Below are 144,179 nucleotides of genomic sequence, written 5' to 3' on the forward strand. Positions count from 1 at the left end.
AGCAGCCACAGCCTCTATAAACGCGTATACGATGTGATCAATGATACGTGTCTAAACGGTATAATATAATACGCTCGGCCGCGGTGCTAAATAACTCTTTTCTACACCCCTAAACGCACGCGGACACATTTGACCGAACTGTTCGGCACTACCCTATACGTATATATATACTCCGCACTCTGGGCGTTATACGATTTTATTTTTTGACGTTTTGCACAATGCACCCCCTCCCCCTCGAATACCGTTTAATAATACACAAGCACCCGTGCTTACATATACGTAAGTATATACACCGCAGTCTCGTCGTCCGTTATTATTATTATTATATTATTATACGTAGAAGAACTTTGACTGTGTGGTAGCTCGGCGGCGACCGTTTTTACCCGGCTGTCATTTACGCGGTGATTAATGGGCGCGCGAGTCGGTCGGCCGAACAACGCGGGCCGCGCGTTGACCCGATGGGGCATCGATAATGATCAATGATCGCTCATATACGCGTATATACGCGCGCGTTATCGAGCCACCGCCGCCGGGAGAGCGGAACCGTGAAATTCCTTACATATACCGCGAGACCTGAACTCTGTCGCGGGCCACGCAGAAAATCGAACGTCGGACCGATCCACACGTTATAATGTAATATTATACATATATTATGTATATATATATATATATAAGCGAAACCGACCACAATACGCGTATATTATTATGATGATATGCGAACAAAATATATTACGATATTATGCGAGGGATTTGGACGCAGCGCTTTTCAGGAGTTTTTCAATGCAAAATAAACTATATACATTGACATATAGTTGTGATAATAGATCCGAAAACCGCCATAACGATTCAATATATCTGTGAGAGTGTGTGACCTCGCGTGATATATTGTGTTATGATATATGCCTACTCGTCTGAGTCGATAGTATAATAGTATTGTTGTATTTGTACGTATAAATGCCGTTTGAACGACGAGACGCTGCGCACAGGATATATGAATATTGAAAACGTTATAAATGACCAGAAGAGTGGCGTGTAGAATAAGCGACCGCGGGTAGGTTCCTGCGACGTCGCGAGGTATATGTACGGCAGTATGTCACCCACTAACGCCGATTCGTGAAATATAACGCCGACAGCGGAGTGTTTCGATCCCCGAACGGCTCTCGTGTATATTAGGCATATCCAGCGTACACATAGCCCGCGGAAAATTGACAAAAATTGCACAATTAGCGAGGGTGTCTTTAATGCGCGCGGCCGATCAACGGCGGGTGGCCCGGGTGGTTTTTTATTATTACTATTATTATTATTTTATTTCATTCGATTTCGTCGCCGTGTCCCACCGCCTCCGCCGCTGCCGCCACAGGGGTGGAGTGTTTAACCCGAGGCCATCATCCCTCGACCGGAATCGTTACAAAGAGCTGGCCCGACGACTATTATATAATACGTGAATGAATACGTGTGTGTGTGTGTGTAGGGAGTGAAAAAAAATGAATAAATTACACCGTATATATATTATACGCTGTGCGATGACGACGACGACAACTACGACGACGTTGGTCAATCACCTAAAGCAATTATCATTAATTTGCCATTTTCTCTTTGCAGTGTATATATACAGTGTATTCGGTCGCACCCCGAGCTCGGCCGCCGTCACCCCAGGCAATCGATCCCCCGGCCATAATATTATACTGTGCAGACGACTACGATCCACACACGTATATAATATGATATATTGCACACAAAATGCGATTAATCGACGACAGCTCATCTGCTGCAATAACTACCCTGCGTAGCGGTACCGTAACCATCGTAGCAAAATTTGGCGCTTTGACTTTTTCACCCCTCCATCGTCACACCTGCGCGCGAACAAGAGCAACAAACGGTTTTAATTTGTGCACGTAACCGATGAGTTTGACACATTTTTTTTTTTTATACGTAAGTCTTATAAAAATATTTCTACATATAAACACCAAATCTTATAAAATCGTATCTCAAAAATCAATATCTTACTTTGGTATGATATATTATTAGGACTTCTAGTTTGATTATCACCTGCATGGTTATCATATCAATTCGTCTTTTGTATTTGCGAAAACGTTTTAAATACGCATTCGTTGGTGCGGATTAATTGAACTTCTCGCATCAGATCGTATATAGTCAGCTGTTTCACAGAAACTTAATAATCTAAAAATGTATAGGTACAAAGGAAAATTATAATAATAATAGTGTTGGTGTTTCGGTATATTATATTCGAATATGTATGTATATAACTCTTAACCCTGTACATGCATTGATGTTCTATTGGCCCTTGGGGCCCGTAGTTTAATTTAGTATGACTTAAAGCCGTATTATAGGATATACTCGCTGAAGAAAGCACTTTGAAAGTTTAACGCTTATAAAAATCCACATAACTTTAACACCCATTTCCCCATATTCCGAGTGAATATATTTTCTGGGAATTGCACACATAAACATAGGAAAAAACTTGTTAAGCCCATTTTTCAAGTTTTATTAAAGGTGTGTTTTGCTGCATTGATGTATAATAAAACCTTTATTTCTTTACAAGATTACTGTGTATAGTCGGCACTTATGTGTATATATACACTTAGTGCATACATTTATGTACACACATTGTTTATAACTTGGTTTCAGTACTCATTTTTATGTATATTGTAATTTAATATTATCATCTCTTTTATAAGATTTGTTTAAAAAAAAAGTAGTCTTGGATCATGGCGATTAGCACTTTTTACATTTTTTAAAGTGTAAACCATTTTAAATCCATAATAGTATAACGGACGTAAAACTAATACGACGACAGTATGTAAAATGCAAAAAATAATTAAAAAACGAGCATTTTATTTAGGTGTTTAGACGGGATTAATCCTATAGTAAAAAATAATTAGTATATTTTTTTGATTGTTCATTAATTATTATTTAATTGTTTGGAGTCATTTAATTTTATACAGCTATATAGTAACAGATACGAATAAATGAAATGCATTAAGCAGTTGAATATATTATAATATGTTTATCAATGTATAACACGTAGTGGTGTAACATTTTAAAACAGCAGTCAGAAGAACCGCTTTATAATATAATTATTATTGAATAATAACAAACGTTTTGCGTTTTGATGTGATTCAAAATTGTCTGTTATGAAATATAAATATTTAATAAACAAAAACAATACCTTTATGTATTTTACGGTGTCTAATTGATCAAAGTCTTTGACTTTAAACGAATACGCGTATACGATGTATAAATCAGACATCAGAAAAACGAGCAGGTAGAAACAAAACGGTCATGGTGTAAATACACATTCCCCATAAAGTACTTATATAGACTATATCACGTAATAGGTATAACACGTTAAGTACAAGTGCATAATAATATCATATTATATGCACATTTATATGGTGCGTTTGATATTGCACTCTCTTTCTTTATTATTCTGGTGTGCTATGCATAATCCGATTGTGTTGACGGACTGACGCGTCTGTCGTGGGTCGCGACGAGTTCATTGGAAAACCACATCGAATCGGTGTCATTTTTTTTACGTTTCTCTCTCTCTCTCTCTCGATTTATTCCGTTTGTTATTTTGTGGACTCTGCAACGTATATACCAGCGACCGCCTTCTCTACCCCATATCCTGCAGTCCCGCTGTATATAGGCCTGTCCACATAATCCTTACAGTGTGACAGTGCACACAGGCACTTTTCCGTCTCTCTCCCGGAACGTTAACTCACTCGTTCACTCTAAATCCATTTCCGTATTATCTCATTTGAATACCACTGTCCCCTTACGCGTGCGCACACACTTACACACATATACATATTTATATATACACATATCGATCGAAAGAGGGACGACTTTAATTCACTCTGTCACCCCTGTGCACAGCAATCCCGTCGCTGTCGTCGTCGTCGTCGTCGGTTCGTTTTTTTTTCATTTTTTTTTTTTTTATTCCTCGTTTGGTTTTCATATGTATGAATATATATATATATATTGTATGTGCGTGAGCGAGCGCTTGTGTGTGTATTATACTCGCCAAAGTCACGGCCCAGTCGGGTGCGTGTGTACGTGTTTTTATTATACCAATAAAGCTCGTCACGGAAGGGTTTAGAGGGTCCACCGCCACCTCATCTTCCTCCTCCGATGCTGGGGAACAATGGTATCGAAAGGAAAATTAATTTCTCTTTAAGCCCGCATATATGAAACGGCGGCGGTACGTAATGAGAGAGGGTCGCGCGACCGATAAAGTCATGCGTGGCGTGTGTGCGTGCCAGTGTGCAAACAATGCCCAAACGGTTTGGTGCCTATAAAAGGGTTTATCGCTCGCTGTCGTCGGACATAATCGGAATTTATAAATGTACTCTGCTGCCGCTGCTGCCACTGCTGCTGTAGCACCGGTCCCGTCACCACTGTATGCCGAGGCCACTGTCACCACTATATATACCCGCGAGGCCGCTGTCTTATAATGTACCGAGGCCACTGCCACTGCAGTAGTTGTGTACATCGCGTATTATGAGCGTACACATTTTTTAGTTCGCATAAATAACTATTATAATCTTTACTGATTTTCTAGACGTATCCTATAGAAACATTATATAAAAAAGATTTAATTAAAACATTTGTGAAGCTTCCTCGTTACACGATCGTGTATTATATTTGTTATTATTTTTTCCAAATCAGTCATACCCATATAATTATTGTTTAAAAACACTGCTGCGATATTAACGTTGTGCACGAATTTGCAAATGACTAAAATTATTAAAGTCAATTTATATACATAAATGTATTATATATATATACATGGGCGTATACTCATAGTTTCAATAAGTTTTATAGTTGCAATAACCGTTAACGAACGCGCTTAACGTTTTAAACAAATTCGTTCTTGAGTTGACGTATACATTTCATTACGTAAATTGATTTTTAACAAACGTTTCTCGAAACGCAATTATTATTATATACTATGGGCTCATAACCGAAGACGAACCGGGTGAATATATTAAAATACGTTTCATAAATCGTATATTATGCTAATTATTGTTGTTTTTTGCGTTCATTCACAAGAAATATAAACCTTATGCATAATATACATCTCAATACATATAATATATATATATATATATTTTAATTTTACTACAGCAGTTTTAAAATATTATATATACACACTAAAATAAAAGGTACTCTGATTGATTGAACGTTTTAACCATGCGTCAGTGCTTTTATTCATTGTGCGCGCCTAGTAATAATATGCTTGTATAATATTTATAAATATATATATATTATGATGTTGTGATTTAGAATTAATTTTTCAGAGTTAAATGGTTTACTGACTTTTGAAGCAATTTAATAAAAATTGAATTTTAATTTTTACTTTGTCTTATAATTAACCATATTCTGTCTTTTAACGCAAATGAACTAATTATTTTTTTTTTAATTATTAATACTCATTATTTTTCATCTGCTTTAGTTATATTATATTAATAGCCCTTATAAACGACATTTAGGTTTTAAATTACCATGTAATTTGAGTGTATATTATACGGTATTTAAACGGTTAATAATACTGCATTATAAATAACATGTACTTTAATGTAGGTTAGGACACCTGTATTTTAATATTGTGTAACGGAATTACATACATATAGTAATAAAATACAATAACACAACACACAATAATATCGTGTGATCATTAATTTCACAGTATAATTATGTGTATTATCGTTGTATATCATGCTCCTACACATTTATATTGTCAATAAATTGACGACGTCATTATTAATAAAAGAAAAAAGCCCCTGCAGTTGACGTTGTGAAGTATTAATCATCGGATAAGACGTTTCAATTACCTATACTTATTCAGTAATTTGTTTTTCTCTCTCTGTGCATAATAGTTCTTGTATTCTATATACCGAGTAGTGAGTACTTATTTAATTTTCAATACGCCGACACGGTAAAATCAAATCATAATTGAATGAATGACATCAGAGTATTGTAAAGTATGACGCGCCTTTTTTTTTTTATAATTTCTATACAGCTATAAAGTATAAACATATTGCATATTATACAGTCGAATATTGAGCGTTCTCAAAACAAAACCGAAACGAATATATGATAATATAGTATGAGGGTTAGAGTACAGCCACAGTGGTATTGCTTGCGTGCAATGCAATTAAAAATATATGTTTTTCAATCGACGTTTGAACCAATAAATAATATCGTTCTACCAAAATATTATACATTATTATAATGTGTATATGCTTATACGTAACGCGATAATAAATATTCAATTTATTTGACATACAAATTGCGCGTATGCGGTACAAATATGTGAGATAGACTGCAATTTTAATCGAAAACGTTTGTGGTACGATTGTAAGTGTATGATTGTACGAATATAATATATTATATTGCGTATAATATGCGTACACGCGTGGGCATACGAACCGGCCAAACTGTGCGCTAGCGAGTAATAATTTCGACCAAAACGCGTTATCATTAGCGGTGGAGTCGGGTTTTTTTTTCAGTGGCATTTAAATAAATACGCCCTATATACCGACAGAAAGAAACCCCTTTTTTTCCTTTTCTGGTTTGTCTCCGTCGTACAAAAGGAGTGAGCGCATACACACGAATATATAGGGATTATTCCGCTATATTTGCTAACGAGGGCAATGTCAAACGGCATTGTCTGGGACCCACACAAATGTATATAATATCGATATATATGTATACCCGTTCGCGATACAGCCAAATTGTCTCTAGTCATTGTTGTGGATGCGTGGGAGGGTCGGGCGGCGTATATAAATATATATTATGTATACTATACGCAGTACACACACGCGCGCGCCTGGCACGGTGAGACTATACGGTGGTTGTTCGGCAAACAATATTGTGGTAATAATACCACTGCTGCCACCGGATTTCTGCAGTGACTAGGCGACATTTTATTATTTCGAATTTATATTTTATTCGGATGTCATATAAAATATATATATATATATATATTTCATTTGTTGACAAAGCCCCGGTCCCGATGATACGAGATGATGACTGAGTAAAAATTGATCCAGCTGGTAAAAAAAAAAAGATTATTACTGCGTATGACGCTATTATTATATTATACGTGCGGTTCGACGACGAATGACGATTTTATCTCCACACGACGTAATAATTATTGATGTATTATACTTTTTGTAGTTAAGTGATTCTGAATATTTGAAATACGATATTCTATATTATATGATAAAACGTATCATTTACTACTGTCAAATTATTAAAAATTAATAAAATTATGTATAATAAATTGTATTGTATGTATGATACATACAAATCATAAATTACAAATTACAAAGCTACATTCAAATACTTAAATACATATCACGTAGAATTATTTTAAAAATTTAAAAATATAATAAAAATTAAATAATATATATATCTAGTGTTAAACGATGCAGAGCAACTTCAAAATAATAATACTAATAAATAATTTCAGAACTGTTAAACAAATATTATCATTATTGTTGTATAGGTATTTCTGTGCAGTATCGCATAATATACGTATCTATAAGAGATTACGAGATGCCATATATTTATTTTGTGATCAGTTTTAATGTTAAACTGTACAATACCATTGATGTCTATAAATAGTATTATAGATATGTAAAAATTTCATTATATAAAATATTAAAAAACCTATCATTATTACTTCTTATCTTGAACGGTGGGGTTACTAAGTTTGTACCTATTACTAACTTTTATACGTTTCTGTGAAAATTTTTCATAAAATATTTGCTTTGAAATTTGAATCGTTTTCCCTTTTAAACATTATATCATGGTTATTATAGTATGGTAAACAATAAATTAATTACGTTTAAAAAAACAGTATAGGTATGTTGTACCTATGAGTATATATGATAGCTTAGAGTATTTTTTTTTTAAATAACAACTCTATTTCAGTAATATTTTTAATAGTTCAAGTCGGAAGATTTATTGGACAGTCTAAATTAATTTAATATTCAGACAAAATTGCTACTCGTAAAATTATTTTAATAGTTGATGTAATCACGATGGTTATTATTATTAATTGTATAATAATATAATAATATTAATATGTACATCGATATTATATTGTGTAGCATTACTTTTTTAAAAACTAATCGTGTCCTATTATAATATTACACACATATTAATCAATATCTTAAAACACTATTATAGATGTAATCAATTTTCAAATTTTAAACTACCCGAATTTCTACTATAACCATAACACATAAGACTTCTGCGAGAAATCGTTTATAAACCTACGTGTAAAAGAATTATATAGAGTAGCTATCTCATTATTGTTACTAATATACGGTGATAAACGTACGTCGAGTATAACTATATTTCACATTTTTTAACGGGTCGTGTTGTTATTTGTTAACTGCTGTAGGACTTACGTTGGTCAACTATTTATTATGACGATGGTATAATAATGGCAGCCCCCGATTTATCGCGTAGCTGATATAATATGTGTTTGAATATAGTGCATACCATACCTACCATTATATTGTGCTATATATATATATATTTGAAAACGATTTCTCGGGTCGTCGGTGTTGACCTGTCAGTGTTCCGTCTGTTTAATGGATAACTGGATAACAGCAGAAACAACAGCGTACGGCCGAAAGGCATATAGATAAATAATAACGCGATCCGACGAAAATCAGAATCCCGCACTGCCCCATTAATTACAGACGCGTAAACGATGGATAATACGGACAGGTTTAGTTAATGATTTTCCTCGAGTGTACATACACTTAAACGTTATGTACCTCTTATTATATTGTGTGTATATATATATATACACGAATAAGTATAGTATATAAACTGTTATACATAAGTATAAGTTATATATATTGCTGTCAACCTATCGAAATATTGGTCGGCTGTCTTACTCAGCCTCGTGTATATAATATATTATAGCGTATTATCCAGAAGGACTACTGTAACGTGCACCCAAAGTGGAAATTTGCGGTTAGTTGAGAAGTGTGGTGTATATGTTTTATACATGCACATTGTACACTGTATATAATAATAATATGTACAGTAGTTACTCTTACGCTCCCCGTTTAATTGGACACACTTATAATATCCTTCTGTATTATGGTATACTCTATAAGGGTGTATATAATGGTCTTTAATAACAATTCAAACGGACATCTATTTCTATGTAATATTATCATTGTTATAATGGAGAAAAGCTGCTTTGGTGGAAATTCTAAAACTACAACGCATATTTTCCAATTACGTATAACTTTCGATCGACATGGGCATTTTAGTTCGAAAATTCACAAATATTTCAGTTTTAAATCGATGTTAACATATTTTACATATTATCTTCGTCTCGTGTACTGACGAATGCGATTATTAAGTTTGTTATTACTCGAACGTTTTGAACTATAATAATAGTCAATAAAAATAGAGTTTGAAATACTGCTATAATAATTTTGTTATATTATTATTTACTAACGCTTTTGATAATATTCACGAATTTGTGTGATAGTATTTTTATGATGCTCATATATTATAGTTAACAATTTAATACTAATACAAAAATATTAAAATTAGAATTTAATTTGATATTATATATTTATATAAGATATAAAATTGATATTTGAACGATATATCTATTCACAAGATATATAAACGTGAAAACGGCTGATGTTTATTTTGTTGCTACTAACTTTAAAGACACGTAAGTAAATAATAATAGTAATAAATTGTTATTATTTAGTGGGTCTGAACGAGAATTTAATTGATTTAGATTTTTTTTCCTGTGACAAATTAATACAATACGCTCATTCAAGAAATATATAATTCGACCAATAAAAACACACAAGGGACATATTAAGCCTTTACAAATTGATTCTCTGCCTTTCTATATATATATATTTATAAATACGATTGGGTGTGTAATTTTTGAACGCATGCTGTTTGATTGGCTCGGAGCCTTCAGGGCATACTTAATCGACCCAAAAGGAGAGGGATGGACAGCCGTGGCAGGAGAAGGATAAATATAATGCGCAAAGGGTGTTGAATGGATGTAGTGTTCCTGAGGCTATTCCGCAAAGCCTGCGACAGGAATATACGCGTCGTGCGCACGAGAGAGAGGAGGGTCAAAACCCGTGGGTGGTTATAGCGGGCTGGGCCTTTTGGCGCAGACTTTTCATAGTCGTGCTGTGAGTGTCGCAGAGAAATATTGAATACGTTGATCTATATATATATATATATATATATATACATATGTGTGTGTGTGTGTGTATGTACATTTTATGTCCTCTATACAACAAAAAACTCTAAAGGGAACATTCAGCAGTTTTTTGTTCGGAGCAGGTACCTCTGGGCACTTTAAAGCTGTTTTTACGTATACATAGAAGTGTAGTATTATTATACGATTCAGGGCTTAGGCGCAGTTGGACATCTCCTAAGCTGTAAAAAAAAGAAAAAATATTTGAGAAGTGGACTTGACGTATTTTACTTTTAAAATTTCAAGTATTTTACGTGAATTATCTTTATGTGTAGAAAAAAATATTTTATTATTTCAATTTTAAAATGTATACGATTATAATTTATGATGAACAATATACAATATACTTAATATAAAGTACGAGAAACAGCTGTTTGAATAAATATATTAATGATACATTTTTATGATTTTATTTTTACAACAATGTTTCTAATTGAAATACTATATAATATTATGTACCTATTGTACTCATTATATTATATTATAACGGAATTGTTTATCATTATATAATATACAAAAAGTACATAATTATTTATATCAGTTTATTTGATTGAATTAAATTATATTTCTTGATAAAAGTTGACCCAAATCAATCATTCCTTCCAATCCAACTATGCAGTGAATCTAGATTTATGGTCAGTCATTTTGTACAGGTATATATACAGTTGCTAAAATATTTTTTTATCTTGTTCCGATATAATTTATAATTGGCATAAATTCGTTTACAACGTTTTTTGTGTGTATAAGAAAAATCAAACCATTAAAGGTCTGCAGTGTAGAGAGGGCAGAACGATTAATGTTTTATGCTGAAGTCGAAAATCCTTATTAGCTTTTTATATACCTGAAGTATATAAGAATTCCTTACATTGTAAAAAAAAAAAATACCTATTGGTTATTATAAGAGAAAAAAGTGGTCATTGTGTCCCCCCTTCGATAAAAATTGCCAAGTGGTTACGCGTACACAGTAGGAGAATAAAGAGGTCGTCGGGCCACGGTGGGGGAGGGGGTCCATTAATAAACCAGGACCAGTCTCGTTCGTTCGTCCACGTCGATCGTCCGTCGATCGTTTGATTTACGATCTTTTGTAATCGACATTTTTATCCTTGGAGAGTGAATGAGAAAGAGTGAGAATGTATGTGAGAGAAACGAAGTGAGAACGAGGCGACCAGGCGAATGTCTGCGCGTGCAGGAATTTTTTGCTGTACATATATATCCATGTGATTTATAAACATTTTTTTTATGTGTTTATTTATATATATATATTTAATTCCTGAAGGGCCTCGTTATTATAAACCTAAATTATAGTGGACAAGTTTCTATTGTAATCATAAAAAACAATTTGACTATAAATATTTTCAATGGAATTAAAAATAGTATCTAAAATAATATAATAATAAATTCTGGACATGACAACCAGATGTGAAATAATAATTATTTTATCAGTCATTAGTATTAAATATTTCTATTTTTTTCGCGTAATTTAATAAATTATTATAATGTCATATCATGTGCTAAATTAAAAACACAATTTTCCAAATATATGGGTTTTTTGTTTTTATACCGATTTTTTTACTTTAATTTTTAAATAATTTCAATCGTACTGTTTTAATGACAATTTTTTTGTCTATCAACTTATAGAATAAGTTTACATTTTCAGATAGGTACACAAAATATATTGTATAAGCTAAATTACAATGGTGATAGTATAATATTACTTATATTAGGTCTATAAGTACATATAGTCGTTCAAATGACAGCCGTCAGTTTAATGGTAGTCGTATCAAACTATAAAAACATACATTTTACAAGAAACCAGAAAAGCTTATTTCAGAATCTTGTTCTAAGGTACCTATATAGATCCGGACCAAATGTGTGTGCTGGTTTCACGGCTCTTTTATGTCAATCTTTCGCTTCAATTTGACACGGAAGCGTGATCGAAATCCCATATCGTTTCCTAGTCGGCCAGTTCGGTTTCCACTGTAATAATAATACCATCCGTTGTCTTGAAACGATAATATAAAAGTATTTACAACCATCACTCGCATATAGTAGCATCATATAATATAATAATAAAATTTAATTACGTTGTCACGGCATAAGTAGTAAACCAATATATGTAGAGTGACGATTGTTTATAGTACTTACAATATAATATATTATTATGTAGATATATATACCTACGTGTTCATGTTATTATGTTTATTATACCAAATCATATATGTTATCTCTATTGGCAGCTCAGAGTTACAAGTTAACCATAAAAACATTTCATGCACTTAAATATGTATTAATATTATAGGTTTACAATAATATATGTTATGTAGGTAGTATAATATGGTCTTGCTAGTTGCAATTTTTAAGCACCTAATACTAATGAGTAATTCATTATCAGTCTATATGTTTATCGTAGATTTAAAATTATTTAATTATAATATAATAATTTATATAAATATTTAGTTGTAATATGATAATAAATTATTTAAAATTCTTTCATCGTAATATCTTCACTTAAAATATAATTGTTTTAGAAATGGATTCAAACAAATCTTTCGGAAATTCGAATTACTGTGATAATAATTACTTATTATTATACCTATCTGTACTCGTATACTTATACTTAATACGAACATGTATTTAATATTTTATTTCATTCACATTATAGTGAATGTAAATTAATTTATTAATTTAACTTGTACCATACAGAAAAAATGATTCGATAACACCTTTAAGAATTATTTTAAAATATAACAGTCATTATATTTTTTAGATTATTATTTTCTTGAAATATAATGATGAAATACAAGTTATAATCCGAATATACGACCGTACCTATATTAAACTATTTTTTTCTTGAAATCAATCAACATCGTTCTGGTGTCGTAAAGCGTCGGGATTAATCTTACCGGAATTTAATTTTTATTTTCCGATACAATTTCTACTTTAATCCGAAATTATAGTACCTACTAACTGCCATCCGACTGTGATAGCGGTTTTACGTACGTTCGTATTATTATTATTATTATATATATGTATATTGTATACACTCGGGATTTAAATCGGAATATAATATAACATTATATATATTATTGTACAACACACACCACATGTTACAATTTGTTCTCGGTAAGGTCGATCTTCCGCTTTGCCGCATACGTTGTGCCCGCGTACATAATATTATATACATACATAGAACAATGTGACTGGATCGTTATCCCCTCGTAAATCAAACACTGTATTAAAGAGTTGACGTCGTACACGGTTTATAACGTTGATTGCGGCGGTGGCTGAGGCAGAGGAGACGGTCGCCAGCTCCTTTAAGGGGTCGATTTCGAGCACGATAGTATATAATAATAATACATTTTATAATATAATATCGCGTATCATATACGCATATATATATATATTATGTATATGTGTATGTTCGATTATATATTTGTGAAATATAATGCGTTTATACTCGTGGCACATTGTTCTACAGTTCGCGTGTTAGTGCAGCAACAACAACCACCACAATAATAATAATATACCCGTGCGGTTAGAAATAATAAAAACTTTTCTATGCATAACTATGTATGTATTGTATCGCAGTGGCGTGTACACCATTTTTTTTTTTTTTTTTTTTGGGTAGGGCCAAGACATTTTCTATAATTACATTCCCCACCCATTTATGATCGAATAAGTACTTATATTTTAGTTTTTATTTTTCTATTAACCTATTAATAATAAAAAATATATTTTTTAATTTTATTACCTCCTTTTCACTCAATCGCTTTCAATCGCACTAAAAAAAATTACATAAAACCTAAACATAATGAAAATATCAACATCATTATGATTCCAAAAATTTTAATCCGTAATATTCGTATCATATTATGTAGGTATAATAGAAGGTATTAGACTATTAAATATGAATGCCGACTGAATTTGTTTGAGGTACAAGCCTAAAAAACAGTTTCGTTAGTACTCAGTAGTTGTATCCTGTTAAACTGCTAAATTCAGGACGTGGTTTAGTATAAACCGTACCTATATATTATAATAACGGTATCGTGCAGTGTAAAATTGAGATGTCGCAGTCCATCTGACGACGCTACAGAACGACTATACAACACGGCTGGCGAAAAGAGGATTACGTAATATATTTTAATCGAGTCCTTCAAGAAAAACTCCATCACCGCGTGACAATAATATTATTATTTCGATTTTCGGTTCTGCGTTATAATTCGTTTTGATAACAATCGTCGCCGGCGACACAAAACGAGACCGACTGCACGCGCCGGCCGGGCGTGGGTGTTGTTTTTTCGGTTTAGCTGCACAGTCTTAGCGATTCGCCGATTTATATTATTATATTTCACACATCTACATAATATAATCCGATTTAGGATTTATTATTATCATTTCGTCCTGACCCGTATAACGCTCCCGCGGAGTCGATGGGAGCCAGCCGAGTGGTGGTTGGTATTGCGCGACGAAAGGGGACGTTATAAAAATATCAGATAAACACATCAAACGTCGCCGCGCTGTCCATTTAGTCAAAACACGATCGAGCGAAAGCGCCTCGCCGGGGCTTTACCCCGTGTGCTTTCTACCGTGACGTAACGAATTCCATTTTACACAGTTACACCTCTTTTATGACGACGACGGCGACGGCGACGAGTGTGACGCACAAAGGCGGCACACGCCCTTTGCGCCCGTCTATTAGGGTCGACGGCTAAAATATTAAACGATTTACTCTCTGTATACAATATATACGTATATATCCATGTTATATATCTGTATATTATCTCTTAACGTTTGTGCTTTTTACGTAGGATGTCGCATCTCTACCCAACCCTTCACCCATCCAGCCTTTGTATCAAGTATAAAATGTGTTTTCACGTACTTGTTTCAAAGTGCCCAAAATCGACTAATATATTATATATTGACACACGGCTAAAATATCTTATAATATACATACCGGATTTCCACGAACTGACTAATTAATATTATGTGATAATATACGACGCGTACTTACCTAATAATCTTTGTATGACATTTATTTTAATTTTTGTAAATAATATTCGTTAATTTACATAATATACTATATGAGTCTACTGACTGTTGCACAAAATAGTAGTGAATGGACCTCTCTTTTCCACAAAAATTCGACTGATAAAGTTGTTTCATTTCAATATTAAGTGCATGTGCACGACTCAGCAGTGTAGCCATTTGCGTTTTTCATTATTTATACAAGTTCATTGTAATCGTAATTTGTATAATAGATAAGTTGTTTCTAAGCTCCTTGACATTGATCGAAGAATCATGGTAACATTGTTTTTCACCTAAAATTACTGTAATATTAAGACTTAGAATTGTAGAGAAGCATGTTAGTATAGATGTCTGTGTTTCTCTTAAATCGTGAAAAAAGATTTCATAACTTATTTCATATACTTGTGTGGTGTTGTGTTTTAAATTGCAAGAAATCAAATTGTGAAAATACAAATATAAAACTTTTCTTTGCCAACAAATGAAAATAGGTATGTAATTGGATTATTAATTATTAGTTATAGTTATATATCATTAGTTAATAATAGTTTGTACTAGGTTGATACTTTAAAATGTTATTGATTAGGTTGAATGTACCTATGGCTTACAAATACAAACTATTATATAATACAAACCTATCGTCTTGTAATATATAAATTAGATAGTTTAAGCGTGTATATTCTAAAATAGTTAATCGATTTTTTCATGACAAATAAATATATATAATCAAATATTGATTAAAGAAATTTTTAGATACATTTAAAATGCTATATCGATTAGAATATAATTTATTTAATAATTTTTATAAAAAAAAAAACGTATTTACTGAAGCTTTATTTAGTTGTAAGTATAGTTATATTATAATTTATGTTTCATATAAATATTATGTCGTAAATAAATATAAATTAGGTATTGGATATCCGAGTTCTTGTATAACTTGATATACCTACTTAGTAGAGCCTGTGTGCGTTTAAATTAGTTTCTTTAAATAGTGAGTTTCGAATTTAAGTGACTACGATCGATGCGTATTAATTGTATTACATAATATATGTGGTACCTATTCTGTAATGGTATACACGCACACACATATTTATGTATACATTATATACATGTATAATATGATCATATAAATCGCACCAAATAGAGCAAAGTTGTAAAGAAAACGATCATGTTCATTGAATATTTTGTTAACGCGAAAGTTGATAATTATATAGGTAGGCAAAAAAGGTAGGCGAAGGTATTGTTGTCGAATTAATTTGAAGATGATTAAATTAGAATAAATTTAACGTTTTTAATTCGACTTATACGCTCACACATGTTAAAATTTTATAACATACACTTATGACTTGTCGTCGTAATACCAATTTATTGTTATTTTATACAATTTAATATAATAGAATGATGACCAACTCTATAGTTCATATTACACATAGACCACATTCACGATACTGGAGTATAGAGGCGTAGACTTTGTTTGTTGGTCAGTGCGGTAGCATATATAGAAATTATACGTTTTCATTGTTTAAGATGCCGGAGACTTAAAATATTGTGGCACATGTGTAAATAAAAAAATAAAATTTTACTTTGGGCCATGGCCCAGATTTCCCTCTCTTTAAATATACGCCACTATTTCTAAATATTCCACTGCATTGCCCCGCATGTGGTGTAGCGACAATCGGTTTGTACTTTGACTGAAATATTTTATCAAATCGTATTAATTTTTTTATTGTTAATACAAATAATCTTATCGATGTATCATAAATACTATTCGTCGTATTTATCATTGTTTCGCAGACGATTGTAACAAAGAATATGAAGTTCATCTAGACTCTAGAGTAAAAATAATACTAAAAAAATAATTTAAGTTTAGTCTCTGTTGTTAAATATTCGACGGGCAACCACGCACCCGTGTGTGCAGCGAGCAATACATTTAGTTACTACAAATGCTAAAAGTATTCGAGAATTTAAAATATTCAACCGTTGCCGCATAATAATGATTATAATAATAATATAGAATTATACGTGTATATTTGTATAGCTTTATGATATATATATATACACTATAATAATATATAATGTGCCTCTATATTATACGTATTACCTCACGCGTGGTATGCATCGTCATCGCCGTTGTCATTGCGTTCCTGTATTATTATTATTGTCATCATACCCATATAATAAACGAATACTCGTATTGCTTGGCTATGTAAGTCTGATTTGCGGTCTCGTCCAAAGTACCTACCTATATATTGTAGATAGGTATATATATCGCCGAGTTTATTCAAGGATATAATATATTACTGACGACTGGCAATTTGACTCGAGCTACGGCAGCAGTATATGTCTATATGACTATATATATATTATTATTATATACATATATGTACACGTGTATACGGTATACCTCTTGCTCACCCCTACGCCTGGTGGTATAGTAGTATTCCCATCTTACGAATTCGTCCCGCGATATTGTGTTGGGGTCGTGAAAATGGGCGTTCAAAAGTTTCAAACTGCAATCTGCGGCATTGTCGAAATGCGCTTGTATTATATTAAAAGCCCTCCGAGCGTCATATATGTACGCAACTACGACATGTGGTGTATGTGTGTGTATAGAGGTAAAGTTTCCTCGCCGCGCATTACTTTCGACTGTTTTCACACGCCAAATACGCACCACCGAGACACGAGTTAAATTTATTTCTCTCTCTTTCTCTCTATCTGGAAACTCGGAACATTTTTTACTCTGGTTTCAGAACGTTGTTGGATAAATATGCTTTGTAATATCATACACACAAAACATCTCTACTCATACAATATAAATACGTCTCGTTCAACATTTGGCAGATGACACACATATCTTATATATACCTAGCCAATATTTATATGTATAGTAAGTGCATGGCATTATTCACAGTATCGTTATTATACAACGCAATATTATTAGTCAAAATGCAGAGAACCTATCCGAACATTCTAATTAAAGAGTATTAAAAAGTTAAATATAAACATAATATATACTATATCACATATGTTCTTACAAATATACTAATCAATTACTTATAAAATATAAAAACAATTATATTCAAAAAAATATATATATACATATATATATTATAGTTATTAGTTATTACGAATTTTTTATTGCCGTTGGTTTTATTAGTAGTCTGATAGTCTTGTGGTACCTAGTTGTGGTTTTAATCGCCGGTTTTCAGTTATAAGTCTCAAATTAAAGAACCATGCTCCCTTGAAGGTTTTGAGGTTAGTGTAAACATTTAAGGATGATTTTTATCCAGATTTGAAGAAAAGGCATTTCTGCATCGTTATGAATTTACGTTTTCCTTATATAAATCATGCGGATTTATGACTTCTAAGTTAGAGGATTTGGATTATATTTATTTTTTCTAGGAGAGGCCTAGCCTATTGTAGGACTGATGATTTTATTTGAAACATAGATTTTTAGTAAGGTATAGATGAAGAGGGTACCCTTTCCTGCATATTATGGACACGCTTTTTTTTAAGTGAGTTTTCCATGTTAGTTTTTTGTTCAAAATATTCCAATATATTTTATTAAATCGCATTTTTGTTAAAAAAAAAAAAATAAATAAGTTTTACTAAAAAAAAAAAAATCGGTTTTATTCTTTTGAGATAAGTTGTTGACCATAATTTATTCAAAATCGTTGTCTAAAGTGCTTCAAAATGACTTGAAAATCTGAAAGTGAAAATATTCATTTAATAACGTAGAAACTCTCTCATAAGTCTACATGATGTGCTCAGTAAAAGTGCACCTTCCAGATCACAAGCATTTATGGTGTATTTAAGATCTTTAATTTATGTGTACTTACATTAGTTGAGTTTCACTTCTAAAAAAGTTTATTTTAGTTAATATAAGATTAAGTTATCATGGTTCTTTGCAAAATACGATTAATTTAAATGTATATAGCGTGAACCGATTTACTTTACTTTTATTCGAATTTTAGAGGTTTCTCAGGAAACTGGTTTAATTAAGTTTGTAGAGTTTTTCGAATAACTGTGATTCAAATTAGCGAAAATATATTTCATACAAATATATGAATGCATATATTGTAGTCAGGTATACCGTCCCTGCTGTTAAATTTCGACTATGAAGTAAATCGATGCAATATAAATCAGTCGTTGTTACACGTTTCGGTTGTTTTGGGTCAAAAACCGCAACGACGCGGAGGCGGTAGCACACCGCGAACCATAGTCCTGTGATCTATGTATAGTAGGTATATAAAGCACGATATAATGTATAATATTATTATTAAATTTATCATCGGTGATCGTTCGTATTCTGTTTGAACGCGCGCATATATTATATATTTTTGTTTTAATATATTATATCGCATAATATAATAGTAGTATATTATAATATGTAACCGACCAAATTATAAATTCCAACCAACCAACTGTCCTACATGTAGGTCTAGAGTCGCAGCTACCGAGGCCGTTTTTGGCCGCTGCCACGCGTCTGCATTATTGATACGATCTCCACTCTATACATATACATCCAACCGATATACGTGCCGAAATAAATCGCGCACTCATTCCTTTTCCACTATACGGCCACCATATCACGCCCACGTGAATAATGATATTTCCTGTTTGATTTCCATAAATCCTCGAGCCTTTTGGGAACGATATTTTTTGATGTGAATTGTACGCGTGGTGCCGAAACGTAGAAATATTATACATTTTAGGTGGAATACACTAGTGTAGGTAATATCGGGCGACATATTGCTGCACATAGTTAAAACTTATAACCAATGTTGCGCAACAAAACTATAATAACTCTGATCACATATTAAGTTATATAATATATATAAGTACCTACCTTATTGTAAAATAAAAAACAGAATTATAGTGAATGGGGAGATGAATTGTTCTCATTAAGCTCAAATAAAATTTAATAGACTTATGGTTGAAAATGAATTACAATAAAATGTTATATTTTATAAGTATCATTATTTTTTCTATGAAAATTATGATTTATAGTTTGTAAATGTACAATACAAAAAAGATCCCATCAAAATATTAACTGATTTCTTTTTTCAATGTTCATTGAATAAATAGGCAAAAGGGTTTATTTTTGTGAGGGAACTCAGTGTTCTTTATTTTGGCAGTGATTTAAGTGCCACAATTCTTAAAAAATACACCCTCCTTATTAAAACGCAATAATTAACACTGAGCGATTTGTTTATGCCCTTCTCTTTATTATTATTACTATAAACAGTAGTATAAACACTGCTTTATTTATTTGATAAGCCGACGTTTGTTATTACTGAATGAATCAATATGGTTAGTGTTTATTTACCAAACGTTATACATAACTACGTAACTGGATAAGAAAGAAACAACATAAACATGTATAAGTTTATTTTTCATGTATTTAAATTCTATTACTTAGGTATTACAATTGCACAATAATATCTCAATATATTTATCATCCGGGTCGCATAAAGTTAAATTATTGTGAATTATACTAAGTAGTGTTCCTAGTTTCCTACACACAGTGATCAGATTTTAAGTGTTTTAACGGAAATAACAACGGAAGCATTTTGACATTATAAAATATAACAACGAATATTTAATGTTGATATTTAATTTATAATCATAAACTATAAACGTTTTCTAAGATGATTGATAAATCAGCATTAGAGATAAAAGACGAAAAACAATTACATACGAAACCATATAAACAATAAGAACACAACGAGATAAATTAGGATTACTTTTTTTTTTCAACCAGAAACTATGTTCAATCTATTTTCCAACGGGTTGTGCAAATTGGCCCGAATTAAAGACTCCACCCGCTGAAATTTGTTGCCGTCTGCTATAATATACACGAATGGTTAATGATTCTGTGGCCCAATACAATAATAGGAATAATAATGAAAAAGACACACGATGACAGAAGTCTAAATGTTTTTTTTTCTGTTCGGCCAAAGAAGAAGTATATAATATATATTATAAATTATCCGGTTTGCCCACGAATCGGGATTATTTTATACGGATTTTTTTTACATAGGTAATATATTTGTAAATATTTCTTCTTGCAGGACGTTATTTATGATATAATACACACGCATGGGTATACATGTATATATAATATACAGCGTGTATATGCTTGGCAATAACTATATAACGGTCGCAGTTCGTTCATAATCGTTAGTCGTTACGGAGATATACCCAAACGTAGTCTTAAAGGTATGATATGGTATTATGTCCTCAATCCTTAAGTCGCGTACGCGTTCATGTAGGTCCATTTATCCTCTCCCTCCACTCCTCATTCTATTACACGATTATCTACATTATATGTATATATGTATATTAAAACCAGCCGAATATCTAAGTAATTATTATTTATTTGTTTCCTCGTTTTCTGAAAAATACTTATCATATTACAAGTTAAAAATCTAGCAACAAGGTTAACTATATAATATTATCATCGTTATTCCTTGGAATTCATTTAAATTTGTCAAAATATAGCGCTACAACGATGTCATATACATCATTATGATACATGATATCTTGTATAATATTATGATCTTTGATTTATAATACACAATTATTAGTGGCGTATATTATTCGATCGGAATGTGTATTGGAGTTTTACCCTAAAAATTAAAAATGATTATTAAGTAATTTAAAATACTGTAAAAAAACAAGTAAATGATCATAAATTTTAAATGAAAAAAATGTCTTTTGACAGTAAAAAATACTAGGTATTAGATTTTCAGGCTTCTATAGTTTCTCCTACCTATACATAACACGTTACGCCACTTCACACAATTCACGAACACGTAATTTTATAAGATACTCAAATGTTTAAAATTGCATTATATAGGTGTAAATGTACTCGATATTATTATACAATAACTGAAGAATATACTATATACTGTTAATATTTTCAATCTCATTTTTATTTATAATAATAATTATTATTATTATTAGTATTATGTCTTTTTATTATTTTGTGTCTTTATGGAAAGATCATACTATGTAAAATTTTAAATAATATTTTTAAAACAAATAAAAAACGTACATCACGCATCATTTGTATAATATACATCTATGACATTTAATACGCATTATTGTATGTGGGTATGTATAGATCGTTTAAAATTTCATTAAAATTGTAGTAAGACACAAACTATACATCATATTAATATTTAGATTATTATTTAGTGAAAATTGTTTGAAAATTGGAAAAATTAATATTTTGACTAAGTATATAACTATGACGGTTTAACCACAAAGCATCAACTGTAAGAAGTACATTAGATTAAGCTTATATTGAAATATTTAATACGATTTGGATTTTTTACTATATGTCTATACATAATATACATTATACATATACAGTGGAATATACAACATTCATTCACAATAAAACGGTCACATAAAAGTTGTTTAGAAACCACTGAGTTATACACTTGTGAAATATTTAAGGGTTGACAATTATTTTACATATATTTTATACACGGCACTTGAAACACTTTTAAAAATGCACACGGTTATTCGTTAAATATGCACGAGGCACGACTGTTGCAGTGCATTATATATAGGGTGTAAGGTGAGGGCCCTCGTTTACACTTGTATGACGATCAATTGAATTAACATATTGTTTACAAGTATAATCTTTAGAGTGTAAAGGTTTTCAGAACAAACAATTAAAATAGGAAAGATGGAAATTTAATCTATGAGTTAATAGTCAAACATCTAAAATTCAAAAATATGGTTTACATAGAATATACCTACTACTACTATATATATCATATACATCATGATTTAGTAAAAAACTATACCTTATAGGTATATTTTGAACAATATTTTAATAATTTTTAATCAATTGACATTTACGAGTTATTCATTTATATTTTATAAACATGGTTCAATCCAATTATACAGCTTATCATATAAATAATAATTAAATATATAAACGTTTATGTTTGTATAAAAAAATATTTCATTGCATAATAAGTACCTACGTATAATTAAACATTATTACGATTTTGATTTTTTTTTGATAATTTGATCACTTGTTTTTTACTTGTGCTTTCGACTGAAAAAGAAATTTGAGCTCATATACTGAGTTGGTCATATTACCTTTTCCAATATTTACACATATTTTGATTTAAACAGGTTGGTAATTTCAAATAGAGCGAAGTTCAGGCCACCCTTCTCGTTTATATATACATATATATTATATACACACTACACGATGAAGGAATAACATCTGGACGAATTTCATTTCGAAATGTCACATTGATTTCTATTTTTTTTTTACACTCTTGTTCTTAACGATTTAATTTCCAAAGGGAAACGTAAAAAAGAGTCTGTCGTGACCAATGGCAATGGTATGTACTGTGCATGCAATACACATGGGAGGTCCACGGGCGTTTTTTGACAGGCGTCAAAACGAATACGGTTTTTCTGTACGGAAATCAACCGGATTGACACGACCGGTGCGCGGTGAACGGGGCAAGAAATAAACATGTTAACGAAGCGAAATTTTTTTTTTTACGAAAGGGTCATGGTCCCAAGGGAGCGACCGACTAGCGCGGACCCGGCGACAAGTCAAACCCTATTAAAGGGTCGCTTATTCGAAAACTCTTTTGAGGAAGTATATACATACATACGAATACGTGTAAAAAAGTTTTTCTAAAAAAGTAACGTTGACGAGTCGCAGAAATAAAATAAAAACGTACTCACGCACACACACACACACACACACACGCATCATAATATATGCGTATATATTGATATATAGGTAGGTTGTATATATATACTTACCCCCAGTAATGCCATCTGGTGGTGATTTTTCGGGTCGACCTGCCGTGGCTTGTTAACACCCTCGCTTTGCACGTCTCTCGGGTCGGCAGTGGAACGGAATGGAAAAAAAAATAATAAATAACAATTTAAATGTAACCCTTATCCGGCGGTGAACCGGTTCGTCGTCGTTGCGCGGGGTCGCGCCGAAACGGAGCCGGACGCGGCCGTAGCGCCGTCATACCGCCGGACGACTACCACGTGAGACCGGCGCGACAACCCCTCTGGCACGCGAAGTTCAGTCCCATAAAAGTTGTGCCAACGACGACGGCGGCGTCGGCGACGGCGATGACGACGGCGACGATGACGACGTCGGCTACAAGGTTTGCATGTTAAAAAGGGACTATGATATACATGTATAAGCGTATAAAATTTACATTTGCGCGTTGTACCGTCAGCGATGCACTACGCGTTTATGTATATATTATGTGTCTCTCTATATATATACACGCGAAAGTATGAATGGGCCCGTAACTGTGCCACGGGGGACCGCGTGCTCGAGTGGCGACGGTAGGGCGTGTGGAGCGGAGGTGGCGATGGCAATGCATCCACCGTCGTCGTCGTCGTCGCCGCCGCCGCCACCGCCGCATTAGCAATTGTAATAAGGCCGGCCGTGCACACGCGAAGATCGATATAAGCGACCGAGGTCGGCCGAGTCCCGTACGAGTGTTACATAGGTATATATTGGTGTGTATTACGCGATTATACGTGTGATGGGTTCCAGACGTGTGTACCCGGGCACAGAACCTGCAGAAGGTCTCAGGTAACCCCATCGTGTAGGTTTAAACGACGTAGGTATTTTACCGGCGAGTGAACGCGCCAAGAACACGACTGCGGCTATACTCGTATATACCGCTAATGCATACATATAGTATCGAGTATTCGAGTCGTACCTATAAATAACTGTTGCGATAACGCAATACGCTTTATAATTATTCTGATAATAAATGGGGGGGTTAAGACTGGTTTGGACATTTTTGTGAAGATGAGTCAAAAAAACAATTTTTTTTTCGATTATGACTATTATTGAATTTACCAAAACGAATCATATAGGAATATTTGTTTGTCGTATGGAATGAAAATGTTTTTAGAACTTTTAAAATAATTCAATGGGCCAGTTTTTTTGGACAATTTTTTCAACTAGATATAATACAAGTGCATATTATATAAATGTATTATGTAGTTAAATCTGTTTCTGAGATAATCTATAATATTATGGAATATTTTTAATAAGTATAACACTTTTTCGGAGATATTTGTAACATTCATTATGTATAATACCCGCGCATCATACATTATTATAATCACCATATAATTATTATTAATGTAGTTTTAGTTGATCAGACTAGAATGGCTAATTCGACAATATTATATAGCGTGAGATCATAAACATCTGTACATAGACACGTGAACCTATATAATATACATAGCACCATGTTCCTATTATACATGATCAGGCTAAACGTATTTATTATGTACACATCGCGTATTCACGCGCATTATCACTGTCTGTGTATGAGCTTATAGCTATTTTGTACTGTGTAAACTGTAAAGTAAATTTAATTTTACTAATCAATAATAAAAACTATAATATACAGTACATATTAAAAATAGGTAATAATATTTTCACCAGGGTGGTCATTATTGATGATTAATTTACGGTTTTTAAAAGCTGCTCGAATATGCTTAACATAATTTATTTAACATTTGTATAATTTATTATAGAACATGTAAAATCTAATACTTCAAATTTCAATTTTATTTTTGATATCGTATTCTAAGTTTAAATATAAAATGTTTATCGGATGAAAGCGATTTTATAGATTAAATTCAATCTGTCAAATAGAAAATACCTTATTTTGGAAGAAAAAACATTATATAGCTCTCTGTATATACATATAATTGAAAAATGTGTCAGGAATAATATAGTATGGAAATTTGTACTGAACTATACACATCATATTATTCGTATTTGTGTGGTAATACCAAAATCATAATAATCGTATGCTAAAATATAGCCAACGGTTTGACATAATCTATTACTTGGTCAAATTTATTTTATTTTATATATTTTTTTTTTATCATTTTTCTTATTCTTGGAGAAAATTAAAATACCGACAGAAATCCGTCCACACCCTGAGTATGTGTACGAAAAAAAACAACATGCATGTATGTGTATAAAAAAACCCTTAAGTCGATTTGACGTTTCCGGGCTCAGACATGTGTGAAATCAACACGTCACCGCCAGCGACTTGGCGTATATTCGTGCCACCGCTGACGATGACAAGTCTGCCCGAAATTATTGGAACGGACAAGAGCGTGTGTTGGGGTATTAAAGAAAAAATCAGTGCATACGTGTCACCCCCGTGGGTATCCGTAGCTAATCGAAATAAATGATGTTTTGTTATATATTATAAACACGCGTTTGTGTGAGTGCGCTTGTATTTGCATCGCCAATACAAAATTTAAGTGATGCATATTTATGTATATATATATATATCTGTGTGTGTATGTATATGTTCGTATATGTATATTTTAGTCGATAGTCGTGAAAATCAAATTTCATAGCGCGTTATTGTCAAAAGGGACGAAAAAATTCACTCAACCACATGTGGTGGTCGACCACATCTGTTCAATAACAGTAGTCCGTCGATATAACGTTTTCCATTTTATTATTATATCGAGAAAACGCCCTCGTGAAATTAAAAAGAAAAGGGAGACGTACATGTCTATCAGATAACGTGGACGAATAAAAATTACATTAAAATAAAAAAATAAGTTGACCTTCAAAATTTTTTTTTAATTTTTAAAATCAATAACAACTCATTATTGTATACAATATAATAATATTTACTTACCTACTTATTTAATATTGATAACCCATATTCAGGCTCATATAAAAAAACATATTATTATACTTCACTAAATATGTTCGTTTCTGCAAGGGGAACCAAATGACCAAATGTATAATACACATTTTACTTTAATGTTATAGCCATCTCATTTACACAATTGTCGTTTAATTATATTTTAATAGTTTATTTGTATGATGTAGATGTACAAACAATATATAAGCACGATTATATGAAATGGATTAGCCACGTGCGCGAACGTGGTAGTTTATTCATGTTTTAAATACTTATTACATGCGAAATCACGAAACGTTGAACTGTCAAATTCAAATGTTCATGAAAAATATTTTGTAAAAAAAAAAATGAAAATTATTATCGTTCACTATTAATTCTTATAATATATCATAATATTTTATAGTTATCTAACGGAATTTATTTACGAAGTGTATTTCAATTTTTAATAGACGAAAGTGCTGTTTTATTTTATTATTATTCAAACTGCGTCGAGTCCATGTTTTATTTTACAAACGAATGTGTGTGTGTGTGTGTGTGTGTGTGTGTGTGTGTGTGTGTGTGTGTGTGTGAGTGTGTGCGTGTGTTTATATTTGTGTGACAAATATAGGTAAAATGGATAAAACAACAGTAGGTGGATATATAGACGTTCGAATATATTATTAAAATAAAAATGTTCATTTTTTCTTTCATTGTCGAGTGTGCAAGCATTTATAAAAGTATATAGACGACAAAAGAAGAAAACTACCCCCTTTTTCGGCTTCCCTTAGTCTATGTGCATTTGTATACCTATATACAACGCGTATCTTATCTGATGAACCCCTGCTTATAAGCGCGCGTCTATATAACCCTGGGAATAATGACGAGTTTGTCGAATCCACGTAGCGCGCGTATATATATAGTGGGACCTGCGCCCGTCCGATAACCATCGCAGTTCGTGACTGTTGACTTCAGAGCTCAAAATCGGTTTTCTACGTGCCCAAGACCCCGAAAACGGAAAAAAAAACATTACAAAAACCCTTTCTAGTTTTGTTTTTTTTTGTTTTTGTGATCGGCTGCCTAAAGATAGTAGGTACTTAATAATAATAAATAAAAACGGCTCTGTGTAAAACAATGTTATTATCATTATTATTATATTATTATTATCATTATTATTATTATATACGTATACCGCCGTATACGTGTCGGGTAGATACGTCACGAATAGGAAACGCAATTAGACGTGACATCCGGCCGGTCGGATTGGCCACAAATCATGGTCGGCGGCGGCGGCGGTCGCCATCAACCTGTGTGCGCTCCACTGATAAGATCCGTTCCGGGACAACAATGGATAATGGCCACGGTAGCCGAGTTGGTCGGTTTTTTATTGCTATTATATAATATACACACACATATATATATATATATGTGTGTGTGTGTGTGTGTGTGTGTGTATGTATGTATTTATTTATTATGCTTATTTTTATTTTTTTTAATGGTTTGGCAGGAAATAAATGCAATAACACAGTCTGCAACAATGTTTTCCAATAAAAATAATAATAACGCACATTACACACGCTCATGCGACTGATAAAAGATTGAATAACTTGTACCGGGTATTATTATCGTTATGGGAGTTGCGGACATCCGAGTGTATTAAAAAAGTAAACACACGCATACACAGCGTATATAGCTGCAGCTTAGATCACACACAAGTGACGTGCGATGTGTACACTGCTAGTTAGGTCAGTCTTTTTGTTCAAATTCAATATAATTTAACGCTAGAATCTGCAAATCTGTAATGTATAGAACACTTTTATAGTTCTATATTACTTCTATATATTAATATAATATCGATGATTTTATTGTCACGTGGTCAGGAGATTGTAGTAATACGTAGTGTTAAGGTAGCCAGGAAGGGTCATGGGACTCTTTTTTGACCGTATCCAGAGAAAGATAGATGTAATAGGATCTTAAATAATATATTTATTTTAATAATGACTATGACTCAATTTCAGTTATTAAATATTAAGTTTTATCGCCTATTAAATATTTATAAACAATAAGGCTCTCAGAGTAAATGGCTGTAGTCATCGGAGATCAGTAATAATAAAATGTTCACATCTATAAGGTGAATTTCTATTCTTACTTGATGTGTACTGTTAATTCCGTATGCATATATTATTATTACATCTATCAGCAGTTAATCGTATCGTGTCTGTATCATATGTAAGTTATGTAAAGTTTATTTATAGGTGTTATTCAATATAATTTTTGTTACATTATAAATTATAAAAAGGTATAATGTGAAATCTATTCCAATATTTTAGATTATCATAGCATTTATATAACGTTTTACCTTGTACTTCATAAAGTTAATACAAATATAAAAAATATAATCCAGTGATATACATTCGATTTGTGAGGTGGCATACATGTCCTATGAACGACTTCAAACACATCACTTTTTATCATGCAAAATTATTTTTTCATAAGACTTAATTTTGGCCGATGAATTACTTTTCAACAATATAGTTGTTATTAAAAAAAACATGGATAAAATACGGATAGGTATGTGAATTCAAATTCTACAGTGTAAAATTTAAATTAATTTTTGAAAAATGATAAAACAATTATATTTATTTGAAATAACGAAAAGTCTTGAAATGTTTCCATCGAAGATTCGTGGTTTCAGAAAAACCATTTTTGTAAACAAGTCGATGTGAGCTTATAAAATACTGCTGTTGTTCAACAACATTGTTATACTTGTTAGTTTGTATTGGGGGAGATCATTCGTTAGTTGTACGATCGACAGTTCCAGGGGGTGGGTCGCTTCCCTGAGATCATTAAATTACGTGTCTGTCGTATTTTATGGGCAACCAGGGTCATCGGTTTCGGTAACCGCGCCCTTAATTGGTCACCGGCACCCGGGTTAAGGTTAACGACACGCCATTTCGGACACGAGGTGTATGTTTGTGTGTATGTTTTCTGTTAAAAGTCATCCCCTTTTACACTGAGGCTTAGGGTTACTTAGTCCACCTACACTACTGCCGTCACCCTCTCGTAGGTGTAATGATGTCCAATAACAATTTAGGGGAAAAACGGACGTTTTTATTTTGACATTATTATACCCCTAAATGTATGTGTTGTGTCGGAATCTCATCGTAACTGATTCATCAATGAGTGGACAATAAAAGTAGGAATTACGAAATAATAACATAGTTATTCTTCGTTATATTTTTACCCAAATGCAAAATTGATTATTGTTATAATATTATATTTTTATTGTTCATTTGTAGTATTATAATAGGTAATTTGAAATAATTTTATTATTTAAATAATATTGAATATTAAACAAAACATATTATGTAAGATAAAATGTGGTACAAAAAAGATTAGAATAAAACTATTTAAAATTATATAATATATTATATAGATAATATTCGATTATTAATTTACCTGATTTTATTTTAATATTTTTAGGTTTTTTTAGAATAATATAAATACACTTTTGTCTATGCACAACATACACCAATGTTGTGAGTCTTGTTTGATTTGCATTCCAAAAATTTAAAAAGTTGACAATCGAGGGGGATTATAGTATGTCACTCGGTATTTTAGATTTACTTCCATAAATATGCATAGTGCGGGTATAACCATAAATCAAATGGTACCGTAAACCGGGATATTACGGGTTATGATTGTTTTGTGGGGAAAAAACTCGAGGGGCTAGCTTTTGTGTGACTGACCAGAGAAAACCCACGGGTAAAGATAACATGTTCTTAAATGGAAAAAGAAATGCCTTAAGCTTCTAAAATACCTAAATCGTCTTGGATTCATGCAGAAAATGGCTTTTGTTGTTTCGAAAATCTCAGAGAATTTGAATTTAGGACCTTTTTTCTATGAATTAGATAAACAAGTTACTACATTTTAAAAAAATACGATTTTATAAAAAGTATGTAGTTTTTCAGTTGTTCAAACAAATAAATTTGATATTATTATTATTTTATTTTTTTATAAGTATTTCTACATAGTAAATTTACGAGTAGATTGAACTATACGTACTAATTATTATTAATGCCTCAAGTAGATTGCGTTTTTTCAAAGTTATCTTAAGTAAATATTTCATTCAATATTATTACATTTTAAGACCGGATAAGATTAACCCACAGTGAATACTGTGTAGGTGGGTAATGCAATAGTGTATAGTAAATTGCCTATTCTTGACGCCTCCAATCTTTGATCGATTAATTTACTTTTTGGCACTTTCTATTTAAATAAATAATTCATACAAATACAGTTATTAGAGTTTATCAATATAGAATGAATGTTTGAATTTCTTTAATTAAAAATTATTTTTTAAGAATTATGAATGAGTAAATAAATGATATTTATGTCTTTATAAGTAACATTAGTAAATATAGGTAACCATAACTTTATCACAACAATTATAATTATATTATTAATGCATTTATCATATTATAATATTTACATCGAATACTTTCGGTAAAAAAGTATAAATCTATAAAATATAATAAATGAAAAATATATAAAATTATTTCAATCAAAAATTCAATAAGCATATTATGCAAATGTATAAAGTATAGGAATTTAAGTGTATCGAAGCACTTTAAAAAATATTTTGCTTTAGAGTATAGAATTAAGAATGCTCGTTATTATAAAAAAGTAAACAATATAAAATATAGTTATAACAATACAAATGGTAAAAATCTTATTTTTTTAACCATTTGATATCGCATAATAATATATGCAACAACAAAAAATCGATATCGTTAATAATTTTTGAAACGAATAGGGTTTTACGTTAAATGGATCATTCGGTATACTATATAATGTTACATTGCATAACATGCGAACATATTTGTGAAACATATACCTTTATATAGTATTATAGTTGAGTTTACAGACCATGCGTCGATAATACCGAAACAATAACTATGATAAAAAGGACGTTTGCCTGCGTGCGTTATACTCGCATAGGTACTCCCGTAAAACGGCTATGTCGCTGTTCGATCCCAATTTGGTATTGAGACCTTTCCCTTTGCAGGGAGTCAGCGTAGTGGCCTCTCTGTGCAGCGGTGGGAAAGAGTAACAAAACGGCAATCGTGTCGTGTAGCCGGTAGTCGGTTTGCTGCAGCGGAGAAGCCTCGCACGATCTCGCCAATAATATAATAATATTATGACGACGACGCAACAATAAAAGCATAAATAACGCACGCGTGTGCGCTACTAGGTATTATACCACAGCATTGATACTTGTACACACACGCACTATAGGAAAATGTACAGTAGCGGCGGCGGCGGTCATCTCTGCGGCAAAGGGCGCCCGCCTGTGTCACGACCGGAACCGATATATACACGCTGCCCCCTCTCGCCCTATCAACAGGACTCGCGACGGCGGTCGCCACTATTGTGCCGGTGCATTGTTTTCTGGTCTATACGCAAATAATAATAATAATAATAATAATGAAAAAAAAAAAATAAATAAAAATAATGTAAATATATATCGTCGTCGACGAATTTTTTCTGTATACATTTGTTTCTCTGTCGCCGCCGGTTTCGCCTTACCGGGACATCAAAGATATATATATATATATATATATAATATATATTATTATATTATATTATATCGGTTTCTGCTGCTGTTGCTGCTTCGGCTCCTGCACAGTTGGTCGGTTTTTTCTTCTTTTCTTTATGTGTGGACGTCGAAAAATCGTCGTCGTATTTTATTTTATTACGCGCGCGTCGTCGTCGTCGTCGTCGTATGTATGCCGATCGATTGCAAATAATAATATAAACTACACACACACGTGCATTTATATATATATAAGTGCGCGTATTATATTATATAGTATAATGACTGGTTTTTCTCTCTGCCACATATTATACGTGACTATATATATATATAAATAATATTATATATGTACGCGACTGTACTGGCCCCGGTGGTGTGCTCCCGCCGTGCTCGCGAGTATTATACGTCAACCCAAAAACGGCCGTTTCCGTTTATATACCTACACAAGTCTTCGTCGTCGTATAGGTCCGAATGGGGTGGAGGTAGCGGTGGTTGGCTCGCATCATGACACGACTACGTAATGAGAGAACGGACCGACGACGAGACGGGATATAGCTATTCGGACGTATCTTGTCGTAGTCGCTATTGTCGCCGGACAGTCAGACCCGCGGCGTTTGGGTAACTCGGTTTTTTATATAATATTTATTGCGCGTGTGATATGTATATTGTTTCTAGAAAAGGGTTCTCAGCGTTCGGTAGTCGGTGGAGCTCTCGAGATTTTTCGAATTTTTTTTTTTCTAGACGATTGAGCTTTCATCGTAGTGGAAAATTTCCCCATCCTTGTCTTATATATAAACAGTCATCGGGATATTTGGTAATAAAGTAATACTATTATGATATATATAAATTGTGTCATTTTATCATCTCTTTCGAACCCTCTTCGCGGCAGATTACAGTAATTATTGTCGTAGTGCTTAAAATATGTATCATGATAATATTATACGTTGTACGTTTTGTGTTAACTTTTTAAGCGATTAAACACTGTGCACAACGGAGTGTTCGGTAAAGAATGACTAATGAAATCACTGAAATTAACAGTCCATCAATAGGATAACGACGGTATATTACAATATAAAGGATCGTTGACTTTTTACAATGAATATTATTGTTGTATAAAACGAGTGGGGTGATATACTTCATAGAGCACCCCTCTGTGGGTTAGTGTAGTAAATAAGTAATTCTATTTAAGTACGTATGACAATGTTATTATTCAATACAATTTTAGATGAAACAATTATTATAAATTAAAATATATTATTATATTTATGAATATAATATACGCGTGTAACATACAACAACTTACTATTACATAATATCATATAATTAAAACAGTTATCTATATAGTACCTACATCAACATAATACGTAGTTTTTACGAGTTTTATAGTTTTTAATATTAACAAGCAACCCGTGTTAAAATTAGCATAATAATTATTTATCGTGTTTTTGCGCGTAGGGATTTTAGAACTTCAAAAAAGACGGATGAAAGTCCAATAACGTTTTTGACATAGGTACATATTATAAATAAAGGTGTTATAATATCTTTGAGATTTAAAAATCATTATTACTATGGCACGTGGTCTATATACTGCTGGTATAATGGGCTAATATATATTATACAATATACACGCATACTATATACATGATGTATTGGTCAAAAAAGGACTCAGGGTTTTTTTTTAAATTTATTTAGCTTTTGTTAATAATTATAAATATGACTAAGGATTTAAGTATTATAATAGCATGAAGAGTCTGGGAAATCGATAATTATGTGTTTCGGATTGTACATTGCAATTAAAATACATTAAAACACAACAACTGTGCGATCAATGGGTGTGCGACACACTGCAGCTGTAGCGAATCACAAATCAATAATATTGTCTTTCGACGTACGTACTCGTTAACACGCATGCACAACTTATATATTGTTTTTAAGTGAATGGCTTGTACGTGGCGGTGGTTTCTTTATGTACCGTACATAAAGGTTGTCGACCTAGTATAGTTTTTATTTTAGCCCCAAACCGCACCGCTACAGAGTGAGCGGACGAAAGAATTTCCGGTTTCGTTTTATTTTCCCAACGTCGTCGTGTCTTATACAATATTATCCGAATGTACAATGTCCGTGCGCGGACGGTGCAAAATAAAAAAAGCGAATTTTTCGGTGGCCCACGCGTCCGGAAGAAGGCGTGCGATTGCGTGGGACACCGCCGTCGTCGAAGGTTCGCGTCACGACCCGCCGCGAACACGATTTTGTCATTAGCCGTCATCCCGAACTTATGTGTACGCGTCTGCGTGCTTATGTGTGTGTATGTGTTTGTAGAGAGAAGCGTACAATGCGAAAACTCTTGAAAAACTATTATCATTATATATGTTAAATGTTATGAGTGCGCGCGTGCGTGCGTGTGTGTGTGTAAATATTTTGACCACGTCTTACGTGTTTGCGGCCGACCGCGGGTTAGAACGGACATATATATGTATATATGAAGGAAAAAGATAGCACGTGAAAATTGATAAAAAATAAAAAGGCCGCAGGCGATTTTGGGGGAAATATGCAAATGGCGCGGGTCGGTCGTCATGGCTACCGTGGTATGTGGAGTGTGCGTCTGTGTGCGTATATAGTGTATATAGGTGTGTTTGTGAGTGTGTGTGTAAGTAATAAGCGGGGCACGCCGTGTGATTGTGCTGCTCGGTTTTATGGGATACCCCCTCACCATACTTATACGCACACATGCACACAAACACTTCCCCTCTTCAAAATCGTGTCCCTTCTCTCCCCTATGTATAACGTGCGACCGGGCTCACCACTACCACGGTGGTGGTGGTGGCATAGCGGTGGTCGATAGGTTTCGTCGCGGTGGTCAGGCCGTATACTCCGAGCTTGTGCGTGCTTCTGTACAACATACCTGCTGCCCCGAGTCCTCGGTCTTGTATATGTATATGCATACGCCTCCTCGTTACAGCCCTATTTGGTAAAACGATATAAATACGAATATATTTATATTGTTATAGTATTAAAATATTATATTAAACACGGAGCATCCTAAAACTTGTCGGATTATGTCGTGTGTGCATCATATTATACGATGGTAGTAATCGATTTTTCTAGATATGATATTATATTATACTATATAGGTATTAGGTACCTATATATAATACGCCCGCAATATACCTAACACATTTGCATGTATCAATGTCTGTTCCAATAGTATACTATCTGTAAAACTGTAAATATACACAAACTATTAAAATCTATTGTTATATTACATAAATTTACCACATAACTATGATTAAATACAGGCTCTAGATAACCATTTGAATTTTTAATTTATTAAACGTATTGGTTTAAATAACTTAATCCAATGACTAACACTATACACTATAAAAAAAAATGTAATGTATATCACACGTTTTGATTATACAAGCGTACTATATTATATTTTATATCACGAACTTAAACTTTATTAACGATTTAATAAAACTTTTTGTGCTTTAAATTTGATAATTTATTTTCTTTTTACTTTCTACTCAAAAATAACGTTAATTTTTTTGTAGATGTACACTTTATGTTTTTTAATGATTATCTATATTAAATTATACGTATATGTACTTACGCATATTCTAAGATAATATACTTAAATACATGTCATAGTTACTAACAATTAATCATTTTTATTAGGTAATTTGCTTAACCAATTACCTAGTTTGAATTGCTAAGGAAAAAAAAATTAATGCAGGTTTTCGATTCATTTTAATACGTCCTTTTACTTGTAGTGCTTATGTTTTAGTGCTTGTAAGCACTACATAAACTCAAATAAATATATCAGCTACCAGTTTATCACGTACCTGCCTATAAACCAACTCATTAAAAAAATTCAAATGACTTTAATAATAATAATAACTACTATTATTATATTATAATGTCTAAACATTTATAATCACATTTTTGTATAATAAAATTAATGTATTGCTACATGCCACATACGGCGTGTTTAATTACACTATAAGTAACAATAATTATACGATGGTTATTACTTATTTGAATAATTAACAATCATTATTATTACTATTACTATTAACGGCTCGGAATGCTAAAGAAATTTGTGACGTGTGACTAGCGTTTATCTCCTACGTAATAAAATATTATGCCTTTATTATGACGTTTTTTTGTAAAATAAAAACAACCGAGTTATACAGTGTTCGGTTCGTTTATCTTAACACTAGTTCACAATAACGGAACAAATTCAGTGTTTACAAATATAATATATAACATTATATACATTACTTCCGTTCATGGTCGTTTACGCGTCGTCGAATTTTTTTGCAGTAAAAAATCATTACACTCATTGAGAATTAATGTAAAATATAATTATTATATAAATAAAACTTTGTGTAATGCTTAAACGTTTTTCCTCTCCCGAGATGACTTCGTGCCGGTGTCAGGAGTTTTGTCATCGTTATTTTGCCCTCGAATGCGCGTATCTTTCATCGCACAACTCACGCGATCTGTATATATAGGATCTATTCAACGTTTCGCTATGTGCCCATGTGTGCACGTATAATACTGCATATTATACGTCATTATATATACTACAACAGTACTCTTATCCTGCTTATCTTAAGTCTATTTCTATTTTCGTTTCCTTTTAATTTACGTTCCCTTTATTTATCCGAGATATATACCTACACATATAAAACACGTTACACGTATTACCTGTACTTATAACATATAAGAACGTGTAATATTAATATTGATGTTTACTATTTATACTTTCCATTTCTGTTTTCTGTGGTTTCATTGATACATAATAATATATTAATATATAATAAATCTACATCAGTAATCTTTTTATTATTATTTGCTATGTTTTAACTTTTAAACGCATTGAGAATTAATGTACATAATACGTGTAAATATATCAATAAAATAACTTGTAGTACATACAATATACATATTATTATGGAGGATTTGAGATTAACTAATAAAAATACAGTATAATATATGGCACATATTTACACCGCTCGAGCTATAATAGGATCTTGTTATTTTTAATTTATTCAAACATACAAAAATTAAGTTTTTTATTACACTAGCTTATGATTCCCAAATTGCACAATAAATTTTACATTATATTATGTAGTACTTTGTTTTTTATTATTATTTTTTTTTTTATGATGATGATAATTGTGTGATTAATTTATGTGAATAGATATTCAATAATTATTTACTAATGTATCTGAACTTGGCCTCTTTTTTTCGATTAAAAATTGAAAGTCAAACATCTTGTTTTGTGTTGATAGTTCAAAACTGTAATTTGGTGACATATAAAAAAATAAATTATACCTTTTATATTATATGTTATTTAAATATAAAGATTTTCATCACACTGAATTTATTGCTGTGATTTTAAAATAAAATTGATAGACGTTTCTATTTGATACCCACCTAAGGATTTTATGACTGTAGTTAAAAAGTATTAATCAATAAAAGTATTTATAATATTAAAAACAGTTACCTATATAAATTAAAATACCTATTATAAAAAAAAGATATTTTAAACAAATAATATTTAAAAAATGATTATTCATTCAAATAAATATTTTAAAACTATTATATTTTGGTATACCTATATAAGATATAAATTGTGCTATATTATCTTAAGTTTTATAATTTCAAGAAGCATAACATTTTGAAATATTTAAATTGTTATAAAAATATTTTGTCTTACATATAAAAATTTTATGAATTTGTTATTTTTATTTTATTAATATATAAATATATTATATTTTATAAATTGACAAATTACGAGTAATATACATCCATAAATTAACTACAAAATTGATAACATTAATATATATAATATATATATATATATATATAATTATACGTGTATTATTGTATACATAAGTATAAATTACAATTGTACAACAAATATTTACACATCTGACAAAATTAACAAAGAGAAAATTTACAAACATGAGATTAATTTTTATAACTTTAACTTAAAATTTATCAGCAATTCAATTGCTTCGAGTCTACATTCATCATGTTTATATGTATTATAAATACATATAGTCAACAATGTATAAGTGTATAGCACAACTAAATTAAATAAAAAAATCTAATAAAAATAGTAAATAGCAAAAAATAAAAATAAGCATGTATAGATAATAGAAACATTCAAATACACCTAAATGCATTTTTTACTCATTAACAATAATATTGAAATACTTAATTACTTAAATTGTAATAGGACTTATATTGTCTGTATATTTTAATAAATAAATAAATAAACATATTTTTACTTTTGATGTACAATTATATAATCTTGTTTGCTTGTAACACAAACCACAAAATATAAGACATTTTAAAGTAATATTATATAGCAATAATAAAAGTAAATTCAATAAGTAAATGATTCACGTGGTTAATTAGTTAATTAAATTATACATTTATAAATGATAGAGTAATAGAAAAAAACACGAAATGAGTACTTACATTTTTATTACCGTAGATAAAACAAAAAACAATAATTCCAAATTTCATTTACGGTGAAATATTTCAAAACTTCAAACAGTTCAAACACAAGTCATATCCATGATAAAAATTGAAATCAAATTTAAAATTAGAGATTTTTCGGTATTGATTTTTTATGAATGATGTAAGTTATAAACTTACCTAAACATATTACAATATATTAATAACTATCATATTATTATTATAGAGTTTCATCATGCTAAATTATTATAACCTTGCTGTGTATTGTGTATAGAAAAAATCTTCGCCCGAACCAAATAATATTGTTGAAAATTATATGTATATGCAATAAACACGCGTTACTTGTTATGCATAAATTCATGAATATGCACATTATACATATACCTATGTATGTGTGTGTGATGACACATAATATATGATATATTATTGTTACCATAATACCGTTATTTCTAGTCATAAGTTGAAACAAACTATGAAACTAATTTTAGTTAAAACTATCATATTAATAATATGTAATATAATATTAAAATATTTCATTGTGTTATTATTTATTGTATACTATTATTGTCGTGGTGGGACGCCATTATACCTATTATATACCTACATATTTTTTAGTTGTATTTACTCGTAAAATAATAGTTTAAAAAAAAAAAACGGGAAAATATGAGCACGTGCTTGACGATTGCCGAAATAAAGAATGAAAGAATGAAAAAAAATACAAACGAGCGAGCGCTTGTTAAGCTCGGTATTGACCTCGCCGCACCGTACATACACGTAATGGTATAATAATAATAGTCTGTAATTTCCGACCATTAAAATATTATATAATATATTGTATTATTATAATATATATAATATTATATACGCACTAAAATATAATACAATATATTATCGTTATAATTACCAACGAGCTCGCGCACGCCTATAGACCATTCGTCGTCATCTCCGTTGCCGAGTCGTCGTCCATCGACTCCGCCGCTGCTGTTGCTACTGCTTCGGAGGGCGTAGTCGAAATAAAATAAATAAAAACGCGCGGCGTATAGGTACACTTATATCCATACGTTATTATACGTTATAATATATACGATATGTAATTCCAGAAGCCGCTTTTTTTTTCCATTACAAATACTTCTATATATATATATATATTATTATTAGGTTTTTTTTTAATTATCATAATACCGGCGCTCGGTACCTATATATGCATAATATAATATCATATTATTATTATTATTACTATTATTATACATATTATACTCGAACGCATAATATATTATGTTATAGATTATTATTAAGAATATATATATACATATTATTATACGGTGGTAGGCGGTTGTGTTGTTGTTATTGGATTTTCTCGGCTACCGGATTGGGCGGCGAAAACGATTCTGAACGTAAAAATTACTAGACGCGTTTATACAATATAATATATATATATATATTATATAGCTGTGACCGTGGTATAGTCGTGGTAAATGCGTTTAGTGTTTGTGTGTCTGTGTGAGTGCGAACGTGTATGTGCGTGTGCGTTAGTAGTCGCTGTGTACGAGATGAAAATATTAAATACGTTTGGCGGCGGTGGCGTGTGTATTCGATTTGCATAAACGACCGGCAATTGTCGGGGTCCAAGATTAATTCCGGTGGCAGTTGTCCGCTCGATAAATTACAACCGACCGGGGCAAAAGTGGTTTTTTAGGTATTCCGTACACAACAAATGGTTCACATGCGTAGGAACGACGACGATTATTCGCCTTATTATTATTTACCTTATTTACTTTTTTTTTTCACTTCCAATCTTCTTCCTTTCTCATGAATATGCAACGGCAACCGTGATAATACGTTTTTTTTTTTTTTTAAAAAAACAATGTAGACAGAGTACAGACACACACACACACACACACACACACTGCAGCACTTAACATGAACCTCGCGATCGCCTATAATAATATATATATTATTACGTATGGGTAATAATGTAATATTAGAACATTATCACGTACCTATTTTACTTTTGTGGTGTGACGACACGAGAAATATTTTATAAATTTCTCTATCGTCGTTTCGTATTACTTGTACCTTTGCGCTCGTTTTTCGATCATTACAATATATTATATATGTATATAATATATATATATTATATTTGTCACAGCACAGACTTCCTCTGATAACCTCAAACTGTATAACATGTCTGCACGTACCAGGTTACGTATGTTGTATATTAATTAATCTTATTTTAATAATATTGTTAACCGCAACCGCTAAACTAACTTATATTATGTATATGATCGGCACGAGTTATCGACGAGTAGTTTAAAAATTATTCCACATTGAATATTAAAAAAAAAATACCTATAACTTCATCAACCCTCATGCGCATTTCAATCTTATACTATTTATCTCCAATATTATCGATTTAATTTTATTTACCTACAATTTTTCAAGTATAGGTACCTACGCGCGTATGACATGATAATATTATATACCAAAATATATAATATATAAAATATTGTATTGTATTGTATTGGTGAAACTATGAACTACGATCGGTTTGTTTTAATGTACTATACTTAATATTGCGGTGCAGAATTAATAGAATTATTAGTATGAAAAAATGTATTGGTGATTAATTTTCAACTAGTTAGGAATGTGTTTTGTTTTAATGTTACTGTTAATTAAAACTGTCACGTTCATTATTGAACACTATTCTCTACATATCTATATTATTGGAAAGTTATACCACACCAGAAAATTATAGGTATAACAAAAACTTAATAGAAAACTTATAAGAATATCAACAAAAATATAATTTTTATAACCGACTTATCGATACAATAATAACTATTATACAAGAGTAATATAACTAAATGTAATATAATAATAAAATATATTATATTGTAATATATTCACGATATTATAGCGTTAAATTATAATTGTTATGCCTGAGTGTTGGATAGAAACATGGCGTACACACTGTATTATGTGTAGTAAAAAAAGAAATAGACTTAAGTAGGTTTATCAAAAAAGTAGATATATAATTTCGGATGCACTGGTGTGGAAATAATTTGTTGCGTTGCGATAGTATCAGTTGTCTCCCACGGTAAAATTTGTCATAATTTAAAATACCTATTAGTGCATCATGGTAATTTATCAAAAAAAGTAAATAAAGAACGAGCCTATCTTTTAGCTTTCTATTCATTTAATCGACTGGACTTTATTAAATTCTTGAAAATATATAACTGTTTGACATAGAATTTTGTAGCAATCGTTTTATAGTTTTTTAAATAATTTAATATCAATACGCGCACAATAATTTGAACTTTTATTGTTGTACAAATTATATAACTTATAAATCTTATTAAGTACGTTTACCTTTTACATTATGTGTGTCGTGTATAATTTAGTCGTTTATGCGGTTACCACACTTCAGACCTGTCTTGACGAAAACATTCTACCCTTCCGTTAACTGCAGTAGTTTATTGTGAACGTTTTAGAATCGGTTCTCGGCTAGGTCCTTTATAAATACTGACTCGTCAACTCTTACAGAGTTATCAGACATACTGATATAATATATAATTAGAATGTAATATTATAATGATGCTGTGTTCGTTTATTGCAGATCATAACAGATTTATGTAGCTTTTCCGACAGCATGTCCACAGTGGTGACCAGTGGCCACACTCGGAAAAATTGACAGTTAGCTTACCGCTGGCTATTAGATTAAGACACTTTTCGGGTGGTGTGCAAGCAAATAGATAAATAGATACTTACGCATACATGCACATTATATATATATTATATGGTTTGCATGTATGCATGCAGTGTAAAATCTATATACCCATGCGGGAATACAAGCGGTAATGTCTAACGAGTGCTATTGTAAATATATTGTAGCGAAAATAACCTATCGTACAATATACATACATATATATATATATATATGTTATACATCTATGTGTATATTATATTACGTACATAATATAATCCAAGAAAAAGATAAAACAAAAACTAACATCTGCCGGTTTCGCATTGTTTCTATCGCCGCCGCCGCTACGGTATAGGTTTTTTTTTCTATCGCGCTCTGTCGCGTATTTCCTATTTTTCACTCGTGTAAATGCTTTTATATATATGTGTGTGTGTATGTGCACACACAAGTCAGGTATATATTCTTCGCGAGTGTGGTTTTTTTTTCGCGACGAACACATTTCGGGCGGAAAAAACAAAAGAAAAAAAAACCAGTAAAAACGTGTACCTAATATCAGAGTTTTGTGGTTCAGCACACCTATAACACGCACACACACACACACACACACACACACACAGACCCTCGTTAAAGTTTCATTATATTACCTCGTACGGTGCGGCGCCTCGGTAACGCACCGTCAAGCGAACGTTGAACCGACGAACAACAATCGCGCGAGTGGCGTCGGCGCGGAACTATCTATACTCACGTACGCCGATGTCTGTGTGTGTGTGTGTGTGTGTGTGTCGTGTACACGTCGCGTACAAGTCGGAGAAGCTCTTTTGGGGATAATGTTATGGGGAAAAATAACCTAACCTAACCTGTATAGGCTTCAGGGATTACCCCCGATCCGGTGTGCCAGGTCCGTTTGTGTATGTACGCCGAAGCCTTTGAGCTAATGCGCGACTGCGGTATAGAGGCGCCAGGGAAATAATATATTATATCTGGTAAAGGTGTACACGGGCGACAAATCCTTTCGTAGTCGTCGTCACCGTCCCGGCGGCGTGCGAAGTCAAGGTTGTACCCATTACCGCGCGGTTGACGTGTCCTGACTATACGCCGTACAGTCACATCGTTCGCCACTGAGGCGGCGGCGGCGGCGGCGGCGGCGGCGAGATGGCAGTGGCGAACGAGCGGGGGACGAAGGGCACGGGATTTTTCTCCTGCAAGTCACGTGCGCCGGGCACACGGCGGGGACCGATGTCCTTCTTTTCGGTTCTCTACACGCACACACACACACACACACTCGCACACCGTATCCTTTTAATACCCGCACACGCACTGCGAACGATCACGTGCTACGTAATGACATCGTTACACGTGTGTGTCAATAAGGCCTGTCCGGTGATTAAGGCGGATCAAAATCGTATATATATCCGCCAATAGGAGACGACGGCGAGTGCTGAACCGTACACAGTCGCATTGTAATAATATTGTGTACTGTGCTGTTACAATAGAGACGCAATAATATTCACAGTCGAATTTCTAAACGATTTTTATTATCACTCGTCGAGTATAGACGATCCGATTTTTGTGATAAAGGCAACGGTCGAGTCTCGGATATTATGACGTATATACATGTACCACGGATCGTACGCACGCATAATAATCGTACCTATATAAGGTTTTTTTTTCTTTTCCACACGATCTTTGTTGGGTTAATTTCGTTTTTTTACCACTTCAAACAACAATAGCCTTCAGTCCCCGGCAGACGTATATTAGGTATTATTATTATTATATTTAGCACCTCTCCTGCGCAGTAGATGTAATTATTGACTTTGAGCTTCTTTTCGAATAGAATAAAAAATAATAAAGAAAAAAAACCGGCTATTTTCTTCACACACACACACACAGTCGCACAAACAAGACGTGTTGTACGCGATTGTGTCGGGAAGGCATTGTTAATAAACGCCGCATTGTCTTCAATATTATACACACACGCACACGCACGCACGCACGCAGCCAGTCGTAATATGCGTACGGACAATGGGCGGGTAAATATGGGCTCATTGTGTTTGCACGGAGACGAAAACTAGAATATTTTGTAAACATCGGATATGTTATTGAGGATTTTTATGTGACTGGAATTCCATCGTCGTCGCGTCAGCTGCCCGAGCGACTTTGAGCATTCCTATATCGCCCGCTGCCAGTGACGATGATGCGGTTGGCAGTCTTTCCACCGTCGTCGTCGTCGTATCGTCATTATATTATTCTCTAAAACCTCGTTTACCCATAAAATACACCCCGAAGCACAGTGCTCGCACACACATAATAATATATAATAATAATATCATAATATTGTATGTAACGCAGTGTTGTCTTATACGCCAATTCTCCAGAGCGTGTGCGTGTCGACAGATTTATTTCGATCGCGCGGGGGTCATCGATCTTCGTGCCGATATTATATATTATTTCATCGACACACTCTCGCCGTTTAACGCAGCGCATTATATTGTGCTTATATAGGTACCGATAACGTTATGCAAAGTCGCATTGTGTCTCTCTGTGTATAAGTACATTTTTATTAAGTCTCGTCATCGAAAAGATCACCTGAAATTCAACCCGTTCGGCGCATTACAATATAATATCGTTTGTTTGATATTGCGCAATGATCGTGTACATTATGTATGTGGTACACAGTCGTGTACGGGCACTTAATGTTAATTTTTTTTTTATTTTTTTATCCGGACAACCGTGCACGTTATGTATTATTCAATAAATTATTAATGGAGATAACGTTTTTCTCGATGAAAACCTAATAGTTTTTTTTATTTCTTTTTCGAAATGGATATATTTATCACTGCAACACAAAACTGCATTTCACCGATTATCTTGGCATAATTATCGGGAAATAAATTAATTAAGATGTACGTCTCGCGCCCACGTTCGGTCGTATATTTTATAAGTGCGGGAAACCGTTGCGATGTAAATGGCTTTGGAAACATATTTGATACTATTAGCATATGAACACAACGACATTAAGCTACCTGTTTCCTTGGCGTCTCTGCCGTGCTCTTTCGTTCATTCGACTAAATTATAATCTCGCAATATATTATATACGTGAATACAAAACTGGTGTGTGATACAAAACAAAACTAAAAACTAAATAATGCATTTTAGTGAGGTTTAATATTTTTTTAACTTGGAAGTATTTTTATTGAGAATTTTAAAGCGCATTGACAATTTGTACAATTCGGAATATTCAATATGATATTGGCAATATCAAATAAATAATAACCGAGTGTTTTCGTCGCAAAAATCATAAAGTAAATCGTAATTTATGATTAAAAAATTACAGCACAATAAAAAAAAGTTACTGTTTATTGGTGAGTAGTTAATAACAAACAAGCAACAGCTAACGTCATATTACATGTCAAATATTGCAGTCACATAAAAATTCCTACGCACTAAAAGAAATATGAAGCATCTATATATCTTTATGTTCTTTATAATATAATACTGTGTTCTTATGTTTATTTACATTTTTTATCTCAAATATTGTATGTAAAAAGTCATATGGTTTCGGGTAGAATTAGTGGCTATATTATTATTTTTGAATTCCATTGAACAAATCTGTACTCAATTCGTACCTATTCAAATTTTTTACTCCAGTTCTTATACTTTTTTGTAAATTCGAAATCAAAATGGCCACTTATTGATTTATATGCTATTGAGGTATTATATTAAACTGTTATGAGTTTTCAAGGACATTATTATTTAAAATATTCGTCATATATTTTTGTATGCCAATTATAGAACATTATTGAGCCAATATAATACTTAAATGTTGTTGTGTAATTATGTTAAACTACAGATACATTGACTTATACACAAATTTAATGAAAACTATTATTATATTTTTATTTTACAGTGGGAGTTGCTTAATAATTGTAATTTAAATAATGAGCATCTGAATACAATATCAAATTCACACGTAAACAGACATTTGATTAGATAATGTTTAATTTATATCTACTATATATTTAATATTTTACAGATACTTTAGAGTATCTAGTTGTTGCTATCAGAAATTTTTAAGCATTTTAAATCCTCGAAACTTGTGAAAAACTTAAATTAGAAAATTTAAGTATAATTGTTTAATTAGACATTATAATTGTGACGAGTTACTATAAATATTATTATTTCTTTGATACTTTTATGTCACGTAAGTTTATACCCAAGTAAGGAGTATGTAGTAAGTAGTTTGTAGAAAATGAATCTTATTTATTTCTCAATTTTAATCCTATGTAGTAAACTATTTTTGCAATTGTTTATTTTACCGTATATGTATATTTGAAAGATGATAGGATAAGACTCTGCAACAAAATAAATCCAGAATGAAATATTACAATATGATTTCAATACAAAATACTAATAATATTATATGAACAGTGAACACACATGGTAAACGGCACCTTTAATAATGATAGCTATAAATTATCATCCATTTCACCTAATAATAATATCGCATTTGTTGTTCGTACATATTGCGTACCATAATGTTTATCGAAAATTGAATTATATTAAAAAACAATAATTCAAAACGCCGTATTCTGTGAGAAATGGTGAAATTGTTTTTCATTTACGTGCGCTGTATAAATCTTTTATTTGATAGACAAAACCAACTTTTTTTGTTTTATTTAATTTTGAACAAAACGAGCACGAAGGTACAGTGTCACGTATTATTATACAAACATATTGCGTATAATATGTATTTTTTTTTAAATAAAACCGAGTTAGCACATTTAAAGTTAATGTAAATATCATGTACCATTGGTATCAATGACTCATTATACGGTGTATGGATTTGTATGATAATTGTATTCTTATAGTCATCGTTCCAAGATAAATCATATAATTATATTATATAGGACTTAATTTTTTTTTATACTCTGTGTATGGGTGGGTCTATTATTATCATTTATCATATTATGATACAATATTGATGTATATATAGAGATAGATAGGCATGTCCAATGAAATAATACACTATTATTATTACGTCGAAGAGCTGCAGAGCAGGTCGATCGGATCTGCCAATCGGAAAGTCACGACACCGGGTATAATATTATACTTATGTATACGCTTTAGGCGCCGGATAAGGTTACCTCGCAGGAATTGCACTGCTGGATGATATTATTGCTGTAGGTAGCAAATGCGCTCGTTGCACCGATGTGCACACGTGTACTATATATTTACAGTAATTGAATAATATTACGTTTTCCGGACCCAGTAAACTGATAGAGATCCAAACAAAGACCTAACGTATATAACATAATAGTAATGGCACTATGACTGGGAACGCAAACGTTGAATGAAATGCAGGCAGCAGGCTTGCATCATTTATTATTTGCAGCATGCGATAATAATTCTCCGTAAGATAAATGGTACCTGATACACATTTTTCTCTATTATTTTTACGATTTGCCAGTATTATATTATTGTAAGTTGATATTTGATACATAAATACATCAATATTATCTTTATAACTTTTAATAACGCATGCATGATGTGTTATGACGATAATGCCTACATACCTGTACTCGTAAATGCTGTCAAACTAAAAACAAAGGTTTTATTGACTTATCGATGACTGTTCAATTAAAATGAAACATTTTTATATATTTTCTTTATAGTTAGCAGCAAATTTTAAGTATTGCGGTATAAACAATTATTCAATATTTTAGTGTTGTATTATTGATAGTACATAATATTATAATGTAATTATTTTAAGCAATGTAATTTCGATTTTAACTGCTGTTTGGAAAAATGAATGTTGGTTAAGAACGATAATATGGCTACCCTACAGAAAATATTTCTATACACATATAAAGCATAACTCATAAAGCAACATTATCGCTTATAACCGTTTGACCTGCGTGGCTACGTAGGTACATTGTAATAGACATATACGTACACATATTAGCGGCGGTTTAATCAACCGAAGCAATGATAATAATATATGTAATATATAATAAATTAAATATGTGTGCATAGTTATAGAACTTAACCTGTTGGGCTTGGTGTTTAAGGTGTATATTATAACTCGCGTTTCGTTCCCCGGTCTGCTGAAGTAACGCACCCAGCCAGAGGACACTTCTTTAAAGGGCGCACCTATTTTTTTATTAATTTTTTTTTTTTTTGTTGTTCCGAGCCACGACAAATCTAACGTCTGCGTTTTTTTCTCTTTATATATACGTGTCTGTGGCTCTGCGTGTGCATGTGAATGTGTGTGTGTGTGTATGAGCACGCGTGTGTGTTATAAGGACAATAAAATACGATTCTGGCAGACCCACATGACTACAAAACGATCGGATGTACTCGCACACACTCACGCGCGCGCGCGTTTATAATGGTGGTGCATGTACGTATGTATATTGAATGTATGTATGTATATTATATTCTTTGCGTCTCTCTCTTTAAAAAAAATAAAATAATAATAATATACGGACGTACGTGGGCGAAGTTTTGAACTCGTCGTGATGAGGCGCGCAGGCCACATGAATGAATACGCGCCCGGGGCACGGCGCAGGCGAATGCGGGTGATTTAAAATAATAAAAAAATAAAAATTATAAAATAAAACCCATTCAAGGTCCACGCGTTGTTGTATTGCTTTATTATTATTGTTATTATAAATCCAATAACGGAATTTGCCATAGTCGTCGCTGCGCGAAGGATCGGTACAGGTATTATAATAATATAATATTGAACGCACACCAATATGTATAATGTATATATATGTATATATTATATGGTATTAGGCGTCTATATATCTACTATTACCGGGGTTTGCAATTAATTTCCTATAAACGTACTAAATATAATACGCTAACAGCGTATTATGAAAATAAATAAATAAACAGTATGATATTTTTATATTTTTGCATTTCTATGACTTTACATTGAAAATTGTAGTAAATTTAATTTAAATGTCGATATATTTTAAAACTACAGAGACGAAAATTATCTTATACAATTTTCCGTTATTTATATCTATAATAGTATAAAAAAAAATAAAATAAAAAATCAATAAATACGTAACGTTATGAATTAAACTAAGGATTCAACCTACATAATATTATTTTTAACGAATTCATGGCACGGGCCAAGATTAAAAGTTAAAAACAAAAAAATCAATGTCTATTATTTTTTATCTATAAAGTTTTTTTTAGTATGAATATCATCAAACTAGCGTTTGACTTATGAAATATGCAATAAAATATGGTAAAAAAGGGAAATTATGCACCAAACAACAGTTGACATTTCATTCGAATAAACTATAACGTCATTGAATAAATTTATTGGCGCGTACTGAGAAATAATATTTGTATAAGTCGGACAAAATAAGAATAATAATATGACAACGTTTGAGCTATAATTAATAATTACTGTACTATACTATTATTATTATATGTTCAATTTGCACGCCATACTATGTTAGAAAACATATTTATTTTTACTTATAATATGCTTATCGTAGCGAACCGTAAAATTAGAGATAACGTTCTCGCATAAAATAATTCGCATCTTCCTATTATATATACATATATATATATATGTATAATTCATTCGTATAATAGAAGAATCATTCGTCTAATTTGTAAGCCGCCCACGAAAGGATTCGTGTTGTTATGCTATCATTATATTACGGTCGAATTCAAGCTCATATTATATTATTACGATGTGTATACAACTACGTCATCTCACGCAGAGTCGTCAACATCGCTGCTCATGTTCTCCAAAACCAAAGCCACGGCGTTCGAAAAGTCCTACGTAGTCAAAGTTGGTAGGTAAGACTCTCATTGTAGATATTATATTCGAATATATATCAAGTACAATAGTACCAGTCGACAATATTATATATTATTGTACAGAACTACGTACGCCCGTTTGCATTGTTGTACGGCTCACGTATATATATATATATACTGCGCGTACAATAATATAATAATAGTATTTAGATATAAGTATGCGATTGTTTGTCTTTAATGCGTCATATAGACCACCGGGGTGTCTACGCCTTATTACAGAGATTACGTTTATTTTCTAGATCGAACGCGTTTATTACTATGTATGAATACCATAATAATATTTCATTACAAAATATTTCCGTTGGTTGTAAAACATATCCGCGAGTCTTTTTTATAATTATACCCGTGTCTGTTCGAGCGCTGTAACAATATTGTAATATACTTGACTTTCACGGTGTTTAAACACACGTTTAGATTACTTTTGCGCTAACAATCGGATGTGGACGATGTGATCTTTCCGTCAACGCGCATAATATTATAATAATATACAACTCAAGACGTTTCCCAAAATAATATTATATATAAAATTAGTTTATAAAATTTCGTCGAAAAAGTTTGCATGTACCTATATTACGTTTTGACTCTACACACGATGTGTGATGTGATATATCCTACTATGTAATTGCGCTTCTTAGAAGTTGTTTTTGAAACGCGGTTTCGCGTAAAAGTTTTGTTTGACTTTATATTATACCGATTCGAGGTGATGTTGTTTCTATTTAAAAGGCATTTACATAGTGTTTTAGCGAATCGCGTATACTGTAGAAATTGGTACTTTTACCTACTTCACCTATGTGTACACACCACACACATTATTGTAATAGAATCGATGTGAAAAAAAAAAACCAAAATCCACCGAATAACAAACGTTATCTGCTGGTTGCAGCTGCTTTTAGTCACTATATGTGTGTCCCACGGCAGCTGTAATGCATTTTCGACAAAACAATATTATTATCTCATCGTATCAGTACAAGTGTACAACAACACCTATTTCTCGTATATTTATATAAATAATATAATACATGCATAATAGCCATTAACGCGTAAACCTAAATACGAATACAATACTAGCTACAACGTAAACATTACAGAATAATTAAGACATCACTACAGTGATCAAAATGCGACGTAGTGGAAAACGTTGATAGAAACGCTTTTGACGTATGTGTATCTAATAAAATATAGGTAGTATATAACAGTACGTCAGTACTACTACACATTTAGTTAATACCTATAACTTGTGTGACCAAGATGAGTAATATTGTGGAGCAATAGTAACTTTTTACAGAATGAGCCACTTACTGAGTAGTTTTCGAATTTTCTAATGCATATAATAATACCTGCTGTCGTACTGATTATCATTATCGTAATTGTAAATCCCAATGCTCGGGTAGAAAAGCTCCAGCGAGATGCGCTTAAGAAAAACAAAATTGTTTTGGTTGGCATAAGCTTTTTTATTATTTAATTTTTCTCTTATTTTTACCTTTTTCTTTTAATGAAATCTAAAGAGACTTCTTTTATTAAACTCCTAAGAATCATCAAATAATTGCCAGAGAAATAATTTATTTTTAAAGGAATAATATACATTAATTAATTTACACTTATTGGATTCTATATATAGTCTCTACTTATAAACGTTAAAATAAATCTTGCTAATCAATACAATATATTATGCAATATACATGATGAACAAATTTGTTCTTATGACTGAACTAATACTATTTCTTCCATAAACGACAAAACGAGAGCAAATTCGTTTTTTTAAAGAAACTTTCCAAACATATTGCATGAGATCGAAGGCACGTGATAAGTCCGTTCCAGTAGAGGAAAAAAATCGCATAAATATTTAACATGGTAAAGGTATTATCAGAAGCCAAAATAAGGCAATGTAAAACAAATTTCGTTTTTATACCTTATGCTTACATATATATATAAGTATAATATGTTAAAATCTCACATGGTAGTTTTGAAAGAGAACGTCAAAGGGTGAAATAAACAATAACAGGATAGAAACCCATTTCATCGATCTATATATATTTTTTGGCACATTTAATATTTTCTTGCAGCCTGTACCCAGATAAGGCAACTCGCAGGTGAATTGTACCTCCAATATATAGGAAGAATTTAATAATATATATATTATATTATAGTTTATGTCCCTTCCGTAATAAGAAATGGATCTGAAAAAAAAATATTTCAATATTTTATTTTAAAATGTAAGTTTGATTTCCTGTTTCGAGTTCAAATGTTTTTATCTATGTATTTTGAGTTTTTTTTTTGTTAATCTTGTTAATTGTTTTCGAAAACAATTAAATAATATCACGCGAAAACGTGGTATTTTTAAATCCAACGTACTTAGCAGACTTTCGCATAGATAATATTTCACGAAAAAAATGAATTAGGTGAGATTAGAATGGTATATAATACCTGTATTCAGTGAATACTTTGGTGAAATATTATGACGTATTATTATATTTTATGGATACCTACACTATACGGTTATAATATCATACATATTGCATTTCACTTTATCGGAACGCATTAATAATTATTGTATTTAGATTTTAGGCACATAAATATAATATGTTAAAATATGTACGCCGAAAACCGGCAGTCGCGTCCATCAGTGTTCGACCGATTTTCGTGAACGTCCGGTAAAACGAGCACACACGCTGCGCGATAGCATGAAATTACGATGATTTGTCGTCGGGGGCGGACGAACGGTCGCTCTTATCTGTTAGCGGTGCGTGACAAATCGCCCGGGACCAATTTCATAACATTAATTATTATTAATATTTATGCGCGTCGTTATGATATCTATGGTTTCATAGGAGTTCGTGTCTGGTATACTATTCTTCCTATAGATGATTCGTTCGCTTAAAAAATAATAACACTCAGTAACTATAGTGTATATTATACCACGTTATCCTTCTTATGTATCCGTTATGGAAGGCATGCTGCTATTACCACACCGATACTTAAACGTAAAAGATTAAAAAAAAAAATGAATAAGAATATTTTTTTGTTATTTTCGTTTATTTAGGTACATTCTACAGACAAATTGTAATGTAATAAAAATGTTTTAAGTAACTATTTATATTATTTTGTTATATTTTTTATCGTCGGATTTTTGGTACTTAATAGTATACATTCGGTTTATTAAAAGCAGTTTAAAATAAGTTCAACACAGTTGAGTCAAACACAGCACTTTTAAACAATATTTTTAACTTACAATCGACAATAATTGGATGTTATTTAGCAAATACTTGTTATGACGAACATTAAAATAAAACATAAATAAATAAACAATAAAAAAATTAAAACTTTTCGAATTTTTAAAAGGTTAGGTACCCAAATTGTTTTTTTTTTTTATGACGTACTACTTCCAAAACAACTTTTTTCAATGCGATTTTTATGATGTATATTTATTTGTCACTCACTAAGTTGTGTAACGTGTTTTTTTTAGCTTTAATTGCGTCTTTTCTGCAGGTATACAGTAAACACCAGATGTTCTTATTACACAAAATGTATATGTTCTTACCTATAACAATTTTAAAACCAAAGATTTAAATTTTATCATATTATATTTACAATAAAAAAAAAAAATGCAGTGCAGTAGGTATACTGTGTGTTAATGATACTGAAAGTTGTTATAGTCAAGGTAAACAATAGTTTTATGGGCATGTCCACTTCCGACATCTGTCTGAGATCGAAAATAGAATAAAAAATAGTACCAATAAAATAAATTCTTTACTTAATATAAATTTTGTTTAATTTGTTTAGATCAAATTGTATCTAATTTATCTTGTCAGTTATTTTTTTTTTTTATTTAATAGTATATCTATTAGTCAAGTACCACTTAGTCCGATATTTTTCAAACAGTATTTTTATTCTACACGAATAGAAACCTTTAAACGATCATTAGATCTGTCCGTTTTCCTTTACAATTCATTGTCATAGTTACGAATATAATTTTTTGGTTTTATATAATATACATACATTTATTATGTTTTAATACATATTTCATTCTTATTATGGTTGCATAATAATCAGTCAAAGGTTTTAATTTTTTAGTTTTTTAGAAATATAATATCATAATATGCCTAGTTTATGGTAAGCTCAAAGAAAACTGAAAGCCTATTAATACATTCAAATACGAAGAGTATATTGTTGCTTTTAATAACTTTCAATTTTTAAACACTTTTGGAATCTTTAGACCTACATAGCATTGTATTACTACTGCTATTTTATTATAGGATAGTATATATAAGAATTGATCGGTTAAATTAAACAATATTACACATTAGCGTTTTTATATTCTTAGATACCGTCAGTTATATTGTAATACCTGTTGTCATCGAACGATTCCTCTACCTTAACTGTGACAATAATTGGAATACGATTGTTAGCAGCGGCAGAACTAGGCTGATCGAGAGTCTAGGGAATGCGTATGGACTTCCATCGTTAGTGTCGATTCGATTATCAGCCGCGATCACGCCGTAGATCCACTCTCTATGATAGTCAACTATCAAGAAACGCACTTGAAGATCGATACTTCCGGTTTCGGAGGCTTGCATCTTGGTCCGATAAGCGTGACTAATTATGCCGTACTGAAATCCGTTGCAAATTAACGGATCCCCCGTGTCGTTCCGAAGTCCTTGATTGGGCATTCCACAGATGAACTCGCGCCAAGTCTTGCTGACAGTCGTCTGAATTTCCGAACTGATAGATGTACAATAAATTCACCATTATTAAATTTGGCCTGCTGCAGATATCGTTTAATATACAAATAATATAACCTCCCATAGAAGAGAAAATCTTTGCGATAAATTATTGGATAAAATATAATATTTCTAAGAATTTAATCTGTGATTCGCAAAAATTTATCTGTAAACAATATCAATTGACTTAAGGTGTCTAATTATAATATAACAGATAAGCACATTATATATATAATAATAATAACATGTATACTCGAATGATTCTCGACAAGCTTTGAGCCCGTACATAACATTGACCGGAATGTAATAATAGGGTGTCATCCATCTGCTCGCCACCACCACGCAATCCAGCGCTTTGGTAGTGGAGTTGTCGTCGATCGGGTCACTGATAATATCTGGCAGCTGCGCGTACCTAGTCACGTTTAACGGTTCGCGTAACTGTGAGATTAAAAACGAAACCATGCTATTATTGTGTGTTGTGAAAAATAAAGAGTATTGGGAAGTGACGGCAGGGATGCTTACAACTACGATGCTGATGTCCGAGGTCAGTGTGTACGAGTCAAAATCTGGATGAACGTAAACGAGTCTTGCGTTTGCGTGTTGTCTATGATATGCTGTAACGGTTACCTATAGCAAAATAAAAATATAAATAATCAAAATGAACACAATAAGTTACTGAAAAAATTTGACTATAAAGTTAAGTAAAAAAAAATAAACTATAAATAAACTTTTTACTTTTTTAGTCTTTATCTGTATTCTAAACAGTAATAAAATAAATTTAATCATGAAAAATCGAAATAATAAAACTGTGTCTAGGATAAAATATCAAGTGTAGTGACAGGGTATCATATCTGTAGATAATGATATTGTTTAATAGTTCTAGACAAAATAAATATCATATAGAAACGATAAAAATATGAAGTATATGAAATAGTCATTTTTTTTTTATTACGCGCATACCACATAACCCACCCAATTCCTTCACACCAACAATATATTTTAGGGTAATAGAACAATGTAAATTAAATGGAGTATTCGATCAGAAATGCTTCTATACGCAATATTGGTATTGTCATAAATACTGCCTTTGACAACTTCTGGTCATTATTGTATAGTGCGTGATTCATACCACGATTTCGGTCATCCTCGTTGTACAGTAAGCGGTCGTGAGAACGTGCCAGGGTGTTATTAGAGTACCGCCACACACCGGTTCGTCAATCAGACCTTCTAAGTATACCAGATACGGGTAGTCGATTTCCGGTAGGACCGGACGGGCCGTGCTGGTTACGTGCGGCACTACTGCTTGAGTCGAGTTGGTTGTCGATCGTGGCTGCGTGGTGTGACGATGCCTCGTTGTAGTTCTGCCATTTTTTCCGAACTGCCATGAGCCGTCATTGTCGCCTACCATGTCTTTCGTCATCGTCTCAGAAATCCAGCCATGGTGCCTATTGACAAACAAGAGTCTGCCCTGGACAGCCGAATCACCGCACTCAATTGCCTCTGTTGCCAGAGACGCATCTGTGCCGTCGTACCCATAGCTAAAGATTCCATACTGATGCCGACCGCTGGAGCATAGCAGTGGGTCAGACCGGTCACACGGCAATCGCGTAACTCCTGGGCCTATCGTCTCTGCACACAAGAAATCCGCCCAAGTGTAGCCGATCACAAACTCGAGACTAGGGCTGAAACGGCGCGGGAAACGTCATCCTGTATCATCCAGTATCATCCATTCTCATTGTTTATTACAACACGTGATTTATTAATTGATTTATTTACACAGAACAAGTCCAAAATGCAACGTTTGGTGATAAAATAAACAAAAAGAATATGGACGAGTGAAAAATTGTAATCGTTGTTTGCAGAATGTATTAGATGGATGATAGTGTAGGTATCGAGAAGATTACAGGAGAATGGAGAATTTGGCAAGGGATAGATAAACGGGTAACGACTTAAGTGACTATTGGTACTTTTAAAATTATTAGGGATACGAGTGTGATCAAAGATTTGGATACCGTTACAAACTATAAACACAAATAACCAAATAGGTAATAAGTAATAACTAATATAAGAAATAATTCTTATGAGATAATATGTTATAGTCATCAATAACAGTGTGTTATAACTATATAAGAGATACACAATGTAAAGTTCAATAGTTTTGGGCCAAAAGAAATCAGATCAGTATACTTAGAAACTCCAGATAACTATAATACTCCTAAGTTTTTGGCAATATTATTTATAATATTAAATTATGATTGTGTAATAATAAAATACATCAACTGGAACGTATCCAAACTATCTTTTTTGAAGTTACCTAACTTAAGGTTCAAATTATAATTCAAAAGATTCTAATAATCCTAACTGAAAAATATAATTTTTTTTCGTATTTAAACTCTATAGATAAATCGTATATTTATTTTTTCGTATGTGTTTTGCTCACTTTGATTTTGGAATCCGGCAAGCAGTGCGGCCATATTTTACACGAACTGGGACCTTATAACCTCGTTCATGGGGCGCACCTATCCCTACAATTACGCAATTCAGTTCAACGTCACTTTTCAACGTTCTTGGCGATAACCCGACGAAATGTTCAACATTTTTGAATGGCTTCTTAAGCTATTATAAATGTTATAAGGTTACATTATATAATTATGTTATAAAATTAGCGTTAAAAGTCTTAGCGATGCATTTTAAGATGTTCGTTTAGTATATATTGTTCATCATTCTCTCACCTTTACCAGCGATAAGTCGGAAATGCGTGTGTCTTTGTTGTATGACGGATGGTTGTGAACACTTATGGTCCGGTGGTACTTGACGGAGTTCCTGGGTGTTTTCCAATATGCCTTTTAATAAAAAAAATTATCGTAGTCAAAAAATGTGCATCTGATTTGAGTGATCCACGAGCAAGCGCATGAGTTCACTAATTACTATTAGAGAATTCGTTGATGATTCACCCTATATAAGTAATAGGATTAGAACTCTACAGGTATATATACTACGATTCATGAAAGAAGTAAACCTTTCTGCGTATGTAGACTGGCGACAGCATATGATGTTTATCGACGTTAATGTTACCAAAAATAAATTGAAAAATTTAACTTGAGACAAGAAAAAAATAGTGGATTATGGATTATAATATATTGTCCGTCAAAATCAAAACAGAAATGACGAGAAAACTGTTTATTAATTATAATATTAATCGAATTTGCCTGAAATCCAAACTCATAGAAGATAGGTACTTTAAATTTTACAAATGTCAAATACCTGTACATTGTACAAAATGTAAAACAAATAATATGTACACCAAATTTCATCTTAAATTTTGGTTTCTGAATTTTCAAGTTTATTTAAGGCTCAAATTTTTAATTATATATATATTTTCATAGAATCTTGATGGAAAAAATTATATTTAAAAATATGAAATGGTAAAGTGGAAATATTCAAACATATTATGTCCCTTAAAAACCTACACTTCAACACTAAAAAACTCAATGTTTGAATTAATTTATTATTAATTGAGAGGTATGTCGTGTGTGGTTGATATATGGGTAAGAATAATTGGTGAATTATTTTGTACAGTATTATTATACCACGTAGAATTCAGTAATAATATTACTGTGTCCTGTAGGAATAAAGATAAATAATAAAAAATAACTATTTTTATACTCGTACGATTAATGAAGAGCCGTCCAAATTCGATTTGTCCGTGGTCATCAAACTCGACGTGCAATACGCTGACGACAAAACGAATATTGAAGATATCAAGGTTCCTGAGCAAATAAGGGTCTGCCAGTTCGTTTCGTCGTCTTTTTCTCCGGTGGTCAACCCCACTAAAAATGGAAATTCGGCGGTGACGTTCGACCAAAATGAGGGCACGACAGAATATGTCTTACCGCCGGTTTCGACAGTCTGCTGTAGCCATAACGCTGTGGCTACAACGACAGCGAACGAGAAACGTCGCATCATCAAAGTTCTCGAACGTAATATAAAACATCGATCACAATGGATTCGGTTAAAATTATCGTATGCATCAAAAACTCGACTTAATAAATATTAAAAACAACTAATATTATTATTAAAATAATAATAAATTATAATGTATTATTTTCATCTAAAACAAAACATGATATTGCCAAGAAACAAAACGGCCAAATAAAAGAATGATGGTTCTCTTGTACTTTTTTACAAACACTTTTTCGGATAAAAAAGATTGCTCAAAATATATCGTCCACCATAATACCTATCGCAATATCGGTTATCCGATATTTGTATGTTTGACAAGTCAGCTAGCATATATTATATATATTACTGATATGATCGATATCTTTGCTATAAGAGGTATATTATTCTTTTCGATAAAACTTTTTACAAAAAAAAAAAAAACCTAATTTAACTGCTAAAACCTCAAGTAAAGTTAAAATCTAGTTTAGATTTTGGTTAAATTTGACAATTTAATAATATTGAAATTCCATTTAAATATCTTCATGGAACACTCTGTATACACGTACATATTATGTATACCGACATCACCTGAGCGTAATCTGCGCATACTTTGTGTCTTATAATATTATATCGTTATAATTTTCGTTGTGAAAACATTTTAATTTTAATTAAATTAACACAGTGCGGAGATAATAATTTGCGTATGTATAGTGCCATAAACTGCAGTAAGAACTATAATTGCGTACCCCCACAGAGTCGAAACTCGCGTATAATATTTTCATATACTTATTATATTATGTTTATATTTTATCTTTTGTGGTTGCAGCGAGTTTAATCACACTGCATGTTTTATCGCGAAAAAAATACAATACAAAATATACAACAATCATTTGAATACGCACTTGAACATTATACATAAATATTTGCTCAGTGTGTAATATTTACTGTTTAGTTTCATCTCTAAGGTTCATTCGTTTTCGACTTATACTAGCGACGGTCTGCAAAAGACGACATTCTAAAACATCGTATTATAATACTCTTTTGAACGCAAAATGAGCAGCTTTTCTTGGAGTTGACTTTTGATTCTCAGCACTCAACAGGCTTACAGCTATATTCGCACGCCGCAGTGACGTATTTGATTGGTAGCGAGCGGGGCAATCGAATAATCACCCCCACCCCTGGGGAGTTTTCTTAACCATATGCTTTTATAGAATAATACAACTTTCAAACCAACATTGAATAAAATAAAAAACAAATATAACTGTACAAAAATAAATTCAAGAAACGGGGAAAAACCTTATCAAACTTATTTGTAAAATTATAACTATTTAGTAAAATATTTCTAGTTTTAAAAATTCCTATGAGGGGATCGGACCCATGGACCCTCCTTTCAGTTACGGCCTTGACAATGAGCACATATATATAGTACCAACACAATTTGTTGATATTCTATCTATTATATAATAATTTAATTTATCTCTATATATTTATTGAATTTTTTTTTTTATTCACATTTCTTTATTTTTTAATGCATATTTAACTGATTTTAGTGCATAAGTATATACATATTTAACTGTTTTTTAGTGCATACATATCCTAACCCTACTTATTTATTGTATATTTTCGAGTGTGGTTCTAAAAAATTTTTAATTTTAACCGTTTTCACTTCTTTGGTCGAGTTTCGAGTAATACGCCAAAGAGTGGGCGTATGGCGAAAAAATAGGAGGTTTGATAATAATATAAACTAACACCTAAACATGTGTAGTCCTGCCGAATCATTAAATACGTATATAATGTAGGTACTCGTAAGTGTGTTTTTGTAACTTTCTCTGGCTTTGCGTCCATACGTCAAAATCAGGAATTATTGTACGCGTATTCATGTGCTGTACGATATATTATTATTATGACACTATTGCAGAGAGCGTGTCAACTATAATACTCGTGTATATATGTATAAATGGGTAATGGGTATAAGCCATTACGTATAATGGGTAGGTATGTGTATAATATATATAATATATTATTGTACGGTTGCCGATCCGAAATCGAATTACAAATTAGCGATTCGCCTCTATTTCGACAGAAGTTTGCTGCTGTGGTCACGATCAGCGCCGCACGTGTATTATATACAATATACTGCAAATGTACAATATATACATAATATATATATATATATATACATATTTGTGTTTACGAGATGGCTTGTTTTAAATACACCGTCAAGCTTTATACGAACACCGCACAAGGTCGCGCGTTTATAAATCTCATGTCATAAGACCTATAGAGACCGGTTTTGCGTACCCGTACCCATATTATGCACACTCGTTTTCTTTATACTATATAATATATAATATTATAATATATGTATAATAATATTATTATAACATCCACCTGATAAAAAATTTGATTGGCCTCGTCCGTTTCGTGTGGCTTAATAATAATTAATTTCATTAAATTATAACGTTCCTTCGTAATATTATACGTTTTGGTCGTTCGTAAAACTCGTAAGAAATACTGATAGGTAAAAATTGTTTGATAATAACATATTATATAAAGTTAAACGAAAGTTTTCTGTTTACACGGTAACAAAACACTGAGAGTTTTAACCATTTTACACGGTTTAATCATCCCTCTGATTTTTCCAACTGCAATGATGGTATGATAAAATGTTCACTGCACCTTTTCTCGGAACCCAATTGATTGAGTATATCGTGTTAAGTAATAATATTGTAAAAAAACAAAGACTAATATCGATGCAACTTATTAAGTGGAATAAAAAGTTTAGGGTACATAATTTTTTATTTTGTATTTACGTAATTATATTAAGCATTCACTTAGCGCCAATAACATATGATATAAGATTACCAAAATAACAATAACATTTATTTCCCTCTTTATTAAAATCCATTTTTTGTGCACAATACACTTTTTTTTAAATAATTTATAAATAAATATTTATTTATTAAAAAAACTAACTTTTGATCACCATCTAAATCACATTCAGGCATAGGTACGTATCACGAGATAGCATAATATGTTTTATTGTGAAAACGGGAGGTTATTTAATATGCATTTTTTAATAATTTACCTTCCGTTATTACTATGAAACGTATTTAATATATTCACAACAATTTACACCAAAAATGTAATCGTTACAATCATTATAATATTTATAACTGAACAGCACTAAATTTTTTCCCTATGCGTTTACAACGAAATATCCATTTTATTTTAGTACAGATCACAATTGTAGATAGTCTATCTATACAACCATGGTACAAATGTATACTCTGGTCGTATTATATAAATTCAGTAATATGTATATCGCGAATATTTTATGGGGCGATCTGATTTTAGATACCATAAGTTGTAATATTAGGTTTATCAAAAACTTCGTTCATGCAATATGCATATTATATTATTGCGTATATGTTATTAATATATTATACTATAGTTAATATCCGATTCTCTCGAATTCGTCTAAATCTTGTATGCAAACGCGGTTAAATCAGATGATTCACCGAACCACCGATCATATATCGACAGACGATGAGGAATTTAGCATTTTATATGGTCCATGTCTTCCAAATACATAAAAAGTTTATTGAAACTTTATCAGAAGTGAAATACAATTTGAAGGATATAAAAATCTACTGTACGATATCAATATTTGAGTATATTATAGTTTATAGCGACGATTACTTTTAAGAGACGAAACACGAACTATCGAGGTGTGAAAAAGTGAAAAACGTAATTAGCTGCATGTATTAATTCCCAAGTATATAATTACAGTATAATAATCATATTATTATTATAATCACGATTCTTGACTTATAAATACAAATGTTTTCAAAACAAAAAAATCAAGATATTCTCGTGAGGTGATAAATTTAGGTTCTTCTCCGTAAGCCCTTCATTTATATTACAAAAATTCACGATGCTTAATAAGCAGTGTTAAAATGTTTTATATGTATTTTACTCTCCTGAAAAATTCGTTAAACTGTTTACAAGCACGTTAACTTGTTTTTTTATACGTATAATACACGATATTAGGCGATCGCGACGCAATAATTATATCATCATAATAATACACGTAAGTAATTTAATTATTTAAGCGAGAAATCGGTCGAAACGCGATTCTATAACGTCGCCCGGTCGCGGTCATTTATACATAATATTTAACCCGACACTTTTGGTAGCAACCACGCTTTACAATAATAATATAATATTTTCCTCGACGCGCATAACAGTCATAATAACAGTGCGCCGAGAGACACGCGTGATAATTCATAATATTAACATTATTATTATTATTATTATCATTGTTCTTCGGTATGTACGCTGCACGGAGCGCATGCTCACGCACACGTCGCATACATACACTCCCGTCCGAATTAATATTATATTATTAAAATAATAACAATATAATATAATGGTAATGGTAATAAAACGATGTAATATGTGTTTGCGTTTCGAATCGCATTTAACCTTTCGAACGTCCGACCGTCATCATAGTATACGACGACGGGCGACGAGGGGGTAAAGACAATATACGATGGTTTCGGAAGTGACGAAAATGTTAAGTTTGATTACGCATTCGTCGTGTACTCGCACGCTATATACACTTAGGCAGGTATATTATTATTATTATTTTTTTTTACGGTATTATGATGTGCACATATTATTATTGCTATATTATTATCGTCGTCGTAATATGGGACGACCGTATAGGTAGAGGTACCTGTATTATATAGACTCGAACGCGCGCGCGACATATAGATGATGACTGCAGTGGAGGTGGCGGCACGTCGCGGTCGTCGTTTCGCCTCCATTGTATGCTAATCATCGCGTTATTGCATTGTCTTCGCGACGACAGCGGCGGCGGCGGCGAAGAAACGTTTGCCGGTCGCGTCGGACTATTATACGTTTTCGGCGAACAAAAGGGGGAAACTCGCGACGGCGACCGGTGACCGTGCGCGCTGTGAGCGATTACCGTGAGTCGGCGGGGGGAGTATATTTTTGAGCGGAAAAAAACAAATTAAACAAAAAGAAAACGGGTCAAGAGTTCCGCACTTCCCGTCTCGTGTCAATAGTGCAGTATAATATGTATATATATTATATATGACGTATGCTTAGATGGATGGTATACAGTGTATAATACACGCATACAGAGTGATTCACCGAGAATGCTCACCCCCAATTTCTTCATATTTAATTGATTCAAATTATGAATTTTTTTTATTTCCTCGTGTGTTCAAAATATGTAAAACAATATAGAAACAATAACTTGTTGTTTTTTTTTTTTCTATTACCTACTTATTATTACTTTATACATTAACTCTCAACCTCTGACACAAGCTGAGCTTAAAAGAGATTAATAGTCATACATTTTAATTTATTGTTTGCGTATTATTGTAATTGTATGGTAATTTAATTAAATAATAACAAAAAAATGCCATCATTTTAAATTCGTTATGAGATTTATCGTAGGAGTTCATTGAAGAGTACTTTTTGGCAATACCTACTACAAACTTGTGTTTTTCAAATCGGATAACCCCTCTTTTTACTTTGCATATTATTTAATGAATGATATTTTTGAAAATGTTGACGTATTGTACGATTCAAAATTCGGACGAATATATAAGTTTTTAGTTATTAAAATGTTTATACTAAGGATAGTAGTCTCAAAAAATGGCCTTACAAAAATAAAAATATATACACATATAGTGTCGAAACTATTTATTATACTTGGACTGTATTTAAAAATTATAAATATAGTTAAATATGAATATTGAATATAAATTATTAACATTTTTAAATTTTCAGAGCCCTCATATCTTCCAAATCCATAGCACGTTAATGATATCACTTATTAGTTTAAGCGAGATGTTTATGGAGCTCGTCAAAAAGTTTTCTAATATATATTTAAGAGGTAATTTGTCAAAAACTAAATTGTTTATATATACATATTAGTAATTGGTGATTTTTTCAGAAAAATAATTTCAATAAAATATGAATGGATCGTAGGAATCGCGAATTATGATGCAGTGGCATATCTTGGGTGCCTCAAAATTTATGTTTTATGGTAATATGATAAACAAATGCATTTTTTATATTAATTTACGGTGTATAATAACCAGACATAGGGAATTGATACTCCTTAAAAATTTAGTTGACCAAAATGTATGTTATTATATCATGACAAGTATTTAAGCATATCAATAAATTTAAATTATGAAATATGAAAACATTTTATTTTTATAAATATTATAATAGATTCAAGGGAAACGGTTACTTGTATTTTTTAATAATATTGTTTTAATCTTAAATTATGTATAATTATCGTTTAATCAATAATATATTTCAATAAAATTCTGCCAGTCGTTTTCTTGGTTTTATAATGAAACAAATATTTATTTATAGTATGCTATTTTCTTATATTATTATTGTAGAAGAGATGATACAAGTATGTCGTTTTGCATTCTCGACTACCAATAATTTCATCAATGCGTACCTACATAAAAATGTGTTGAATTTAAAACATTCCAATGTAATATTATTGTTTTTATTATTATTACTCACGTACGATGAAAAATGGGTACCTATGATCAATTATTATTATTTATTATTGATATTATTAAGCTGCGACTTTTTCGTGCTGTTATGCGTTTAATGATTTTTAGCGATCGTGTTGTCATTTATACCAGAAATATAATATTATACATAACGAATTTTAGAAGGAAGGTCATAATTTACCTCCACTGTTATAAAAAATAATCAATGCAAATAACAAATTAAAAATTAATATACACAAGAAAAAATGTTTTCATATTATACAATTTTATTTAAATCAAAGGAAATAGGGTTGAACATTAATATATATACATAAGGGAACTTTGTTTCGTTTGCAGGGTGTAATTTAGTTTAAGTTTTTGCGGGTTAATTGTTTTTATTATGAATATACGACTTGTACTTACCACATAATTTAGTTTAAAAAAATGTGTTTGCTTTACGAATTATGATTAAAAATTAATTTTTGGTATATTATTACGTAGATTATTAATATTAATAATTTAGTATAATCGCTGTAATATAGTTAAAATAATTTTTAATTCATACGTTACTGTTAATAGGTGTACTAGGTACACGTGCAGCTTAGTAATAATAAGAATAACAGTGTTATTATTATTATTATTATTCAGCTTATTTTTGCATTTTTCAAAAAACTACGTTTTATTAAATTCAAGTCATTATATTATTATATTGCTGGGTAAACGGCATAAATATTTTATAGTACTTCTACACAGTTATATTATTTACAATATTAAAACTTTCGTACACATAATTAACAATGTTGTTACTTGTTAAACAATTTCCCGTAAGTAAAAACTACATAATTCTATAATAGTTCTTGGTATAGGTCATGACCATGATATCCGTACGATATATTATTATATGCGTTTATAAGTTATTCATTCAGCTGGTGAATATTGTCTAAGGTATATGTAGTTCAAGCATTTGTATATTGATCGAAGAAAAAGCACCCAAAATTAATACTATATTATAAAGCGGGTTTCATGTGTATAAATATAGGACTTCTGAGTACACACACGTTAAAATAAATGATCTTTTATCGTTTATAAAACTCTTTACATATTCACCAATTTTTTTTTTTTTTTTTTTTTAATGAGCCAAACTCATCAATATCTTAGAAAAATTGTTCAAATGAAAAATACTAATAACAAAGTAGCGTGTAGGTGACTTGCAAGATCATGATGCGAATGATATAATAGAGATCACATTATCTATACAAAAAAACTAAAAACAAAACACAAGTTTCTTTCAAACGTTTCTAGCCAAGTAAAATCAAAAATGTTACACTTCCCAAAAACGCTCGGTGCGACTATAGAATATTTTATATTTTTTCGAGTTAGTTCTGTGCTAACACCTGAGATTTAAAGCAATCAGAAAAACGCAAGAATATATGAAAAAAATATACGTTTTCGAAAAAAGCTATATCGTCTTTAATACTTTTATTTTTGAAAAATATTATTTGTGAATGTTAACGGTTCTGGAAACCAACTGATAGAGAGGGGTTACCATCGAAATAAATCAAAAAAGCTTTTCTGAAATAATGTGCGGTTTCGATCTATTGACGTAAATTATTGAAGTGCAAATTTCTAAATATATTAGAGCTAATAGCATTCTGAATTCTACAACAATAATTAATTTCAAAAATTATTTTTTTAATCTATACCTACTGCCGATTTTTAATTTTTAATTTACCAGCCTAAAGCAGAATAATTTTCAAAAAATGTTGATGAACAGAATATAATTTCTATTGTGTATTTCCCACGAATATTGCTCGACATTCAAGTACCCTTGATATCTATATGAATGGTTTGAGTCTTTTACTCTTAATGGAGACCAGTCTCCTTCTAAATTACTTCCGACTTTCAATTGTTACTGCAGTACTAATTCTTAATAACAACGTTTTTGACAAAAACTTATGTAAAATATAATAGTATTATGAATAATAATAGAGCATAAGTGCTATTTTTAAACTTTGACAATATGATAATATACTATATAGGATGGAAGATGGTGTCTACATATTTTATTGAATTCCTATTAGATGTAAGATTTTAATATGCGAAAGGTTTTAAGATATATTTTAGTTTCCGAATTGTTTAAAGATTAGGTGAACGGTCTTTTCACATTCTCCCCTACTTCGCGTAACGTGCGAGGATTATTGCCAATATTATTTTATTAATCGTCAGACCGGTATTTTTCTTTAATTCGACGGATTTTCTGCGTCTATGAAAAAAAAGTATAGTTCTGTATAAATTTCGTCGGCGTTAGCAGAGAAGTCGAAAATGTGTATACGTCGCGGTCAGGATACGAACATCCGTATATATACTGTACGTATATATATATCGTATATATCGTATATATATAAGTATATATCTGTACGTATAGTACAGAAGTAATGCGTATATATATATAAACATAATATTATGTATATCGGAGGGAAATGAGATTTTTATCGTCCGTTTCATTTCGCGTGCAAACAGTCGAAACTAAGTTCGACGACCGTGAAATTTCGACTATAAAATATAAGGTTTTTTTTTCCTATACCGTTCTCCCGCCTCACCCCTCGGGCCGGAAGACCTATATAAAAAAAGAAAGAAAGAAAATCATCTCGGCCGTACACGCGCGCGTGGACGATATTCAAAGCGATTCAATTAATTTCTCCTCCGGGACTGCTCCTCGGCACCCGGGCAAGTCGTGCGTGCCTACCGCCGTGCGACAAAACGTCGTCGTCGTCGTCGGTGAGTTTCTCTCCGTTTCGCTGTACGTACGGTTCCGGGGTGCGTGCAAATCAAGTGGCGTGTGACTGCCACTGCCGCCGCGGAGAGGGTCTGTATTTTTTTTTTTTTATATTTTATTTCAAATACTTTTTTCTCTTCGCCGGGCCCCAGCGGCCTACGCGTTCTGCGACGTATTTTCTTTTTTTTTTTTCGGACGTGTCGTAAGCGAAAAAACGAACCCGAGCGAATAATGTCGGGCACGGAACCAACGCGCGTATATTAAACGAGTGAGAGACTTGCGACGCGCACACGCAAAAAAAAAAAAAACCAGCAGACAATTTTCTAAGTCAGTGAATTCTAAGTCTGCGGTCTCGGAACATTTCTGACAACTTATCACCTAAATCCAATCTCGTGGCGGCGAAAACCGCACACGCGCCCGGTTCGACGACGGTATAACCTACGCGATTTTTGGTTATCCGTTTTGACCCTGTCTACAGTATAATATTTATTCATCACGATGATATTGCATTATTATGTATAGGTATGACGCACACACAAGCCGTCTCGTCTCGCGTATATGAGGAAATAAAGAAACGGCTTTTGTCATATTACAGCATTACGCACGCGTTTCATATTATTAATGTTATTTCATCCACCGTTCTTTTTCAAACTGCTGCTGCTTCTATTGCGATTTATCGTAAAACGTAGCAGTGTTCGTTTCTTTTGAACACGATTTAAGCTCCGTGCTCTTAAAAAGTTTTTACTTCAAGTAAGTCGTCGATTTCTATTATTCGGTAATATATGCCGGTTTTTTTATGTATAAACGATTCATAAGGTTTTCGTATCGTTGCTGATTAAAAATTATTTGGTCGCATACCTTAAAAATAAATACATTTTGTGATGATATTATTGTTTTGATAAAACCCTTTTGTCAGTAACATAAGTCATCGTATTCTCGATAAAACTGAAAACGAATAAGCACTGTATAACATATACTTACAGTATAGAAACTGATTAGTATTCGTATAACGAACATATATAATATATTAATTAACAATTTTATTATACACGTATAAACGACTGCTACAGGTGGATACAACAAGTACCTATTTAGAAAAATCTAAAGTTGACAAACTGGAATAAAAAAATTACATTTAATTGGTATAAGATACCTATTTGTTTAGTTGATTGGTTAATAATGAAATTATATTTAAAACTATTCGGGACTATTAATTTTATACACTTACTCACTCACAAAAAAAAGAATACATATCTTGTATAATTATAATGTGTAATATAGTATTAATTAAGTCACATTTATAGTAATTTTGTGTATAATATAATATTATAATTAAATCCTTATGGTTAGTCATTAAATTTAATAAGATAAAAAAATTAATTTATGATTTTTATAAGATAGTATATACTTTAGTATATTATACCTATTTAGTTTCTAATATCAAATTGTTTGTTTAAATTAAAATAAATAAAATTGTGAACCTTATCTATGGATTTTGTTGAATTTTCTGAGTGAAATTTTAAATAACTGTATGAATCATTTATTTTATTAAGACTTTACTACTTTAGTAGTTTAACTGTTTTATATTTCAATTGATAAGTTTTAAACTTATACATAATAATTCATAAAACATGCACCATACTTAACGCTTTAATACAGATACGCAACTAGTAAGAATAGACAATTTTTTATAATTAACAATAAACACGTATTAATTATGTACCTATATTAAAATATTAAGAACATCTAGAAATAAAAATATTATAATAAATATAACTGTAACGGGTTTTTTTTAATTAGAAATATGTTTTAAGTGACATTTTTAATAATTTATATGTCGTCATCAAAATTTAACATTACGAGTCTATAAACACATTGGCTATCACATTTGCTTACATTTACTTACTTTATACATTGATAACATTTTATATAAAATAAAAGAAAATGTTTACATTTTAATATTCAAAATCATAATATTATAAATTGAATACGTTCAAAAATATACAAACACATGCGGTTAAAAGATGCAAAATAGATTACACCGCGGTAGTACACAAATATAAATTATCATAATAGTAATAATAATCAATGAGATTCAATAAGTATTATATAATTGCGGGCAACGGAATTTATTATGGTCAGCATTATTATAATAATAGCTAAATATATTTATTTTAAAACACTAATTTACATAATATAATTATATATATATTTGAATGTGTACAATGTACACATGTACGTTATACATTTATATTATTTATACGTATATGCTTTTTTAACATTGTAGATATTTTAAGACATCTACTCTAGTATATTATGTATTATAAACATTCCGATGACCTTCGTGGAACTTTTTTATTGATTTGATTCGTGAACATCGCTAATCGCTATTAATATTTCGTTATTAAAATGACACATACAGCGCGTATTCTAATACACCTAATATATAGGTATACATATTGTATATAGGTGTTGTTATTGTTATTAAAAAAAAAAAAAAAAAACATAGTTTTAAACAAACATGGTTATGCACTTAAAATAGTTACATAATAATAATTTATACAATTATAGATATAGGTACTACGCGTAGCTAAAACTGGTCCACGATGTACGAAAAATAATAAAGACACATTCAATGGTGTAATAAAATTGTGGAAGGTGTATCGAAATGCAATTTTGTAAGTACCTATACCTATAATACGCGTATATATATATATAATAAATAAAAAAAACATATAATTCTATTGAACAAATCACATTACACTATTACCCTGCCGTCGTCTATCCTTTACGGCATTCCCCTCACTCTCTTCATACATATAATATTATGTATTACTCGTGTGCACCACTGAAACGAATACTCGGTAATAATAAATTGTATTCGGGGAAAAAGCACTCGTAAGCTCGTGTGTATAAAACGTAATCAAATTATTTATCGGAATTAATCATCAGCCGGTGAATTTAATTTTCGAATTTTTAGTTTTGTTTATTGTTTTGCAAGAGGGGAAAATTGGAAAAAAAAAACGTAATTATATTTTTCATAGGCCGTAACGATTTGTCGAGGAAAAAATTGTATATTTGGCGCCGTTTTCGTTAGTATGTTGTGTATTTATCGGGTCAGAATTACATAAATTACAAAACACGTAGATATGTATAATATAATAATATATAGGTGTAGTTGAAAATAAAATGCAGACTTTTTTCATTTAACCCATTCTAGTCTTATAAAAAAAATTCATTTACAAGTCAACTGCTGCTATTATATTATCAAAGTTAATGCCAACGACGTCAAATAACTGCAATTTTTTTCCCGAAGTGCAATAGTATGAAAAATGATGTAAATAATTTTCTTGCGAAACAAAACGTAGCGCGCCAACTTAATGTTGTGATAAATAATATAATAATATATTTTAACACTATATTATTACGTCAACGTGAATAAATGTAATCAATGATCATTACGCGATTACTGTATTATAATGTATAACTATTTTATTCCGCGTATATACGGCAATATAATATAGTGGTCAGGATTATTATTATTTTTTCGGGGACCCAAATACGGTTGACCGGAGTTGTGAGCTTGGGTGGCGTGCGTGCGTATTATTATATACGTGCGTAAATATATATATGACCAAAGGCGACCCTCGGAGGCTAATGTATAATATGAGCTCTGGTTTTAAGTCATCGGACAGGGGGTGAAAAAAAACTACTCGACAGGAGAGAGAGAGGTAGAGTGAGCGGGCGGAAAAGAACGAGAATAGCAAAAAAAAAAAAAAAAAACGATCTGGGGAAAAAACAGAAAATACTACCCAGAGCATTTGTCACGTCCTACACATGTATTAGAAGTCACCCTTGCATTATACTTGACTTAAATTGCCCCGGGCGTATCGCCAAAACACGCGATTTATCGGCCAAAACGATCGACAGCCCCACGCGGAATATTTGGCCCTTTTTTTCGTTTCGTTTCGTCTTTTTTTTTTCGCTCTCTGGCTAGCAATAAATCGGAAAAAATAGTAGCCCGTAGGGGAGCAGAAGCCACGCGCCGCCGCCGACTCCGTCACCGTTTTAAAAAATTCATACAAATAATTCGAATTTTTTCACCGCCCGCGCACTCGAAATCGTTCGGCGGACCTATGTAATATACGTTACACGCACGCATATTACATGTAGTAACCGAGTGCGGTACTCGCCGTACACCACTGCAGCTATATAACGCGAGTGGCCTTTCGTCCATAAATATTTTAACCGCAATAAACGTAATAATCATGATAAATATAAGAAGGAATAGTCTCGAGCTCGAGGCGTAGTTACAACAATATCTATATATATATATATGATATAATAATACACAATACTATGATACGACTGGGTGCACCCTCGACGAAGTTCCACGGCGAGTTCGTCCCACGCGTTCGGTTGCGTTGATATCGACGACGACAACGACTAGACTGTAATAATATATTATAATAGTGTCGTCCGCGTCGGGGGAGATCGTCTGCTGCGGCCGGGTGCGACGACAGTGTTTTGTAAACTACCCCTTTTTCCTTCGTCTGCATTATATATACGTTTAAAACATATAAAGGTACGTCGCGCACGACGAAAATAATAATATATTATTACCCCGTTATTCTCTTCGCTCACGACTGAGGTGCAGCATCACATGCGTGCATTTTTTCACTGCTAAAACTGCACCGCGCACGCGGCAGATTCTAATAACAATAATATAATATTATAATATCGTATATTATTATATTCGAGAAAAATAAATCATAAAGATAATAACTCGCGAATAATTTGATTGCTGTCAAAACACCGCAATTATATTTATACAATTATGTATAGTTGTTAGAGTAATTAAAATAATATTATGATTGCTTTTATTTATACATTTCATTGATATACATAATATTATGTACGCAGTAGTATCCTTTTAACTCAAATTTGGGGGTGTTTGAATAAAAACATATCATACGCGATCGGATGCGACTGCAGTGTTAACCGATATAGGGTGTTTTGAGGTAGAGGGTGTCGGCTGGTGACGTAATTTCTCTAATCGAACTAAGTTAGTGTTGCGTGTGGGGTGAAAAAAACCAAATTAAAACGGAATATATTTTTGATTTACCTATATATTATTATTTATCATAAAAAAACAGTGATTTATGATATTCACAACCAAAACAACAAATCGTCACAAGACAGTTAGGTACGTATTGATATTTTTAAGGTATTTATATCGTGAACCTCATGGTATTATAATTTATAATACAAGACATACTTACTAATTACTATTATACCATTTACTCTATTTGCTCAAATATTTTTTTCTGTACTCATAACCATAAAATACCTGTATATGAAGTAATGGCAATAACATTATTTACTTTGCGTGTATCATAAATTATTAATAATATATTTATTTCCACCTAAAATATTATTATTTTTTTAAAAATATATACAATTTTAAGCCCTAAAATTGTGTCAAGATCTGAATATCACATGCAGCAACAATCAAAATAATTAAATAAATGATTCGTTTAAATTTTAATGGATATACTGCACGCTCCTATAATTTACCGCTGTCAAGTTTGTTATCTTTAATCTCGTCGCGCTTTATCATATTTGATCCCCGGACACGAATCAAGGGTCTTCTGCAAACTCGTATTTAATCACTGTGCACACTGTAATATAAAATAATGATATAATATATTTATACGTGTTATATAATTTGATTGCTTTTTAATAAAAAAAAAATATATTTATAATATAAATATACATACACGAATTGATGCTCCCAGGGCAATATAATATTGTAAAAAAAACGTTAGTATTGTATAATGCAAACGATTCGATTGAGTATTATGTCAGATATAGATACTACACAACCATGTAGATAACTATTACCTAACTATATACTTGACTACGGATTCTTCACATAGATCGTTAAAATATTGACGTTAATTAATGTATATTATTATAGACAGGTATCGACAAAAATTATAATGGTATTGTGTTATTAACGTCATTTCAATTCAACAAAAAAAAAAAAAAAAATTATGTTAATTTGACAACCGTGTAATATTAATAATATATTGCATGTTATTATTATATGCTATTATCCGGTTATATAATTGAAAAAATTAAACGTACCTATTCATCGATTGTAGTTACCTATATTTGAAATCAAGAAACATAATATTTTACAAAATATATTTATAATTATAATTATGTTCTGAAATACATTGAATTCGAATTCGTGTGCTGTATAGTATTATGTGATATTCGAGTATCATAATATAGGTATAATACATCATATATATGGTGTTGACTAGCAAAAGATTCTTCGGCATATGCTCCCGAAAAAGTTTGTATTGCTCGAATCAAAAATTACTTTTATGTCAAAATGTATAATATAATGTGGAAAAAACTTAAAAATTCCTCGAAACCATTTATTCTAACAAGATGAATTATGCAGTGTACACGCGTCTTCTATGTTATAACAATAACCAAAACAGTTTAAACTTTGTTTTTTATAATACATTTTCGTGGAAAATATATTGCACTCGTACAGTACTACCTATATATTTTTTTTAATTTATTACGATAGCCGTACTTTTAATTATTGTATAAAATGTTGAAATTTCAAATAGGAATGTATACATTTTCTGAACAATTTTATTCTCGTTAAATACGCCACTTGTTGCAGTGGCTAGCGGTTATCTTATACGTTATACAGATGATACTAATACGCGTTATAATTAATGCTTGAAATATATCTACTCTATGAAAAAAAGATTAATAACAGTTAACTATTTGCATAAAAAAATCATTTTATTTTAAATTTATAACTCATATATATATAGGTAATTGTATGGCGATATTTTATATCACAAGTTTATATTAAATAAAAAAGTAAAACAAAAATTAACATTTTTAGAAAAACCAATACTTTAGATTAGAAGATACCTATCTTAATATGTAAGTGTATCCAATCATAAATTGGATAAAAAAAAATCACGTTTATAAATTAATTTAAATATTTTTTATTAGTTTTGAGACTATTACTGTAAATTAAATAAGCGAAGACAATTTTTTCTTTATAATAGACAAGTATCGTTCTGTACACATTTTATTTTTATTTTTATTTCAAACATCTTCATAATTTTCAACTATTTTTTGAAAAAAAAAAATGTCACATGTATATTTTAATGGACTTAATTTATACCACGTGACAACGTAATATAATCATGTAGGTGTATCATCATATATTATATAATATACACAAACTATTGCGATATGTACACGCAAATCGTGTGCCAATAATGCAATGAGATCTATGTAAGTATCTATATCTATATAATATTATATGCTATGTATATGCACGTGGGCAACGATGAGTTTCCTGAATAATTATTTTATGAAGTATTCCGCACATTTCTATAAAATATTTCCAAGCCGCATTGCTTACAATATTTACGCGATAAATCGTTTAAGCATACACACACTCGTGCACAAACTTATATGTATTATTGTAAATATAATAATGTGAACAATGCATCACACTATGATAATATGTATATAATAATTATAGTATACGCGCACTTAGACGATTTTAATGCGATCTTCACTTTTAACTGTGTATTTATTATTGTGAATGTTATGATTATATTATTATTACATTTATATGTCTTCATCACATGCACGGACAGTGTAATATTGATAATTATTATTAAAACGATTGTGTTATATGTAGAGTACAATATTATTTTTGATAAACGGTTCAGCTTAATTCATCGTTTCCATAGTATATACTACCGAGTCTATAATATTATAATGTACACCGCAGGCACTCACGTGATAAGTAATATAATATATTTGTATATATATATATATGTATATAAGCACACAAGCACACAGAAATAACCGCGTGACGACATTTAAATAACCTTGTACGTCGTGTAACCTACGTGCCCTATGTAGTGTGAGACTATATTATTATTATTATTATTATTATATTGTGTTACGGCGCGTATATAGACGGATTTGTAGAAAATTACGACGGGCGAAGGTCGTTAGCACATTTTCAAAAAAGGGGTAGATAGATAACGCGACAGGTAAAAATTGAATAGGGTCGATGGACCAAAATGTATAGACGTTGAATGGGGCGGTACATTTTTCTCTTCTTTTGTACTTACACGTTTTTTGTAAGGAAAAAAATACGTTTCAGCTGCACTCGTCATCGTAACCGGCCGAGAGTGAGAGAGAGGGTGAGTGAGTAAGATAGATACTGAGCGGGTGAGACGCGTTAGTTATATCGCGTAACCGGATACCGCATCAAACGCGTATTATAATATTATATTTTGTAATGATGATTATTTCGGTTTATTTTTCCTTCTTCTAAAAACGTACACCGTATTACATATTATATAGGTACACTTGCGACGATCGTAATAATATTATATCGAGTCGTATACATGACTGCTTATGGCATCACCCCTAAACTATAAAGTTTCATTATATATACATATTTTAGGGCTTGTCAAATTGTGTTACGTATTTATTAGATTATTTAAGTGGATCGAGGGAGAGAGCTTTTGGTTTTATACTGCCGCAACGATGTGTTTTTTTCCAAGAAGACTATAAAAAAAGTTCACGTGGTGCAATACCTATTTCCGTTGAAAATTCGAAAATGGATATTAAAAGCGGCGTTTACAATTTCAGTTAAAATCAAAAATTTGTGACAAACTATCTAGAGTTTATATATCTTGTAAAAAAAAAGTAGTTAACGTGTATTATAGTGTCTTCAACAACGCACAGAATAAAATGTTTAAAAAACTTAAGACATACCTTATAAATTTATTCAATATCGCTTTTTTTAGACTGTTTTTTAAACCGTACAACAAAAATGGGAAACATTAATTCAGAATTAAATTTCGAGCAAAAGTGCACAGTAGACCAACCACCCCTTCTTCTCCTCTAACCCACTGTCATAATCCTTGATCCATTTTTGGCGCCAGCAGTGAAGACCGCCGAGTGACAACAGCACTCGCGTGCACGTGCACTCGCGCCAGGGACGTTGCAGAGACGCGTTGATAAAATACATACTAACTTGTATATATATCATAACATTATAATATTGAATTTTGTCGAAACGCGCAGATTTAACGCAAAATACGTATTACCTGCACGGTCGCACCATTCGAAAGACTGAATAATATAAACAACGCGTAATAAATTGGACGAAATAAAAATAATAATAAACCCGTTCAGGGACAAGGCCATCACGCGTTGCATCAATATTTCCATCGGTCGGTAGTAATAAACACGCATTTCGACACGACACGCTATATATTATTATATTACGTCTTCGCGACATGCACCGGCAAAGGTATATATCTCTACATCACATCCATTGATGATGATGATGACGTTGTTATTGTATATTATAATGCATTTATATTGTGCACAGTTGCGACCATATGCTGTGAATACGACGCAATATCTGTTTTCCTCGCGAAACAAAATAGCATCATCGCAAAGGGTGTCATGTACGGTCTTAACGAAGGTTCGTCCCCGCAGCTCGTCGAAATTAACATAAATATATTTCGTGTGTTAATATAAAGAGTGATATCCTATTTGATAAAAAGATAATAATATTATACATGACATGAAATTCGACGGCTTTACGGCTTATACACGACAACGACAGCATACGTCTATAGCTGGTCATAAAATTATATAGTTATGTATATAGTACACGTAAAAACGTAATTCGTAGATTTATATAAGTATCCTACTGTGCTTGCGTATTATCTCGAGGTGTTTCTTTAGAAGGAAATCATTTAGTTTCTCGAAAAGAAGGGTTTTCGTGTTCTGGGAAATATCTGTGTTTAACGTGGGTAATTTTAATTGGTGAAATAACATTTTTGAATATATATCGCACTATTTATATCGTCATAATAATTTGTAGCGTTTTTATTGTGTTAAACGATCGCGTACATATTTAATTTCCTAAAATATCTTTTCTCGGAATTTTAATACATAACAATTGTATTTTGAACGAGTAGTTAATTAAGTATAAGTACCTCATGGTAGGTACTTAAAGTTTTGATGAGCGGCATAGAATGACTCAAGATGAGTACCCCAAAAAATGTTTTGTTCTCTACTCTATTCATCAAAACATACTTATAGCTGATTAAAACTACTTGTTCGAGATTAAGTTTTTCACGAAATCAAAAATATATATTATGCTTTCGTTTAATTATTTCAAATCGTGTGAAACAATATTTCTAAGAACACTATATAAAACTATACTTAAGAATGAAATAAAATATGATGAACTCTGAGATAATTATTTGTATAATATATTATATTATTATGTATAAAAACTCCCGAGAGAAAAATCGAGATTCCAGAGAAAGATTACAACTGTAGGCTGTGATGATGACTGGTCGTCGGAAACCGAAATATATATGATATGTAATGAGCCCTATGCAGACAACTTATTTACTAGTCGTCTCGATAGTACATTACAATATAAACGATCTGAGTGAAAATCGACTGCTACGATCGGCCCGCCCGCTGCAAGTCGTAATACGATCTATTGATTGTACGACGTTTGACTCGACGTACATTATACGCTGAGACCGAGGCGATCCGAGCTCTCGACTATAACAACGAATATCTGCAGTTAATCCTCGTAAGAGGATTATCTCGCGGATAGTTAGATCCCGAGTAGGTATTTATTTTTTTTATTTTTTTATACGTATTTATATCCTTCTCGCCGACATACGCTGCAGTCGGGAGGGCGCTGTAACACGCATTACCTATTAGTCGGCTGACAACGCGGACAAATTTCCTTTTTAGAGAACTCTCTTTCCGCAATCTATCGCGGAGGACGCATCACAGTCCGTGCTCAAATATTACGTATTATACCGTATAGATATTACGTTATTATATACACTGTGCGTCGTGTACGTAAATGTATAAATATAAGTATAAACGTAATGTGTAAATGTATTTATTTTAACCCTTTCCGTTGCACGAGTAGAGGTATCGTCCAGTCGCGCCTATAATATATATGACGATCTATACACGATATATACGTATAACTTATATATATTATATTACAAACGATATGCCGCCTATAACACAATAGTGGTTGTACAATATTGTAGTATAATACACATAGGTACACGTATATTATTATTTACCTATATTAAACAAACGCCACCGACACGGGAGCTCGGGTTACCGCACTGGTTACTGGTATAATATGAGTCGTGTGTAGTGTATCCCTCGAGCACGCCATAGAGTTCTGCCCCCGAACCAGAGTGCGTGTACCCGATAAGATAAATCGTTAGGTGAATATTATATTATTCAATACGTACAGTCGGTAGGTACATATTATTATTATTATACTCGTGACTGGTTTTTCGAAGCCGTTGTTGTTGCGATCATCATCGTCGTCGTCGTCGCCGTAAGTCGCCGCCGTCGACCCTGACCAGATTTCGAACAATCGATTACTTGTTATCATTAAATACGTGTATGTGGCCTTGAAACACATTTAATATAATTATAATTATTAATATATCATATTATTATTTTGAGGCGAAAATTCTACGAAAGCAAAATCGTGATTACTGCAGGAAATTTGAATTTATGTCCCATGACTGCGTATACCCTATTTCACATATTTCAGCCATTAGTCTATTTTGAAAAATAAACAGCTTTTTTTACTATATAACATAATAATTCAAAGTACAAAAAAAAAACAATGTATTAAACGTCTTCATTAGGAAAATTACGGGTAAGGAGGAGAATTCTACTACGTATTGCCGTTAATAGATATAGTGGCGACTCATCACTGGTATAATTTTATATACTTATAATACCTGTAGCTCGTAAATACTTCATACTTTGCGCTCACATACATAGATTATGCAGCTCTAACTGGGATTTGAAAATGTGTACGTTATTCGTTTAAATAAGCATCGCAAAAGCTTAGGTTGGGTTAGGATATGTGTCGGATCATTCGGATTGCCATGAATGTATAATATATACATAATTCGTTAGGTAACTATATTTTTCTATTTTTTCAGATATCAATATAATATGCAAAAATAAATATAAATGAAGTAAGATAAAACTGATATGAATAAATAAAACAGTATTGTTCATATTTTTAGTTTTAATAAATATATATAGGTACTTGATGATTGATTTTTTTGTTAAGTTTATATTGTTTACTTAAGAAAAATTGCTTTGAAATAACTATGTGCACAAAAAAATGTATCATAAAAACAAAAATATGCACAATCTTTAAAATATAGGTATTAAATATGCAAAAATATGCGTTAATAATTTTTGAAATGAAAATCTACAAAGTGTTCGCGAAACATGTTTGTATCAAAACAGATTTTAAATAATATGCAAAATAAGTACCAAGCCACGCTATGACCTACTAATATTTTTCAATTGTTTTAAAATAAAATTAAAGGATTTCTTTTTATTCGTAGTATAAGCTGAGTTTTTAGTTCTAAAGTATTGATAAAAGCCATATAGATATTTGTTTGTTGTTACGTATGGTCACGTGTTGTCATATTACCGATTTCGAACACTGCAAACTCGCAGATTAATGTTTAAAAATATTTTTCACAAATGCAATTTTTTTCGAATGTGTTACGGATTAAAAATTATTAAACAAATATCGATTTGTATTCACACAGTAATTTAACAGACGTACAGAATAAATTCAACAAAATTATGTTTTCGATTGTAATTGTTCATGCACATTTTTTGTATTTTTGTACTAATAAAATTACGGGCCTTGTATCGAGGTTAGGTTTTTTTTTATTTATATATTAAATTCAAATTTAAAAAACATGTTTTATTTGTTAAAAATATCCTAGTCACCAGGAATCTAAAACCTATCAATTAACAATTGCAAGTTAAAGCAACAATACTATACTATATATTTTAGGTCTGTACACGTCTTGTGAGTGTATTTGTATTATTAGACTGTTTATTGGCTTAAATACAAACAATTATTATTCTCGACCGTATTGTTCATATTGTGGAAAAAAAACATTGTTGAGGAATTATTGAAACAAAAGTAATCTCCTCTGTGCGATCATCCCCAAAACATTATTATTATATTTTAATTTAATTATAGTTTACCGGTACTTACCTACTTGTAGAACCGTCGTGGTTTGAAACGTGTAATGTCGTCTTAATTAGATTTAACGTTTCGGATTATATTACTCGAACACATATTACATATGGTTGGCATACGTATTACACAATGACGATCATCTCCATTTCGTTTTTTCGGCAGTTCTACCGAAGTTTTCGGAGTGCTTTTGGATTCCAATAAACGGTCTCACGTACAAATGCACAATAAAATAATTAATATGTACATCGTATATGCACAATCGTAAAATTTACCGTATGCCGGATAAACGGGGGCGCATACGGCGTGTATTATAATGGGCCCGACCCCGACGGTGTACACTCACACACACACACACACACACACACAATTATATATATAATAATATGTAGATGTTGTAGATGTATTATAACGTTTTAATTCAAAAAGTTTTCGTCGGGAGAAGCGCGCGGAATATTGCACCCTGGAGACTATATTGTTTTTTTTTTCTTTTTTCATTTATTCGTTTGCGTCTGACCGACCCTTCTTTCGCGCGACTTTAATTCCCGCGTATAAAAATTAAGTCATCGTCGAATATCTTCATTTCTCGCTGTACACACTATTATTGTATATAGGTACTATACACAGAATATATATAACGCGCACCCTACCCCTTTTTTTCAGTTCCGAGGCTGGCTTGCTGCCGCGTCGGCGGTGCTGGTATTTCCGCTCGTTTTAATACTAACTCTACTACTGCTACTGCTATATTATTATCACGGCGCGGGTGTATATATTTGGAGTCGCACTCGCGGGAGAGGGCGAATGCAAGAAAAAAAAAATACCAAACGTGAAAACCCCCGAAAAAAGTTCTCTCACGCCCTCGCGCCGAAAAACAGAAATAAAAGGGTTGAACGCTCATCCGATTAATTAATATAGCCGTTATGAGTTCGTTTACTCGGACGAGAAACAGAAGCCGGCGCTCGTTCGCGCGCCCCCTCCCCGCCGCCGAGAAATTCTGTATATTATAAACTGCGGCCTCGGAGTCCCTTCGGCCCGAGAGACGTCGCGGTGTATACGGCAACATATATATCACGTCTCTTTAAGTCCGGTGGCGGCGGTGACGACGGCTGAACTGCGGGAGGGCGGAGATGGGTTATAAAGAAAAAGGCGCAAACAAATGAAAAAAAATCGTGTTAAGGACTGCTGCGCGGAGGTTATAAAATATATCGTTTTCGCCTAATTAATTTTTTTTCGCTCGTTCGTCGCGTGCATATATATATATTTATACTATTATAATACCCTCTTCGAGCACCGTCGCCGCGCTTGTACAGTTGAGTTACCGCTCGCGTAGGCCGGCGATCCGGAACACATGGCGTGCGTCTAATGAATTATTTAACTATGATACATTGTAATAACAAGTGTGTTGTTATGATACACTAAGTTATATTTTGATTTTGCAACGACTCCCGTGTGGTCTAGATGGAGGGTATCGTCCAAAACATCTAAAAACGACAATATACTGCAGGTTTAAGTATTATATAGGTTTGCCCGCGATTAAATTAATATTATTATTTACAATCATGTTATATTTACACATAAGGCATAACGCAATGAAGAAGACAACACTTATTATTCTATTATGTTATTCGATATAAAAAAATGTATTATTATGTTTGAAAAACATAATTATTGTCTTTTTATTATTGCATCTGTACATTTTGGCTCTTAACTGTGTAATTATATACGTAGCTTAAGTGAGCCTTTTTCGAGTGAAACCGTTTTTTTTTATAAATCTCGTAATTATTAATCCTGGATAATAATCATATCAATAATGATACTGAAATGGGAACATTTGTAAATTACTTTAAAGTAGTATGAACATAATAAATGCCCTTTAAAATAAATTTTAAATTGAAATGATTTTCTGTTGAAATCCCATAAAAAGGGGATGTGCGAAGTCCTCTTAAACACATGCCAATACTCCATAATAAGTCATATTATAACGTTTCCACACAGCCCTATCGTTTTATTAGACTCAAAATTGGGCCGGGAGTCGATGTGCAGCATTTTAATAATAACAATCATAATGCAAAACACGAGTACATAAGGTTTGCTATTATCGGATGGTTTTTCGCGTTTTACATTTTATAAAATATGCAAATGAACTCCTCGGGCTCGTGCAGTTATTAAACAATTAACGCACGGTTATATTATTTCTACTCTACCCTGCTACGCCACTTCTAGATATTTGGACCGAAACGTACGTATATTATTATTATTATATTATCTTTGGTGCGCATTGATTTATATTATAAATGTAGCCGTTGGAAACGATAAACGAGGAGAAGTCTGCAATGAATAATGTGGCGCAGAGGGTGATATCAATTGAAAATATCCTAAAAAGTCGTGCGGAATCAGGGAGGGTTGGAACTTGAAAGATCGCAAAAACTGTCGTCTTGTACGTCTAATGTGTCTGATTATTCTCATTAGTGGGGGGAGTTAATGCTGGACTGTATTGCGTGACACGTCAATAGTTAAGTAATCCAAATAATATTACAACCCGACTCTATACTATTAAAATAATATCACTACGACGTCGTTATAGTAATCATTCTTTACCGGAGCCTCCGGACACACAATCGTGTACACGAAAATTAAAACGAAAAAAAAACTTAAATAAATAAATAAATCCGTCATAATATTATACGCAAACATCATTCGAATGCCAGTCTCGATTTTCGATGATATAATAATATATTATATTTTAATACTATGATATTTTCCTTTCGAATGATATAGAGCGGTTTTGCGAATATTATTTTAACCTTGCGAACGCCTCCGTTGCGTGTCCGTGCATATTGTACCCTCGGTAGGAATACTACCGCCAGAAGCAAATAATTAAAACTATTTTTGACACCATCATGGTAGTCATTATCGTCACAGGCGAATGGGAAGAATAAAAACACATAATCACGACTGCTGCAGCAATCATAGTTAATAAACTATGACAAACCATGTAAACGATACTAGACATAGATATTTGATTATGGTGCTGACTGCTGATATGGATTTTAATGTAATAATTAATATTAATACTTAGGGTTCGGTGTTAATCGTTTGACAACAAGATCATGATCGTAACGGATGATGTTCAAAACGATATTAATAATTTAATATTATTCAACGTTATCGACTCTACTCGTGTTAATCTCATAATACTAGATATAATATTTATAGATCCCAAATAAACCATATATTCTATATCATAGACCTGAAAACGATTTATCTGGTAAGTGGTGGGCGAGGTGACAAACTACAGAGACCGAATAGATACATTACTCACTTATAATAACTCTAGATTTGTAACTATAAAAAGAATTACGTTTTTGTATATATAAATATGACACGTACCTACGAAAATACTTTTCTATAAAACTGATTTTTTTTTTCAAAGAACTGTTAAAGATTACAATATTTTATAAGTGTTTTGGTTTAAAAATATAGTATATTTATAACTGTATATAGGTCATTGAATTTATATAAATAATTCGCAGAACTTAAAAAACGAAAACACTTTATATAATACGAGTAACCTATATTTAAATGAAAAAAAAAATAAATAACTTAATAAAATTTAATGAACCAATAACGCGGTTAACTGTGGATACTTAGTCAGTTGCAAATACTAATAACACAATAATCACTCGGATGTGCTGAAGAGGTCCACGCGTTACATTGGCACCCCGCTGTGAAAAACTTATTTTCCAGCTTGCCAATCGGCGAATGAGCTGCGAATAACATTGTTAAGTAATAATAGTAACATAATGTTATTAATGATTTTATAAAATACAATGATTTTCAAATTGACATTTTAATATAGGGGTGCCAGGATAACTTCAGGCCGCCCACACTTCGTGTCTGCTGGAAGCACGACAACTGTATATTATTTTATTACACCATACATTATTAGTATGCGCTTAATCTAATACAATAATTATCGTTTTGCAGCAGATCAACGGTCGTTCAACAATTATCACAATCGTATATACTATAACGTAATACACCCGGTAGAATATGATGTCGATCGAAGTCCGCCTGCTGCCGGATATCTTCGTATTCCTCGCTCACAAAGTACGCAGATATTATAGTACTTATAAAGAAGTATACGACACGCTAGCGACTAGAAGTCTGCAGGGACGTGCGGCGGGCCGACGTCGCATAATTCATTTTGACGTACCTACGTCGCAGAGTGCAGTCACTACCCCGCGACCGCGCACACATGCACATTGCACATCATATTATTATAATCAGTCGAGGGTGTATATTATTATTATTATTATTATCATTATATCGTTGGCTGACGTTTTAATACTGTCTTTCTCTCGGTCGCGTATATTCCACAAAGCGTTTACAATACGAGTTTATAACCGTTAAAAATACACACGTATTTTTTTTTTATTATTATACATACGCGTATAGAGGTGTACACGTCGTATATTATAATAGTACACATATAACATTATATAATACCTACGATATCGTATACACTCGGAGGCGGGTTCCCTGCAGCTCGGATATACGCGCGGGATGATCTGTGTGTAGTCTTTCTCTGCGGCTCTTTCACCTGGCCCGAACCGCACCGGTCCACGATGGGTATATGGTACACCGGTCACCGACGCCCCGTAATCTCCGGACTCGCCGGACGAACACGTTCGCAGTCTATTCGTGTGAAGGCGCGAGCACCGCATCAAACCATCAAACGATTTATATTATAGGCGCTCTATTATATTATTATGCATTTTATATTTTATGTCGTGTACAACGCGAGCACACACAAACACACACACACACACATTTATATATAACGAGTGGATATAATAGAATAGCAGCAGCAGACTATATAGCGTGTTACGGCCAAAGGATCATGTCATGAGTGGTTTTTTTTTCCTACTTTTTTTTTTCTACAAAGTCATAGTATTCCAATTTGTCATCGTCGCACACACACTCGCAATCACTCGGGCGGCCGACTGTCAGCCAGCACAGACACCCTCTCGCACGCAGCGAATCGCTCGCATTCCGTCACACAAAAGTCGTATTTCTTGTCGTCGTCTCGGCCGCGGACGACCGACCCCGCATATATGTGTACAGCTATTCGCGTGCCGATAGCAATTTCTGCTGTGTGTATTTTTTTCTCCCCCTTATCCTTCTCCTCCTCTCTTGCGCGCCTCTAACACACCCCACCACCTATTGTATAGATAGATTATTAGACGCCTCTCTTGCGGCCTTCGTGAGTTTAGCCGACGCCGCCGCCGCGCGCGTCTACCCTCGTCGACGCCGGAAATATTGGAAGAATCTCTTCCCTGCCGGAGAGCGGATGTGTTGATATCACCCCATCAGAAGGGTGACGCGTCCGTCGTGTCCGGTCGCAATAGCACATAATATTATACTGTATATACAATATATAGACGTATATTATACATGTGTCTATGCGTATTACGAATACGCGTGTGCGCGTATAAATGGAGATTTTTTAAATATTTTTTTTTCACTCTACTGCCGTCAACTTCTCCTTGTATCCATATCACCCGCCCTCTACGAAGGTCTTTTGATTTCGGTGCTGGATTTTTCCACAGTAATTTCGGTGACAACCGTAAATCCCGTTGTCGTCCGAGACCGCGCACACCGTGCTCCGAGCTCGGAGATCGCGATTACACGGCTCCGCGTATTTATAAACGTTTATATAATATGGGGCCAGTTTCAAAGACGTTCGGGACAATATGTAACTGTGTATATGTGTGTAATATATATATTATATTAATATTCTATACCTTTCAAAAGACGCTCAAGCGCATTATACTGCATACACGACGCGCCGAGTTCTATAACCGTATTATACCCGTATATATATATATACGTCCAAGTATGACGACGTTTAACGGACTTATTATAATATTCCAACCCTATTGAATCACACGCTGTACACGACTGTATATGTTTATATAGTATACGATTATCGGTACATAATACAATAATACCACCACGCAAAAGTCTAAAGAGCAGTTTAAACAGTTAAGATATGTCTACAGTCTACACTTTGTATACACGAGTTTCATCTTCGATTTGGCTACAGCAAATTACGTCTCATGGACACGGCAGTGGTGGGTTTTGTGACAGTTTTGTGCTATTTATTAAAACTACGATCTTCAATATAATTATATTATATAAATATAGTATAATATCGTTTAAAAATTGAAAACGTTTAATTAGTCGTAAAACACTTGAAACCATAATGGTTATGTATAGTTTGAAAGTGTATGAAATGTCCATAATTTTCTTTGTCACACGTTCGATGGATTTAAGGCCTTACGTTCATTCTCAATGGCAATATATAACAATAATAAAAATGTCATACGGTCTGTATAGAACAAATAGCGTCGTAGTCCTAATATTGACGTGGCTCCGCTGATGTCATTCATATATATACAGCCAATTAGCAGTGGCGTGCACCGGTTTATCTGGTATACACGTGGTAATTGTGGTTATAATAAATACACGGTATACCAATGCGGATGTATACATATACATATATATGTATATAATATTAGTTATGTACACAACAATAATATAATAATACATAATAAATAATAATATATTAATATTATACAGTTGTCATCGATATCGCTCTGCGCGGGTTTGCATAAATTATTATTATATAATACACTTAACACATATGTTTAATGTTTATATTAAAAACGCTGCTGTTTTTGATGAAAAATAAAAAATTGCCATTCTAACTCATTATAATATTACTACGTCTATGGATTTGGACTAAATTTTACTTAAAATACAACTTAACTATTATCTATAGATGTATTCAAAATCTGAGTATTTCAATTAGACGAGTTAGTAATAACTAATAACTAATAAGTACCTACTAATGTAGGAACAACTTATTTTAATTTTAATACCTATTCAAAACTTTTAATAATTCATTTGTTTAAATAGTATTAGCGATATAAAGGTGTAGAAACATAAGTAGGTATTATCACAGAAATACGTGTATCTAAAAATAGTTTAACTTATACAACTTTCTAGTCACGTTTCGATCCAAATAGTAATAATAGAAATTATAAGTACTTATCCGACTAATTTTTTCCACTCTTTACTATGAACTTTTCATATTATTATACAAATTATTTTAAGAATAATACCTAAAGGAATTTCAATAAAATTGCAATTGATAAGAAATAGTCAGAGATTGTTGTTTGTATAAAAAGTGGGACATGGTTTCGTGTAACCGTTTCATCCTGACAGTCATAGTATATATATATATATATAGAAAAACTGCAGAACATTAAAAAAAAAGAAATAAAGGACATTCCCTTACGCAATATACATGAAGTATAAACGAGCGTCTGATCACCCTGCGGTATACACACGGGCTTTCGTTCAAACCCACGACCTTATATTAAACTAACTGTACGTATATTATATATTATATACATAAATATAAATATTTTATATTCGCTCGCTATGCGTATAACATAATTTAATACTCGTAAACACAATTTGAGACGAAGAAGTCCGTCGATACCAAATATTATATACCGCCGCCGGACCACATCGATCGGGATTGTACCCTCGGGTTACCTACATACACCACACACATAACACATACATATATATATATCGGGGTCCTCCTTATTATTCGTTGTCCGTCGCGTGTAACGCAGCCACAACCGAAATTAGCCTAAGGCCCGGTCGGTTTTTTCTTCCTCTCCCGATGCAATTTCATTAAATATATCTCGCGCTCGATTTGATGCCGTCTCTCTCTCTCTCTTTGGCACACGCACACACACTCTTATTCTGTCACTCGGATCGGGTTCGGTTTAGTTGTATTTATTTTTTTCTACGCGTGTTCGAGTCAAACCAGTATTGATCTCTTAGCCAGTATTTCTTTTTTTCGCCTCGCTACTACAACAACTACCATACTATACTACTATACTATATATACTTCTGCAGCTACTACTATAATACTACTACTACGATATCTTTCTCTCTCTCTCTCTCTCTCTCTCTCTCTTTATATATATATATATATATTATATACGTATACTAACAGCTATATACTCTTCCAAACGTCGGCTCTCTCCCCTCACGTCCCCTCATAACCCTCTACGTTCGCCGGCCGTACATAGACGGCCGCCGCCGACCATAATTCCGGCAACCGCCCCTCCTTTGCTCCGGCTCCCGAAACGTGGAGAATTGTTGTGTCCTGCATACAAAACAGTCTTGCACGCGCGCACCCGCCACGCACGCACCACACGGCGGCGGCGTATATACACGTAACACACCCTCCGCCGACAACCACTATCCGCTTCTCCGCCTGACAACCACCACCCCCGTCGTCGTCCCGGGTAATCCAGGACCTTTTTCCTTTCTCGAGGAAAAAAATCATTCTCGTTGTCCTTTAGCCCGCCGCCACCGCCACTTTTCCATCGTCTCACTCCTATATATTTCGCTTCCCCGCGCCTCCGCTTCACACACGTACTTACCCTCCCCCAATGCCCTGTCCTCCTCCTTGTCCTCGCTCTTTCTCGTTTCCTATTTCCTACTCGTCGTCGACGTTGTTGTTGTTCTGCGCTCGCGGGTAATCGATACTTTTCGAACATGTCTTGACACTAGAGTTCAACGGTGGCAGCCGCGCCAACGGCGTGTTTTCACGTGAAACGCTCTTTTAAATAGGACTGAGTTCGTCCGACAACACAGTTAAAGTAATAATTATACGTACTATATTATATGTATATAGAGTAAAGCAGAGAAAGAAAAAAATGAAATATAGTCGGAGAAAACTCGACGTCGACAACGATATTATAGGTACAGGTCGCCAAGCCGAGAAGACGTGACGCCGCTCTCTTCTTTATATATAATTATACATAAGTAATAGTATTAAGACGACGCGTCCGAGTACTCGGTGACAAGACTGATGGGTAATTACAAAAAAAAAAAAAAACCTCGTCTCCGACTGTAATTATTACTGTCGACGACGAGGAGCGTAAACGTGTTGTTTCTTTAAGTTGTGCTATAGAACATAATTTACTATTACTATCGTTATAGTATTGTACGTCTATGGAAATAGGATAGGAAAAAGTAATAAAAAGCGTCGACAGCGATGTGTTTATATTTTAATTAGACGCGCTAGCGTGTATATGATAGTCATCGTCGTATGGGGCTCGTCTGCGAAAAACTTGAACTGATGTCATAAAGTATATTTATATTTTTCGAACTCACGCGCCAGGTGAAAACGAATGATTTTTGTGCATTATTCGACTTACATAGGCCACGGACGACGGCGGACGAAAACCGTATTGTCTGCAAAGTTTCACGTGGGAGTGCGATGTCATAGTTTTCTTTTGTGGTGTGTGTGTGTGTGTGTGTGTATCTGTGTGTGTTTGTTTGTGTGTGCGTGCGTGCATACGTACGTGTGTACGGCAGTGTGTGACGTAGTCCCGACGTTTTTGAAACGACCAAATGAGAAACCCAGTCACGGACACACACGAGGTTGAATGTCACCTTGCTCGTTGTCGTTGTCGATTGTTGTCTGTCAATCAATCCAATATAACCTATAGAAGGTTGAAAAAAAGTTTAAAAAAATACACGTCCGCTGTCGTCGTATACAAAAATAAACACTCGGTTTTCTAAGAATGTTTCAAAACGACGATAAAAAAAAACGTATATCTGTATATTATCTAGCATATTATGTATATAATATATTATTGTAAATAAAAAATTGACGACCAGACACTAGCGCGTTCGAAACTAGTTTGATGGGAAAAACTTTTGTGACGCGTGGGTTCCCGGTGGAACTTTGCACGGTTTTCAACACTCGTCTAAAGTCCTTAGATTATGCTGCATTTTTATTCACTTGTATTTGCATTTTCCAAAATTATTTCTGCCCCAGTTAACATTTAATTGGTAAATACACTAATTATTATTATTTTTTTTTGAATCGTTGTAGTGTATCTTTTTTAAATCTAATAACTCATATGAACTTGATGACGATTTCGTATTACTGGTTTTTTCATAATATATTTTAGTTATTATTGTAATTTATAAATTCATATTATATAAAGGCCATTCCGTAAATTTCCGTTTTACCGTAGGATATACGAGAAAACATAGTAGTTCACCCATTTGTTTCCCACTACATTTAAGTCTCGAAAAATTGTATATTATCACTAACGATTTACTTTTTGGCATTAAATCTGTAATCCGACGAAGACTATTCGATACACAGCGGATATCAGGATGTTACCTATAAATATTTATTGTACAACTAATCGCTTTTAAGTATGACAATTTAAGTATATAACCTTGTTGTGGATGTACCAAGACGGTACAAAGATACTTAAGTATGATTTTATGTATCTTAAATTATATAGGTAGGTATTTTATTTTTTATTTTGTTTATCTGTAAAACGAGTCTTAAGTTGATTGATAATCAACCATGATATTATCATAGTGTACGACTGTACAATGTATCATACGTTTCAATATGTCATTATATTGTATTTTACCACAACATAATTGTCGACTGTAATTTTAACATAATATATTCGCGTAGTATAGGCAGGTACCCATAAACTGCTGCGACGAGTTAATGCTATATGGCAGAAACTGGATGGAAAATCTCGAAATATTTGTACAAATAAAACTGACGTGACATTTGTCTGACGAGGCATAGAATTCATAAGTAAGTACGTCATACTTTTTTTCTTCAAACCGTCACTCTGCTAAACTCGGCTAAGACCCGGAATAATAATTAACCGTGATATTTACGTGTCATATTATCGATGCGGCAAATTACGACTATAACCTATATTGGTACGCGCGTGGTACCTAAAGTATATTGTACATGTAAAATGTACTTGTTTCAATCTCGATAGAAATGAGACGTACGTGCTAAACATATTATATATTCATATACATTTAATTAATATTACAATTAGAAAATATGCTTAAAATACTAAAAATACTTTTTGCCTACTAAAAGAACAATATTATATTATAGACATTTAACAAATGTATAAGATTAGGTAGTCCATTACTTTTTACATTAATTAGATACGTTTAAGTTTTTATAGCTTTATTGTATTGTTTAACAGCACAATGGGTACTATAATACAATAATTTAATAATAGAACATATGCAATTATACAAAAATCTATAGAAAAAAAATACGTTCCATTATATTGATATTTTAGAAATGTGTAAAGAAAAATGTATTGTAATTAATTAGTCGTATTAACTATTTAATAAATTTGTATTTCAAATCGTAAATTCACGAGCACCCATAAAAAAAGAGTTCGTATCTTCTTGAAGAATAAATAATAAGTATATGTATAACACGAACAGGTAGCTACGTGAGGTGTATTTTTGCATATTTTTTTAAACAAGTTAAATAAATGTGAATTAATTATAGGTAAAAACGCATAATATATGCGAGAAGTACTTACGGTTGTGGAAAAAAAAAACAGAATTATATCATCAATCATTAGCTGCATGTAATACTTACATATATCGAGGTGAATAATTGTTTTGGTAATGCATTTGGTCGGGGGTGAGCAACTCATGTGCGATTAATTTAATATACTTGTATATACATTTTATTTGCGCGTTAATAAAATATAATAATAATATGACGCACAGACTTTATCGCAAATAATAAATTACAGTCGTCATATTAATTATTCAATTTTATATCGGATGTTTAGTGATGAAAAAAGGTCGTCTTCTAATCCCGCGTGCGTGACTATAGTACATACAGCGAGTATAGGTTTATATTTTTAAGTATATTGTACACTTTATCATAATAAAATAAATCTATCACACAAATGGTTGGTTTCGGTGTACCAAATTAGTATGCACATACATCATTGTGTGTTATTATGTTAACGAATGCAGACGATGCAAATAATAATATAATATATTATTGTCATTATTACGATTTTTTCGCGAACGATTTGTTGGTATTTGAAACAATATTTATTATTATTACGTAAATCGAAATCGTTTACGTCTCATCGTTGTCCACTGGTTGTATGTACTAAATATTATAATATTATCTCAACACAATATCAAGTTTGTGTTATATCTATAGATATTTTGGAAACTCGTGAGTATAATGTAAATCGTATTATACACTGATACTTGTATAACTGCATGCAAATCTGTCTCTTCGGCTGACGATTATAAGAAAATTTAAGAATCATTAACGTTGGTCGTGCGTGTTCGCTATTTTCATCACATCTGGTTCATGCCAAAATCACTTATGGCCAAACTTAATGAGAAATAAATAACAAAAAATAATTTATATACTTCATACATATCTTCGATTCCAAACAACAAATATTATAAAAGCTATCGTATAAACTGTTGTAAGTCGTTTGTCCTGTATATATTTTTGATATTGATAATAACAATAAATAAAAATGTTCTTAATCCTGCACTGCGATGAAAGCGTAGAGGGTGAATGTCTTTTTCTGTGTAAACAGCGTAGTTATTAGAGAGATGGTGGTAAGCGGTAATAAATGACCATTTACTTAAGTAAATGAGTAAGCTATTAAATAATGATATGATGACATTTTACAACAATATGTTTTACTTCGTTTCCACAAACTTCGCGTTACGCGAGTTACGATTATATTAGATAATTATTATTGTAATTCAAATGGTACTTAACGGTTTATTGTTAATAATATTTTCTACGCAAACAAATATAATAATAAAAACATTGTTTTCTGTCACAGAGGATATTACGCACATATATAAACTAACAGGTACCTATGCTAAAGCATGGTGCCAGCACGTGGTGTTAATTTTTGTTTTTTTTTTAAACTCCGCACTATAATTTGTATGTATTATTTTCGCGTTTCAACAGTAGATCATACATATATGTTATTGTTATATACTTACATATCTATACAATGCATACACACACATTATATAGTTTTATGTATAACTCGTATACCAAGGTTTAGAGGTAAAATAGAGTCATTAGTTTTGATGACGACATTATATTGTGGTGCAGGTACCTAAATATAATACGACAATAACATTCTTCCGAGAGGAATACGTTTTAATAGTTACGCTACAAAAAATAAAAGCCATTTACATATTATACACACTCGTATAATGTGTAGATATTATACATGTATACATATGTCTTAATTTTCTATGCAGATCTACTTTTATACCGTACGAACGGTCGTCTGCTTACGAGTTTGAAAACAAATATAGGTAAGGTTTATATATATGTATCGTATACCGCAGACAAACCGCGTATTTTAAGTAATGCACGGGTACTATAATATACGGTATTTGATACATAATACACCTAATAATAATATTATGTATATTGAACGCCGTGCAAAGGGCGGTTGAGTATTTGATTGTGTACTCAAAGAGCTGTTTAAAATAAAGATTTAGTCTAATAATAGAAAGTATAATGTGTAATAATAAGTATTTTGCACATTATACACATTAATCAATTTTCGATTAATTGATCCCTAAAAATAACCTAATAAAGTATGTATTACTAATACCTAGTACAACTGTATTATTCAAAATTCAAATATAAACACTTGTATTCAAATTCATTAAAATCGAAGTCAAAACCATCAAGCCTATTAAAAAAAAAACAATAAGAACTCGTATAATTAAGTATACGATTAATAGACCTAGCAAAGCTATATTATATTGTAAGAGGAATTACTCATAAAAGGTAATCTTAGACCTCGTGAAAAAGGAGGAACTATAAACCACCTGTTTCCTCTGGAGTTTCAAGATAAGTAAAACAATAGTGATCTTAGATTTTAAAAATAAATGATACATCTTTAAATTTATAGCTAGATGAGATTAAGAAAATAGTGCGTACCTGTCTTATAGCAAGTTACTTTACAGACCTACTCATCCTAAACTTATAATATTAATAGATATTTTTAAAAAAGAAAACTACCTGACTACAATATTTTTTTTAATCATTTTATGAGACCAAGCTGATATTATTATAATTATATTTTGACGATTCTTAACTTATGTATGCATTTTTATCTATTATAAATAATATTACTGATTTAAACTGACATAATTAAATATTTTTATATATTTTATTTTTATTTTAAAATACAATATTTTAATAAAAGAATTAACCTTATACATATACTGTAAGTATATTATAAATAATAATGATTGAATAATAGTGGCAGTTATTTGTCAATATTAAATATACCAAAATGATCAGTATTAATATTGGTTTTTTGCATCAAACTTTCGATAACTTTTTGTATCATTTATCTTCTTTATTATAGTTATAATTTGTTTTTCTGGTTCTTTTTCAACTTAATAAAAAAACTTTAAGTTAAATTTTATTTTATTTTTCTTCTGTTTATTTTCTTTTTCATCAATTTTATATTTTGTTTTGTCAAATTCATAATCATCATAAAATTATATTTGCATTCGTTTGATCTAATCCTGAAAATATATGTATATAATTACATATTAAAAGGTAAAATTACAACTTAAGTTTAGTTTACTCTATAATGCATCGTATATAACAACTTGTTGTGTTTCGTTTATTTAATAAATTGACAATAATATTATAAAAATATAAATTTACATAATACAGAGTTTAGACATGCTTGAATTTATGATAAAGTACACGGGTACAACTTTTGAAGTCTTTTTAAGTCTTTAGCTCACATTTTAAATATTTTTTGTTTTTGCTGCTCTTTTAATGCATAGATGAAACTTTAGGTCAAACATAATTGCTGCATTTATAAATATTAGATTGGGTATTAAAATGTTTAAATGTGTAACTCAAACCGAAATTTAATTTATGACATAGTTTTGTCGTCTTGATCAATTAGTAATAGTTTCATTATAACCCACTTGGTTATTTTTTTAATTCCGACCAATGGTGTACCCAGATATATCCCATGGGCCTCTTATAGTACAAGAGGGGTGTTGGTAAAATATTTTCTTATACCCTCGTGTGGGTAGCTTATACTAATTGAGAACCGATAACACAAGTATATCATGGTTGTAGTATATAGTGGCGTGGTTGGTGTCGATATGGAATACTATAATATTCATGTAGGTACTTACATATTATAAGTAATGATATAATTTATGTATTATATTACATTATTGTAATATGTATTATAGAGAATAATTAATATTATTTATAAAAAATGTACAATAGTATTATATTATTGTGTAATGGAATGGAAGTATAACATCAACTTACTACTTTTATGTGTGTGTGTATTTAACTGTTAAACATTATAATTTATAAAGCACCAATCATCAACACTTAGGATAGGATGGTTTTTTGTAACAATTTAAATTTTTGATCAACATGATTTAAAGCTGTCAAAATAGGAATTCAAAGTAATGGAAAAAAGTGACTAACTCCTATAATAATCAACTACAAAGCTATGTAAGATCATCGTTTAAATTATAAAACCATTATTAAATCATAAAATTATTATCATCGATGTATAAATACATTATGCTATAGAAAATGTACGATATCATGATAAAAACGAATTCGCATGGACTATATATAGAGTGTGGAGAAATTCAAAATGTAGATTTCGTTACTCTCACAGTCTCACGTGACCTATAGAGTTCACTATACAGTAGCTATATAATGTACAATGCATACTTAACTTTACTTATTACATATTATATATTATTACTCTTTTTAGCCTCGTTCTCGTGTTATATATTATTATATATAAACGAATATTTGTACCGAGTCGAAAACTCTTAAAAATGTACGAAGCGGGACATCAAAAGGGGAAGCCGACAAAAGAAAGACGACGAGTAAATTTATGCTCGTGCGACAATAATTAAGGTGATAACGATTTTTCTACGTCTCTGGTGTAGTGCGCGGGCGATTGTGCCGCCGCCACAGCCGGGCTACCGACTCTGGTTCGAACCTGACCTAACCGCATGTTGCACGTACTCGCACATGTACCACACGCATATATATATATTATAAGGTGTACAAAGAACTCAGCGATGGCGGCGAGAGAAAAGAATATCTCTTAGTCCTGACCGTTTGCGGTACCTATACCTACTCGTAATAATTGTAAGTTGTATACTATTATAGTCGTTCTCCTATATATATATATTATATACATATAAATACCCCAAGTCGACCAGGACCACCGATTTCTGATGTCCGCGAGGATACGTACTATACAATAACAGTGATTGTTAAAATATTTCCTGTTCTTTTAACAGCACCCTCCGGATAATTTCGGTCATAGCTTCTTTATTTCTATGAGCATAATGATATTCTTACTTTTGGTTTTTTTTTCTTTCAAAGCCTTGGACTTTATTCGGAGACAATAGTCTTAATTTAATACTTCCAATCGTTTTGTTTCTTATTATATCTATAAGGAACCGTATTTATCCACGCACCACAGTATTATATACTATATCTGTCTATACAGGCCCCAAACTTTGGGTTTGCTAATTTCGTGATTGAAGAAAAATGTTCGCTGAGGAAAGATTGTATCATCGTGGAACCTCTGTAAACCAACGATATATTTTAAACGAATTAAACGTGATTTTCAGCGAGAGAAAATAATATTACATTTTCACACTTTTATTTATGTCTTATAGGAAAGAAAAATAACTTCAATACAACGAATACAAAAAGAAAAATTTTCTTTCATTAATTGTAGGTAGGTAAAATAAATTACATTGTTTACTATATTACGATACAAAATATCATATCATAATCAATTAAATGTATGTATTTGTATGTATTACTAAATTGCTTAAACATTTATTTTATATTTGTGGCAAACTGTAATTTTTACAGTGTACCGTTCATTTCATATACGTGACATGTAATTGTTTAGGATTTGTCGTAATATGATTGACGGATAAACAATACGAGTATAATATGCGGCAACGACATTCTTCAACACGATACATTGGTTTTTTTTTTGTACGTAACATCAAACACATATAACAATTTATTTTATAAACTTGAAATGTGATGTAAGATCGGAAATTGAAAGTGTGATAAACATATTTTAATGTTATATTATAAGCCCATCTGGTATTATGTTTTTAAAAATAATATTTTGACATAAAGAAAAACCAGGAATTGATAATTTATAAGTATAGGTATTCACTATATTATATACTTTAATACTATAAGTTTTACTGTTTGACGAATTATGAATTAAGACTCTGTCATTATATTCAACCATTGGAATTAAGAATGTTAGAATTTATTGATAATCTGCTGTTCAATTTCAGAGATTAAAAACAAATCGCTGTACTTTTTAAACCATTCAAATCCATTTTTAATTCAGCAATAAAGTTTTTCTTGTACGGTAATTTAAATATATTTTGTGCATTTTTCTCATGTTAAACTTTGCTTTTATTGATCTACATATAAGCTTTACGATAAAATATTGTTCTGTTACAATCACTATTTCGTGCGTATACATCGTGAATATATATAATATATTACACTGTAATTAACGTTAATATATACATACATAGAAACTGATAATATAAAATAATAGTGAAACGAGTGGAAAACGCCATGTATACACATACTTAATGATAAACACTGACCCGAAACCGTACTGACATCGTAACGACTATATTATACAAGGACACTATACGCTCAAATGACCACTGTAAGAGAACAATAACAGATAAGTGATAACCCTTATACTGTACACCTATTATATGATTTTTCTCCCAAACGTGATTCGCCACCGATATAATGTATATATATATATATATACTCATAGAACTATTTGATGTATAATATAAACAGCTATTATCCGAATTGACTGAGCTTTCGTGAAACATTGTCAGCCCAAATCACGCAAGAGGATTTTTTCCCTCCACATATTATACATTATATAATATATTATATAGAAGATTAAATCGCTTTACATTCCCTGTTAAATGCTTGATATTTCAGAGCCGTCAACAAAATAATTTCACATGTTTGAACTACATATAATCATATACTATGGGATCGGTTTTATAAAGATGTATATTTATTTATTTTTTGTGTCTTACTTCGCTGTAATGGTTCTCAGAAGTAAAATGTAGCAAGTAAAAATATTTAAATCTACAACTTTGAGAGTGCGGAATTCGGTAGTAAATTGTGTCGGTACTTAAAATAGTCCCAGTAATTTAAAAAATAATCGGTAAAAAGTTAAGTGTGAAAAAATTAATAAGGTTAACCAGAATATTTATAACACTCATGTTTTCGACGATTATGTTTTTATGCTGTATTTGAAAATTGAAAAATCGTACTATTATAGAGGCTTGCAATTAACACCATATATTTATTATTTATACTAGTTTATTCTCGACTCTCGTATGTAATATAATTTTCAAATATTTTTGCTCATTTTATGTTATTTGTAGACTTTTGAAATGTTTGATTTATTTTTATCAAAAACTTTAATAATTTAATAAAACGTCTTATATAGGTTATACGAAAAAAATTAAAAATATATAGATAGTCATAATTTTTATTAAGCTTTTGAAATATAAATGTTGACTTATTGAATTTCCAAACAAATAGTAATGATTTTCCTTTGTCGATTTTAATTAAGTTATTATATGAAAAAGTTTGATCGTAGAGACTTGGTACTTTTTATAATACGTACCTATTACATATTGTTACAAATTTTGAATTATTTTGATCACGATCTTATTTATTAAAAGTCATTAGATATATAAAATATTATGAAATGTTTTTAACAAAAAATATTTTCCTTATTAGATATTAGTTCATTAACTACCTACTATACCAATGGAAAATTATACTTATTAATATTACTATGAATTAATTATAAAATATCTTTAAAAATAAAGAATAAGACACCATATCTATTTAAAAACACCTTTTGTATGAATATTATTCTTATTTATCATTAAAATAACAATTTGAAAGTTGGATTAAAGAATGACGAGATATACCTGAAACCTCTAATACAGCTGACCAGATTTCCATGATTTTTTTTAAATCAGCTTTAGAATAACAAAAATAAGTTCTTTTAATAACTAAATAACTATATATTTGATGGTATATTGTGTATAGTATAAAATGTGTACATTTAGAGAAAGTTATCTGACCAAAAATTACTTGAAACCAAAATATTTTACTCGTATAACTTTTTTAAGAACTGAAACAAACATTTTCAGGTAGAGTTTTTATAATTTTACAAAAAAATGATGTAATGTTATAATTAAAGAAAGAGAAAGAAAAAATAGAGTGTGGAAGGACAGTGAGGGATAGAAAAATATATGTTCTCGTCACGACCCCCAGTACAGAGTGCGTGTGTGTTTTTCTTTCCAAATCGCTTGTTAACCGACAAAACAAACGCGCTTCAGACTTTTACATCCCCTAGGTCAATTGATACATTCGGCTCTGCGGCGGATGCTTCGTGCTTAAACATACACACACAATGCGATGGTTTATCCCCCGACAGACCCTATATATATATATAATATCTATACTTATAAATATTATATTCTTTTGTCGTAATCTCCTTAGGAAGAAAACAAAAATAAAGAGTAGGTATCACGCTGGGCAAGTGACGGTCCCTCTTTGATACGAGTGCAGTGTACGTACATAGAATCATACGCTCCAGAGATAGAGATAAATACGCGTCGTCGTTGTCGCCGTGTACGGTCCAACTGAAATGAAAAGGTACACAGTGCCTATACCGGAAAAACATTAACGGCGACCGAAAAAAAACGTCGTACGCACCGACTTAAACATAAATGTTTTATAGGTGATTTTTTTCGAAGTCGCGTATACTTGTACGCTTTTTTTTTATTATTAAAACGGATTAATGGGTCCATAATAACATCGCATAACGAGGATGTCACATTCGTGTCGTGAGATCCCGTTTCTAACCTTTTTTCAGTTTGGATACGTAGCGAATGTTCATCATATCGCAGTTATGTTTTATGGCGGAGCGTTTTTTCACGTATTTTTTTCGTCCTTCTATATTGTTGATCGTCACACGTCTTTATCCGTCGTAAACCCGTTTCAAACTTCAAATAATATGTATATGTCATACTGTAAATGTAATAATGTATACCTAACTATGTTATGTTAAACTGCTGCATATAAGCACAACACAGTTCCTAAAATATAAACTTTATAAATCGATTTTATCGAGTTATAAAATAAGAAAACACTGAAAAACTTTAAAAAATAAAACGTTGAGTGCTAAAATAATGCTGCATCACACAGGGAAAATAAAACGGATCGTATATTTGCACATTGCACACACATACACGATATACTATATAACCTTACTTTCAACTCGTTTACCATACTGTTCTGTTGTTTTATATAATAGAGACTATAAAGTGCATTTTAAAATTTTAACAAAAATTTGTTTTTTTTTTTCAAAGATTCAAATCATAACCTATTACGAATTTGTTGTATCTTAAAATCGAAACTTACGCACAATGGGTGGGATATTCATACTTTTACTAGTCATTATTATAATTATATATTATATCATTTCGATGTACGGATAAAAGTTTTACGTATAATCTGTATACGGATAACACGGTTGTCCTTGAAATGTGCGTCTATCATGTTGATAATGATATTATTATATTAACGATCATTAGAAATATCTAATACACGTCGCGAAAAATAAAATATATTTTGCGATTGACCGTGACTGTTGTATAAAGTACTCCATAGGTAGGTAAGTACGGATATAATAATATATATATAGGTACTATTGAACGCCATCGTGGAATGCGCTTGAGCTGCACCCAACCGTGTACGGACTACGGATGTATGGGTGAACTATATTAATTATAATCGGTGTAAATATTACTGATTTTATTGTAACTATATGGTTATTACTCATATAGTATATAATATAATAATATATAATATATTAATCATAATATATATATATATATATTATATTATAATAATCTCTCATAAACTAACCTCCGTCGACTGATCTATTAGATAAATCGCTCGCCTATAGATCGATATTGTTATATTATTATACTACTACCTATATAATATAATATGATGTGATATAACAATAATGTGTACTTATAGATGATAAACTTCGATGGACGGCGGCGCCGATAAACTCTTTTTTCCCGTCTCGGGAGCGTTTATCCTTCTAGACGGACCGTCATGTTTTCCTCATCCTGATAATATATATATATATATATATATTATTATTATTATTATATTATACGTCGCCGTTTAAGTTGCACACACTTAAATACAGTCTATCAGATTTATGTTTATGTGTATTGTCGTCGTTGGCAGTCCATCTCACTCTCTCTCTCTCTGTTTTTCTGGTACAGTTACTGCTGCTGTGGGGGACACGGTGTAATACCAGTTTCGATAGCCCTCAGCGGCTCGTCGTTGCATGTACAGTGTACCTATACTCGCGATTATCATCATTATTATTATTATTATTATTATGCTATTATAATTGTAGTCCATCGTGTATTGCGCGTGCATTTAGTTATTTATTATTACTATTATTATTATTATTTTTTTTTTTTAATGGAACCGTCTCTATATAATGGATAAAATATCGTTATTATCATACTTGTGCGGCGATAATTAAACGGTTAGCGCACAGCCACGGCTGCCGTCATACACGTCACTTGAGTCATATTTACTATTTACGATAGGTATCGTTTATATGGGCGCGGCCGTACATGGACCGACATTTTGCGAAAAAGTTTGTTTCGGGAAGTAGACCAGGAAAACGTATTACTAAAAAAAAAAACAAATTACTAAACACATAAATAATATATCATACAAAATAGCCATTGTATGCATATATTATGCTTCTGTTGTGCATTCAAACCTTTACGTAATTCGTTTCGTAATTTAAAGCATTTTTTTTTGTATTGAAATACTGTTACATATTTATATTAAATAAAATTGCTAAAATTGAGTTTAATATACCTAATATTATAATACGAAATTCTAAATTTAATTAAAATATATGCTGTCAATGCTTTTAAATCGAACAAAGAAGCGTGAAGTTATAGGTACCTACATAATATACTGCGATATCGTGTATTCTAATGTTTACGTTTATACTAATATCATTAGGTATGCATTATAACAATTATCATAAAAAAATAACAAGAAAACCGAATGTATTGTGCATAATAAATATACCTACTAAACAATATTATCTAGGTATAAGATGTATTTTATACATAATATTATTAAATTATAATATTGTTTTAAATCAGTTTTTTTAAGGACGAAAGAATATCAAAATGTAATATAACCTTTTGAAATATATTAAAACGGATTGATTTTTTTTTAAATTTTTATAGTTTGTAAAACTTTTTTATTCTGATACATCTAAGTAGTCAATGTTATCTACACCTTACACCTGTATTATGGTCATCATATCTTTTATAAATATAAAATGTTCGTAGTGTATAACTGGTATGTGACACTTAAAAAAAATATATGTGCTAAACGTTTTGAAAACAGGTTATATAATTGTTAACAAAACGAGTATACCTAAAGCATCGCATTCGAGTATAGGTATAGCTCGTGTTGATAAACATTAATTTTGCAAAGTATTTGTGGTTTGGGTATAAATATTATAATAAAGTGTGGCTGTATACAAATAGTGATTTCCACCATTATGAAATTTAAACGTATACCTATAATATGATACATCGATGTTGTATAGTGTTTTTATTCTGTACGTTTATAAGTTGTATTATTGCATTTCATTACGACTTCATAACTCTAAAACCCGAAAAATTAAAAAAAAAATTAAGATATCGCACGTAGAATTTTCTTGGCTAACGTGTTAATTACCATTTGCTTATCATATAACATTGGACAACTGTAATAAAGTAGTTGACCCCATACAATCAAAACAAAATGTGTACAAAAATTATTTGTAACCCAATTAATAAATCCCAATCAATTTATTACACAATAATATTATACCTAGTTATATAGGTAAATATAATATTATATTCACATATAAACTTGTTATTTATTTATTTTAGGAATAAACAATTCCGTGGAACTTCATCTGAGTATATGATGAAAATTCCCGGAAAAATGCGGGAATCATAAAAATACTACAGGAACGAATTATAGTCACCGTATTATAAGGATAAATAATAGTGTATTTCAGTTCAATATTTATGTTTTTTTGTTTGATTTAAATTTTAAAAGCAATGGTATACATTTTTATATTTTTAAGTAGTAATAAAAAAAATTGATTTAAAATTGAGTTACATGTACTGGTGAAATCGATGGGTTCAATTACAATTTCCAGATTTTTTAATTACATAAAAAAAAAAAAAAATTAAGATATCGCACGTAGAATTTTCTTGGCTAACGTGTTAATTACCATTTGCTTATCATATAACATTGGACAACTGTAATAAAGTAGTTGACCCCATACAATCAAAACAAAATGTGTACAAAAATTATTTGTAACCCAATTAATAAATCCCAATCAATTTATTACACAATAATATTATACCTAGTTATATAGGTAAATATAATATTATATTCACATATAAACTTGTTATTTATTTATTTTAGGAATAAACAATTCCGTGGAACTTCATCTGAGTATATGATGAAAATTCCCGGAAAAATGCGGGAATCATAAAAATACTACAGGAACGAATTATAGTCACCGTATTATAAGGATAAATAATAGTGTATTTCAGTTCAATATTTATGTTTTTTTGTTTGATTTAAATTTTAAAAGCAATGGTATACATTTTTATATTTTTAAGTAGTAATAAAAAAAATTGATTTAAAATTGAGTTACATGTACTGGTGAAATCGATGGGTTCAATTACAATTTCCAGATTTTTTAATTACATAAAAAAAAAAAAATAATTAACAAATATTGTAGGTAAAAAATAACAATTTAAACCAATAAGCCTGTAATATAATAATAATAACATTTATAAAATAAATCAACCATTTTTATTTAATTTTTTTTTACAAAAAAAAAAGAATGATGTAGTATAGGTACTATACAGATTATTATAAAAATAATTGAACACAACATTTAGAATTAAAAACATGTAGACAATTAACTTTGTAATAACTATCATACAACAGTAATAATACAAATTAATTACTTATTAGATTTAACAAGTTGAAGAGTATAAGCATAAAAACCTCACCTATAATTCATATTATTACTTAAAGACAATTTTTAAGTCATGCATTTATTTTTATAATCATATTCTTTCTTCCGAAAAGTAAAGTTGGAAATACTATTTGTAATTTTTACAATTGTTATATATTCCCCATCTATAACATTAAAATGTTTTAAAACTAATAATAGATTTAAGACTATCGACTTTAAATTTAGTTTTCAGAATACTTTTAACTAAATATACATAAGAGATATTCATAAATTTAAATTCAGTCAAACAAGTGTTTTCAATAAATTTGACTAAGACAAAGTTTTAAGAATTCGACGTCATCTTACACATTAATATTAGTTTCAGTTATATATCTGCATCATTTGAATAATAAAATCATTTAAAAGAACTATTGGTATTGGTTGAATCAATTGTTTCTGAGTCAGTAGAAAAATTAAGTGTTAAAACGTTTAAAGTCCATTTATCATAAATTTCCCAATAATATTACTATCTTTGATTTCCATTAATAAGTGATCTGAAATTCTAAAATAATATTTTCTCTATTTTTTAAGTTTTCTGAGCTAGTAATTTTACTTTTTTCATAGTGGGTAATATATTATGTAATTTTATTTACTCTTTCAGTAGTTAGTGTAATTGTACTTTTTGTATGATTAAAGGAAAATGCGAGGAAAGACTACCTTGTAACATCAGATGTAAGATCTTAGAATTCAAAAATTACTTTAAAATCATTTAGCAGTAGTCGTTGATTAGTAATATTGTCAATAATTATATTAGCAATATTATTTTATATACCTATTATTTTTCGTAAAAATGTACCTATTCCTTTTTTTACCAAAAATATTATCTATACTTAATGATCAATATGGAATAAATATGGAATATCTATTCTGCACTAATGAACTAAAATAAATTTAAAATATATTTAAATAAAATTATGTAGTTATGCTGATGTAAAAACACATAAATCAATAGATATGACTGTCCGTATAGAATTGAAATACAATAAGCATAATATATTGTCAATTTTCGAAATTTCCGGGAATTCCTATTCCCTATACCTTCCCAATAATTCTTAGGAAGCGAATAATACTCCCTGAAAACGTTCTCGGAAATGTCAGCGAGTTTCAGTCCTAATTTATTTACAAAAAAAAAAATATATAAATAAATAACCGCATTTTAATTTTTTTATTAAATTGCAGTTCAAAAAATATTTACTATAAATAACGTTTTTTCATTAAAAAATACTGGTTTTAAATTGAACCGCGCTGCACTAGAAAAAAAAAATAATGCTTTAAACACTGGATGTGTACATCACTATATACGTAATTTGTTGCTCATAAATTTAGTAATAAATCCTACTAACAAAAGTAAAATATTGCAACAACTCAACCACCGCAACAGCGCTTCCGTTGCGTTCATTCCAATAGGCCCGTCGACGCGTGTTAGATACCTATATACGTATATATGAGTGTATTCATTATATTTATATATTTGTGTGTGGATATATATACTTACACCCGAAGCAGTGTGAGGCAATACGAGATCATATTGTTACGACCTCGTATTTTAGCGGATACTGTATAGATACTCCTGCGATGAAGACGATTACGATATTATAATAAATATATATATTATTATATTATTATGTTTAACGTCTCGATCGAACCTGCACGTGCGTAATTAATTGTTGAACGACAAAAAAAAAACCGCAAGTTACCTTTGCCCCTCCCCTCCACCAACCCGGTCCATTGATGTACGCAACAGTAAAACACCGGTGCTTCATGCAAAAAACATAATATATGTATGACGTAATCATTGTATTCGACGATAACTATAGAAACTATAATAATAATAAAAATGAATGTGCTTTTAGAGCGTTAAATATATATTTATATTATTATTTATATATATATATGTGTGTATAATATATTATGGACACTCAGTTAACAAATAGGAATCTTCGTTTATCGAAAAATATTACTTTAGCTCCGTTCAGTCTATCGGATTAGCATTACCCAAAGAATATAATATGAAGAACATATTATATTATAGATCTGATTGCATAATAATATATTATATAGCTATTATAGCTATACTATTATAATAATGTAAACATGAACGGTAATATATTAGTAATATAAGTACCTATATTTATTTATACATATTTTATTATTTGTAATACAATTTATCCATAGATTTTGATTCACTATATAAGATGTCCCTATACATTTAATTAAATAATAATTATTAAACTTTACACATTTTGTAATTTATGTTATCGTTAAATGTATGTATTATGATCATACTGATTATTACCGGAATAGAATAATATCACGAATAGTATTTTTGTATATTTAAGTGGTTTTAAAAAATAGTATAATACTTCCTACAAATTATTATTTCATATGAAGCAGATATACCAGCAAATCAACCAATTTCAATGATTACATAAAGCAATGTCGAGAGAGGGGCTGTCGAACATTTCGCGAGGTGTGGTGACTAACAACCGGTCATTTAAAATTTAATTGTTTTGTTTTGATCGTAAAATCGAATTAATTATACTTCAGGTTTTTTTACCCATAGGATTACTATTGTTTTGCTTTTTATTTTTTTTTTACTATTTTTTGAGTAGCTACTCAATCTCAAGTGTGTTTACTGAGGCCTTTGTTGTGAGAAAAAAACTTTTGTGTAAAAAATAGTTAGACAATATTCAACTCGTCTAGTATTCGGTCAGTTCATAAAGTGTACGATGTTTTCTTGATTAAAGAGATTTCGCACACTTGAACATCTAATATTCGTTATCATTTTCAGTAGATGAGAAGAGTAAAACAACCTTAGAGTTATATAAAATGACCCCGTGGGGTCTTGTTAAATTATCTTTTTGTGCAGTAGTTGTTATCGTTGTCACCAAAAGGAGAATTAAATAAGCTTTTACCGCAGGTGTCAATATTTACTCATCTGACGGTCTGGGAATCGAAAACCAAAAAATATAATATGTTACATACGTCGAGCATTTGCGTAGCGCATACGATAATATAGTATACATTATATTATTAGGTAACCGACAACTTCAAGTTCAAGTCAACGATCAATTGGCGTCTGGCGAGACACGTGGATTTCTATAACCAACCATTATATGCTAATGTCACAACAATGTACTTATTACGACCAACTATTCTAGCTGTATCGCCGATGAACAATATTTATAAATACGAGATAATTTTACGAGTTATTATTATTATTATTACTATTATGGTAATGGACAATAATGACCGGGCACAACGCGCGTGTATTTTATTAGCTGATTATGAACCGTTATACTTATATGTTAATATATATTATATTGCAGACGCGCACTGAACGTGTTATTTAAATTTTTCACACGTTTAACACGCTGCCGTTGTTAGTTGTTGTAAATATTATAATATATAAAATATCTATATACATATACTGCACATGTAAAGTCTATACCTATCTTATAATACACCAATGGCTATAAATATAGTTTTGAGTATGCGGAAACGTCGTTATTTACGGTTAGAACATAATATAGCTAAAGCTAATATACTTATGTACTTGACTGATGCATCTATTTTACCGTATATTATGTAACTATTATATTATTAAGGCGGTGAACCCTATGCAAATATATTATATTAGTATATAGAATAATATAGATTTTACTCTAGTTTTTATTCTAGTCCAAAACTTTTGTAGTCTTATTGTTTTTCATGAATTCACATCCAGGCATAGTTACGTTTGATTTTGGAACTTATTACCACTGAAGGTGCGGTAGGTCTTAAAATACTCTTCGATCAATTTTCCTTCCCTCATATAGTTTTCCATAAATCATACTATATACGAGATTACACGTCACATTCGTGATTTTTTGACAAGAAAACATTGGTTTTCAATTCATAATTATTTGAGTTCGCTGCAGTGTTTGTATTCAATACTATCACAGATCGTAACAGCATTATCGTTGTGAACATAAGAAATAAAAACACTTTTGTTATTGATAATAACGCTCGCTTCCAACATATTGTCGATACGATAAAAAATTAATCGTCAAACTAAAAGATACGAAAAAATAAGACTTACGTACGCTCAATCAATCTGCGCACACACACACGCACATTCGTGCAAACGTATACCTACGTATATAGCGTGGATTTACACACAGTCACACACCCGAAACCGGAGGACCTATACATAAACGATTTTCGGACTTCAAGAGCTGTTGCAGGAGTATAACACTCGTCGGGTTTTTAACCTCCTGTACAATAACATATATATAATATATATTATTATTACGACAAGGCGACGATGACTCTGCCGAACCCGTCCGGACACGACGGCGGCTGCGGCGTTCGCATCGTCGTGGAGTGGTCGAAACACGGCGGTGTATAGCCCCGAGCACCACTATACGCACTATATATATATATATATATACACGTAGGTATATAGTTTTCAAGAGATAAGTACACACACGATGACGGGGCCAACCCCCTTAAAAGGCAAATACCTTCAGACGACGTCGACGACGACGACGACGACGACGACAGCGACGCCGAGCGAGCGGGTCTTTTTATATTTCTTCTTCTTCTTCTTCTTCTTCTTCTATATTTATTTTTTATTTTTTTGGCTTCTTCCCAACGTGCGTTCGGCCGTGGCACGTATACCTATGTATGTATACGTAAATGCACACGCTGTTATATACACGCAAAAAATAGCCCGTGGGAAGATTAAAATTAGACAAAAAAAAAAAAAAAAAAATTGCAATTAAATTGCAAAATTATTGTAGGCCGCCGCCATCACAACACATATACACCAACACAAACGTGAATATCGCGCATGTACGAACGTTGCAAAACCGATCGTCAGCGGTGCGTATCGGGTATAACCGGTTGGTGGCGACTGGCGACGCGGTGCACGTCGAGATAGTCACCTCAAGGTGATGCGTTTTAATTTTGTTCACGTGTGTGACGTCTGCGTGTGTGTGTGTGTTTTTGCATATGTGTGTGTGTGTGCATGTCGTTTTTTCGAACAAGCTATACCTCAACCTATTAGTTTTTTTTTTTTTTTTTGGGTGACACCTATACAGCCTTGGCCAAGTAAATAAATAAAATTCGTGAATATCGTACGATGTAGGTACGAGCCTCGAACGCCCAAATAATAAGTATATGGTATAATTTTGAAACACGAGAGACGTTCTAAAAATATTTTTTCTTCAAAACAAAGATATCTTATGTGTAATGTATCTTCGTTGGAACAGTTCAAAACGGATCGGTCAAGCTATACCGAGAAAATCCTGTTTCGATATGATAATACTATAGTATATTGAGTATACTTTCAGAAATAAATTCGTGTATTAAAAATCCAAAACAAAACTTGTAGGATTCAGGGCTATGTCCTATGTGTGGAATGATATTTAATGTAAGCAATAGTGCATAATTAACCTCGTGCCTACATAACCTGTATATGTATATATTGTATATATTTAATATTATAAATCGTCGATAAATAGATAAAGAAATAAATAGTTAAATAGTAAGATAAGTTCTTTGCTCGAATTCTATGTCATATACATTAGTGTATGGACCGAGCTCCAATGATCAATTTAAAGTATACATACCTACGTTTAGTATTTTTAAGATGTATGACCGGAACTCGGAAACCGTGCTGAATCGTTTACTGGCATATTATCTATAATCTATGAGAATTATACACGTATATAATGTAAATATAACAGATGGCTTCTGCTAATGTGGAGTAAAAGAGATCTACAGTGGAGGAAAAATATAATATCAATATAAAATGGTATTTATTGCGTGACAGGTCGCGTCGAAAAGATAATGACTACACGTTTATGATATTATATATATACATACAATAATTTACAAGTCTCGTAAAATTCAGCTTATCCGTTTGAGTGTAGGTACATAATATATTATAATGTAGTATGTAAGCTTGTTGATGCTTATTTTTTTTTTATCATAATATAATATTATTATATTGAATTCGTACGAAACGTTTTCACCCGTTTAATCGCACGCGCATGACCCTCCCCAGAAGTAAAACATTATTACGGTTATTACTATTATTTTTTTTTTATTATTATTATGGTTTTGAACGGGAAGGGGAGAGGAGAGAGTGATGACGTTTTAACGCGACGAGTCTGAGAAAAAGGCGCTCATCGTTTGAAAGGCTCCCGCGGAGTATATATAATATAATCCGTCGGATTAGGAGATGGCCTCGTTCTGAACGCCATCGTGTCCCAGAGGTCTGAGCGCGTCAATTGTTTTTTCCATAATTTTTTTTTCTCATCGTCTCATTCTATTTATGACAACGACATTCGCTTCTTTAGCGCGCTATCGTTAGTAGCATAATAATAAATAATAATATATTCAATTGTTATATAGTTGTATAATAGGTACGTATCGTCACATGAAAATATTGATAGGTTAGGTTCGACGGTACGAGGAAGAAAAATAATGAACACCGTGTACATATCCATAATATATATATATATATACGTATATTATAGTATTATTTAGGTACCTACGTACGCGGAGACGACGAGTGGAAAAAATCCACCTCCTCCCACGGTCGACAGACTGCAGCAGCGCAAGTACGTATTATTATTATTATATACTATCTACGTATATTATACACAGTATACCTACCGATGACGATTACAATATTATTATTGTTGCCGTCCAGACACCTTTCCGGAGAGCCGTCGCGCGCTCAAAAAGGACGCAGATAAACATCTCCTGCAGGCTGCAGGTCCTCGGACCGCGAGTGCCCGCAGCCGAAACCAGAAGACGTCGACGGACGACGACGTTTTAAATTTATAATAATAATAATAACGTACGCGTTTATCCCCGGCCAGCCACGTATATTATACGCGCGGGTTTCGTTACAATATATATGCTCTCCCTCCGCCTCCGCCACTGATGCTTTTCGGGTATGGCGACAATCCGACACGGGCCGTATACAACGTCGTGTCCCGGGCGGCTTTCACTCCGACAGCCGTAGAGATGGCTGTGTAAAGATAACAGCTCACACACACACACACACAAGTTCACATTCGATCACACACGCTCTCACACTGTTGTACGCTGCCCCCCCCCCTCACGCTCAAAGTATATATTGGCACTACACAACTATTAAACGATAAGTATTTTTTTTTCTGTGCGTAGTCGCTAGGTAAACCTATATAACACGACATCTTTAACTAGGAAATTACGATCGCAGCTATTATGTCGCGTTGAAACCGTCTCCGTGAGAATAACGTGAGAGCTAGATATGTTTTATAAATTTTAAAAGCGACGAGCTTATAATTTTGAATTAATTATGCACGGTATTCCATATAAATATCGTAAATACATAATAGGTTTTATTTATTATATGGAACCATTAAATGATTATTATTTTCACTATAATACAATATTAAGAGCAACAGTGCAGTTGATTATACTATATGAGATCATGAACTACATATTAAATTAAATTCAAAAACATCTTGAATAAGCTATCACTGCCAAAACAGAGCTAGTAAAAAATGAGGCAACGCACAATCCGAAACAACATGATGGTAATTTTAAACATCGAAACATTTTTAATGTATAAAAATCACGTATTTGTCAAAATAACGTTTAGGTCACAATACATGGCGCTTATTTCGTAAACAAACTTTTTTCCAAATTTTTTTTTTAAAAACGAGAGGATAACGATTTGTAAAATATCAAATAGGTACCCGCAGGCAACTTCAACCTCCATGGGTATATATTATATATATACTGGAGAAAGCTTAGCGAAGGACATCTCGCGCGCGCGCATCTAATATATATAAGCAAATGTATTTTTTTTATATACATATATATACTTTACACATTACCGCGGCTCGACGAAAATGGAAACGTTTAAGAAATAATAAACGATATAGAAATAGTAATATAATGTATAGTATACTTTGCGACCGGTTTGATAGTTTCGTGTTCAAAACATAGGTACTCGCTACCTATATATTTGTGTGTCGGAATATCAAAGTCACTGCTACTATAGTAAGTGTAATATCTATATTTTATACGAACTAGGTTTTCGTTAATTCGGATCCCTCACACAGTAATATTGTTAACGAATCCAACGATAATGATAATATTGAGTTCATTAGGTGAATCCAGCAGCACAGTGCACTTGGAATTGAAACTAAAAAATATATAAGTAGGTATTTGATAATAAAATGAATAATTGATTAATGATTGATGACTTGTATAATGCATGCATAACATATAATATAATAAATGCGTTGTCGTAAGACTATCCATAATATACATAATATATCGACTGGTCGAGATCTTTAACACTCGATACACCGTTTGACATTACATATTATACAACACACAACAAATAAGAATGAATAAACAAAACACTCACTGCAGAAGTCGAAATAAGATATAGTTATTGAAAAAAAAATAATAATATACATCTAGCTGGGCTAGGTTAGGTTTTGTGTACATTTATCATAACATTTTTTTTAAAATGTAGTTGTACTAAATTGTTTTCATCTATATTATCTATTTTAACAATGAACTCTAAATAAAAATCGAATCGTTGCAAATTATCATTTAAAACGTGATATTGCCAATTTTGTTTTAAATCGAGTTATACAACGTATTCCTGTTATTTAAAATGTCATTTAATTTAAAAAAAATTCAATGTTACGGTATCTGTATTGTTTGTTGGGACAAAACGAGTTAGAAAAATGTGGTTTTGTTCCAAAACTTGCTATTGCCATCATCAAACTTAAAACCAAATGTACAATATTACCTAACCTACATAGAAGCGAAAGAAACGTTTTATTAAAAACGCGTCGCAGTGGATTTTTAACGTGCTATAAGTATACATAAGGTGTAAACAAATTTCAAAAAAACCGTCGTATTGCTGATGTGTGTACGCAATAAAGCTCATTATACCTATTTAGTAATCAGATTTACTTTCAGAGTAGGCCAGAGTTTAAAAATTAGTTTTATGTTTTTTTTCACTTTTGCTTATTACATCACGTGCACATGTGCACATATAGAAATCTTATCAGTCATCGACTAACAACCATTAGTAGTACGAAAAAGTAATGTTCCTGAAAAACATCGAAATAGCCTATTCTGGGATGCGACCTTAAGCCTGAAGTCGCACTTATATAGTATTACACATATTACTATAATATACAATGATATTATATTATTTTACTCGTATTATTGTGATAAGTTATGCAATGCACGATAAATTTGTTTAATAGCCTAGTGTGAATATTATACGTTTTGTGTGTATATACTATTTTAAAGCGAAATATGCAAAATATGTATGTATTAAATATATCTAATGTCTTTATGACTATATACTAAATAGTTATTGATATTATAAAGCTGAAGAGTTTAAACGGGGCAATCTCAAAAACTACTAGACTGACTTCAATAAAAAAATGTATCAATCGATTTCTTGAGACTAAGATTATGGTGTATAAGCTTACTTTTTTTAATCCATATATTATGTTAATAATTTTGGTATCGACTTACACGCCAACTTCGTTTTTGCTCATTAAAATCCAATCATCTTTTGTTCATAAATTCTATAGTCATCGGTTACAGAAACAAAATAAAAAATCGTTGTTGCCTAACCAACCCACTATTAAATGGATTTTAAAACATTGTTTAATTTATTATTTATTATTCAAATTTACAATAAAATATGAATGTCCTTATATTTGTAACTTACAAACGCGAAAAGAACTCGAGACAACTGTACACAAATTGAACAAACTTTTATTATTATAGGTATCTAATCTGCAATAGATAGATTCAACAACTTGGTTGAATTAGTTCACGAAGCGAGGTACACTTGCGAAAATTTATCTGTAAACTGAAGTACTAAAACCTAGATACACATAAATTTTATGTTTGTTAATTTTTTTCCGAAGTCGGGTTATCCAGATATCTAGTATATATAATTGTGGAATATCGTAGTACCATACGGAAAACCAGTTTACCGAGATTTGACGATTCGATATGGCGGTTGCTTATACATCGTGGTATATAGGTACGCATCATCGGATATGCTACGTACTCTGACTCTCCTTCTCTCTATCTATCTATATATATATATATATATATATTAATGTGTTTACAGCACTACGACGAAACGGAAACATAAACAAATCGTCTTCAGGACTGGAAGCGACAACCGCAGTGTCCTAAAATTGTAGGCCACGTCCGAATCGGTTCCGACTGTAATAAAATATATAATATTATATTGTCCCATGTCCGTTTGACACCCGACTGGGGGGTTAGTATATTCTTCTTACAACTTACAAGACTGTAATATAATATAAATTAGAATATACCTATTATCGTAGTTATTGCTTTGTTCGTGAATTATTGGTCACTGCTCGTGTTGTCGTGTATGTGTGTGAGCGTTTAAATTCTTGACGAAAAAAAACGTAACGAATTAAAATATCGTAATGAATAATTATTGGTTTTTGTAACCTACACGCGGATAGTGTAAGCTCACGTATATGCACGATACACCTGTATGGGACCCGAGACCAGGGGAACTCGTCGTATACCATGTATTATTACTTATACCTATTTAGGAATAAGATATAATAACATAACATTTTTCGTGAAGTATATAGTGATGAAGAATGGGATTCGTGTGGAACAATTAAAAAATATAAAAATACACGCGTGCGACGTAAAACTAAATCGAATTTTATACATAATAATAATAATACGACGCCTGCAGTCGCACTGCCGTACACAGTATTATATGTATACCTATACGTAATAATCATATATATATCGTATATAGGTATACGTACGCGGCTCTGGACCGCGGTCGTGGTCGTTGTCGCCCGTGGTCATCGGCTATAGGTCCGTCAGGCCCGGGTCGAGCTCGCGCGCGCGCGCCCCGATAAATTATTACACGCGGATTAGCCGGAAGGGTTTCGGTCCGTCCGCGCCCGCCGCCTCGACCGCTCCATCCGCGCACCGTATACATACATAATATACGCGGCTCGGTTAATTGATCTCCAGCAGCGGGTCCCGAGTACCGCCGCCCGCCGCCCACACCGCGTTGTTATTAAAATTCTTTGTTTTTTTTTTCTCTCTTCTACCATACTCTCGTACCCGATAAATATATTATTACACGTATACCGTCCGTATACGTTATAATATTATTATTATTATTATATAGATAGATCGCGTCTCTGCCTATTTATATATTATTGTTACACGGCAGACGGAATGCCACCCCTCTGCTGCCGCGGAGGCGACGGAGGCGGCACACACGGATTTTGGCCAACTCGGAAATATTTGGAATACCTGAACGCCACCGTAGTCGTCCTCGTCGTCGTCATCTCGGGTGTACACTCATATTATTATTAATATAAGAGCCCGACTCGTATTATTATTATTAAAACTCTTATTTTATACATTACAATATACTTATTAGTTATAAATTATAATATTATAATTTACGAGTAAAAAAATGTGCGCGGTAACCCGAAAAGAATTTACTATTATTATCGTCTCCGTTATTAAGAGGTACACATAATATTACTATGTTGTTTTTTTTTTTTTTGTACAGTAGACACACTGTTATTATATTCTAGCAGCGTATTTCGTAATTTTATATTATATATATATATATTATAATTTCCAAGTGGACGTGCTGAGAGAACGATCGGTAGCTGTACACGTACTCGCGTTTACATTCGTGGACCGGTCAACGTTACATGTCAGACAACACAAAGTCGTGTTTTCAGATGAAAAATATAGAATGATATTCTGAAGTTTCAGCACATCATATACCGTTCACTGGTTTTTCGAATTCATCTTATTTAGCACGCGTATGTTTTACTTCTTCCTAAGTCGTTTCAATAAAGAAATCCAAAATGTTTAAACAGCCGCCAAGTATCATCAGCAATAATCATCAAAATTAAACTTTTCCTGCATCACACTGACACTGCAGCAAAGAGCGGTTTGAGAGATACTGCCCTCTCAAATATAAAAATATACCTAACCCACGAAATGTACGACGTACACTTATTATTTATTATGAATATACTCGTATTTATATTTCTACGTGAAATAAAGCAATTATTATTTAAACCTTCGTAGAAATATTATATTCAAGCTAGTGGCTCTAAATTTTTTTTTATAAAAGTCACTTATATTTACTTAGTAAAATATTGCTGTCTACTCGAGTAGGTTTTATCATTTTTTACACACAGCGGACCGCCTATTATTATGAGTCTATATTATTTTGATAGCACTCGGGCACCTGATCTTGAACGAAAGTAAAACTGACGTCGGCTTGGTGTTATAATATTCCTGTGATTTTTTTTTTTTTTTTATCCCCGTTCTCATTATTCGGTCCGACGGATTTTATTATTTCTCATGCCCACATGTATCGTTACAATATTATATTGTGTTTACCCATTAAGCACCTTGCACGCGCAAGTTATACGATCTCAGCCCGTGCAATGTACATGTGCATATAATAATATAATATACACCGTCGAATAGCAAACGGCCAACGGCTAATACGCGTCCGACGTACGTCCGTTCCGGTTATAATAACGTTATACGGACGCGTGTAGGTACTCATATTATATATGCGTACGATATATTATTATTATTATTATTATGTGAGCGTAGCGTAGTATTCGTGTATATTTGCATGTGACTGTGACTTACACGCACTCACACACACACACACACATATGCCGTTCATATAATATAATATCCGACGCGTCTCAACCCCGTAATTAAAAAAAAAAAACCCTCGTCCTATCTATCTCTGCGGCGGAAGAATACGAAAACGTATATAATACGACACACACGCTCGTCTCGTCCCACTCGTCCGACGCGTATCCCGCGGTGTGAACGTCGCAGCCTCTCGTATTATTATATTGCACGCAATACGCCGCGTGGCTTTGAGTACAAAAAAAAATTATCTGTATAGGTTATATGCGTCACACACGCGCGACGACACTACCCTGCAGCCCGACGTGTACTGCAGCCTCGTCCTGCGTGTTAATATAACGTAAACTGCATGTCTAACGTACGTTAGTCATTAATACAGTGCGCGTTATCTCATGTGCATACGCGAAACGTGAATATTGACGTGTACCGCAATCCGTTATTAGTTACTGCTTATTATACCTGCAGAGTCCGGATGCGAGGCTGCAAGGATGTATTTTTAGTTTAAACACCGATCGTCATTGCCATCATATTATATGATCGACGACTCTGGCAGTATATTTACTTGCGCCTCTAATCCTCTTAAGGTTTTCGTCATTAATATCATCTGGGAGCAGCAACCGTACATTAGGGCATTGCTGTTACCTACCTCGGTTTAATAACGCGTTCTATCTCAAGCGATTTGTCTATTCGAAAACTTCGATCGTATAATCAGATCGAGGGAAACGATTTTAATTGGTGGTAAAAAAATTGTACACACTCGGTTCACCGGCTTACAGATCACGAGTTTTAATACATATTATTTAGTTGTTTTTTTTTTTTTCAATACAGTATAATAATATGTATGTGCGTACTCTTTGGCGTGAAAACAAAATTTGCTCTGTCGACTTTGTACGTATATAGATGTATTAGTAAGATAATAATATAATCCGTTGGTATATAATATTATAACGAGGATAATATTATACACACATACGTATATAAAAATAGAGAAACAGGTTTTTGTAAAAAGCGTAGTAGGTAGTGATGGGTTTTTTTCTTATTTTTTTTTTTTGTCATTTAAAGTGTGTTTATCTCGCGGAGGTTTCAAAAGCGGTAAAACTAATAGCCGTATAGTATAAACGCGTTATCGTCGTTTCACCATCGAAAGATTCTCGATCTCGTCGTGTCTCGTCCTCTTCCGCGCGCGCTTTGTCGTATGTACACACCTAACAATAATATAATATAATACCTATAGTACTTATATATAAACGCACGTAGGTAGGCGTAGATAAATAGGCATATGTCTTATAATAATACACCTAATATGCATGTGAACTTCTAATGTACATAAATACGATTGTAGTATATCGAACGATTTTTACTCATCTAAACAATCTCGCAGACTCCAAAAAAGTTCACCAGAAACTCCGCCATTAATATTATCGTCTATATAGTGTTTACCATTTAGATCCACAAGAAATGTCCATCGGCAACACCGATGTGCCCACGGTTTAGTGGTTTAGAACTCTTCTAGCACTCGCCCCTCGAAGATGCCGCTATTTTACAAAATATAATACAATATAATACTGCGAGTGCGAGAGAACTTACGATGATTTTTTTTTCAAATTTACAGTTTATCCGTACAGGTATGTAACGCGAAATCGTAATCTTTTAATCAGTATTATAAAATACATAAACGACAATGATAATATTTTAAATTATTCGTCTCGGCGAGCACCACGTCAAAACTATAATATGTTTCATGTAATATTATACAATTTTCACACTTTGACGATGATGACGGTGACGATGATGATGACGATGACGACGATTATTATTATTATGTACGAATAATGACGACGACGAAACATAATAATAATAATATATGTTTATTGCGATCGTGGTTATAAATTATCGTATATTGTACAGTCGCCGCGTGTGTTTGCGCGCTCGCTTGTGTGTGGATTTACATATTATTATTATTTTAACTACCGCGGCGGTCGGGCCAAAACTGACCTACGGTAAGGTTTATACGGATCGCGCGGGTCCGTTGGCACCGTCGCCGCCGCCGCTATTTAAATTTTATTCAAATGAACGCCCCCTCCCCCCTTTCTACTCGGTCACCTGCCATGGTCGCCGCCGCAGCCGCGTGTACGTATATATTATATTTATATATCGACGGATATAATAATAATATTATTATTATTATACGCGCGAGTACATAGTATCGCGGTATACACTTATATAACGTGGAGGGGAAGAGTCCGGCGAGTCGGACGGAAGGGCAGGGAGGGGGCGATTGTAAGCGCGGAACCGGTGCAAGTGCATAAAACATTATAAATTATAATAGACATCATATACACACGCATATCATTATACGCGTACATATAGTGTGTGTGTTACACGCGTGCGCGAGTGTGTGTTTGACCCAGAAACCGTTGTCTGCATACGGAAACGGGAAGGGCTTTCGAGTGTACGTATGATAATAATAACACGTTACCCGGCACCCCGCTATCCTGGGGGTGACTTTTCACACGAGTCCGATATCGTCCGCCGCGTAAGTCCATATTTTATTATTATCATTATTACACGGAACAGTCCAATCGGTCCGGTGCAGTGGTCCTCTCCGTCACAGATTATACGACCGCAAACGTTTGTTATATACGTCATAATAATATTACACAGTACGATCGCCAAATGCAAGTACGAGACGTCAGCGACGCTAAGCCGATCGACCCTGACTAGTACAATAATCTGGTATAATACGAAGTAAAAATAAGTAATTAATTATATAATATTATACGTTCCGATTGAGCGTATATTTATATATACATTTATATTAACAACATCGTCGTGAAATACTATCACGCCGACCCCCTTTTTAATGTGCGCGATTAATTATTTGTTTATGGAACGCTGGTTCCTTCGGGCTGTGTTGCAGGGGCTTAAAACTCCTCGCTCACTTATCTCGAGCGCGTTACGCATAATATATTGTTTTAGAGTAATAATATAATTACCAACATCTTTTGGATGTTGAGATAATCGTTTTGATTTTTTTTTTTCAAAGTTGTACGCTTAACCACTGTAATTATTTACCGATGAAGTCGATGAGAAAATCACTCGTATTAAAAACTAGAAACGTCTTACTCGCACACGCGTTATTGTTTTTTAATGTATTACTGCAGTTATCACCACGTCATTAGTTTTATATTTTTATCACTATTGCAAATAATATTCATTTGAGCGTAAATTTACTTCAACAGTTCGACATTAACTAACGCTAAAAATGAGTCAAATACAACATGTTTTATTTTGTAACAATAAGTTATAGTAAGAAGTTAGTAATATTATCATTTTCGTCGCACTTACGCCGTCCGCTATCGATGTACTTATATTTCATATTATATATGCTTTTTCCTTAAATCAATCTCCCTACCCATGAATTCTTTCACTGTATAAAAAAGCAAAAATTAAAGCATATATATATGTATATTTAAATATTATATTTTCCCCATTGAAAGTGTCTATGTACTGCAGCTTTTTTATATTGCATACAGAAGTTATTGTCGTGTTTTCATTAATATTGACCTGCAACTCTGCAAGTATATATATATATAGGTATCATTTATTAGAAGCTTTTATGTTTTCTATCCATCTCGAACCTAATTAAATAATCAGGCATATGACACAAAAACGTTTACTCAAAATGGACCGATAAACAAATCAATCAAACTGTTTTAGTACGTATTAAAAACGCGTGTTACCTTATGCTGTAAATATAAATTCTTATCAAAATTCGACGATACGATTTCATATGTATTAATAAGACGGGGATACTCGCATAAAGGACCACAGGAGCAGGAGTCGTGGTACGTCTAATTTACGGCATGCTGAGCACGTATATATTTATTGGCGCGCGTCGCGGGGGCAGCGCATCGGTCGCCGCGCTCGACCGATAATCAAAACGAGCGCTAAAATTAGATTAGCGAAAGGCAATCCGCGGCCGACAGGTCTGCGCGCCCAACACAATTCACTTCTTAATTACGACCTCAGTCATAACTACTACACTATACGTCACGTGCATAGCCGATATATAGACTCACATATACGGCGAGTATTATATGTAGGACGTGTAAATTTGCAATATATATATATATAGGTAGGTAGGTAGGTATTTTATATATAACACGATTCGCGCAGTTTCGATCGGCTTATACTGTACGGCACATATTACACGTACTATCCGTTCGGTCGCGGGTTTCGAAACAAATAAGAGTGATATAGGCACCAGCTGACTAACTATAATATGCAGTTAGTATATTATATACCGCAATACGTTACGACGATAATATTATTATATAGGTACGCGTATTATTATTATTATTATTATACGGAGGTTTCCACAAACGTTTCGTCGTTCGTGTGTATACGCGGTCCGATGGGTTTGGTTTCACTGACAACACGCGTATAACATGTTGAATGTGTAAATGTAAAGTCCCGAGGACTCGATTTCTTTTTTTTTTTTTTCCCGCAGTGCGATAAGAATATTATCGAGTTTTTTTCTTCCTCTCGTCGTGTGGCGTGCGTGTGTGTTGGTATAAGTACGCGCGCGTTGAACGCATTTACCGTAAATCAGCGTCCAGCAGTCGTTTAGAAAAAAAAAAAAAAACGGGTATATAAGGTCATTATTGTATCGGCGACGATCGGGGTGTGTGTTCGAAACGGTTTTCAACAGGTTTAACGCGGTGTAGCTGATATACGCGTATTGTGTGTATGTACCTGTGGTACGTATATAGCAAAGCGCGAACTGCTGCAGCGCGGTGCCCGGGAGCCGGCGAAAAAAACATAAAAAACCGGCTCCGTCGGTGTCCGGTCGCCAAAAGTATGCGTGTGCGCGTGTGTGAGCGTATATCTTTTACACGTGTGCGCGTTTACAATACACGAATAAGGATGGACTTTGAGTCCGGCCCGAACGAAACGTTATTGAATTTCGTCCAAAAAAAAAAAAAAAATGCATCGCTTTAGAACGGAGATCGGACGGCTCGCGTGCTGCTGCACCCGTACATGTATATCGCGCACAGACCCGTCCGACGACGAAAGCGGTCGTATATGAAATTGAATTAATTCAATAATTATAAATAATGAAGGTTTCCAAAAACCGTGGCGAGAAAATCGCGAAAACGAACGGATCCCATCGCGGTACCCCTTCATCATACGTAGTTATACGTTTTATTTCATTTGCTAAATCATAATCGACTTATTCGTTCAGCTATACGCATACCGAGGAGTCACTAATTTGCGGAATTCACCGTGTTCCTTTATTGGCGATTGAAAACAAAATTCCGTTTGACGTACAAAAACGTCGCTCACACTTATGTGTATATAGTCCGTGGTTTGTGCGTCGCAACAGGTCCACCGTCACTCTATTCGTCGTCTTCCTCTTCGTAGTGCTATTATTATTACCATCGCGGTAGTCGTCGTCATCTTCCACCGATCCGTCGGATCGTCGAACACCAAACTCGCCGTATAACGCACGAGGTATAATAAAACGCGGGCACCGCGTCCGGGTCCGACACGGTCCCGCAGGACGACCGCGCGTGTCAGGAAGAACCATACACATATATAAGCATAGCCGCCGTTAATAATTTCCAGCAACCGACCCTGGGGACCGATATAGCTGACAATTTGTTCGGTGGCCAATTCTCCAGACGCACGCCGCGGGAGAAATGACGATATTATAAATTATTACTATTATTATTATTATTATTATCGTCGTCGTCGTCGTCGTCATAGTCGTAGTCGCATTTATTGTTTGCTGGGTGAGCGTATGCGCTTATGACGTATATATATATATATATAAGCACAAGCACACAGTATAATATAAACGTACACACCTACCCTCGCCTTCGCGTTATATTATTATTATTGCGATCGCCGTTGAAGTTCTGTTGTTGTTATTGTACGACGTATGCGTATATGTACGGTAGGGGTGAAGTTCGGTAATAATATTGGATTCGGCTGTAATTGGTGGCTACAATAATATTATATCGATCGGAAGTCGCTGCGCTCATATATTTTATGTAATGTGAAAAACCGATGTTTCCGACCTGAAGAACAATATTGTATTTGGCGTTTCTGGTGAGCTTCACACAACGATATTGTTAGCTATGTACCACTGCTGCAGCTTATAATAAAGGAGTTTTATTTTATCGTGATAATCTGTTATCTTTCTTGAACAAAATAACGGTGCAAAAGTTTTAATTAGTCTTCCTAACAATCGATTGGATTTGATCTAGTTGATGAAAATACACCGTGGAATATCATATTTTAATATTTCTACAGTAATTATTGTCAAATAGTCTAGAAAAACCTAACCAATTAAATGTCTGTATTTATAACCCATCTAATAATGTTATCGTTACTATGTGTGCACTCACAAGATAATATTTTAATTATATTATGTGCAAACAAAATTTATAAAAACAAGTGCATAATATATATATTATATATACTACCATGTATTATATTATTGTAATATAAATACAGGTTAAGTGAGCGTGATATTCGGTATTTTGTTATACGTATAATATATGTTTAAGATTTTGGCGCCTCTGCACCGATTGCACCTACCTACTGTGACCTATAGATATAAAATTTTATTGTCTGGTGCGATGATAATATGCCCAAATCGGAAAATTTCGTACGTAATACACGATGGTAGTCGAACCTACGCATTACTATACACCAAAATAGGTTAGGTTAGGTTAAACAAAAATATCAAACAATTTTCGATTCTTTTTCGCGTTTATAAAATATATTATATATTATTATGCACGATTTGTAATGACATTCGAGTTTAAACATTGATTTTCGTGTCCTTAGAAATTTTCCATCGAAGTGTTCGTATACCACTAGTACAGTGCAACTTCAAGTGTCGGGCAAACAAACGCCAGTGAATATACTTATAATATAATATAATATTATTCGGATAGACCCTATCGACGCGTGCGTCGAAAGCAACTCGACATTTTTCGCTGTCTCGTGTGAAATTTATTGTTCACCCCCTTGAAAAGTTTTCTGCTTTTTGCATTAATTGCTCAATGTATTGAATTCACCTAGACCTTCGTATGTAAGTACTCTCTACGCTAGACTCATCGATAGTTAGTTTCATCAAATAATTTACTCTTCTACCAATATTAGAGTTCTCTGGTACATTTTTTATGTATTTGATGTTTTAATTAAAATTTATTTTGAAGGGTGTGTTTCTGTAAATACAGATTATTCTCTTGGCAGAGATGACGCTGATGACAAAAACACGTATTTACATTATATCCGCCCAGAAATTTGTCTTCCTTTGAATATTCAGGTTTCATGGTCGTATTGTTATTGATAAATGTATATATTTCTGATGGTTTGTATAATGAAAACGATTAGAAGTGATAAAAGTCGACAAGACTATAAACAGTATCATATTATGGCGTGCATAACACGTCTGGACGTTCAGACATTTATTTCGTCCCGTAAAGATTACAGTTCCTAGTGAGACTGACATTTGCCATAACTATATAAATCAGTCAAGATAATAAACCTTGAAGAAAGTCTGATTTTTTTATATATTTATAAAGAGAGTAAGAGACTATATTAACACATTATGGCCAATAATAATAGACACTCTACGTTTTCACGATATAGGTAAAAGTCGAAAGATAATCATTATTGAGTATTCGAGTGCAAATAAGTAGAAAAATCAATTTAAAGTATTGTATTTTTTAAGACATAGACATTACAATAATGCGTGTAATCAATTTTATTTAAAATATTAATAATTTATAATGTTTGTATTATTTTTTTTCAGATATTTCATATTAGAGTTGTGAATTCACAAAAAAAAACATTTAAAAAGGATGGTCGATCGAAGTTTGCGGATGGCAGATTCCCTTAGTTTATTTATAATCTACAGCATCGTATATAATATGATGTATCAAGTTTTATAGATTTAATAGTTTTTTAAATTAACTTATAGCCGTGTGTTTTATATGACGCTCGTGGTCGTTAAGAATACGTGATTGCGTTCCTTCATACACTCTTATACCAATTTAATCTATAGCCCCGACGAATTGCCTAGTTTTGTACTATTTAGACATACATTTTTAACACGAGCGGGTACAGCACAGCAGTACGTAGACGTTAACGTACAGTGGAAATCGATCGTTTGTTCATTATGAATTGAACATCATCAACGGATAATTTGCCGGTAACGTCGTTTTTTATTATCCGTGTAAAGCGCACTATCGTAATCAGTGTCAAAATTCGAGACGAGAATTTCACAATTTTATAATATCCGTAAAACGCGTGTCATTATCTCGCGAGTTTATTGCGGACGGCCCGGAACGTGAAGGGTGTCGGTGGGTCCCGCACCCATTAGTAGAAGAAATTGAGCCGCAGCTGCGGCGTGTGACGCGATCCGAGACCATACAGTCCGTACGTCCGCCGTGTCAGAGGCACCAGTCGACGACCCGAACCCGACCGACAGGCGGATTTCCGAGAACGCGGCTAAGAAGAAGGCGTACGGGCACGGGCGCACGTCCGGGGACCGGTAATGGCAATTTCACGGACGGATTCGCACTACGCGTTGCGGTCACACGCGCTAACGATTTGCGTGTGGTCAACCGTCCCGCGTGTGGGTTCACGTAAAACCAACGTGTGCGCGTGTACCCTATACTAGAAGTTTATGTGCATATTGTGTGAACCATGATTGTGTGTGTGTGTGTGTGTGTGTGTGTAGGTAATGTACGTCTCGCAGACGTCCCTTTTCGGTACCTCTCTCTCGGAAAAGCTTTCGGAGAACAATGGACCGCCGATATTGCCGTTTTCCCGTGATGGACGTAATGATAACGCGTATATAATAATATAATTTTATGTTATTTTCACAAACGCTGGTGTTTTTCCCTTCTACCTGACCGTTACACCGGCGGTGTACATATTATTATTATTATACGGAGTGATTCATCCCTATTTTTTACGATTTTGAATCTTGAAATTTTCAATTAAGTATTTACATAAAACTCATATTTTCAGTTCTTGGTAATTTCTGTACCGCTTAAGGAGTGACAGAGTGTTCTGTACTGATAAACACTTCTCCTTTACAGTTAATAACCCTCCCTCTCTTTAAATTGTGAATTATCGAGTGAATATTTATTATTATTATTATTTTTTTTTTGAAATGTCGATGTTTGGAATTTTAATCATATTATTAGTATTTTAGTTATTAAAAGTTAATATTAAGGATAATAGTCCTTAAATATATAGTTTTACAAAAATATAAAATAGACAAAATACTAAAAATCGTATTTTTAATAACTGCATTATTGGGAGCAGAAAAAAAGGGGGTTAGAATGCTCGGTGGTGAATCACCCTATATATTATACCAACTAAGTATTCCTTGTATAGAGGATATCAGTATTTGTCTCCGCACTGTTCCGTTATTATATACAATAATAATACATAGTCTTTTATTATTATTATTATTATTATTATTGTAGTTTGTACTTGCACTCGACGATGATGTATTATTACATTATTGTTATTATAATATACGCGCATAGTGCACCGTGCAGCTGGACCAGCGGCGTGTGAGTGTGTGACCGTGTTATATTGGTCGCCGTAAAAACGATCGGGTGGCCATAACTACTATATGTAATACCTATACCTATATATTACATAGGTGCGAGGCTGGTCGTGAATCCATGACAATTGACTCGGTTGAGGTAAAAGTCGAATTATTATATAGAACGATGGAATTCGTGCGCAATCTCTTCGCACACTACTGAAACGATTGCGGTATACGTGTGATGATTTCCCGCCATTTCCCGTGCGATTATTTCTCGTGGTTTACTATTCTTGTGACGAAACCGTCGTAATTCGAAATAGCCAGCGGCAAGTTATATACGAACTTATACGCGTACATATTGTATATATAGGCGGGTGTTAAATCCCAAAGGCGACGGCTTACCGGCGAGCTTAACGCCTCGCTGGTTGAGATTTTTTTACAAAACATATCACTGAGCGTCTCCCCAAACAGCATATCCTAGATGGCGAGATGAATTTGACGTGATTCGTGTTTTATTTTTATTTTATTAATATATACGGAACAAGCCAATTATATGAGTCGATGTCCAATTAAAGTTAACCATAAGTTATATGACATCGTTATTGACATTGTAGCCATTATTTGAGTTTGCTGGACATATTATAATGTATAATGATATTTAATTGATAAATATCAAATTCGTGTAGATTTTATCATGTATTATGGTTCCGAGATTTTTTCTAATTTAAATATCTCATAGTCAATTATATGCAGCCATCGACAAACGACGCATACGAATTGAGTCCCAAACATGAACGATGAAAAAATAATAATGGATTCCCAGTATAAAATAAAAACATATCAATTGATTCGGGGAAACGAAAAATATTATACTAATTAATAAAAGTAAAATATAAAAACTTAGTCCTTAGAATTTTTATTTTGTATATGTTATAATAATATGTATTTTTATAGTTCTGGTTGAAATAGGAATTCTAATTTTGTTGTACTAATCTCAGTATATTAACTAAAACCTAAGCGAATTATATTATAATTACCTACCTATATTTTAACTTAAAAAACGATATTAGATAAATAAAACAGTTATTACAAACAAAACACATTTTTCAAAAAATGTCTACTGATATATATATTAAATATTTGAACAATAATAAGTAGGTACTTGTAGAATAATATTATGACACATATTTATTAAATATTTTAAAACCAACATTAACAATACCTGAAGAATTTTTTCACAACTATAGTCTTAGTACTCGGTATTAAGACAGGTGCCTGATTATTGGTATTATATGGGAACCAAAATAAAAACAAAAAAAAAAAATCAAAATTTACAGCATTATAATTATACAAGTAACAAGTATATGCGTTTGTGAGTAAACAATACGATAGTAGTATACTCCTCCTATATACGTCTGTATAACGACTGGTACCGGAACTGCGCGCAATAGACGACTTGCTGTGTATGCGCACCCTTATAGTATTATAATAGTTAGGTATATGCGTGTGATCTATATATATATATAACACGCGAACGTACTAATTCATCCCGTGAACATTCACGCTTGGTTTGCCAAGCACACCGTATCGCGGGCCGACGTCCGACTCTTGCAGCCTCGCGCCGCGACGTCTTCGTGGCGACGTTCTCCAGCGCCCCTTCGCCGGCCCGCCAAAACTCCACCATACACGCGCGCACCACCCGTGTACGAAATGTTTTGTCTTTTGTCTCGAGTACACGAGTAGATGTTATATCACACACTACCGTACACTATGACCTCAAAGCCGCCGCCGTCGCGATATGTTTGTACACAATATAATAAACGTGCGGCCCGTCGTCGACGTATATATATGTAGCTTTTGTGCTCCGCCACCCGGACGGACCCCCCTAGGTTAGTTCCTATATATTTATGCGTGTGTATCTATGAATACGTCGTATTATATATAGTGCGATGCATTGTCCTGGCTCAGCCGTACCAGCGGTCCGGAAAGTCTCGGTCAGACACCCGTCGGATGGAATTTGGGGGGACGGGGGGTAATATTCGTTGAGATTCGAGACGCTGCCGTTGCGGCGGCAACGACCCTCATCGTTGTCGAGACACAACACTTTGCACGCACATAACACGATATACTCGCAACGCTATACGAATTTTAGTGAATTTTATAGTTTGCCCTATACCCGGTTATCACGTCAGACTCTAAGCGTATAATACGTATGTGTATATAGTAAGACCAGATTACTATATATGTACATACTTAATCGTTACACCTGGCCTCTTAAATTTGAATTTCACAATTTTCATGAAAAAATGCGGTACTCAATTCATCCTTTGAATTCACGGATTACGTTTTATAATATTTTACCCGTTTAATGGATAAATCGAATTCGAGTTGTCAGCCAAGTGCACAGTATCATAGCAGTATCCTATATTTACTACTTGGTATAAATATATCGTTTCAAACGCGCGTTCCTCGTTTTTCAATACCACCGCGAAATGTACACCAATTATCTTACCTATTAACTGTGGTATCAGTTTTGGAGTAGTCACGATCATAGATATCAGGTGGGTATATTATGGTTTCATCAAAAATTAATAAAAAAATATTATTTTTTTGCTTCGCCCACACTAATACTATTATATAGCACTGCGGCCGATTACTCCAAAGTCGCCAAATACATAATGCGCGCGTGTGTGGAGACGATAACGGAACGAGTCCGATTCGCGTGGCAGCGCACGGGGCCGTAAGAGACGTAGTCAGTCGGTCGTCGCCGAGTCGACCGATCTAGTCAACCAAATGTCTCAACGTTTTTAAAACCGGTATATCGACTAAAAAGTATTTATTTTTTCCTTCTTCTTCTTCTTCTTCTTCTTCTTATACGACTATATATACGCGTGGTGTGATAGAAAACCCATCGAGAAAACAGTCGGTCAGCCGTCGTACACATACACACACACAGCACTTGAGTGTTTCTGTGTGCGTGTATCGGGTTATTTATTTCACGTGTTTTTTTTTTCATATACATAGGTATATATATTATATGTTCCCGTAGAGCTTGTGAAGGTTGGCTAGAATGTCCGAAACGAGTATCTCGAGTGGGCACACCGGTTCACATTATACACACACACACACACGCACGCACATATATATGAATGTATATATATATATATAAATTCATTGGTTATTTTTTTTTTTTTTTTTTTTTTTTTTTAATACCCGAGAACGGAGCGGATAAAAAAAATGCTATATACAAATAAAACGCATTGCGACAACGTATTATATACTCTATCGGATCAGATATGGAGTTGGCCTATTTATTCAAAAGGAACACGTTTCGGCGCGGTGCGCGGGTGACCTTTTAATTGACGTAGGTACAACAAACGAGTATAATATGTAAGTACGCGCGCGGAGTCTTTCGCGGCCGTTGCGGCGGTGTGCACAGAGTACACGATGCGCTCTCATATTATACGCGAGCGATCGACGCGGCGATAGTGATACACATTACGATATCGAGGAAATACGTGTATACAAGAGTATATATAAAAAAAAAAATTAAATAATAAAAAAAAAATGCATATAAAATCCGAAACGCGATCGATGCGTGAGATACGAAGATATGGTGTGATGATATATATATATATATACATATAGGTATTATATGGAGTGAGAGAAAAAAATACAATACTTATAGTTACGTGTGCTTATAAGTATAAAGTATATTTATTTTTATATACAGAGAGAGAGAGAGAGGACAGCGCGCATACAGCGTTATAATAATAATACGTACTATATATATATGATATACGTTTCGCCATCGTTCTCGTATTATTATGGGTCGTCACTATATACCGTCCTTGGCGTTGTTTATGATGCGTCTCATCTCTCTGGCATCTCGGGCATCGCGAAATGTAGGATATAATGTTAATAACGATGTTTTCATCATTATTGTTAAAATCGCAAAAGCACCACGTCAAGCCCGGACGACTTTTTTATGCTCGCGTAGCATTATAATAATATCGAATATGCGTTTGGCGTGCAGCGAGAATAACCGTAGTGCAATTATATACATAAATATATATACGACGAGTATACATGCGTATATATGACTATAAGGACCCACTCGATTTCGAGCTTCTTCCCGTCCCCAGGGAAACTCGGAGGATCGGCCGTCGTGAGTGTGTGCGGATCAGTGTCCGCAACGCGTCAGTAATGGATACTTTAAAACGAGTGTACAGATATATATATATACGTTTATAATGGGTGTGTGTAGGTATACTTTTGCGATTTTCCCGAGGGACGGCGTGTCGGGCGCGAAAAAAAACAATGAGAGACGCATAATATTATTTAAATGTATATAGGTACTTAAATACGCGGCTTGTATCGCTTACGTACGATTGTTATTATAATAGCTGTAGGCATCCGAAATCTAATTGAGTAGACATATTATGAACGTATCATCGCTGAATTTAGAGTATTTCATTATTATACTGATTCAATTCTTGTGTTTACACACAGTTTAAAATTTTAAATCATAATAATATGCATATTATAGTACATCGACGCTATAAAAGGTATAGTACGAGTATATATAGGATACATCAATTATGTTATTCATCAAATATGTACAAATTTGTTTTTCGACTTGACATTTTTCTCACGTGTTTATACGTTGCTTCTATTTTTTCACAAAAAATTTGAATGACATCACTGAATGTACATTACACACCACTTAGCTAATCAGAAGCTATATAAATTGCAACACCATATCATTTTTTAGAATGTGGGTATTTCAAATTTTTTGTATTAAAATTGGTGGTGATTGTAATATAGACTTAAATACGCTATTACCACCATTTTTTTCACACAAAATCTAAAGGCCTTGTATTTAATACCACAGAATATAGGTTTAGTTATAAAATCTAAGTCGATAAATGTACCTATACTCCGCGAATAATATGTTTATGGCTGCATCTTTCAAATTATAATATTCGTTGTTTTCTGCACTTTTATGATAAATGCACTGTGCCACTGTGCACAATTTTTTTTTATAACATATCATACTTAAGGTTTGAACAAGTCGATTCAAAGTAGTATATGCTGTTAAAATATTAAATGCATTGGCACTAAAATATACTGCAAGCAACCTCACATCGATAAAATATATCGAGGTGTTATATTGCAATTTGCAATGCATTCAAATTGTTGGGCTTCAAGCATCACGTTATTTCCGCTTAGCTATTGTATTGGAAGTTTAAGTTGCTATATTTTATGAAATATTTATATGCCCTATATACTCTAATACAGTAGTATATAATAGTATGGGATATGGAGGAAAGAGAATATAACGTAGAACACCTATGTTTTATATTAATAGCAATTGAATATTCTTCATACTTCACATAATTATAATAATTATATGTTGATAAATATTTCCTAAATATCTTAATTCTTGCTAATCAGGTCCGACGTGCTTCTATAAAATTGTACTTCTATCCAATATCCTAACTGTTAAATTTTCTAAGGTACTTGTCTCTTATTATACAGCTAAATTGCATTATCGATTAGTTAACTCTTTAGTATCTAGTCCGAACATATATTTGTTATTATAATAATATATTCTACTAATTTAATCATATTGTGTAATATTTTATTATCCTCATTCTTTTTTTGGCTTATATCTTGAATATAAAATGTAGGGAATTATTTTGATGCAAAGCGTATTTAATTTTAATTTTATATAATTGCATTACATATATATAAATATACAGTTAAAATAATTCAAATTATTCGCTTATATAGATTATAATATATATTATGATAATACTTCTACTGATGAAAGTGTACGTATAATATTTTAATGAATTCGTACAAGTGTTCATAACTTCTTGATTGTAATAAGTAACAATTATTGGTAAAATGGTTTCTAAAAAATAAAAATACAAACATAAATAATTACGGTAATGAATAAATAATATAACAAACCGATAAAATGCATTACGTATTGAAAATAACGTTATGACATTTAACTACAGCCCACCAGATGCAGCTTACGTCTTAAGTATAAATAAAACATTATAGAATCGATAACAATCAATGATGTCATAAAAAACCTACGTTTTATTGTAAAAACAAATATTTGTTGAAATAATTAATTTAATAACAAAAATATTTACTTAACGGGTTTAAGCGTTAAGTAATAATTTTCCGATGGTGAGATATTATGGTATAGGTACCTACAACCCGTATGTTCTTATGGTACATACACGAGTTAATATAATATTGATTATTATTGCACACTTAAGTGTAACGTTGAGTTATTTAATTTCGTACGTTTTAGCATCTTTTATAAACGCGCTTCAGTAGTCGGTATGATAGGTATTTTCTAATTTTTTTTCCGTATTCTTAAAACAGTATTATAATAATATTATATAAGAATAATATTATATTGTGGAATCGAGTTCGGTGGATCCGCTGACTGGTTATCCTTTATTCCCGCTCCTACCACCACTGCCAATAAAATATATATTTAAAACAAAAACAAAACGAACCAAAAAAAAAATAAATATATATATACAAAAAACCAAGAAATAACAAGGTAATTACGCCGCAAGACAGAATAATTTATGACCGCGCTTGATATTTTTTTTTAATCACGATGGCGTTGTTGATATACGGTATTATACCCTTAAACCCTTAACGTTAACAAGAAATACCTGCAGCACACGGGTCTTTGTTAAATCCTACAACTCTGCAGCAGCGGCGGTCGTCGTCATCGCCTTTGATTTATTTTACTTTGTGTCTTTTTTGATACTAGTACACGCGAGCACGCGCACCTATTCTTATGCGCATATTATTATAATGCCCATGCGTATACCCACGGTAAACTAACAATTGTTTTAACTCGTCGTCGCTTTTTGGGTTCTTTCTGTTTCGATTTGAAATTACTGTGAACGCGCGCATTACATTATATGATATTGTGTCTACACGATTTTTTCGGTAATAATTTCCACTCACGTACCGCTACCGCTATAGTCCTTACATTTCACATATTATAGACGATGTAGGTACAGATGTGGTGTAAGTACTAGTTTATTTATTTATTTTTTTTTTTTTGGACACGAATAATGTTCAAAGTTCATGACGCCCGTCGTGTCGTCGTTAAAATAATATATTCCAAGCACCGGTCCACTGTTCTACGAGATTACGGGTCCCGCTAGTCGGTACGTTGATCGACGATATTATATTATTATAATTTTTTAAACTGTCGATTGCACTCCACGACGCATCGGTAGTCAACGGCGGCAGCAGCAGCCATTGACAGGCCTCTACTGGAAGAGAGGTCGAAATCATTATTACACACGATCTACTACGCCTATGCGTACATACTACACGTCTATAAGTGCGTCGCAAGTACTTTGGCGCGGTTTATTATCATCGTGCCGTATATGTAGGTACTCGTCGCCGCAGGTCGCGTGTAAACGGACGCGGCGGGGCGCCTGCAGTTTGTTCGATCGCTCGGTATAATATAATAACGTCCACGGGCAATCGAGAAAACCGCTGGGTGTGAAATTTGAAAAACTCTTTACTGGAATTAAACATTCTTTAATGCGTTTAAACTCGTCAAATAGAGCCAAACCGCACGCGTAGACTGTGAGGTGCGGACGTGCTGCTGCTATAGTCGAGTTCGTACGTACAATGCGATTTATACATACACGCCACGTAGATATCGACGGGGGCGTCCCTCAGACTTGATTTTTGGAGAAAAGGAGACGTGAAGACGAATTTTCGTCCTTTTGAAAACACGCGTACGTGGTATGTTAAAATCATCATATTCTGTGATGATAATAATAATTTTAAACAATAAAATTAACAAACTGCATTATTATTTATTATATTACTGTCTTTATTTTTTAGAATTCGTTTAATTTTACATACCTGCCTAATTTTATTTTCAATTCGAGGTCAATATCTATATCTTACTGATATACAATAATTATTGTTTAAAACAGCGACATATATATTTATTACCCACAATACAAAATATATCCATACGAAAAATGTACTAAAATCACCAACATCATAGACGTCTAAGTCAGATTCAACTATAGTATATTAAACACTAATATTTTGATTTATTTAAACAGTTAATCAAATTTGAGTTATAATTTTACTTAAATTCATTGTATAGATTTGTTTATAATCAATAATAATTTTGTATAAGATAATAATAATAATTCTCAAATCAAAGTCATACTAAATAAATTGTATGGTGATTATTGTTATTCTATATGGTATGAATGTGTAGGGATGAGGCACTAAATCGGAAAAGAACACATATGTACCAGTATAGAAAATTAATGGGTCGTATAATTTGTATATTATAATTTTTAATCAATCTCTAAACGGAGTATTATAGTATATTATTAATATAGATGTATAATAATACAACAAAGGTAGTTCAATAACGTACCGGAAATACCGTCCATTGTAGGTAAACGCCTATATGTACATTTGTATTTACGAAAGAAACGAGTCACAAATAAATATGAGTAAAAAATATAAACAATATATATTATTGAAACTAGCAGATGGGTAGTACACTAATATTAATATCATAACACATAATAAAATAAACTATATTATTGACAGCACGCCTATTCGTATTTACGACCGTGAACAGGAAAATTATTATGACGACGAAAAAACACAAAACAATTAATGTATATCAGATATAATAATGCCTATATAGTATCATATTATGTACTTATATACATATACATATAAATGTATGATATAATAATATGTATATAATACAGGACTATTAACTGAACGACGATCGATACAATGTATACTGATCAGGTAAAGTCGTTGACGCGGTGCACTGTTTATAATAATAATAATAATATGTAAACTCTATTCATCTCGTTGTGTACTCATGTGTTTACGGTACAACGACGACCTCGAAAAACCCTCATTAACGCAGTGACGAACACTTATTATGTATACATATATTATATTATGATACATAATTTTATTTCAAAGGTTTAAGAAAGAAAAAAATTGATTTTTGTTTTTTTTTTTTTTTTTTGGAGTTTACGCGTATTTAAAATATGACGCTATTTTGTTTATTTTAAAAGTTATTTTTTTCAAGAATATATTTATTTTATCGATTTTTTTAATGTTGTGAAAAATGGTGACTATTGCAGTACAACGAGAGTTTGATAACAATTGACTTTGACGATTACGTACAAAACGTTTTGGCTATTTTTGTCGATTTATGTAAGACAAAGTTGTTTACAAGCACATAGTGTTGCCGCTCTATTTTCGATGTGTAATCCCCACACCCTGCATTGCATATGTTTAGGTGCACTTTTCCGAGGGATCACCTCTTCCGCAACGTCTTCGTTGGTCGCGCAGCGACGCCTTATTCTTTTTAGGTTTATTACAGTTCGTTTATTATTATATTATTTTTTGTTCGTTGTTTACTGTAAGAAAGCATCATTTGGTTACAAATGGCCCAAGAAACGAGCAAAGTGTGTTTCGGTCCCGAAATTCATTAGCCGTCTAACGATTTAAAGCGGAATGAGAAAAAAAAACTAAACGAAAGAAACGGTGACTATTATTTTGACAATAAAAAGGAGGGAAGAAATAACGCTTCCAGTAGCAGTTTACGTTGCCGTGCCCTTTTAGTATATGTATATATAGGAACGTAAGGTTGTTGGATTCATTATGTCGCGTGGGGTGGGGGCAGGGTAGACGCGAAACTTGGCGGCCTAAGATTGACGACCAATAAACAAAACAAACATGCAAAATTCCCACTCCATCTCTGGCACACACACTCGCTCTCCTTCTCTCGCTCACTCTCCTTCATTCTTACTAACTCTCCTCCGTCTCGGTTGCCAATCGAAGGTTAAGCTATTTGTATAAATCACATTTTACGGCGGCTGGAAATAGGGCGAAAAAGTCGGTTGTTTTTGTTGTTTTTTTTTTCCTCCTCGTCGTCGTGTTGTCGTCCGTTTACTATGTATATATCTATATATATACATATATATGTATACCCTTAAGCGGCGAACGCAACGACCCTCGGTGCGCCCGAAAACTCTTTAAGAAGATATTATTCCATTCGGTTTTATCTGCGGACTGGGACATGCAAAACTCTCGCGTACGCACCGGAGGGGAGAAGTCTTTACAACCCCCGTGACTGTGGACGCTGTGGGCGGCGGTGAGGGGGTAGGTATATAGCGGCAAAAAAAACCAATTTTCAATAGTTGATGAGCTTTGCATTGCCGCACGCCAGCCGGGCCAGGTCTTGTCGTTGGAGCGGTGGTGGCGGCTATATTGTGCGTATAGTGTCACGGGACCGTATAAAATCTAATGGGTTTCACTCTACCACCGCAATTTATATACCACTGTCTCTCTCGCATTTCGTTTTTTTTTCGGGTTCGTTTACATGTACGTATGTATAATGTAAAGGCTCGTCCAGACTTTGCTGCGTCACAACTATGAAATGAATAGCAATCGAGTTTATAGTTGCGGTCACCGCCGACTTTTAAGCGTGAAATTCGGATGACTCCTTCCAACGCCTGACCTAACCGTACGTAGCACGTCCATAGATAACTATATTTAAGGTAGTGAATATGTAGATACATATTTTAATATACAAACATTTGAGATTACCTCGGTGAACATACTGATTTTGAAAAAAAAAGTATTACAAGTTTAAGAGATACCGTCGCAATTGTTGCCTATCTCCTATACTTTCAATTAACTTTGCTCCTTATTTCGTTTGTATAATATATGTATGTACGTTATTTTTAAATGGTTAAAATACTATAAATAGCAAATAAATAGAATAACGCTCGTGTTATCATTGGCCTCGATTAGATCTGTTGGAATCACAATGTCTGTATACACAGCCGTCCGTATAAAACGATATACCTACGGCGGTAATAATATTATTACTATATACTCGTGTTCGCGATATTCGCGAGATGAATGTAAGTAATTTGCCGCCAGATTGAATACAAAATAATTTGCAGGGTGTGTTTCAGAGTATATTTGTCTGCTGTATACGAAATTCAGTCTATACCTATACGTCTAGTATTTTGTCGGCGTTTGTGCGTAAATAATTAAGTTTTTCTACACGCACACGTACATATCAATATCATTGCTATATACATCTATTACGAATTCTTTTCAAAAATAACCTATGACGCGCGATGAGGAAACTGTTGGAAAACAATATACGTGAATGCTAGTTCATAATATTCTATTGGCAATAATATGTACATATTATAACATACCTAATATTATATATATATAAGTATATTACATTTTTAGAACGCGTGTTTACCGTGTAACGAAGATCATAAACAACGGAAAACAAAAAAAAAAAAAATATATATATATATATAAATAAAAAAAAATACGTGAACCTGAATAATAGTATTAACCATAAGTTACAACGTACCTATGCATATAATAACATTATAATGTTATAATGATAAAACTCACCTACGCGCGTTTCTCGTAGTGCCATACGCGCCAGCACACAATAACATAATAACATAATATATGGTATGATTTAGCTAGCCGAGGTATTCGTATTATGGGTACATTATACATTGTATAAATAAATATCACAAAATAATCGGTGGTCCTAGAAGATATAATATGTATATAGTAAACCTGTTTGGGTGAATCTGGGGCCCGCGTGAAAAGGTCAATCGACTAATACAGTTCGAATTATATACGTATATACAAAATATAAGTAGGTACATTAAGACACACACACGCGGACGTATAGAAATGATAATATATATTAACTTTTTACGAAAAAAAAAAATGTATATTTAAATAACAAATATTGGTACGACATGAAAACAGGGTGTGATTTTATATAAATGTATATAGTTTAGATATACCTATACTTTTATAATATCACAATCATATATATATGTGTATGTGCGTGTGTGTGTGAATTACTTACATTATTATATTATCGTACACACACGTGTATGAACTTTTTGCGCCAATAACAAAGTATGACGATGATATGTAGTATAGGTATCTACTTTATGCCGCACTCGCGCAAATATTATACTACTATAATATGCGTTAATGTCGCCGAAACGCGCGGTAAACGAGTTTAGGTACTGTATAATTTAGTGTATTTACATATTGTAATATATAGATATAGGTAGGTACTGTGGCGGTCAATTGTCGTTAAATGATAAAATAAAAAAAATAAAACTATTTGGAAATAAAGTAAATACCAAATCGAAAATTGGAACGAATTCAACGCGTTTTAAGTGCAGTCCGGGAAGCACCCATACATAATATATTATATTATAACCTATAAAATAATATTCTGCAGCTGTAAGTCTTCCTCATTATAACATGCACGCTAATCGTACGCGTGGCCATGGACCTCGCCAAATGTATAATAACGTTTAATGTATATAATTATTTAAATATTTTAAAAGCGTTTGATTTATTTATTTATCTTTATACTATCGCGCATAATATATATAATACATATATATATATATACATGATACACTCATTACCATACTACTCGATTTCCTCCGAAGCCGCTGAGGATGCTTCCGTATATTTTATTTTATGAATGGAAATATATATATATATATGTATAGTAGGTATACCTGCTACAAAACACGCGTTAAAATATCGTTTTATACACGATCTACTCGTATACATATGTCTCACGCGCAATTATCACTCTGTCGTATATCATTTTATCACATAAAATATAAATTTTATAGTTTTATAGAACACATATATAGCAATGATTTATAATCATGTCGCGCATAGACGGTGCAATACAACCGGGTGCAGTCTACACTAATGCACCTACAGTTACCGGGGTAGCGGACCGCACCTAAGATATTATGAATTATATATGTATACCATATATACTATATGTGTACGAGATATTGTGCAGGATACACATAGAAAAGCGGTTTATTACGAATGGAGATGGTTCGTTGACAAAGAAGTTCAAAATTTGTATTCATTGGTTGATTTTTTTTTCTTTAGTTTCGAACTAACAAAATTTTAAATAAATTTAGCTATTTCCTAAAAAACTATGTATATTAACATTGTAAATACCTGCCGTTTCGTTATATTCACCGTTGCGGTCCAAATACAAACCTAATGATTTGCGTGTAATAATAAAGTAAGCGCGCGTGCAGTTTGGCTTACGTTTCGGTTTACGATCCTGCGTGGGATGTGGTGAATTGCTGCAGGACGACGCCGCGCTTGTAAGGTAATCCTAATATTAATAATATAATATTACTATTGTCTCTAGTGCGTAACGCGTGTACAGCAAAAACGAGTTCAAGCGTATGGTTAGTTATGTGCACACCACGAGTTAGATTACTGTGTGTATAATATTGGAAAACGATTTCAGCGGTAAATCGCCCGCGGTCGTGTGTGTATCAAAAGAAATCGACTGTTTAGTCCTGTTTTCATGATTTAACTGAAATAATGCACTAAATATACAGTTTAGGTTACCTAAACGTATAAAATATAATTTATTATAATGCATATCTCTCCGAAGTTGCGAAAACACGAATGATAGTATATTATAAGTACCTACCTACCAAAAAAATGCAACTCACAAGTATTTAAATAATATTACCATCGTTTAATATTTAGTACAATAAACTTGAAACATTAATAATCGTTTATTGTGGATAAACAGAAACGCAGATTTCATTTTCGCCAGGATCATGATTACCATAACGACTCTATAGTCGTGTAATTATTGTATAATACGCATGACAATTCTGTAACTTTTTATAACTGTTCTTTCTTTTTTTTTTAGTTTATTATCAGTATGTGTATAGCAACTGTACTTCATAAATCCACCGAGAAAGTCAAACTCGGAGTTAAAAGCTTGGCTAATAACGCGTAGGAGATAGGTCAGATAGGTGTTTATGATTTTCTTAACTATATATAATATGTGTGTGTGTGTGTGTGTAACTGGAATTAGTTCAATACATAAAGACAAAATAGTCAAACTTCAGTTTCAAGGGTAAACGCGATCTACGTGCGTATTTTAATACAATAATTGGTCATAAATTAATTTAGTGCAAAAAACAAAACATACGTGAAATTGGTTTGGACCCTGGACTTTATACGAGCCGATAGATTGATTTTTTTTTAACACAACAAACGTAATCGTATAATGATTTACTACGCGCATATTCTGAAATACGTATATATTGAGCTGGTTAAAATAATAATAAACACCTTCAGGAAACGCGCGTGCGAACGAATAACGTATTTTACATATTTTGTATGTTAAGTATATATATATATATTTGTATTATGTATATAATATATATTATTTTTACAATCGGTTCATTAATTATTTCGTCGGAAAAAAGCTACATTGAATGCGTTGTTCTAGTTTTTTTTAAACCCTATACTGGCACATTTTGACAGTTATAGGTATGCTTTTCGACAATATATTTCATTATACGAATATTATACTTGAAGTGCGTGTTTGGCACGCGCCACGTCATTTTAATTTTAATTTTTCCATTTTTTCCATAACAACGCACTTCCTATCCACATACAAACACACACACACTCTGTTAAATATAATATATTATATTATATTATTATTTATATATATAAAATATATATATAATGTGTATTATGTTCTTTGCTCGAAGTACGTGCATATTTGTAAGTCATTACGTATGCAGTTTTTACCATTATTATTATTTTGTGGTCCCATTAATTAATGAACTCGTAGTGACTTGTATGAGTGAAACGAAAAAAAACCATTTGAGGGAGTTAGCGCGGAGACACGAAAAAATATTGTAAAAAAAAAAACACGATTGTCCAACAGCAGATCTAGACTACTTATGTGGACTTGTGGATCATTACATATTTATTTATTTATTTTAACGCATACACTGTAGTAGTTGTCATTAGAGTCGTCTCCGAAGCTAGTTAGTTAATTAGAAGGAAAAAATAAATGCACACGATTCGAGATAAATATATGTGCGTTTATTATACACATATGTATTTACGTAACAACTACAAAAAAAAAAAAAAAGAAACAGAAAAACGCGTATTTTTTTATTAATAGTCCAACCTCACTGGGCAGTGTGAGGGCAGGAGGTGGTGGATCGAAAAACACCGAAACAAACGTGTCAGGTCGCAGGAAATAATTAAAAAAAAAAAAGACCCATAAAAACGTTATATATTATTATTTTATTAGAAAAACCTTTCAGAAGAAGAATAAAATAAATATACATATAAGTGTGTATAATATAATAGGTATTATATTAGATTACAGTACGATATAGGTATACTAACAGTCGAAACGACCCGTTATGATCAACTAGACCTCGATGTTCGTTAATTAGTGATTCGGACCGCAGTCCGTCGATACCTATATAATAGCTGATATTATTAATAATTGAAGGTATATTATAATATACGCGCGAACGTTTCACCGATTCTGCGCCGGTATATGTTTACCCCGAACGCCGAAGAATTCTATCGATAGAAAAAAAAAAAATATTGAAATCAATTAAAATTCGTGAACATCGGCGAGCCTGTACACTAAAATAATAGTCCAAGAAAAAAAAGTCGTTTTTCGAGGTCCGCAAATATAAGTGTTAACGAGCGCGTCCGCTCGAGAATTATTATAATATATATATTATCATATTATTATAGACCTGGTATCGATTGGTTTGCTCATCGAGTCGTAAATTACTATATATGTATTCGTATACAATGTGAATT

General features: G+C 32.4%; 1 protein-coding gene and 1 long non-coding RNA gene across 4 annotated transcripts; one reads left to right on the forward strand and one right to left on the reverse strand.

Moving 5' to 3' along the window:
- Positions 1–15,645: 15,645 nt before the first annotated feature.
- On the forward strand, positions 15,646–65,519 carry LOC126549482 (uncharacterized). Its single transcript, XR_007603592.1, has 3 exons — positions 15,646–15,810; positions 65,138–65,243; positions 65,304–65,519. It is a non-coding gene; the product is annotated as an uncharacterized LOC126549482 (long non-coding RNA).
- LOC114128086 (uncharacterized) lies at positions 54,137–59,497 on the reverse strand. Of its 3 annotated transcripts, none has more exons than XM_050198783.1 (8): positions 59,036–59,492; positions 58,102–58,212; positions 57,810–57,985; positions 56,499–57,051; positions 55,892–55,996; positions 55,623–55,807; positions 54,997–55,370; positions 54,137–54,189 (listed from the first exon to the last, which is right to left on the reverse strand). In XM_050198783.1, exons 1-7 carry the CDS (start codon positions 59,333–59,335, stop codon positions 55,019–55,021), a joined length of 1,782 nt encoding a protein of 593 aa, XP_050054740.1. In that variant the 5' UTR covers positions 59,336–59,492; the 3' UTR covers positions 54,137–54,189; positions 54,997–55,018. The 3 variants fall into 3 exon arrangements, with proteins under 3 accessions (XP_050054740.1, XP_050054741.1, XP_050054742.1); XM_050198784.1 differs by having other exon boundaries at positions 59,042–59,490; XM_050198785.1 differs by lacking the exon at positions 54,137–54,189 and having other exon boundaries at positions 55,128–55,413; positions 59,036–59,497.
- Positions 65,520–144,179: the final 78,660 nt, after the last annotated feature.

The sequence above is a fragment of the Aphis gossypii genome, chromosome 1 (assembly GCF_020184175.1).
Source record: "Aphis gossypii isolate Hap1 chromosome 1, ASM2018417v2, whole genome shotgun sequence".
In the NCBI taxonomy this organism is placed as follows: domain Eukaryota; kingdom Metazoa; phylum Arthropoda; class Insecta; order Hemiptera; family Aphididae; genus Aphis; species Aphis gossypii.

Excerpts from the sequence above, each read along its gene's own strand:
- LOC114128086 (XM_050198783.1), bottom strand. The coding sequence starts at position 59,335 with ATGATGCGACGTTTCTCGTTCGCTGTCGTTGTAGCCACAGCGTTATGG. Across the intron at positions 57,052-57,809 it reads TGCCGGATTCCAAAATCAAA|CCCTAGTCTCGAGTTTGTGA; the intron begins GTGAGCAAAACA and ends GCGCCGTTTCAG. Across the intron at positions 55,371-55,622 it reads GCTTGTCGAGAATCATTCGA|TTCGGAAATTCAGACGACTG; the intron begins GTATACATGTTA and ends TACATCTATCAG.